At 44.4% G+C, this 140036-nt stretch overlaps 2 protein-coding genes and 1 non-coding gene across 4 annotated transcripts in view; 2 read left to right on the forward strand and 1 right to left on the reverse strand.

Moving 5' to 3' along the window:
• Positions 1-33190: 33190 nt before the first annotated feature.
• BUB1B (BUB1 mitotic checkpoint serine/threonine kinase B) lies at positions 33191-99448 on the forward strand. The gene is made up of 23 exons (XM_060096587.1): positions 33191-33447; positions 35470-35616; positions 49203-49262; positions 49649-49793; positions 53803-53999; positions 61634-61803; positions 63250-63464; positions 63635-63726; positions 65276-65505; positions 71099-71211; positions 71747-71862; positions 72447-72496; positions 73626-73686; positions 73821-73926; positions 77269-77543; positions 87778-87911; positions 88204-88344; positions 88703-88803; positions 91112-91261; positions 92891-93033; positions 96378-96549; positions 97336-97442; positions 98895-99448. Exons 1-23 carry the CDS (start codon positions 33413-33415, stop codon positions 99124-99126), a joined length of 3192 nt encoding a protein of 1063 aa, XP_059952570.1. The 5' UTR covers positions 33191-33412; the 3' UTR covers positions 99127-99448.
• Positions 56478-56550, reverse strand: TRNAK-CUU (transfer RNA lysine (anticodon CUU)). The gene has a single exon. It is a non-coding gene; the product is annotated as a tRNA-Lys (tRNA).
• Positions 99449-136041: 36593 nt separating the features above from the next.
• The window catches only part of PAK6 (p21 (RAC1) activated kinase 6), a 10968-nt gene continuing 6973 nt past the window's right edge, over positions 136042-140036 (forward strand). For both annotated transcript variants that reach the window (XM_060098291.1, XM_060098292.1), the window contains exons 1-2: positions 136042-136245; positions 137114-137749. In XM_060098291.1, coding sequence (XP_059954274.1) covers positions 136042-136245; positions 137114-137749 — 840 coding nt within the window. The remainder of the gene's footprint in view (positions 136246-137113; positions 137750-140036) is intronic.

Genomic DNA, 140036 nt, shown 5'->3' on the forward strand with positions numbered 1-140036 from the left:
GTCCTCTTCTTGACTGGGCGTGGATAGTCAACATAAACAAAATTAAATCTGGCCGAGGAGAGGAGAGATCAAGAATGCAGGGGCTGCTTGGGCAGTTGACACGCGTCCTGTTCATGGCAGCACCCAGAGATGGTTCTGGGGCTGCAAGGAAAGCAACGTGTCCTGCAGACCGCAAACTATCGGCAAGGGAGTCTCTGGACTATTTCACAAACATTTATTGAGCACCTACATTGTGCCAGCTACTGGGCTAGGTGACAGAAACCTGGTGCCGGCCCTCAGGGAGCTTATAACCTACCTAGAGAAGTAGACCGGAAAATAATGGAAAGCAACATGAAATGTGTTAATGCCAGGGATAACGACTGCTGGGAATGCAGAAAAATTTAGAATGCAAAGACTGGGGAAGGCTTCAGGGAGGTGGCTTTTGACTTGGACCTCGAAGGATGGGGCAATTTTTCAATCAGGAAAGCCAGATAAAATAGCCAAGACCTAGCCTGAGCAGGATAAAGAGCTGAACTGGAAAACTTGTCCAGGGAGCAAGGGCAGGCTGGAGGACAGGATCATTGGGTGCACACCCGGATTGAGGAAGGGTGGGCATGGGCAGGGAGGTTCAGATCAGATTACAGAAGTGTCCCTGGAATGGCAGGCTGGGGAGTCTGCACTTTATTCCGGAGGCAAACGGGAGCCAGCAAAGATTTTATAGAAGATGACTCACTTGACCAAGCCTGGACTTGAGAAAAGATAAACGAAGAGACCAGAAATCAGCGAGAGGGATCAGTCCCTGCAACAGATTAGGTGATCAATGATGGGACCTGACCCAGGGCACAGTGGGGACTGGCAGTGCTCTGACCACCAAGATGCTCTCTCTGGGTTGTAAACTCAGACAGATTTAAGCTAAGTGGAGCTGGGACTCTTAGCCCAGTGGAGTCTGAAGTCTCCTTGTACCTTTTTCCTACCCATTCTTTCCCTAGCTCCCTCAAAGAGTACCTGAAAGAGAGTGGACAAGGCATGAGGGCTGTGGTTGCTAGAATAGGAAAAACTGTCCCCAAAAGAATGGAGAAGAAGGAAAAAGGAAAAGGGGAAAAGTCAAGCTTGGCCATCAGCCCAGTCCCCACAGAAGTTGACAGATGTCCAGAAAGAGGTGCTGGAGCGGCTTCCCTGGTGGCGCAGTGGTTGGGAGTCCGCCTGCCGATGCAGGGGACATGGGTTTGTGCCCCGGCCCGGGGGGATCCCGCGTGCCGCGGAGCGCCTGGGCCCGTGTGCTGTGGCCGCTGGGCCTGCGCGTCCAGAGCCTGTGATCCGCAGCGGGAGGGGCCGCGGCAGTGAGAGGCCTGCGTACGGCAAAAAAAAAAAAAAAAAAAAAAAGAGGTGCCGGAGCCAAAAGGAGGTATTTTATTTTACCAGGAGGCTTGGCCAAGAAGGAGTGTCAGAGCTGGTCAGGGTGACCTAGCACTCATGCCATATGTGGGCAGATGAGAAGACCAAGCCCAGCCTCCATGCAGGGCACTGAGGAGCCCTCACCATGTTTGCCACACACACACCTCCTTCCGTGCATCCTACTCTTCTTAGTGGCTCTCCTCCTGGGCCAGTATCTCAGGCAGGCCAGTTGGGCCTATGGGCATTACTTAGGGTCAAGAAGAGAACTGAAGGACAAACCAGCTCTGAGTCTGTCCTCTAGGGCAGCACAGGCCCCAGGGGGCACGGGTCATCCTGATTCTCCTGACCCACCTGCGCTGCAAAAGCTCTGTCTGCTTCTCCATAGCCCTGCAAGGTGGAATTGGGTTCACGAGGCAAGGAAGCTGATAGAGAAACGTTTTAACCTGGGATCCATGTATTTGCCGGACTCACCAGGGTCTCCTCAGCTTTAGGGTCTGTGAACCCCTGAAACTGGCTAAATGGTGTCTGTGGGTTCACACAGATATTTTTGTGTGTGGGGGAGTGGCTCTGTAGCTTACAAAAGTTTCCCAAAGGGGTCTGTGACTCTATAAAAGGTTTAGATCCACCACTGTAGGGGAATGAGGCTGGGGAGCAGGGGGGATCATCTTAGTGGATCTGGGCAGGTTGCAAGATAGAAGGGTCACACCCTCTAGTGACATTTCTTCTCAGGCCTCTCTCCCAGGCCTTCCCAGCCTGCTCCCTCGGGTTCCTTCTGAAGGACACCCCGTGGCTCGGCCTCCTGTGCTCTCAGCCTCTAAGGTCAAGCAGCAGGGGCCCAGCCTTCTGAGCCGGAGGGACCAGAAAACACCGTCAGGGATAAAGGGGTCAGGGAGGTCAGAAGCCTCACTCCCCACTTCTCATCACTGTCAAAGCAGACCCCTCCCTCTGTGCCCTTTCTCTCCTTCCAGCACAGGGCAGACTCCGCAATGTCAGGACCTGCTGGGCTGGAGATCTGGGCTCGGAGCCCCCTACCAAGAGCAGCACCCTAGGAACAGAAGAACCCTGGACTTGTGACTGGGCTCAGAGCAAATGTACCTTGCAGCCACAGCAGCAGTTGTTTTGAAGAATCTCTTCTCTCTCTCTCTCTCTCCCCACTCCTTGCCCCGGCTTGTTTTTCTTCTCTGCTAACTGATGCTGGCTCTAGGAGGCAAAACTGTGCCCAGAGAAAAGCAAAGTTACTCCGAAAGGCATCGTCTGGAGGCCTGAGAGGGAGGCAGCACACCCCTGCCGACAATCGGGGAGGGAATGCGAAGAGTTAAGGGGAGGCTGCTTCCAGCAGAAGAGAAAACCCAGCTCCCTGTAGCAAGCAGGCAGGAGCCCCCTCCATTGTTTCACCTGGCTATAGGGTTTCTCTCTGAGACAAGGAATGGGCTCTAAAACTCTGGTAACGGGATCACTGGGAAGGGAGGTTTTTAAAAAACCAGCTGACAGCTGAATAATAGGAATTACCAGGCAGGCCGCCCTGGGGTTACTGAGGTTTGTAACTCAACCCCCAGGGAGGGGTTAGATTGGAAACTGATTTATGGGTAAGGTGGGCATCTTGGTGGAGGAACCCAGAGTGCTCGACCCTCTTGCCTCTTAACTCCCTCTGGGAGGGATCATGTGTGTAAGAAAGGCCAGGAACCTGGAAGGCTTGGTGTCCTCCCTTGCTGGACTTGCTCTAACAGAGTGAATTTATCTCTCTGTGCATCATTCCATCTGTCTGCAAAGGAATAGACCCTCTCTTCTGAGTTGCAGAGGTGTGTGTGTGTGTGTGTGTGTGTGTGTGTGTGTGTGTGTGTGCGTGCATGCATGTGTGGCGTAGGGGGGAGCGGGGGTGGGGGGGTGGAATCTACCAGAACAGACAGATTGGCTTCTGCTAATTGAGTAAGTGGAGAGACTTGATTTCCTAGTCAGTGAACTCACTCCTTACCAATCACTGGAGAGTGGGATTCGAATCAAAAAAGCAGGCGCTAAAGAGAAAATATTTGGGAATTCAGAGACCTGGATGTAAAGGGAAATGCAGAGACTGAGGCTACCATGCGAAAGCCCAGTGGAACATACAAGAGTAGGTGAAGTCCGGGATCACATGCTTATGACAAGCAACACATAGTTTTGTGTTGGGGAATACTCAAAAAATATTTGCTGAATGAGTGAATGAATGTACATCTCCACATTTAGAATATATATATAATTCTGTGTTTGGGGAGTGGGGAAAAAGCTGCAGTGGAAGATTTTCCATAAATGTCCTATCTACATTGTCTTGGCCACTTAGCATGGCTGGCCTTATCTGAGTTTCTTCTCACCAGCAGAGGCTCCTCTCAGGAGGCAAAGGTGAAGGCATCAACATCTTGGTACCCTCAGACCGCCCTTTTCCAGGCTTGGCACATGACAGAATTTACTAAGTCTGTGGAGACAAATTTACAGAAAAACTACAAGCATGGCCCTCGGGAAGTGTCCTCAACTCTTGCCCAGTCCAGGACTCAGCCTGCCCAGCCCATGGAAAAGAAGTTGGCTTTATCCTGCCAAGGAATGAAGAAATCCAATCAAAATACTCTTCCTTTTACTCTGCATCCCCCAGGATGCAGCCTCTTTCCTGGGCAAAGTTACATTAGTATGTTAGTGCATACTTCTCCTTGGGGCTGGCAAGGACATCTCAGAAATTTCCACCTGAGGCCAGAGAACAATCAATTGCTATTAAGGAAACCTGCCACCGGAAGAGCTGGGGACCCGTTCTTTCTGGGCTTAGAGCCTCTCAGGTTTTGAATCTGGTGTTCAAGAGGCTCTGGGCTGAGAAGTGAGTCGGATCAGCTGTTTCCCAGCCAAGCCCTCTGCCCCTGCTGTCCTGGAGTGGGAGAGGGCCACTGTCTGACAATGAACAAGGGGCTCACTCACCCAGATGTGAGTTCACCAAACATTTACCAAGCACCTGTCATGTGCTAGGTGCAGATACAATCCCTAGGGGGGATCCTTGAGCATATCTGCACCCTTTCTTCCCACACATGAACCTTTATCAGCACACCTACACACAAGCTCAAAGAGAAACTGGGGGCAGGAGGAGGGTGTGGCAGGAAGAGCTGCAACCGCACAAGCTAAGGGAGACCCGCTTCCCAGGGAGGCTGAGCATCCCTGGAAGTGGTCTTGCCTTTCCTTGCACAGAGCATCCTGGAAATGCCTGATGCCCCACTTCCCTGTTCCTAAAGCCCACCTATCATCAGGTTGAGTAGAAAGAGCTCCAGACTAGATGTTCAGTTCCCAGCTCTGCCATCAACAAGTGACCCTCCAACACTCACATTTACATCCTTGCCCTTACAGATTCAGAGGTGGCATAACTTGAGTAAACACATTGGCTCAGGAGGGGCAACACCAGCCTCTTATCCCAATCCTGCCTTAGGTCCCTGGACTATAATCAAAACAACTCTTACCTATTGAGTCTCTACTGAATGCCAGACACATGGCAAAAGACAGTTCATTTAATCCTAAACAATGCCAAGAGGGATCTATCACCATCAGTGCCATTTTACATTCAAGGAAGCTAAGGTCCCTTCTCCAAAGACAGGCAACAGAACCCTGATTTAAGGTCACATCTGGCTGGCATGGAAGCCAGTACTCACACCCCTTATATCTATGGCCTTAAAGACACACCCAACCCCTCCCCACAGGCAGGATTCACTCCCCTTCCCCCTCAATAGCACACCGTCCCCAGTGCCCCCAGAACAGGAAGGCCAAGCCTGAGGCAGCCTAGCGAGGTGAATTCCAGCCTCTCTTCGTTGCAAACACTCCCACCACTGCCACCACCTGCAGCAGAAGCGATTGCATCACCCGCAGGAAGCGGTCCAGCAGCCCAGCCTCTGCTCTGGGGCACATTTTCAGTTCCTGCTTCTCTCCTTGCATACGTTAAGCACACTACCTTATCTTCTACTCCTGCGCTGGCTCCGTGGGTTCAAGCTAACGTGCATGTCTGGACAGAGGACTGTGGTTTGTTGCTTGGATGGGATTTGTACGGGACCAACAGGGGCCTCTCATCCTTTTTCTGAACGCTGCTGGATGGGGGGAGGGGAGGTCAGGCTGAAGGGGCTTTCCCAGCCAAGGACCAATCAGAGATCCCGTGGGCTCAAAGAAAAAGTCCTCTTGGATGCAGCAGACAAGTCCCAGAAGCCACCATTACCTCGCATCTGCCTTTCAAGGATGAGTGCCCATGTCTGGGCCACGTGGGCTGTCAGGTGGGCCAGCGAGAGGAAGGGGCTGAAGAGCCCACCAACACAGCCAGGACGTCTCTGGTGTGGTGTCTCAGGCCCATTAGACAGGCAGACACACTGCACTGGGCTGTGCTGCCCTCCCTACATTGTCATGGAATCTTCTGGAACTGAGGATAGATCCCTGCCCCTGCAGTTCCTCTTCTGCCCATCCTGGACTTCCTTTCCCTCTCTGCCAACTTCCTTCTCCCTCTCCCCCATGCAGCATCTGTCTCCTTAATCTCTCTTCCTACCCTGCTTTCCTCCTGCATTTGTCACCTCTCTCTGGCCTCGCCTTCGGCCACAGCAACAGCAGTCAGCCCTTCATGGGCTCATAAAATGCTCAACATTTTAGTGGAAATCATCCCGTGTGGAGGTTGTGTGCTGCTTTTTAAATTTTTATTTTTATTTTACTTTACATTGTTTTACTTTTAGTCATGTATTATTTAATTACGTTCATAACTGGTCATTAAAGACAAGCAGAAAATACAGCAATGTTGAAATACAAATTAATGAGAATGAATCTGTTTGTTCACTTCAAGATACTCCTCACCATATATCTAAGCTGCATCCATCCAAAGTCCTCACGTAGACCACTGAGATGTCTCCAGTTCGAAGATGATGGTGCCTCTCAGAGAAGGAATGGAAAAATCAAGAGGCTGCTTCTTTTCATGTTATCATCCCCATTTGAAAGTGGTTTGCCTGAGTCTGAGTGACATTTTAAACAGCTCTGCGAGTGGGGTTATTACTGTCTCTTCACCCAGAGAGATAGCTATGCTAAACCAGTGGCCCTATATGGATCTCTCCCAGCTCTCAGATGCTCTTTGTACCACAAACCTGACTTACTCCTTGGCAGGGGTTAGGACACCAAATCAGTGATTTGAATAAATATCAAGTTGTTCTTTTAGGACCAGCCCAGCCTTAAATTACCAATACTGGTTTACTTTGTTTAAAGAAATGTCAAACTGCAACATGAAATTGGGTAACAATAGCACCATTTCAGGCTCTCTCCTGAGCATTCAGGGTCATTAAACCTGTTCTAGATGTGATAACCTCTATGGAATGAAGGGGGAACCCAAGGACTCTCAACTCTTCCCCCAGATCAGACCAGGTTATGCAGCCTATTCCAGGTTTCATATAAACTCCTAAGCATCATCTGAGACTATGTAACTTGTAATGAAGAAACTAAGTATCGGGATCAATCCTGGTTTTCATAACTGGAGAAAAATTCCCAGATGCTTCAGAGTAGAATCATTTTTTCAATCCTGATCCCTCTCACAATAAAATAAACAAAACGGACCTCTATATAAAGCATCTGGCATAAATTCTGACTGACTTTAGGGAGAAACTACTTCCCAGCTTAATTCAGCTCCAAGACAGGGTCACAGACTATGACCTTCACTGTGCCTTTGGACTAGGTAAGCTCTCAAAGGGGAGGAGAACAAAACAATCTTGGGTTTAGAATGTAGTCCCTACGAAAGCATTCCTGGAGTTTACCAGTTTCCTTGTCTGCAGGAAGGAAGTTTTTGCTTAAATGTTTATTGTTCAAATATTCCCTGTAGGCAGAGAGCTTCTGTATTCCATTTCTTTGTACTTGAAACAAAGTTTGGGTCATTATCTTTGAAATGTGATTTCTTAAAAAAATTAGTCTCATGTTTTGGGGACCTTGTTTTATTTGATCTCTTTTGATTCTTTGGCAATGGGGCCAGCGGGGGGAGGGTCTCTTCCTAATTCTAACACATCCCCAACAGGTTTAACTGGAATCACTATTGCTTCTTCTCTGCAAAGAAACTATCTCCTTTACATTGAGTATTTATTGAGCAGGTACTATGTGCCTCAGACTATCTGAGGAGTGTTAGAGAGGCCATGAGGTATAAGACACATTTCCTGCCTGCCTTCTCATTGCCTGCCCTTATAGTCTTTATTGAGATATAATTGAGTTATAATCCACCTACCCTAAAACTCATCCATTTAAAGTGTATAATCTAGTGGTTTTTAAAACATTCACAATTTTAGAACATTTTCATCACCCCAAAAAGAAATTCCATATGCATTAGCAGTCACTCCCCAGCCCAAATAACCAAGTAATCACTAATCCACTTTCTGTCTCTATAGATTTGCCTATTCTGGACATTTCATATAAATGGAATCATATACCATGTTGTCTTTTGTAACTGGCTTCTTTCACTTAACATAACCTTTTCAAGATTCATCCATGTTGTAGCATGTATCAGTACCTCATTCCTTTTGATGGCTGAATAATATTCCATTGCATGGATATATCACATTTTGTTCATTTGTTCATCAGTTAATGGACATTTGAGTTGTTTCCACCTTTTGATATTACGAACATTCATGTACAAGTTTTTGTTTGAATACATGTTTTCCATTCTTTTGAGTGTACCTCTGGAGTGCAATTGCTGGGTTGAGTGGTGACTTTATGTTTAATCTTTTGGAGAATCGTTGTGCGTTTGATTTGCGTTTAAGTAATGACTAATGCTGTTAAGGATGTTTTCATAGGTTTATTGGCCATTTGTATATCTTCCTTAAAGTAATGTCTATTCAAATCTTTTGCCCATTTTTAAATTAGTTTATGTCTTTTTTTTGCTGAGTTGTAAGAATTCTTTATATATTTTGGATATAAGTCCCTTATCAGATATAAGGTTTGCATGTGTTTTCTCCTGTTCTATTAGTTATCTTTTTACTTCTTGCCTTGATGATGTCATTTACAGCACAAACATTTTTAATTTTGATGTAGTTCAATTTGTCTGTTCTTTCTTATGTCACTTATGCTTTTGGTGTCATATCTAAGAAATCATTACCTAACCCAAGGCCACAATGATTTACTCATATGTTTTCTACTAGGAATTTTATAGTTTTAGCTCTTACATTTAGGCCTATGCTCCATTTTAGCTAATTTTTGTATATAGTATTAAAAAGGGGGTTTAAGTTCAGTTTTTTATGTGTGGATATCCAGGGGTCCCAACACTATTTGCTGAAAAGACTATTCTTCCCCCTGTTGAATGGTCTTGGCAGCTGTGTTGAAAATCAATGTCCAGGGTTTATTTCTAGACTATCAATTCTATTCCTTTCTTTTATTTATTTATTTTTAACTTTTTGGTTGCATTGGGTCTTCATTGCTGCACGTGGGCTTTCTCTAGTTGTGGTGAGCTGGGGCTACTCTTTGTTGTGGTGAGCATGCTTCTCATTGCTGTGGCTTCTCTTGTTGCAGAGCACAGGCTGTAGGCACACGGGCTTCAGTAGTTGCAGCACGCAGGCTCAGTAGTTGTGGCACATGGGCTTAGTTGCTCCACGACATGTGGGATCTTCCTGTACCAGGGCTTGAACCCATATCGCCTGCCTTGGTAGGCAGATTCTTAACCACTGCGCCACCAGGGAAGCCCTATTCCTTTCATATGTCTATCCTTTATTCCAGTACCACACTATCTTGATTACTGTTGCTGTATAGTAACTTTTGAAATTGGGAAGTGTGAGTCCTCCAACTTTTTTCCTGTTTTTCAAGATCTTTTGGATATTCTTGGTCCCTTGCATTTCCATGTGAATTTCAGGATACACTTGTCAATTTCTACAAAAGAGCCATCTGGGATTTTGATTGGGGATTGCATTGATCTGTAAATTAATTAGGAAATATTGCCATTTTAACAATATTAAGTCTTCCAATTCATGAACATGGGCTATCTTTCCATTCATTTAGATCTTAATTTCTTTCAACAATGTCTTATAGTTTTCAGTGTATACATTTTACACATTAAAAGAACTTATTCCTAAGTATAATATTTTATTTTTTGGTGCTTCTATAAATACAATCATTTTCTTAATTTTATTTTCATATTGTTCATTGCTAGAACATTGAAATACAATTAATTTTTGTATATTGATCTTGTATTCTACAATCTTACTGAATTCATTTATTAGTACAATAGTTTTTGTTTGTTTGTTCGTTTCTTTTTTGAGGACTCCTTGAGCTTTTCTATTTACAAGATCAGATCATATGTGGATAGAGATAGTCTTACTTTTTCCTTTCCAATCTGTATGTCTATTATTTCTTTTTCTTGCCTAACTACCCTGGCTAGAACCTCCAGTAAAATGTTGCACAGAAGTGACAAGAATAAACATCCTTATCTTGTTCCTGATCTTAGGGCAAAAAGCTCTTAGTCTTTCACTATTAAGTATGATGTTAGCTGTGTGGTTTTTGTAGATACCCTTTATCAGGTTGAGTAAGTTCCCTTTTATTACTAGTTTATTGAGGGTCTTTATCATGAAAATTTGGTGGATTTTTGTCAAATGCTTTTTTTGTTTCTATTGAGACGTTCATGTGATTTTGTCCTTTATTTTATTGATATTGAGTACTATATTGATTGATTTTATGTATTAAACCAACCTTGCAACCTTACAGATTCCACTTCATGTATAATCATTTCTATGTGTTGCTAATATCAGTTGGATAGTCTTTTTTTAAATATAAATTTATTTATTTTTAATTTATTTTTAGCTGTGTTGGGTCTTCATTGCTGCGCACGGGCTTTCTCTAGTTGCGGTGAGCAGGAGCTACTCTTTGTTGCTGTGCACAGGCTTCTCATTGTGGTGGCTTCTCTTGTTGCGGAGCATGGGATCTAGGTGTGCGGGCTTCAGGAGGTGTGGCACATGGGCTCAGTAGTTGTGGCTCGTGGGCTCTAGATTGCAAGCTTTGTAGTTGTGGTGCACAGGCTTAGTTGCTCCGCGGCATGTGGGATCTTCCCAGACCAGGGCTTGAACCCATGTCCCCTGCATTGGCAGGCAGATGCTTAACCACTGCATCACCAGGGAAGTCCCAGTTTGCTAGTATTTTGCTGTTATATTCTTTTGAGGAGATACAGTTTACACAGAAGAAGGGATAGAAGACATTAACACAAAACAGTATGTAACCAAGTACTATAATATAAGGTAGAGACCATCAGTGCTATTCTAGTAAATATATATTTATTGTGTACCAACTATGTGCCAGGTATCATGGTTTGAGGAGATAAAAGGTGCAGGGGCCAAGGAGCTTTTAGTTAGCTCCCTCCCTGCCATTCTAGCCAGCATCCCAGAAATCATCAAGACCCCCACCCCTACCACTTCTCCACTCCTGTCATGCCCAGGGACCACTGAAAAAGGAGCTAGGACTCCTTGGGGATTTAACTAGGTGGCCAGAGATAATGTTGTGACTCAGTTAAGAAACCAAAAGGTAAGAAGAAAACTCTGGAGTCAGACAGATGGGCATTCAAATTCCAGCAAAGGCACCTACTGGTGATTTGGGACAAGTAAATTAACCTCTCTGAACTTAGTTACATCACCTGTCAGATGGAGATAATTATAGCACCTCCTCAGGTGGTTGTTGGGAAGTAGAAATTGTAATAAATTATACAAAACACCTAGCAGAGTGCTTTGGTACATAACAGATGCTCAAGAAATCAGCTATTACTATGTGTTCAGCACTGTGTGACAACCATAGGCTAGGGAAAGAAAATCCAGAAGAAGAATGGAAAAACCCTTGACCCTATTTTCAGAAGGTGCATGTTCCAGTTAGGGAGTCACACCTAGCACACACAAAATAACTGAAGCATTATAAAAACAGCATATAAGATACCTAAAAAATTATTATATAGAGTATGACTACTATAGGAATAAATGAGGCTATAATATGTAAAATGCTTAACACCAAAGTGTTAGGTGACATATAGTAAGTACTCAATAAGTGGTAGTAGTTATTATTATTAACAGTTGCCTTCACCTTAAGAGTCTGTCTAGAACAGTGGTTTTCAAAGTGTGGTCTCTGGTCCAGCAGCAACAGCAGCACCTGGAACTTGTTAGAAATGCTAATAACTCTTGATATCCTTCCCAGACATACTGACTCAGAAACTCAGAGGGTGAGACCCAGCAATCTGTGGTTTAATAAACCCTCCAGGTGATTTGGATGCAGTGGTTTTCAACATTAGTATTACCTGTGGAGCTTAAAGAAAATCCCAGTGCCCATGCTGCCCTTAGACCAATTAGAATCTCTAGGGATGGGATCCAGGCCTTAGAATTTTGTAAAGTTCCCCAGATTATTCAAATGTACATCTGGAGTTTAGGACTATGCCTCTAGATAGAGCCTTGCATTAAAAAGGAGAAGAGGTGAAGATTCAACCTTTAAAATTAATACACTTACTAATGCAGGTTGTGGAAGAGGCCCTAAAATACCCCTTTTCCGTCTTATGTCCCCTCCTCCCAAACCTGCCTTACAAGAAGAGAAAACAGAGCCTCTTCTCTAACCTGAGCTTGATCTGGGGGGTGTGGAACAATGCATCCAGTCTATTCCCCTCCCCTTAGGTGGACTGCCATCCCAGAGAACAGATACTGAAAGCTCAAGCCTGATGTTCATTTTTTTAACATTATTTATTTATTTATTTATTTATTTATTTATTTATGGCCGCGTTGGGTCTTTGTTGCTATGCACGGGCTTTCTCTAGTTGCGGCGAGCAGGCTTCTCATTGTGGTGGCTTTTCTTGTTGCAGAGCACGGGATCTAGGAGTGCAGGCTTCAGTAGTTGTGGCACACGGGCTCAGTAGTTGTGGCACACGAGCTTAGTTGCTCCGCGGCATGTGGGACCTTCCCGGACCAGGGATCGAACCCGCGTCCCCTGCATTGGCAGCAGGTTCTTAACCACTGCACCACCAGGGAAGTCCCCTGATGTTCATTTTTAATCACTCGTGTTAAATTCCCTCTGGAGGACTAGGTCTGCCTTGAACACAGAGGGTCTCATGTCACCCAAATCCTTAACTTATTCATGAAACAAGAAAGATCCTTCATCAGCCCCAATCGTGCACCAGAGGAGCCTGATCCAGATTGTCCCAAGATGAGGCCTGTTCACCGCATTTATGCTGGCCACACCCTGCCTGACCTGGTGTATCTTTGGTGCCTTCAAAGTCCAAGACTCCTTCTCAGACAGAAAGAGAACCTGGTGTGGAGCTCAGCCGAGTATGGAAGTGAAATGGAAGCCACGGTAGCCTAGAGCCCATGTGTCATCCTATATAAGTGGTTGTGCAAGATATGGCCTCTGGAAGCAGCAGATATTTGCCCTTAGCCTTGCCTGCAATTATCAAGAATAGCCACCAGTCTCCTGCCAGTAAAGCAGAAGCTTCCTCTGCCACAGGCCGTTTTAGGGAAGTAGCTAGTAGTGAAAAAGGGTGTGGTTTGGAATCTCAGACACAAAGAAATCCTGCTGTGCCCCTTATAAGTTACTTAACTTTTTTGTGTCCTAGTTTCTTCATCTGTTTATAAGAACTGGGGATTAAAAATGAGATGACATACGTGCACGTCCTTAGCCTGGTGCCGATTACATGGATGCTCAGGAAATGTTAGTTTCCCTTCCCTTTCCCAGAAAAGGGAAGGAGCAGGAGGGGTATGATAGGTCAGCTGCCTGAGTCTCCTCTGTGACCTCCCGGAGCCACCAGTGTCCCTGCAACTCAGTGTCTGTGTCTTTCAGAGATATTACTCGTTAAAAAGAGGGTAAGAGGGGCTTCCCTGGTGGCGCAGTGGTTGAGAATCCGCCTGCCGATGCAGGGGACACGGGTTCGTGCCCCGGTCCGCGAAGATCCCACGTGCCGCGGAGCGGCTGGGCCCATGAGCCATGGCCGCTGAGCCTGCGCGTCCGGAGCCTGTGCTCTGCAACGGGAGAGGCCACAACAGTGAGAGGCCCGCGTACCGCAAAAAAAAAAAAAAAAAAAAAAAAAAAAAAACAGCGTAAGATTTACGTGTTAAATACCGCTCTGGTAATTCTCCAGCCAGGGCTGCAGCAAACTTGTGGTTTAATCCACTTTCAGTGACAACCTGCATTCTCAGTACATAATTTAGAAACTCAAACTGCAGAACATAAATTTTATTTTAATTCCAAAATGATTATTGTAAAAAATAATGTGACAATCTTGTGACCCTATTTCTTCACAGGGGAGACAGTGCCTTACAAGCTGTACCTATTCCCATGAGGACTTGGGGCTTTTTTCTAGGCTTTCAATTTTGGGTTTGGGTTCACATTTCTCCATTCTCTCACAGTCTAGGGCTGAATTTCTAAAAGAAAGAAGAAAAGGAAGTACAGGGAAAATGGGCTGTTTTAAGAAGGAAATGGTCCCGTCTTTTAAATGCCCCCAGCCCACGTGAACCCCACACGAACCCCACATTCCCAGCCAGGGAACCTGAACAAAAATAACACCAAGCCTCTTGGGATAGCCACAGATGTCATGCTTATTTGCATACATTTGCATACACTTTTAAGCAAATGTGCACAGTGAATTAATTCGGGTGCCCAGTGGTGATTGCAATCAACCCTAATATTACAAGCTGGCCTGTGAAGCAGGTGGCATGACCACAGGGCAGGGCAGGACAGTGCTACAGCCTAGAAGCAGCTACTGCTCTGGGGTCTCCCTGAAGTGAGGCCAGAGAGTGCCACAGAGACCTAGTGTTCTCCCTTGACCTCTCTACACTCTTAACTTCCCTCTTCTTCCCCCTCCAGATCCAGGCCATGGCTCCCCTGAGAGCACCGAGTTAACGCAGGCCTGAGCCCCACCAGATCCTCAGGCTGCAGGGAGCTCCCCAGTCTGGGAAGAGGGGACCTGCCAGGCACATATCCCTTTGGCAGTGCCCACACCCCCAAGAGAATATGCACAGCACCTACAGTGGGACAGACATGTAGGAGCATGCCAGCAACATGGAGCCTTGTAAGGAAATCTCCAGGAAGGCAGGCAGAGGAGCAAACCTAGGAGCCGGGAGTTTGGGGGGTGGGGTGGAGTTTGGCCCTGATCCATTACACCTGCCTTTAAAGTACACCATTAAAGTTTCACGCTGTTTTCTTCTGCAGAGCCCTTTGTTCTCTGGCCATTGCTGACCAGTCTGGCCCCAGACAAAGCCAGACAGATTGTTCTGAAGTTTGGATTTCCACTGGCTCTCTGCATCTAATGAGCTGTCACTCAGAACTCTGCCCTAGAAGTCTCGCAGTGCCTGGAGGAAGTGGGAGGGGACAGCATGTATGCCAGCATCCACAGCTGGGCCTGAGCCTCTCAGGGTTAGGAGGAAGTCTGACCTCTGGCCTCATATTCCACTCTCAAGGAGCTCTGTGCCCTTAAGCCATTGAGTTATCTGGTCTCCTGAGGTCAGAGCCCAACCGTGAGTAAGGTCTCTAGATCCTGCATGACCCTTAGGCCAGAGCCACCCACATGGCACTGCTAAAGTTACCTTCTCTCTTCACAGGATTGTCCACACTTAGACCAAGATGGCAGTTGTCAATGTGGAATGACATGAGAAGTGTCCCCAAAACTCTGGGTTCCCACAGCCTTCTCTGAGGCCTGCAGATCCCACAATTGGAATCCTTCTTTTGGAGTATCCAGAAGGTCCTCTTAAGATGCAGCAGTTGCAGTTAACATTATAATGTATTTCTCCCAGTCTTTTTCCTTGCATAAATATTTGTAGTCTATTTTAAAACATTGGAATATTTGTGCTTAATGTATTAAAAATATCTTTTCCTACCTTAAAAAAAAAAAGATGTAGCAGTTGCTAGAAGAAAGTCTTAGAAAAAGGAGCTGTAGGGCTTCCCTGGTGGCACAGTGGTTGAGAGTCTGCCTGCCAATGCAGGGGACACAGGTTCAAGTCCCGGTCTGGGAAGATCCCACATGCCGCGGAGCAACAAAGCCCGTGAGCCACAACTACTGAGCCTGCACGTCTGGAGCCTGTGCTCCGCAACAAGAGAGGCCCGCGCACCGCGACGAAGAGTGGCCCCCGCTCGCCACAACTAGAGAAAGCCTGTCCACAGAAATGAAGACCCAACACAGCCAAAAATAAAGAAAGAAAGAAAGAAAAAAGAAAAAGGAGCTGTAGCCTCCCCTATAGGTGGTGCTTTACCTTCTCTGGGGTAAAATTCAGCCACAACCTCCTCCCGAGGACCAAGGGGTTTTTCCTCCTTTGACCAAAGCCATGGGCCAAAACCTCCCTTTTTACTTCCCTCCACTCCACTCTCCCACAGGGCCTTCACACCTCACGTGTTCAGTTGGTCATCATGGGACAAACTGCTTTAGTGCAGTGTGCCTCATAAGCGATTAAGCAGAATCAGCAAGTGGGGTATAAAACTTACTAAGGAGCATAGTTACCGCCACAGTGAGGAGAATGCCAGGTGCATGTCCACAATCCCTCATCCAAAATTCTGAAAGCCCAATGCTCTAAAATCTTAAACAAACAAAGAGTCATTTGGCATCAAATCCTATTAAAATGGTGTGAAACTATTCATAATTCCTATCCCATTTAGGGTGATTAATACTACATTTTTTCTGCCAAATTAGCAAAGCATTTACTAATGGAGTGCTGGCCCAGACCCTGCTGGAGGTGGTAACAAAACACATGGTACATGTACCATATTGTCTGGCCCCAAGTGTTCAGATAAGGGATTGTAAACATGTATGAAGAGCTATTACAGGTGGAGAAGAAACTATACCAAGATGTATCACTACTAGGAGACTATATAGACTATGTTAAAGTAGGCTGTGACTGAGACCTGCTGAATTCAAATCCTAATTTTACCATTTACTAGCTGTGTGACCTTGCGAACTTTGCGTGATCTCTCTATACCTCCTTTATGGATTGAATTGTTTCTACCCCAAAATTCATATGTTGAAGCTCTTACTCCCAGCACCTCAGAATGGGACTATATTTGGAAGAAGTTAATTAAGTTAAAATAAGGTCATATGAGTAGACCCTAATCCAATCTGATTGGCATCCTTGTAAAAAGAGGAGAGTAGGATACACAGAAGACCCTGGGGAAGCATATCTATAGAGGAAAGGCCATCTGCAAACCAAGGAGAGAGGCCTCAGGAGAAACCAAACTGCCTGACTGACACCTTAATCGTGGACTTACAGCCTCCAAAACTGGGAGAAAATAAACTTCTGTTGTTTAAGCTACTCAGTCTCTGGCATTTTGTTATGGCACCCCTAGCAAACTAACATACCTCCCTTTCGTGGATAATAATAATAGAACCTAACTCTTAGGGTTGTTGTGAGGACTGAAGAAGTTAACATTTGTAAGAACATAGTACAATGCCTGGCAGAGTAAACAATAAATGTTAGCTACTAATATGTTAGACCAGACTGATGGGATTTATTGCATTCACACACTCACTTATGAAAAAAGATGTATAAACCCAGCCCTTTTCTCTTCCCTGAACTGCAGATCAAGGGCCTCCTCAACATCCGTACTTAGATGTCTAAAGAGTACTTCCAAAAAACTTGCTCTTCTTCAAACTTCCCCATGGCAACCAGCAACTTCATCCTTCTGGTCACTCAGGCTAGCACTTTGGAGTCACCAGTTCTTCTTACTTCACATGTAATCTGTCAGTATACCCTGTTAGCTCTGCCTTCAAAATGTATTCAGATTTTAACACTTCTCACCATCTTACCACTGTTCCAAGCCACCATTAACTTTTATGTGGACTGTTGCAATAACTAGCCTCCCTAGTGCTTCTCTTGCCCCTTATAGTCTATTCTCATCACAGTATCCAGAGTGGATCCTGTTAAAACCCATACCAGATTGTGTCATGCTCTGCTCAAAACCATCCAATTGCTTCCCATCTCACTCAGAGTAAAAGCCAGTCTTTCCAATGGCCTACAAAGTTGAGCACAGACTGACTCCTGGTTACCTCTCAGACTTCCTCTCCTCTTCCTCTACTCATTCATTCTGTTCCAGTCATGTTGACCTTCTTGCTGTTCCTCTAACATCTAGGAGAGTTCCACTTCCAGTTAAGATGTAGAAAGATATGGAAAGCTTTTGCTTACCATGGTCCCAACAAGAAAAAACAGACAAAATTAAAATCATACTTTTCTACTGAGCTAGTAAAGAGCAGTGGATGCATGGAAGCTTCAATGAATTGAATTCCAGGAAGAAACAAGTCTTTCACAAATGTGCAGAAAGTCACAATAGCTTACTTACCTGGGGGTGTATCCAGTTTGGCTACAATCATGTGGAGGAGCAAGCCATAGACAGAGACTCTGTAGGGATGAGAAGAAATCAGCTGAGCTGTATCATGGGCTGGCATGACATATTGGAATCTGGAAGAGCCACAGCGTAAAAACAGATCATTTGGCCTAGTAATTCTCCACAAACACCCCCCAACACACACACCCCTCCTGAATTTTGCCACAAAAGTGGCAGCAGATGAGGCACTGGAGAGAATAGCACAGCCCTGCACATTTTCACAGTGCTTAGATTCCAGGGTCCTGCCAGAGTTAAGTCCAAAGATGATTAAAAATATCTGAAACTGTAGCCTACCCACTCTCACCTCAAATACTAACACATAAAAATGAGGCAGAAGTTTGGGGGCTGGGCTGATCAGAACTAATTAGAATGCAATATAATCAAAAAGCAGTTCAACCCCAACTCAATTCTACCCTAGAAGACATCTGAATGGTCTGCTTCTCAGCCCAAACACTAGACAGAAGAAAAGTAATGCACTTTCTGAGAAATACACACACACACACACACACACACACACACACACACATATTAGCCTGTAGTGTTCTTTTATACAAAATTTCTGGAATACTATATTTTAAAAAAACATGAACTGATTAAAGAGGCAGAAACATGTGACACATAATCAAGAAAGGCAGATCCACAGATGATCCAGTTATTGGAGTTAGCAGATAAGAGCTTTAAAACAATTATTATAAATATGTGAAAGTGTTCACAGGAAAAGATGACTATAATGGGTGGATAGAAGGGTTATTTCAAGAGAGAAATGTAAACTCAAAAAAAAAACGGAAGTCTAAAACTGAAAAATATGATATGATATCAAAAATTCATTGGATTGGGGGCTTCCCTGGTGGCACAGTGGTTAAGAATCTGCCTGACAATGCAAGGGACACGGGTTCGATCCCTGGTCTGGGAAGATCCCACATGCCGCGGAGCAACTAAGCTCTGTGTGCCACAATTACTGAGCCTGAGCTCTATAGCTCATGTGCCACAACTACTGAAGCCTGCATGCCTAGAGCCCGTGCTCCGCAACAAGAGAAGCCACTGCAATGAGAAGCCCGCACACCACAACGAAGAGTAGCCCCCTCTCGCCGCAGCCAGAGAAAGCCCGCACAGAGCAACAAAGACTCCATGTAGCCAAAAATAAAAATAAAAATAAATAAATTTTAAAAAACATTCATTGGATTGGCTTAATAGCATACTGGACACTAGAGAACAAAATATCAACAAACCTGAAGATGAAATTATCAAAATTAATCTAAATTGAAACAAAGGGAGAAAAAAATAGTGAACAGAGTATCAATGACCTATAGGATAATATCTAGTAGTCTAACATCTGTAATTGGTGTCCCAGAAAAGAGAGGAGGACAAATAGTTTCAACAATATTTCTGAAGAAATAATAGCCAGGGACTTCCCTGGTGGCACAGTGGTTAAGAATCTGCCAGCCAATGCAGGGGACATGGGTTAAAACCCTGGTCCAGGAAGATCCCACATGCCGCAAAGCAACTAAGCCTGTGTGCCACAACTACTGAGCCTGTACTCTAGAGCCCACAAGCCACATCTACTGAGCCTATGTGCCACAACTACTGAAGCCTGTGTGCCTAGAGCCTGTGCTCTGCAATAAGAGAAGCCACCAAAATGAGAAGCCTGCACACTGCAACGAAGAGTAGCCCCCACTTGCTGCAACTAGAGAAAGCCCACACAGCAACAAAGACCCAACACAGCCAAAAATAAATAAATAACTTTATTTTTTTGAAAAAAGAAAAAGAAATAGTAGCCCCCAAATTACAAATTTGATGAAAAGCAGCAACCTACAGATTCAAAAAGCTCATCAAATCCCAAGTAGGATAAAATACACATAGGAACGTCATAGTCAAATTGTTGAAAACCAAAGATAAAAACCAGCTAGAGAAAAAAAGGAATATTATAATGATAAGAATGCTGACTAACTTCTCTTTAGAAATAATGCAAGCCAAGAGACAATGGAATGACATATAAGGAAAGAAAAATAGAAAATCTAGAATTATTTCTTTTTCACTTTTAGAAGCACAAGAAAAATAGCTTTTAAAAGTGAAAAAGAAATAAAGACATTTTCAGGTAAGCAGCAGCTGAGAGAAATCCTTGCCAGCAGACCTGCACTCTAAGAAATACTAAAGGAAGTTCTTCAGGCTGAAAAGAAATGGTATGAGTGGGAAGCTTAGCTCTACCAAAAAGAATGAAGAGCACTGGAAATGGTAAATATGTGGGTAAATATAAAAATTATTTTAATTTATTTTAAAAGATGATTATTTAAACATGAATAGTAACCATGTATTATGGTATTTTTTTACATATACAGAAGTAAAATAGTTGATAAAATAGCCAAAGGATGGGAAGAAGTAAATGCAAGCATAATGTTATAAATGTCTTACATTATTTGCAGGGTGGTATAATATAGATTCAAAACAGACTACAACATGTTAAATATGCATATCACAATCCCTAGAGCAATCACTGAAAACAAAACAGAGGTATAGCTAAAAAGAGATAGAGGCAACAATATGGGATATTAAAAAACAATCAATCCAGAAGAAAGGAGGAACAAAGAAACAATGAACACATGGAACCGATAGAAATTAATAGCAAAATAGTAGAGTTGAACCCAAACTATATCAATAATTGAATTAAATGTAAATAGACTAAACATGCCAAAGAAAAGGCAGAACTTGTCAAACTAGTTTAAAAAGTAAGATCTAACAATGATTGTTTACAAGAGATGTACTTTATTTTTTTATTGACGTATAGCTGATTTACAATATTGTGTTAGTTTCTGGTGTACAGCAAAATGATTCATATATATATATATTTGTTTTCAGATTATTTTCCCTTATAGTTTGTTAGAAGATATTGAATATAATTCCCTGTGCTATACAGTGGGACCTTGTTGTTCATCTATTTTTTATATAGTAGTTTGTATCTGCTAATCCCAAACTCCTAATTTATCCCTCCCCCCTTTCTCCTTTGGTAAGCATAAGTTTGTTTTCTATATCTGTGAGTCTGTTTCTGTTTTGTAAATAAGTTCATGTGTATCATTTTTTAGATTTCACATGTAAGTGCTATCATATGATATGTCTTTCTCGTCTGACTTATGTAGTATGATAATCACAAGGGATGTACTTTAAATAGTAAGACAAAGTAAAGGATGTAAAAGTAAAAGGATGGAAAAAGATACATCGCACAAACACTAATCATGAGTAAGCAAACATGATTGTATTAATATCAAACGAAGTAGACTTCAGGACAAGGAGTGTTGCCAAAGGTAGCAGGAATATTTTATAAAGATGAAGGGATCAATTCTTCAAAAGAAATAGCTATCCTAAATGTGTATGTGCCCAATAACAAAGCTTCAAAATACATAAAGTAAAAGTTGATAGAACTAAAGGGAAAAATAAATCAGTAATTGTAGTTGGAGATTTTATCACTCCTTTTTCAGTAATTGGTAGAACCAGTAGACAAAAACTCAGTAAGGATACTGAAAAAGATATAGAAAATTTAATAATACTATCAACCAACCTAATCTAACTGATATTTATTAATCACTATAAGAATAACGGAGGGCTTCCCTGGTGGTGCAGTGGTTGAGAGTCTGCCTGCCGATGCAGGGGACATGGGTTCGTGCCCTGGTCCGGGAAGATCCCACATGCCGCGGAGTGGCTAGGCCCGTGAGCCATGGCCGCTGAGCCTGCGCGTCCGGAGCCTGCGCGTCTGGAGCCTGTGCTCCGCAACAGGAGAGGCCACAACAGTAAGAGGCCCGCATACAGCAAAAAATTAAAAAAAATATAACAGTAGAAAGCATATTCTATACACATGGAACATTTATCAAGATAAACCATATGCTGGGCCTCTAATATCTGGACGTGCTCCTACTTCAGAACATTTGTACTTGCTGTTCCCTATCCCTGGAAAAATTTTCCCTCAGCTATCCACATGGCTCATTTCCTCACAACTTTTATATCTTTACTCAAATGTCACTTTCTTAAGGGGACCTTCCCTCACTATCTTATTTTATCTTGTGGCTCCTCTCCAGAGCAACTCCCAATTTGTCTTTCTGTGGCCCCAGAGGAGTTGGCTATCCATGGAGTGCCAAATCTGGGATATGCTCACTCTTCCCTGGCTTGAGCCTAAGGCCTGAGACCTCTGAAAGGGCATTGCCCAAACACTGCAGCTTGTCGTGAGCAGTAACAAAACCAGGCACCAGATGCCTTATCATGGCCCTTTCTATTACTAAAAATTCACAGCTGATGTAGAATGTGTAATAAGGGGCTCAAGATGTCCCTGAGGACTTGACCATGCAGCCAGGAGGGCTGGAAGGTGAAAGAGGAGAAGGCAGCTGATGGACAGGGGCTAGGAAGGGGAGGAGAAAGAGCTACCATTGCCATAAATTATTATCATAAACACTCTTTCTGTGCTGAGGTCCCCCTACCACTGGTGGCTGCTAACCCTCCATATCACCTGATATCTCTCCTCCTCTGCTGGCATCTACTCATCAGAGGCAGAAGAGAAGGTGACTGGAAACAAAACAGGTTCCCAAGGCAACACACCAGGCTCTGTCCTTCCTGGGCAATGGCAATGGAATATGAGCTGAGGAGGAATGTGTGAAATCTACATAATCCCTACCCTGAAGAGCTTATGGTTAATGGGGACAGTAAAACAGACTCACAAAGCATGTCATTTCAAAACTGCATTGCCTCTAACCATCCATACTGTATACCCACTTCCTGGCTCAAGCCAACATTTAAAGAGTGTTATGTTGAATGCCTAAGACAGTGTGCTCAAACCTTACTGAATCACCTGGAGATCTAATTACAATGTAAACCACACTTTGATTAGTAAGGCTGTAGAGGATCCAAACACCTTCCCTTTAAGGTAAGAAAACACCAGACTCAAACCCAGGCCCAGTGTTCTCTGGAAGAGCCCACAGTGCTTCCCTTTCCCTGGAGCTGAGATCGTGAACAAGGACAGCTCCACAGTCCTCATAGAATCATCCCTGTACCCCCTCTGCAAGGTATGAGGGACAAAGAGAAGAGAGGCAAATCCTCTGCCTGGGGTGGAAGGTGAGGGGCGAGAAGGATTGGTTTATCAGCTTTTGGGCCATCCTCAGAGGCCAGTAGGCAGGACTGTGCGCCTGGTGATTCAATCTCAAGAAGCAGAACCACTTGGCTGCTAAGAATGGTAGAAGTTATCCTAGACTGCAATCCCCCAGCATGATGGAGGGCCGGCAGGAGTCGGGTCCAATGGGTACCACCCCAGAGTTAGGAAGACCTTGTGTCCGGGTTTGCCTAGGACAATGCCAACGCATAATATACAACTGCTACCCAAGCATAATTATTTTTTATTTTTTTATTTTTTTTGCGGTACGCGGGCCTCTCACTGTTGTGGCCTCTCCCGTTGTGGAGCACAGACTCCGGACGCGCAGACCCAGCAGCCATGGCTCACGGGCCCAGCCGCTCCGCAGCATGTGGGATCTTCCCGGACCGGGGCACAAACCCGTGTCCCCTGCATCGGCAGGCGGACTCCCAACCACTGCGCCACCAGGGAAGCCCCAAGCATAATTTTTAAAAGTGCCCCCTTTCACTACACATCACTACTATTATTTTAGACAATCATTTCTCTGGTCACCGTGGAGTAGCTCCAAGTTTCTGTCTGGTGTCCAGGTCCCCCCTTTGGTGAGAGTTATGGAGAGAAACCCTAGACAAGGTCAGAAGATTGCCCTGCCAAGTCTTCCTCAGAATTACTCTCTCCCTCCTCCAGGTGTCCAAGCCGAATGTGATACTTCTGCTGAATCACTGACCCCACTGTATTGCAATTTTCTTTCCCCCTAGGCTGTAGTCACCTGCTAGGCTCAGTGTGACTTGGGACAAGGATCGCATCCTATTTGTGACCCCATCGCGCAGTTGGTGCCTGGCATGTAGTAGCAAATGCTCAATAAGGATTTGCTGACTGAGTGACTAAGCGAGTGACTGAATAAAGGAATGCGAGTTGGGTTGTGCTGTCACTTTTGCCCCCATTATACTGTGTGACCTTCTAGCAAATAACTTCTTTTTTTTTTTTTTTTTTTCGGTACACAGGCCTCTCACTGTTGTGGCCTCTCCCGTTGCGGAGCACAGGCTCCGGACGCGCAGGCTCAGCGGCCATGGCTCACAGGCGCAGCCGCTCCGCGGCATGTGGGATCTTCCCGGACTGGGGCACGAACCCGTGTCCCCTGCATCGGCAGGCGGACTCTCAACCACTGCGCCACCAGGGAAGCCCCCAAATAACTTCTCTGAACCTTGGTTCCCTCGTCCGTCAATTGAAAGAGTTGCACTAGAAGATCTCAAGACTTCTTCTCATTCTGACACTCGGCGATTTTTAACTCCCATCATAGACCAAAGACCTCCCACTTCTGGAGTTGTTTCTTTGGATTGAGGTGTTAGCTGTGCAGATATCTCCTGTTAAAATGTGCATACAACCACATGGGGATGTTATCATAATAAAAAATCCATCAGCATCATTGAGGAAAATTCTCTGGTGTTTATAAATAGCGGGCCTCAGAGACAGGTGTCTGGAGGAAGGGGCAAAGGGGAGGTCAGTGTTGACGTGGTTAGGAAAGAAAGTCTGAAGCAAGGTGAATTGTGTATTCTGGGACTAACTGAGATTCTGCAAGAAATAGAAAGGAAGCTAGGAGTCTGGGTAACCGGAACACAGGGGACATAAAGACACTGGGGAATTGTGGGACGCAGAAAGCTGCCAGAGAAAACACCATCAGCTGCCTGTGTCTGGCTAGCTGAATAGCTGAGCATGATCAGCCAGGCTGTGGATCTCAGAGTCGGGTTGGGGCAGGGACGGACACCTTGCTCCCGGAGGGCAGACCAGGGCACCTGATGGAAGGCACCTCTGGGCAGCAGGTTGTCAGGATGTGGCCTGGAGGCATTGACCTTCTACTGTGATACCCCATGAGACAGTCCTTGCATGGCTAAAACTGAGCAGAAGAGGGAAGAGCCTGTCTCCCGCGCCTTCCAGACCCCCCTCCGCTCTGCCCGTGCAAGGAAAGAGTCAGACCCAAGGCAAGCGGCATCTTCCCAGGGTGCCTACTTTTGTCTTTTTGCTTAACCTGTCACATTCTCTCCCCCTCGCAGATATTTTTGCCATGAATATAATGGTATCACTTTATTATTTGTCACTGACCCTGCAAGTTCACCTTTTTTTTTAACCCCAGGTACATTGGATTAATCACAATCCTTTGTCTATGGCTCTCTTTCTTCACCGATCCAGGCGTGGCCCAACTTTGTGTTTATTTCTGTTTAATAAATTGTTTATTTCAAAATAATATAAAAAACACCCATGAACACCCAGTGCTAGAACTAAAATATGGACCACAGCCACCTCTACATATGTGCTCCTCCTTCATCCGATCCCTCTCCCCACCACCCACTACCCTCCATAGATTTTTAAAAAATTTGCTCTCCAGGGCTTCCCTGGTGGTGCAGTGGTTAAGAATCTGCCTGCCAATGCAGGGGACACGGGTTTGAGCCCTGGTCCAGGAAGATCCCACGTGCCGCAGAGCAACTAAGCCTGTGTGCCACAACTACTGAGCCTGCACTCTAGAGCCCACGCCACAACTACTGAGCCTGCGAGCCACAACTACTGAAGCCCATGCGCCTAGAGCCCGTGCCCTGCAACAAGAGAAGCCACTGCAGTGAGAAGCCCACGCACCGCAATGAAGAGTAGCCCCCGCTCACCACAACCAGAGAAAGCCTGCATGTAGCAATGAAGACCCAACGCAGCCAAAAATAAAAATAAATAATAAAATAAATAAATTTATTTAAAAATATAAAAATTGGCTCTCCAAGGCTGATGAATTATTACACCTACTACCAGAGTTTACTCACCAGGACCACAACCCAGCGCTTCTGATTTCCAACTGGCTGCATGTGCTTATGCTCAGAGGGGCCCCAGACTCAGTGGATGACACGTATTCACAGCATTGTGGCTGGAGTCACCAACTTGCTATGAAGTCAGATCACCCACAAATATCTTTCTCATTGTTTTAACATTTTATCTAAGCCAGGGTTTCTCAGCCTTGGCAATACTGACATTTTGGGCTGGATCATTCTTTGTTGTGCAGAACTGTCCTGTCCATTGTTGGATGCTCAGCAGTATACCTGGCCTCCACCCACTAGATGCCAATAGCACCTGTGCCCCCGCTCCTCTAGTTGTGACAGTCAAAAATGTCCCCTTGGGGCTTCCCTGGTGGCACAGTGGTTGAGAGCCCGCCTGCTGATGCAGGGGATGCGGGTTTGTGCCCCTGTCTGGGAGGATCCCACGTGCCGCGGAGCGGCTGGGCCCGTGAGCCATGGCCGCTGAGCCTGTGCGTCCAGAGCCTGTGCTCCGCAACGGGAGAGGCCACAACAGTGAGAGGCCCGCGTATCGCAAAAAAAAAAAAAAAGTCCCCTCAGGGAGGAGGCAAAAATCACTCCCCATTGAAAACCACTAATCTAAACAAACATTTGGCAATATCCAGTTCAACAAATTCTGCAGATAAAATGCCCCCCTTAAAAGAAAAGACATGCACATTTGTGCTGTAAAGCCTTGCTTTGAAAAGTGTGGTCTTGAACCAACAGTGTGAAAAACACCTGGGAACTCATATGAAATACAGATTCTCAGGCCCAGACCCAGGCCTACTGAGTCAGGATCTGCATTGTAACAAGATCCGCAGGTGATTCATGCGCTATGAAGTGTGACGAACCCTGCTGCAGAGGTTACACAAACTGCACCCTGTGAATAAGGTGGGCCCCGAAGCAGGGTCTCCCAACAAGGGAAGTTACTGCCTTTTGGGGGGGGACAATCCATTGTTCTGTTGGGTTGTCCCCTGCTTTACAGGGCATTCCCGCCCCATCCCCATTAAATGCCCACACAGTGCTCCTTGGTCTCCAAGGCAATCAGAGCTACCCGCACCCTCCAGATGCCCTCTGAGGAGCAGAACCACCTCAGGGTACAAACCCCTGGAGGGGAGTGTTTCTTGCAGTATGGACAGTTTGCCCGACAGCGGGCTGCCTCAGTCTACAGATGGGTCCAGGAGGCAAGGAAAGATGCAGAAGTTAAAACACCGCAGTGCTCCTCACCACATCCCCGAGGGGTGGAGGGTACCAGCTGAGGAGCGCTGGCCCTGGAGGAGCCACCCCAGCCAATGGGAACATGGCAGAGCTGGAGGGGCGGAGCAGAGGAGGGGAGCAGGGGAGACACAGAAGCCCTGTGCAAGGGACAGAGCTGCGACTGCAGCCCAACCAGTCAGACCAGCTGGGGCAGTCCCCCTTGGTCCGGGCAGCCTCAGTGGCCTAGTCGAGATAAAGCAAATAAATGACAACAGGTGGGCATCCGAAAGGCCCGTCTGAGCTGTCTGAGGTGAGGAAGGGAAGGCATCCAGGTGGGCGAGGTGCCCATTCTGTGCCCTGCCCTGCCTCCTTCTCACCTGGGATGGGGGAGAGGGATCCTCAGGCCCTTCCCAGAGCCGGGAGGAATAGGTGGCTCAGTAGCTGGGAAACCTGAGAGCTCTGTGGAAGAGATCCACCTTCCAGACTGCAGCTGGACGCCTGCCCTAGGCTGGAGCAGGAAGGGCTGGGTTTGCCCTCCAACCTTGCCATTTGCCAGGTGCAGTGAGTGGCGGCATCCGCAGCCAGGTCCACATACCCCTCCTAAGCTCCTGCCATTATGACTACCTTCAGGCCCCCCAGACACCTGCACACTCTCTCTTTCTCAGGGAGGCACGTTACCTGTGCTGCTCCTTCTGCCTAGAAGCCACTTCCTCTCCTTCCAGTATCTCCTACTCATTTTCCAACACCCCTCTTGGGAAGTTCTTTCTGACCTCCCCTTCTCCCAGCCCCCAAGCAGAGGAAGGAACTGTATCCTCTTTTGAGTTCCCCTAACTCTAGGCACATGCTGGGTTTTAGCTCATAAGCTGCCATGCTATAGATTGTTTTTTCAAGCATAGGACTTGTGCTATTTTTCATACTTATATGAAAATGTGTCCATACCTGTCAGGTACAGCACCTGACATGATATATTTATAAAGTGTTTGTTGAGTGAATGAAGGACATCCTGGAGTACTTGGTCTACCAAGGTCATGCCACAGAAGTAGAGAATGGACTTGAGGTCGTGGGGAGGGGGAAGGGTAAGCTGAGAGGCCGAGGGACACACGGAGGAAGGAGGAACGCAGAGCCTTTGGCTGCTTGGAGGAGCCAGCAGGTCCAATATCTGTTGGCAGTTGAGAAAGAAACTGCCACCAACAGATGGGAGGCCTGAGCCTCTCTCATACCTGACTGTGAGGCGGGGTCCTCCCCATGACAGCCACCATAGGTAGTATATGGCCAGGGTCTGTCTGTTCCAGACACACGTCTCCCAGTTGGCAGAAGCCAGCCTTTCGAATATCAGAGGTCCCCTGGTGAAATCACAAGGACCACAGCTGGCAAACGTCCCTGCCACTTTTCTTGGCATGCCCAGTGCCTTCTCTAACTCCTTATAAAGAGGCTGGATAGAAAATCAGAAACAGGATCAGATTGTCTTTAGCTGTCACTTTTGTCTTTAGCTGTTAAGAGATGATGTTTTTCTAACTCTGCCTGTCCCTGGATTCTCTTCTCCCTCCTTCAGTTTGGGAGCCTGTGTTGCAAGAAAGACATTGCAACTTCCCAGAGGCAACACGTCCTGAAGACCTCTGTGGAGAAAGGAAGCTTGTGTGGTTTTGATCTGGCTCAAGAGCCTGGGGTTCTTCTCACTGATATGTTCTAGCCCAGGAGTGAACCTGGGATTCTGAAATGTGAAGAGTTCCTCTAACATTGCTCTGGTTTCCCACGGGGAAACCAGGTTTCCCACTGGCCCTCAGTCTCAGAATTGTTTTAAGGAAGGAAGAATGTTGACCAGTCCTGAGAGGACCCACACCTCCAAGCAAGGATCAAAAAAGGACAGCCTTCAGGGGAAAAGGTGGAGGTGGCAGCAGAGGCCAGATAGCTTGTCACCTCACTTAATTCTCTGAATCACCTCACATCTAGCCATGGCCACTTCTCACTGTACAGTCCAAACATTTCCATGCTTGGCTCCCACATTCAGCCAAACTAAGTTGTTTCCACTCATCTCATCCTGTCTCAGCCTGGGGGCCTCTGACCTCTGACCATTTCTTGGAAAAGCAGCGCATAGCCCAGATCCGCAGAATGTCTCCCATAGCTGGGCCCCTCAGAATGTCAGAAGCAAACTTTCCACGGTCTGCACCAGGCCCCAGGAGGCAACGTCTGAGAGAGGGAGCGAGGAAGCTTGCCAGGTGTACAAGCAATGGGAGGTGGGGTACCCACGCCTACACACTCCATCCTCCTGTCAGTTTCCCATATTGGTTGGCTCTGCCAAGTGCCATCCCAGTTGTTGTCACCCTGTCATGGCATCAATACCTCCTCGAATAAGGACAGACCAGTACGTAACTCATTCCTCAAGCCTCAGTGTTATGGAGCCACATGAACTTGAGTAATGAAAATTCCACTGGCTCTTCCATAGGATCTCCAGGCCCAGGGTCATGATCTGGCACACACAGTAATTTGTGTGAATTAGGAAAAGGAGGCCCCTCTGGGCAGATGAATTTTTTTAAGTGCCTACTCTGAGTGAATGAAGCAGGAAAAAGTGTCTCCATTCATGCCTCTGGCCAGGCACTCTTGGGTGGGGCATAATTTTTTTTTTTTTTTTTTTTTTTTTTTTGCGGTATGCGGGCCTCTCACTGTTGTGGCCTCTCCTGTTGCGGAGCACAGGCTCCGGATGCTCAGGCTCAGCGGCCATGGCTCACGGGCCCAGCCGCTCCGCGGCATGTGGGATCCTCCCGGACCGGGGCACGAACCCGTGTCCCCTGCATCGGCAGGCGGACTCTCAACCACTGCGCCACCAGGGAAAGCCCTGTGGCATAATTTGAACAGCTATACATGCAGCCCTGAATCAGCCTCCCTTTCAAAGCCTCCCCCAGGTCATCTGGGTGTTTTCCAGAGCTCTGGTGCTCACAAACCAGTCCATTCCCCACTGTCACCACCCAGTAACCGCCATACTCTTCCTTTCCTGCTCTAGCTTCCTGGCTGATGGCCTCTACCTCTGAGGCCACTGGAGGGTATGTCCCCTCTGCTGCATCCTGCTGTGAGGGTGCTGATGACCGAGTCCAGGAGTGGCCTCCCAGTGTTTTCAGAATGGCCAGAACTTGAGATGCTGGAGCTGGGCTGTACCCTTGGCACCTGGGCATGAAGACAGAGCTGGTGGAGCCCAGCATCACACAGTACCAACTTCTACAGCCTCTGCCTACCAGCCCTCTCTCTACAAGGCCAGGGGTCCTTGGGGCCAGGCCAAGGAAGGGTCACTGCTCAAGACAGATATCAAGTGGCCCTCCCCATTCCAGTTCTCCCCAAGTCCGTGGTTCCACCATTCTTCTTCCTCAAAAGCACACAAAACTGCCTGCCAGGGGCCCCACCCATAGTTTTTTGGAAATACCTGTTATACAGGTAAATACATGTTAGGGTAAGTGGAGGCTCCCACTCCGTATGATGCTGGTTTCCTCCCCCAGAATTTGGCACCCAGAAGCTGATGTTTATTAAACATAAACTTGGGTTGAATGAATTAAACATAAATTAAGGTTGAATCCCTTAATTTAGAGCTTAGGTTTGTGGCGCCCAGAGTACTGGGCTTGAAGTTAGAAGCTGGCAGCATTCAGATCCTACTCTATTCTTCCTTAATAGCTGACTCTCATCGACACTTTATTTCCTTGAGGTTGAATCAGCTCATGTGCAAATTGAGCACAATGATGAATATTTGGGAAGCTTCTAGATTCTCCAAGACCTCCCTGGAGCACAAAACTCTGGTCAGCCTAATTCCAGGGCAAAAGAGCCGAATTTTGTACTTCTTATTAGCAACATAGCTTATTTAGTTCTACATCTTAACTTGTATCTTAACAGCCCTGCCATATGACTGCTTCTGTTCTCAGCTTGTGGTCCATTCTGACCTTTTGGTCCTTTTCTGCCAGATGCAGAAAAGTTGATAACTGATATCTTCTTGTTCAGTGTGTATATTTTTTACATATATCAGTGTGGACATTGTGGGTCAGGCAATTTCCAATGATTTGAGAAGACCCATGAAAATTAGGGTGGTTCTGCAGAAAAGCAAAAACAGAGTTCAGAAAGAAGTTTCCATGGAACTGGAGAGAGACCCAGCCCCTAGGAGATTCCCTAATACCCTGTAATAACAGCTACTGTGAGATGCAACTAGGCAGCAGCCAGTAGCCTCCAGCCTTGGGGCTAATGCATCTTTTCACCCTTCACCTCCCTTCCTCCTGGCAACACAAGATGGTTTGGATTATTATGCCTCCTTCTCATTGGTTCTTCTACCTCATCACTGGTAAATAAAAGACGCAGCTGCTGCTCTGATTGGCTGATCTGTTGCTGGGGTAAAGGCCAGCTTGGTGATGCTGCTTTGCCAGATGTGGTCTCCTTCAGGCCCTGAACACACACACCCTCATTCGGTCTCTCTTGACCTTCCTCCCACCCCCAGATAGTCCCTCTCTCTTCCTGTGGTTGCACAGTAAACAAGCAGTTCGTCCAAGGGTTCCCTGGAGACCCAGAGGTTTTCATCTTTGTAGCGTTTAGCCTGCTAAAGTAGGACTTTGCCTAACCCATGAAGGCAAAGTTGGGGAAAATCAGCCTTTGACAATCAAGAACACACACATCTCCACAAGACCAAGCAAGAGATCATAGATTTTCTGACACCTAAATCCCTCTAACAGCCACTGATGCACATAGGTATGGCTTTGCATATAAATGGGTGAAAATGAGAGGCTTGCTAGTCCCCAAATGCTACCAGTTCCCACTGTACCTGAAATTCCACCATTAAGATTTATTCCGGGGCTTCCCTGGTGGCGCAGTGGTTGAGAATCCGCCTGCCGATGCAGCGGACACAGGTTCGTGCCCCAGTCCGGGAGGATCCCACATGCCGCGGAGCGGCTGGGCCCGTGAGTCGTGGCTGCTGGGCCTGCGCGTCTGGAGCCTGTGCTCCGCAACGGGAGAGGCCACAACAGTGAGAGGCCCGCATACCGCAAAAAAAAAAAAAAAAAAAAAAAAGATTTATTCCGTTATGAATTTTCTTCTCCTGGGACCTACTGTTAAAACACAAAGAGCCCAAAATCTGTTCTGAAAGATGTGTGAAAAGGTTTATGGTCAAATAAGTTTAGAGATGCCAACATATTTTAGCACTCCCTGTGGCAGGCAGAATAATGGCCCCCAAAGATGTGCATTCCTAATCCATGGAACCTGTGAATATGTCAACTTACATGACAAAAGAAACTTAGCAGATGTGATTAAGGTTCAGGACCCTGAGACAGTTTATATGGATGGGCCCGATATAATTACATGAGTCCTTCAAAGCAGAGAGATTTTCCTGACTGTGGTCAGGGAAAGAGATGTGATGACAGGCACTGGGTCAGAGAGATGCTATGTTGTTGGCTTTGGAGATGAGGATGGGGGCCACAAGCTAAGGAATACCCATGAATGTCTCTAAAAACTGGAAAAGAAGAAACAAATTCTCCTGAAGGGCTTCCAGAAACAAAGTCCTGCCAACACCTTGTTTAGTGTGAAACTCGAGTCTAATTTCTGACTTACCAAATTGCAAAGTAATAAATTTGTGATGTTTTAAGCTGCTAAGTTTATGGTAGTTTCTTAGAGCAGCATTAGAAGACAGAGTACACCCCCTCCCTCAGAGATTCATGGTGTGCTTTAGCTATTAAGGGCTCTAGAGAGCCTTTCAGGACTCCAGTGTAGCTGGGCTTGTTCAGCTTCCCAGCCACATCTGAGGCTACCATAGTTTCTTCCTTAGGAAATCAGAACAGTGGAGGCTGGTCTGCTGAAGGGGAAAAGAGGTAAAACCTAGGGAGCTGTGCAATAGCTGCATTTTCTGTCTGGGACTGTGCAGCAGAGAAAGCAACGCAATATCACCGCATTATAGACGAGGAAAATCGAAGGTCAGAGAGATTATGTGGCTTGCCTAAGGTTGCACATTTGGTACGATTCTTACAGAACTAAAATCCGGCTTTTCTCAGTTCAAGCGTGGGGCAGGAAACAGCTGGGTCAGAGCCGCCCTAAGAGCTCAGGACATGTGTGAGACTTGGGGCAGAGGGGTGGTCATAGCCTGGCCAGCCACCCCAGAAAAGAGTCAGGCCAAGCGCAAGCACTCAAAGATCTCACTATGCTCATGACATCAGAGAATCCTGGTGCTTAAAATGTCCCTCGCTAGGCTCAAAGATTAGCTCTAGAGCCTGGACACAGAGAGCACCTGGAGAGAATTTACACTTCCTAAATCTGCAGCACCTGGACAGCCACAGTCCCCCGGAAACTACCACTCCCACTATGCACCGCGACAGCGTGGACTAAACCTGGAGTAAACTACAAGTCCCAGAATTCCTTGGGTTGGAGGCGCGAGCGCGGAGGAGCGGAGGGGCGTAGCCCGTTGTCGGCGCGGGACCGTTAAATTTGAAACTTGGCGGCTGGCGTGAGGGCTTGAGGTGGCTGGTTCGCGAGGGAGTCAGGTGCGTGGTTTTTTCGGGAGCGCCCTCCGGTCGCTTCAGTACCTCGAAGGGCAGGTTGCAGAAGGAGGCCCAGGCGGTCTGCGGCCCTGAAGAAAGGCCTGGGGCAGGACGAGGCCCTGAGCCGGGAATGCAGGATGGCGGCGATGCAGAAGGAAACGGGTGCTCCGAGGTAGGTACCGGAGAAGGGCGGCCGGGAGCTGGGCCTGCGAGCCCCGAGGGTGCCTGGCAGGTGACAGAGGCTTCGCTCAGAGCAGCCCAGGAGAGCACCGGCACGGTCAGGAGAAGAGCAGGCCCGGCCGGATCCTCCTCCCTGCTGGAGTCGGACGCAAGTGGTGGAGGTGAAGGCGCAGAGCAGGGTTAGCACCGACCTCAGTGGAGTGAGGGCGCGTGAGAATCATGCTGCATCCAGCTTCAAAGCCAAGGAGGCTGTGGGACGCCAGGGGCTGTGGGACGCCAGCTCTCAGGGCCAAAGAGCTTGGAATTTGTCGTGTGGTCTGTGTTGGTATCTCAGCCCAGACGTTTGCTAGCTTTTTGACCTTGGACATGTCTTAATATGGAAAACGCTGCTATTAACGCTACCATGCCGGGTTCTGGGAGAATTCAAAGTATCTGTAAAGTAACTGCCTCCAAGTAAGTGCTCAGCACATGGTAGATGCTAGCATTAAGCTAGTAGCATAGTTAGAAATCTGAAAAGCCCTTGTCTGCATGCTGGCTGCTCTTCCTTATTTATACATATATAAGCTCTTACTCCTACCCTCCTGAAGCTTAAGTTCTGGGGTGGGATGAGGGTAGGGGCAACAGACAATAAACAAGATAAATAAACTAAAAGTTAGATGGTGGTCGGTACTAAAAAAATAAAACACTTTTGGGCGGTGCAACTTTCGATAGTTTTGAACAGAGGGCCTCACTGAGAAGGTGTCATTTGGGTCAAGACTTGAAGAAAACTCAAGAGCTAGTCCTGCATAGATCTGGGGGCGGGAGTGGGGAAGTACAAAGGCTGGAGGGTGAGAGTTGCGGGAGGGAGGCGTACTGGGCCAGTAGCTGGAGCAGAATGAACCAGAGAATAAAAGGAAGCAAAGTAAAAGTGAGGATGCAGGCATTGTAAGGACTTGGCTTTTACTCTGTAGTTGAAAGTTATTGGAAGGTTTTGAGCAGAGGAAAGACATGATCTGACATGTGTTTAAATGGGATCACTTTGGCTGCAGTGTTGAAAAGACTAAAGGTAGAAAAGGGTGGAAGCAGGGAGACCAGTTTAGAGGTTATTGAAATATTCCAGGCAAGAGAAGATGGTGGCCTGAGCCAGGCTGGAGACAGTGGAGATGGTGAGAAGAGATTAATTTCTGGATTTTTTTTTTTTTTTTTTTTTTTTTTGCGGTACGCGGGCTTCTCACTGTTGTGGCCTCTCCCGTTGCGGAGCACAGGCTCAGCGGCCATGGCTCACGGGCCCAGCCGCTCCGCAGCATGTGGGATCTTCCCAGAACGGGGCACGAACCCGTGTCCCCTGCATCGGCAGGCGGACTCTCAACCACTGCGCCACCAGGGAAGCCCCGCCTATCTGTTTTAAACCCAGAAATAGTGTCTCTCACCCAGAAGTAAGCTTCTCTTCGACCACTGCAGAGCTCTGAAGTTCAGAGTACATACCCTTTGTGGTGATTATCTCCAAAAAACTTTTGGGGATTCCCCCCATAGAATTGATAGAATGGGGGGAGCCATTTGTGACCAGTAAACTGTATTTTTGTCTGCTTCTGCTCTTGGCTACCCATATACATAAACTTCAGTTTTAAGTCATCAGTTGAAACATGGGGTGTTAGTCTGATAAACACGATGCTAATTTTAAATTAAACTAGATGATGCATTCAGTGGTAGGCATCGAACTGCTTTTTGTCTACTTTACCAAATTTATAATACTTTTTTCCCTTTTTTTCTTCCTGCCATAAACTTTCCTCTTATAATATTGTTCACAATACCCTAGCCCTGTTCTCTCTTCCATTAGGCAAGAGTATAGCCATAAACTTGGAAACCAGGTCACAGAAAGGCTCAGAAGCTTAGGAGTATAATAACACTACTAACGTGCCAACCCACTATATTCAACCCAAAGATCATGATCACTTTTCTGAAAACATTTACAATAATCTAGTGTTATAATAACTCAGTGTTGGTATGAGATTTACTTTTGTTTCCCTCTTCGCAGTCAAGTCATGTCCTTGGAGGGAGATGAATGGGAGCTGAGTAAAGAAAATGTCCAACCTTTAAGGCAGGGGCGGATCATGTCCACACTTCAGGGAGCACTGGCACAGCAAGAATCTGCTTGTAACACTACTCTTCAGCAACAGAAACGGTAGGTAGAATGGTTGGGGCTCAACCTGTCATCATTCATCCCCAGTTTGGTAGGTAATGTGGGTGTGGACCCGTGCAGTATGGCATGAGGAGTACTAAACTACTCTTCAAAAGCTGGTAGGATGAGAATCTGTTCCCCTCCTGCTTTCTCATCACACAACAGCTATCTAAAGATCTCCTCAAGTGCACTTACGAACAAGAGCTATAGGATTTCATTTCATTGTGGAGCAGCCGAACTCTTGTATCAATAGAAATATTCCTCATACAGGGGGAACTGATAAGTAAAGCAAGTATCATTTTACAATATTTCACAAAAGTATTATGTCATTCTGGATCCCTAAGCAGAATGAACTCTTTGAGAGTAATCAGTTAATGAAATTGCTTCTTTGGATTCTGAGTACTGAGGGAGAGTGAATCTGCTATCTTTTATGTGTACTAAATTATTAACTTTCTAGGAAAGTATTTTCGGGAATGTGCCAAAAAGAAATAGTGGTCTCCAAAGAAAATGTAAACCTCAGAGAAACTGAATTTAACAAACTCAGGATAATGAAAAGCTGAAAAATACCACTGCATTATTCAAATGGACCTATGGAACTTGCTCTCCTCTGACAAATGTTTTGATAAATATACTTTTTTCAAAAAAGTAAAGTATCAGTTTCTACCTTCAATCTCATGACAAAATTCTGATATTATAGGCAAATTGTCATATTTTTTATACATACTTTATTTATTTTATTAATTTTTTGGACGTACCACGCGGCATGCAGGATGTTAGTTCCCCGACCAAGGATCCACCCCACACCCCCTGCAGTGTAAGCACGGAGTCTTAACCACGGGATGGCCAGGGAAGTCCCCAAATTATCATAACTTTGATAGAATGTGGTGAATATCCGTGTTCATCTCTTTAGATCTTTAAAAGCATTGAATTTTATGGTTTTTGTTTCACAGATGGTGTTCTATTCTTAAAGCTTCTTGGTTCTGTGATGTTGTAGTAGTTCTTCCACGTCACTAACTACTCTTCCTTTTTTCTTGTTGGCTTCCTACTGCATTTTACCTAAGTTTCTGTTCTTTGTCCTCCGTTCTCATTCCATATGCAAATTTTCCAGGATTGTTTAACTACTATTTACATTTCTTACTTGCCTTCTATCGATAAATGCCTTTTTATCTACCTGTAACATAATTAGATAACTGTTTCACTAATGTATTAAATACTGAATCTCTTCTCTCATAAATGACCTATCTTTTTCTACTCCATTTTGATTAATGGTACCAAAACTCAACTGAATGATCTTACCTCACTGCCCTCTCACTCTAATTTTATTTAGTCAATTACTAAGGATTTGTGATTTTTATTTTTTTATTTTTTATTTTTTGCGGTACGTGGGCCTCTCACTGTTGTGGCCTCTCCCGTTGCGGAGCACAGGCTCCGGACGCGCAGGCTCAGCGGCCATGGCTCACGGGCCCAGCCACTCCGTGGCATGTGGGATCCTCCCGGACCGGGGCACAAACCCATGTCCCCTGCATCGGCGGCGGACTCCCAACCACTGCGCCACCAGGGAAGCCCATGTGATTTTTATTTTTAAAGTATAATTTACATGCAGTGAAATGCTCATATTTTTAGTTAGTTTTAAGACATTTCAAGACACAGAACATTTTTATTACCTCAGAAAGTTCTCTCATGCCCCTTCCCAATCAGCCTTCCTCTCCCTCATGAAGCAACCAATGATTAGATTTCTATCACCATAGGTTACTTTTGTTTATTCTAGAATTTTATATAAATGGAATCCTACAGTTCTTTCAGTTTGTTTTTTAGCCTTTTTCATGTTGCATGTATCAGTAGATTTTTCCTTTTTATTACTGAGTAGTATTCCATTTGTTTATCCATTCAGTTGATGGACAAGTAGATTCTTTCTAATTATGTGCTTTATGAATAAAGCTGCTATGGACATTCTTGCATAAGGCTTTCTGTGGACATAGATTTTCATTTCTCTCGGAATAGAATTGCTAGGTCATAGAATAAATGTATGTTTAATTTTTTAAGAAACTGCTGGTTTTCCAAGGAGGTTGTAACATTTTACACTCCTATCAGCCATGTATGAGAATCTATTTGCTCCAAATCCACTCCCATATTTGATGTGGTCATTTTTTTTTTCATTTTAACCATTCTGGTGAGTGTATAATAGTACCTCATTATGGTTTTGCTTCCCATCTCCCAGGTGACTAATGATGGTGAGCACTTTTTCACTTGCTTGTTGGCCTTTTATATATCTTCTTTTGTGGTGCATTTGTTTAGATATTTGGCCTAGTTTTAAAATTGGATTGCAGGAGTTCTTTATATAATCTGTATACAAATCCCTTATCAAATGTATGTGTTACAAATATTTTCTCCCAGTCCATGGCTATCTATTTTCTTGGTGGTATTTTTTGACAAGCAAAAGTTTTTTCTTTTTGTTTTATTTTTGAATTTTATTTATTTTTTACACAGCAGGTTCTTATTAGTTATCCATTTCATACATATTAGTGTATATATGTCCATCCCAATCTCATCCCACCACCACCACTCCCACCACCACTTTCGCCCCTTGGTGTCCATGCGTTTGTTCTCTACACCTGTGTCTCTATTTCTGCCTTGCAAACCGGTTCATCTGTACCATTTTACTAGGTTCCACATATATGTATTAATATATGATATTTGTTTTTCTCTTTCTGACTTACTTCACTCTGTATGACAGTCTCTAGATCCATCCACACCTCTACAAATGACCCAATTTTGTTCCTTTTTCGGGCTGAGTAATATTCCATTGTATATGTGTACCACATCTTCTTTATCCATTCGTCTGTTGATGGGCATTTAGGTTGCTATCATGACCTGACTATTGTAAATAGTGCTGCAATGAACATTGGGGTGCATGTGTCTTTTTTTTTTTTTTTTTTTTTTATTATTTTTTTATTTTACAAATTTAATCAGTTATACATATACATATGTTCCCATATCCCCTCCCTTTTGCGTCTCCCTCCCACCCTCCCTATCCCACCCCTCCAGGCGGTCACAGAGAACCGAGCTGATCTCCCTGTGCTATGCGGCTGCTTCCCACTAGCTATCTACCTTACGTTTGGTAGTGTATATATGTCCATGCCGCTCTTTCACTTTGTCACAGCTTACCCTTCCCCCTCCCCATATCCTCAAATCCATGCTCTAGTAGGTCTGTGTCTTTATTCCTGTCTTACCCCTATGTTCTTCATGACATTTTTTTCTTAAATTCCATATATATGTGTCAGCATACAGTATTTGTCTTTCTCTTTCTGACTTACTTCACTCTGTATGACACACTCTAGGTCCATCCACCTCATTACAAATAGCTCAATTTCATTTCTTTTTATGGCTGAATAATATTCCATTGTATATATGTGCCACATCTTCTTTATCCATTCATCCGATGATGGACACTTAGGTTGTTTCCATCTCCGGGCTATTGTAAATAGAGCTGCTATGAACATTTTGGTACATGTCTCTTTTTGAATTATGGTTTTCTCAGGGTATATGCCCAGTAGTGGGATTGCTGGGTCATATGGTAGTTCTATTTGTAGTTTTTTAAGGAACCTCCATACCGTTCTCCATAGTGGCTGTACCAATTCACATTCCCACCAGCAGTGCAAGAGTGTTCCCTTTTTTCCACACCCTCTCCAGCATTTATTGTTTCTAGATTTTTTGATGATGGCCATTCTGACTGGTGTGAGATGATATCTCATTGTAGTTTTGATTTGCATTTCTCTAATGAGTAAAGATGTTGAGCATCCTTTCATGTGTTTGTTGGCTGTCTGTATATCTTCTGTGGAGAAATGTCTATTTAGGTCTTCTGCCCATTTTTGGATTGGGTTGTTTGTTTTTTTGCTATTGAGCTGCATGAGCTGCTTATAAATTTTGGAGATTAATCCTTTGTCAGTTGCTTCATTTGCAAATATTTTCTCCCATTCTGAGGGTTGTCTTTTCGTCTTGTTTATGGTTTCCTTTGCTGTGCAAAAGCTTTGAAGTTTCATTAGGTCCCATGTGTTTATTTTTGTCTTTATTTCCATTTCTCTAGGAGGTGGGTCAAAAAGGATCTTGCTGTGATGTATGTCATAGAGTGTTCTGCCTATGTTTTCCTCTAGGAGTTTGATAGTGTCTGGCCTTACATTTAGGTCTTTAATCCATTTTGAGCTAATTTTTGTGTATGGTGTTAGGGAGTGATCTAATCTCATACTTTTACATGTCCCTGTCCAGTTTTCCCAGCACCACTTATTGAAGAGACTGTCCTTTCTCCACTGTACATTCCTGCCTCCTTTATCAAAGATAAGGTGACCATATGTCCGTGGGTTTATCTCTGGGCTTTCTATCCTGTTCCATTGATCTATCTTTCTGTTTTTGTGCCAGTACCATACTGTCTTGATTACTGTAGCTTTGTAGTATAGTCTGAAGTCAGGGAGCCTGATTCCTCCAGCTCCGTTTTTCGTTCTCAAGATTGCTTTGGCTATTCGGGGTCTTTTGTGTTTCCATACAAATTGTGAAATTTTTTGTTCTAGTTCTGTGAAAAATGCCATTGGTAGTTTGATAGGAATTGCATTGAATCTGTAGATTGCTTTGGGTAGTAGAGTCATTTTCACGATGTTGATTCTTCCAATCCAAGAACATGGTACATCTCTCCATCTATTTGTATCATCTTTAATTTCTTTCATCAGTGTCTTATAATTTTCTGCATACAGGTCTTTTGTCTCCTTAGGTAGGTTTATTCCTAGATATTTTATTCTTTTTGTTGCAATGGTAAATGGGAGTATTTCCTTGATTTCACTTTCAGATTTTTCATCATTAGTATATAGGAATGCCAGAGATTTCTGTGCATTAATTTTGTATCCTGCAACTTTACCAAATTCATTGATTAGCTCTAGTAGTTTTCTGGTAGCATCTTTAGGATTCTCTATGTATAGTATCATGTCATCTGCAAACAGTGACAGCTTTACTTCTTCTTTTCCCATTTGGATTCCTTTTATTTCCTTTTCTTCTCTGATTGCTGTGGCTAAAACTTCCAAAACTATGTTGAATAAGAGTGGTGAGAGTGGGCAACCTTGTCTTGTTCCTGATCTTAGTGGAAATGGTTTCAGTTTTTCACCATTGAGGACGATGCTGGCTGTGGGTTTGTCATATATGGCCTTTATTATGTTGAGGAAAGTTCCCTCTATGCCTACTTTCTGCAGGGTTTTTATCATAAATGGGTGTTGAATTTTGTCAAAAGCTTTCTCTGCATCTATTGAGATGATCATATGGTTTTTCTCCTTCAGTTTGTTAATATGGTGTATCACATTGATTGATTTGCGTATATTGAAGAATCCTTGCATTCCTGGAATAAACCCCACTTGATCATGGTGTATGATCCTTTTAATGTGCTGTTGGATTCTGTTTGCTAGTATTTTGTTGAGGATTTTTGCATCTATGTTCATCAGTGATATTGGCCTGTAGTTTTCTTTCTTTGTGACATCCTTGTCTGGTTTTGGTATCAAGGTGATGGTGGCCTCGTAGAATGAGTTTGGGAGTGTTCCTCCCTCTGCTATATTTTGGAAGAGTTTGAGAAGGATAGGTGTTAGCTCTTCTCTAAATGCTTGATAGAATTCGCCTGTGAAGCCATCTGGTCCTGGGCTTTTGTTTGTTGGAAGATTTTTAATCACAGTTTCAATTTCAGTGCTTGTGATTGGTCTGTTCATATTTTCTATTTCTTCCTGATTCAGTCTTGGCAGGTTGTGCATTTCTAAGAATTTGTCCATTTCTTCCAGGTTGTCCATTTTATTGGCATAGAGTTGCTTATAGTAATCTCTCATGATCTTTTGTATTTCTGCAGTGTCAGTTGTTACTTCTCCTTTTTCATTTCTAATTCTATTGATTTGAGTCTTCTCCCTTTTTTTCTTGATGAGTCTGGCTAATGGTTTATCAATTTTGTTTATCTTCTCAAAGAACCAGCTTTTAGTTTTATTGATCTTTGCTATCATTTCCTTCATTTCTTTTTCATTTATTTCTGATCTGATTTTTATGATTTCTTTCCTTCTGCTAACTTTGGGATGTTTTTGTTCTTCTTTCTCTAATTGCTTTAGGTGCAAGGTTAGGTTGTTTATTCGAGATATTTCCTGTTTCTTTTTTTTTTTTTTTTTTGCGGTATGCGGGCCTCTCACTGTTGTGGCCTCCCCCGTTGCGGAGCACAGGCTCCGGACGCGCAGGCTCCGGATGCGCAGGCTCAGCGGCCATGGCTCACGGGCCCAGCCGCTCCGCGGCATATGGGATCCTCCCAGACCGGGGCACGAACCCGTATCCCCTGCATCGGCAGGCGGACTCTCAACCACTTGCGCCACCAGGGAGGCCCTTCCTGTTTCTTAAGGTGGGATTGTATTGCCATAAACTTCCCTCTTAGAACTGCTTTTGCTGCATCCCATAGGTTTTGGGTCGTCGTGTCTCCATTGTCATTTGTTTCTAGGTATTTTTTAATTTCCTCTTTGATTTCTTCAGTGATCACTTCGTTATTAAGTAGTGTATTGTTTAGCCTCCATGTGTTTGTATGTTTTACAGCTCTTTTCCTGTAATTGATATCTAGTCTCATAGCATTGTGGTCGGAAAAGATACTTGATACAATTTCAATTTTCTTAAATTTACCAAGGCTTGATTTGTGACCCAAGATATGATCTATCCTGGAGAATGTTCCATGAGCACTTGAGAAAAATGTGTATTCTGTTGTTTTTCGATGGAATGTCCTATAAATATCAATTAAGTCCATCTTGTTTAATGTATCATTTAAAGCTTGTGTTTCCTTATTTATTTTCATTTTGGATGACCTGTCCATTGGTGAAAGTGGGGTGTTAAAGTCCCCTACTATGATTGTGTTACTGTCGATTTCTCCTTTTATGGCTGTTAATATTTCCCTTATGTATTGGGGTGCTCCTATGTTTGGTGCATAAATATTTACAATTGTTATATCTTCTTCTTGGATTGATCCCTTGATCATTATGTAGTGTCCTTCTTTGTCTCTTCTAGTAGTCTTTATTTTAAAGTCTATTTTGTCTGATATGAGAATTGCTACTCCAGCTTTCTTTTGGTTTCCATTTGCATGGAATATCTTTTTCCATCCCCTTACTTTCAGTCTGTATGTGTCTCTAGGTCTGAAGTGGGTCTCTTGTAGACAGCATATATATGGGTCTTGTTTTTGTATCCATTCAGCCAGTCTGTGTCTTTTGGTGGGAGCATTTAGTCCATTTACATTTAAGGTAATTATTGATATGTATGTTCCTATTCCCATTTTCTTAATTGTTTTGGGTTCGTTATTGTAGTTCTTTTCCTTCTGTTGTGTTTCTTGCCTAGAGAAGTTCCTTTAGCATTTGTTGTAAAGCTGGTTTGGTGGTGCTGAACTCTCTCAGCTTTTGCTTGTCTGTAAACGTTTTAATTTCTCCATCAAATCTGAATGAGATCCTTGCTGGGTAGAGTAATCTTGGTTGCAGGTTTTTCTCCTTCATCACTTTAATTATGTCCTGCCACTCCCTTCTGGCTTGTAGAGTTTCTGCTGAGAGATCAGCTGTTATCCTGATGGGGATTCCCTTGTGTGTTATTTGTTGTTTTTGCCTTGCTGCTTTTAATATGATTTCTTTGTGTTTAATTTTTGACAGTTTGATTAATATGTGTCTTGGTGTATTTCTCCTTGGATTTATTCTGTATGGGACTCTCTGTGCCTCCTGGACTTGATTAACTATTTCCTTTCCCATATTAGGGAAGTTTTCAACTATAATCTCTTCAAATATTTTCTCAGTCCCTTTCTTTTTCTCTTCTTCTTCTGGAACCCCTATAATTCGAATGTTGGTGCGTTTAATGTTGTCCCAGAGGTCTCTGAGACTGTCCTCTGTTCTTTTCATTCTTTTTTCTTTATTTTGCTGTGCAGCAGTTATTTCCACTATTTTATCTTCCACCTCACTTATCCGTTCTTCTGCCTCAGTTATTCTGCTATTGATCCCATCTAGAGTATTTTTTATTTCATTTATTGTGTTTTTAATCGATGCTTGATTCGTCTTTAGTTCTTCTAGGTCCTTGTTAACTGTTTCTTGCATTTTGTCTATTCTATTTCCAAGATTTTGGATCATCTTTACCATCATTATTCTGAATTCTTTTTCAGATAGACTGCCTATTACCTCTTCATTTGTTAGGTCTGTTGGGTTTTTATCTTGCTCCTTCTCCTGCTGTGTGTTTTTCTGTCTTCTCATTTTGCTTATGTTACTGTGTTTGGGGTCTCCTTTTCGCAGGCTGCAGGTTCGTAGTTCCCGTTGTTTTTGGTGTCTGTCCCCAGTGGCTAAGGTTGGTTTAGTGGGTTGTGTAGGCTTCTTGGTGGAGGGGACTACTGCCTGTGTTCTGGTGGATGAGGCTGGATCTTGTCTTTCTGGTGGGCAGGTCCACGTCTGGTGGTGTGTTTTGGGGTGTTTGCGGACTTTTTATGATTTGAGGCAGCCTCTCTGCTAATGGGTGGCGTTGTGTTCCTGTCTTGCTAGTTGTTTGGCAAAGGGTGTCCAGCACTGTAGCTTGCTGGTCGTTGAGTGAAGCTGGGTGCTGGTGTTGAGATGGAGATCTCTGGAAGATTTTCGCCGTTTGATATTATGTGGAGCTGGGAGGTCTCTTGTGGACCAGTGTCCTGAAGTTCGCTCTCCCACCTCAGAGACACAGCACTGACTCCTGGCTACTCAATTTGGGATGATTTGTTGTCTATTCATGTATTCCACAGATGCAGGGTACATGAAGTTGATTGTGGAGCTTTAATCCGCTGCTTCTGAGGCTGCTGGGAGAGGTTTCCCTTTCTCTTCTTTGTTCTCACAGCTCCTGGGTCTCAGCTTTGGATTTGGCCCCGCCTCTGCGTGTAGGTCGCCGGAGGGCGTCTGTTCTTCGCTCAGACAGGACAGGGTTAAAGGAGCAGCCTCTTCGGGGACTCTGGCTCACTCAGGCCGGGCGGGAGGGAGGGGCACGGAGTGCGGGGCGAGCCTGCAGCGGCAGAGGTCGGCGTGACGTTGCACCAGCCCGAGGCGCGCCGTGCGTTCTCCCAGGGAAGCCGCCCCTGGATCCCGGGACCCCGGCAGTGGCAGGCTGCACAGGCTCCCGGAAGGGCGGTGTGGACAGTGACCTGCGCTCGCACACAGGCTTCTTGGCGGCGGCAGCAGCAGCCCCAGCGTCCCACGCCCGTCTCTGGGCTCCGCGCTTTCAGCCGCGACTCGCGCCCGTCTCTGGAGCTCCTTTACGCGGCGCTCTTAATCCCCTCTCCTCGCGCACCAGGAAACCAAGAGGGAAGAAAAAGTCTCCTGCCTCTTCGGCAGCTCCAGAGTTTTCCCGGACTCCCTCCCGGCTAGCTGTGGCACATCAGCCCCCTTCAGGCTGAGTTCTCGCCGCCAGCCCCAGTCCTCTCCCTGCGCTCTGACCGAAGCCCGAGCCTCAGCTCCAGCGCCGCCCGCCCCGGCGGGGGAGCAGACAAGCCTCTCGGGCTGGTGAGTGCCGCTCGGCACCGCTCCTCTGTGCGGGAATCTCTCTGCTTTGCCCTACCCAGGTATGTGGGGAGTTTCTTGCCTTTTGGGAGGTCTGGGGTCTTCTGCCAGCGTTCAGTAGGTGTTCTGTAGGAGTTGTTCCACGTGTAGCTGTATTTCTGGTGTATCTGTGGGGAGGAAGGTGATCTCCGCGTCTTACTCTTCCGCCATCTTACCCGGAAGTCTGTCTTTTTGAATTATGGTTTTCTCTGGGTATATGCCCAGTAGTGGGATTGCTGGGTCATATGGTAGTTCTATTTTTAGTTTTTAAAGGAACCTCCATACTGTTCTCCATAGTGGCTGTATCAATTTACATTCCCACCCAACAGTGCAGGAGGGTTCCCTTTTCTCCACACCCTCTCCAGCATTTGTTGTTTGTAGATTTTCTGATGATGCCCATTCTGACTGGTGTGAGGTGATACCTCATTGTAGTTTTGGTTTGCATTTCTCTAATAATTAGTGATGTTGAGCAGCTTTTCATGTGCTTCTTGGCCATCTGTATATCTTCTTTGGAAAAATGTCTATTTAGGTCTTCTGTGCATTTTTGGATTGGGTTGTTTGTTTTTTTAATATTGAGCTGCATGAGCTGTTTATGTATTTGGGGGATTAATCCTTTGTCCGTTGATTCGTTTGCAAATACTTTTTCCCATTCTGAGGGTTGTCTTTTCATCTTGTTTGTAGTTTCCTTTGCTTTGCAAAAGCTTTTAAGTTTCATTAGGTCCCATTTGTTTATTTTTGTTTTTATTTCCATTACTCTAGGAGGTGGATCAAAAAAGATCTTGCTGTGAGTTATGTCAAAGAGTGTTCTTCCTATGTTTTCCTCTAAGAGTTTTATAGTGTCCAGTCTTACATTTAGGTCTCTAATCCATTTTGAGTTTATTTTTGTGTATGGTGTTAGGGAGTGTTCTAATTTCATTCTTTTACCTGTAGCTGTCCAGTTTTCCCAGCACCACTTATTGAAGAGACTGTCTTTTCCCCTTTGTATATCCTTTTCCCCATTGTGCCTCCTTTGTCATAGATTAGTTGACCATAGGTGCATGGGTTTATCTCTGGGTTTTCTATCCTGTTCCATTGATCTATATTTCTGTTTTTGTGTCAGTACCATATGACAAGCAGAAGTTTTTAATTTTTTAATTTTTTGGCTTCATTTGGTCTTTGTTGCTGCGCGCGGACTTTCTCTAGTTGCGGAGAGCGGGGACTACTCTTCGTTGTGGTGCATGCGCTTCTCATTGCAGTGGCCTCTCTTGTTGCCGAGCATGGGCTCTAGGCGCGTGGGCTCAGTAGTTGTGGCTCACGAGCTCTAGAGCACAGGCTCAGTAGTTGTGGCACAGGGGCTTTGTTGCTCCGCAGCAAGTGGGATCTTCCCAGAGCAGAGCTCGAACCCATGTCCCCTGCATTGGCAGGTAGATTCTTAACCACTGTGCCACCAGGGAAGTCCAGAAGTTTTTAATTTTGGTAAAGTTTAATTAATTAGTGTCTTTCTTTTAGTGGGTTTTGTATCCTCTCTAGGAAATCTTTTCCTGCCCCAAAGGTGCAAAGATATTCTCCTGTGATTTCTTCTAACTTTATTGTTTTAGCTTTATGTTTAAATTTATCCTTGAGTATGGTGTGAGGTTGGAGTAAAAGGTCTTCCGCATCCACCCCCACCCCCACGTGAATATCTAGTTGTACTGCCTCCATTTGTTGAAGAGATTTTTTTTTTCTTTCCCCATTGAATTGCTTTGGGGCTCTTGTCAAAAATCATTTGACTGTGTATGTGTGGGTCATTTCTGAGCTCTCTATTCTGTTCCATTGATCTAATTGTCTTTCTTTTCACCAATTATATATTGTCTTGATTAGCTTTATATAGTAAAGACTAGAATTAGGTAGCGTGAGTTCTCCAACTCTTGTTCTTTTTCAAAATAGTTTTGGCTATTCTTGGTCCTTTGCCTTTCCAAATTTTAAAATCATCTTCTCAGTTTCTAGAAAAGAGACTGCTGGGATTTGGCTTAGATTGCATTGAATCCATAGATAAATTTGGAGGGTTGCTGATTTTTATCAGTAGTGTACATAATTGTGTCCCCTTAGCTACATAATTGTGTACCCTTTTCTAATTTTTCCTTTTCTTATAGTGTTGTTACCACCCAGGGCTCTTGGACTCTTTACTCAATAGAAATTGATAAGGGGCCAGACCAGAAATTCAGGGAAGGCTTTATTGGGACTCGTGCTGCAGGAAGCAAAAACAAATAACAGGTTCCCCTGAGCTGGGGCGATCTGGTTTCTTAAATGGGGTGAGGGTAGGAGGGGGTCCAAGGGTTGGGCCAGAGGGGTGACTTGGGTGATCTGCCCACCCCCTCGGTGCTGTGTGCAGGGATCATTAGCAGTACTCTGCTTTTGTTCCTGAAACCTCAGAAGTGGTGGGTTTTTGGTCTTTTTGGATCTTATTGTTCATAATTTGCCCCAACTGCAAATGTACACAGTTATTTTTAGTCCCTTATAGTTTCTTTGTATTCTGTTGCACAAGGAGACTTTTGTCCAGGTGCCCGCACTGCAGCAAAGGGTCCCAGGTCCCAGCCTGTCTCAGTGTTACCTGATTAGTCTTTTTGAAATCTTTACTTACCATATTCAAGGTAGTCTCCAATTGAAGAACCGCTGCTGGCTTGAACAGGTAAAATCCAAACTCTTTAAATTTACATTTAAAGCATTCCCTTCTTACCTCTCCAGATATCTCCATTTATTCCCAATACTGACTTTATGTTATAGCTTAATTCCCCTCTGGGTTAACTGTCCCATTTTGACAACTTTATTCAATACTGATTTCCCTCTCTCTTGGAAAATTCCCTTTTTCTTTCAAATCTTATGGTTCCTTCAGAGTCCCACCTTCTAAGATTGCTTCTATGATACCTCCTTTTGACTTCATAAAGCCTTTACTATCCATTCTTGGCAACTGTAATATACTGCTCTGTGTTATTAATTTTTCATTTATGTATTGCTTTCTTATTAGGGCATAAATTCCTTTGTGTGAGGGACTATTCTTTATGTCAAACATAACCCCTTATACAGTTTTTATTGATTAAGCATTTATCTAAATTGTGGTTTATTACCCAATACTTCCCCTCTATTCTAACTGGTCAGTCTTAACTTAGTCTTAGCCCTCTGCTTTCCCAGCTCTTTACAAAGTCATATTTCACACTTTCTCTGAAGCATTCCTCCAATTTATATGTGGTCTAATTCTTCTCTAATGTTACCCATGGAATTTTTCTTTAACTTTAAGATTCTTATTTCTATATATATCTGTATGTATGTGTGTTTAGTTTTTCTTCAGTACTATCAGATACATATAAAATAATAGCTGTCATTTATTGAGTACTTACTATGTCTAAACACTACACTTAAGACTAGTCAACCTAATAAGATAGATAGTATTATTATCCCCATTTTATAGATGAGGAAACTGAAAACAGTTTAAATAGTTTTTCTAATGTTACTCAGCTAGTGATTACTAGAGCTGCACTGGAACCTAGGGAGTCTTGTTCCAGAGATTTAAACTGCTGTGTAATACTTCTTTTCTATATGTTGTCTTGGAATTTCTCTAATTTCTGTATATTTTATCTCTCCTGTTATATTATCAGGCAGAATCCTGATTGTTTCTATTCTTTTTCTTTCTGTTTAATAAACCCTCAAACTCCAGTGCACTTATCTAGGTTGATAGTAAACACTTAATAATGAATAAAAATGAAGGTGAGGGCTTCCCTGGTGGCGCAGTGGTTGAGAGTCCGCCTGCCGATGCAGGGGACACGGGTTCATACCCCGGTCCAGGAAGATCCCACATGCCGCGGAGCGGCTAGGCCCGTGAGCCATGGCCGCGGAGCCTGCGCGTCCGGAGTCTGTGCTCCGCAACGGGAGAGGCCACAACAGTGAGAGGCCCGAGTACCGCAAAAAAAGAAAAAAAAAAAAAAAGAAAGAAAAAAAAAAAATGAAGGTGATACTTGTTCATTTGGCTTTTATCACTATTGCTTATGCTCACATTTTCTGTTTAAATTTCAGGGCATTTGAATCTGAAATTCGATTTTATGCTGGAAATGACCCTCTGGATGTTTGGGATAGGTGAGTCTTTTTATTTAACAAGGGCCATAGAAACTTAACAGGTGAGTCCTTATGGCCAGGCATCTCAAACTGGGGTGTGTGGAGCAGTGTGTTAGAGTAGAGACTAGTGTTTTGCAGACACAGATAAGCAGAATAATCATAGTGTATCTTCCTGAGGTGTGACTGTGAGCTATACCTGTCTATCACCATCCCCATTATTTCCCACAGGTATATGTTAGCAATATTTGGAAAAGTTTGAGGTATACAGGCTTAGGGCATGTCATTGAGGACCTCTAAATAAACATTTTCAGTATATTAGATATTTCTGCTTTAAAAAGTCCAGAATGGGTCTTGGAGCAAGATAATGTTAAACTTGAAAAATATTCTTTTCCTCTCTTCTCATTCAGGTATATTAACTGGACAGAGCAGAACTATCCTCAGGGCGGGAAGGAGAGTAATATGTCAACATTATTAGAAAGAGCTGTAGAAGCACTACAAGGAGAAAAACGATATTATAATGATCCTCGATTTCTTAGTCTCTGGCTTAAGCTGGTAAGTCTTTCTCAAGTGCCATCTGAGTTTAAAATATTAAACCAAGAGATTTTCTCTAGAGGTATCTTGTACACCAAAAAACTGAGCCGTTCAGTAGATACTAAACATTTAATAAATATTCAATATTTGTTAAATTGTTTCTACTTTAGAGGTGGATTTTACTATAAGGTTTTTTTTATCCCTTTAAAAGTGGTCATAAGGCCTGTCTTATTTCTCTGTAGGAGTGGGTTATTTATTGATTTTAAACATCATTGGGCCATGCAACTGTACTGGGGGAGGATGTGTAGGAGCCAACACATGGCAGCAGTACGATTGTTTGGGGAAAAGCTTTTGTAGGTGATTCTGGTATCCCTTTCTCCCATTTTTTGAATCTTCACCATAAAAAAAAAGTCATGTTTTTTTTTCATCTGTCTTTGGGTTTCTTTCACCTAGTATGTTGCTACAATTAAAAATATTGACCTGACCACTTTGTACTATCTTACTTGACATGTAATTCTTTTAAGAACACTCTTGAGGATTTTTTTATGAAAATGTCTTTGTAAAAATTATGGCCAGGGTTTCTTGGACATTAATTTCATTGCTTTTATCCTAAAAGAGATTAGAAAAAAAGCAAGTGATAAATATTTAGAATAGAATTTTAGATGACAGAATTAGATATTGGATAAAAAATTTTTTAATAAAATATATTAAAAATTAAAAATACATTTTAAAATTAAAAATTTATTAAAAATAAGTAATTAGATAATTCTAAATAACAGAATATTTACAACCATTGTAATATGATAAAATACTGACATTGGAAATTAATAAGATTTCTGGCTAAAATATATCTCTTGGGGAGGACTTAACTTAAACTTCAAATAGTTACTAATACAGGAAGTTAGGTGAATCCTGAAGACATAATTATCTTGATTTCTGCAGGACATTTGACATATCTTGGCATCCTTATACAAGTTGGTGAAATTACCTTAGGGATAGTAGTTAGGGGAATTTATAACAAAGGATGGCACACAAAGAATTCTAAACAGATTTGTTAGTATGGAGACTGTGGTTCCTGGTGGTATACTAATGGATTTTGTTCTTTATTCTATATAATATTCTTATGTGTGATTTATTAGAAGGTTGAACTAAATAAACCTCTAAAGTGACTTTTAATCTCAGGTTTCTAGGACTATATTTAGTTGGAGCTATTAAAAGTAACAATTGGAATAATTTCTCTGTTCACTTGTGTTAACCTGGTGCTTGTACTGAAAAGCAGTGATTATCATAGAGTAAAAGACATAGTCTAAACCAATACTCCTGAAAGAATGGTCTGTAGACTGTTCAAGATAAGTACAAAAATTGAGAGTAAGCATTTAGAAATTTTGTTAACAGTTTAGCATTGGCACAACATCTAAGCACATCCTCATTTTTCTGGTGACTTCTCTTTTTATTGTATTTTTTAAAAATATCAGTCAGTACCTTGATTTCAGTGTGGTGAAACCTTGAACAGGGAACCCAACTGATCCTGACTCAAAAAACTGTAAGACAGTAAATTTGAATTGTTTTATGCTACCAAATTTGTGGTAATTTATGATACACCAGTAGATGAATGCAATGGGAAAAAAAATTAGCGACGGAATGGAAACTTTTAAAGCACACGCACACACACACACACACACACACACACACACACACACACACACACACACACACACACACACACACACACACACACACACACACACACACACACACACACACACACACACACACATCCTTCACCACAGGTAATCTGAGAAGGACTGGTCTAGATAACCGTCAAATTCAAATTATCAGCCCTAGAGTAATCAGCAGTAATTTAAACTTTGCACCTGGAAAATAAGGTCCATATGAAACTATTTTTCTGTCTTTCTTAGTCAAGAGGAGTAAAGGTGGGTTTCTCACACTACTCTTTTGCTTTGCAGAAAGATTTCTGCAGTCAGAGGGGTTTTTTTAATTTATTTTATTTTATTTATTTTTATTTTTGGCTGTGTTGGGTCTTCGTTGCTGCACGCCGGCTTTCTCTAGTTGCGGCCAGCAGGGGCTACTCTTCGTTGCAGCGCTCTGGCTTCTCATTGTGGTGGCTTCTCTTGCTGTGGAGCACGGGCTCTAGGCGCGTAGGCTTCAGTAGTTGTGGCACGCAGGCTCAGTAGTTGTGGCACATGGGCTTAGTTGCTCCACGGCATGTGGGATCTTCCCGGACCAGGGCTCAAACCTGTGTCTCCTTCATTGGTCACCAGGAAAGCCCCAGAGTTATTTTTATAAAGGATAACTACAATCTAGCTAAGGAAAAATTTGTTCTTAGAAAATATCCAGTATTTTTAGTTAAAAATGTAAAATTGTTTTAATTTGGCTTTTTAAGGTTACCAAAAAGATAGGTTTAACTTTTGAATCTATTAATCTCACCGTCTTATCCTTTTATTGATATTTATGTTATTTCTTAAGTGATCTCATTCAGCAGTCTGGAATAACCTGATCCGTATTGGCTATCCCATGCTGTACCACAGCTATTCAGAAAGCCGTTAACGAAGTGCAGTCAATTTTAAGCTTTATTTTTGTAGTAATAGATATCGAGGACTGGATCTTATACTGATAATGCATTGAGAATTATAACTTTGCTTGAAACACCATCACATATGGGAAAACATCTCTAATTTGGATAAGCAGAAAAACTGCATTTACTCAATTACTGCAAAATTAAAGTATAAAATACTAATTGTTTTTGTCAAAGATATAAATGGAGCATTTCATTTTTTCAGCCTTTTTCTACCAGACCCTGGGTAGGGAGCTGAATATAGTAGATAGCAATGTTTTCTGCCTTTGTGGAGTTTACTTTTTTGGGGAAGACAGATGGTAAATGAACAGGAGAAAATGTTATCCTCTGCAGTAGTAAAAGAACTCCTAACTAGAACACTGAAATGCTACTTTCTGTATGAAAGGAGAAACTTTTAAAAATAAGTATTATCTGTGAAATTATATTTGGGAATAACTGCTAACATTTTAAATTTGTACAACCATCTTAGAAAGCAATTTACTTTTTAACATAGTTCTACTTATAGGAATTTAAGGGAATAATGTAAATTGTGAAAGGCAGTATGCTTAAAGATATTTATTATACAATTATTTATATTAGGCAAAATTAGAAGTGGTTTATCCAAAAAATAGGGGAATAATTAAATGATGGAAGATCTACTAGATGGAACATTTTTCACCCATTTAAAAATAATAATGAAAAGTAAGTAGCTGCATGGAAAAATGAATGATGCACTGTCAAATGGAATAAAAACATTTAATTATGATTAAAACTGTAAAATCCTTTTATCCTGGGTAAAATGATATATGTTCCTTTTTTTCCCTAAGGGAAAAACAAAGACTGAAGAAAATACATAAAACTGTTAGTGGTGTGGGATTTTTAGTGATCCCTCTCTCCTCCCCTTCTTGCTACTAGAATTATCTACATTGTATCTGGTCTTATAAAGTCCCTTCTAAAATATAGATTTGACCATGTCATTTCTTTGCTTATAGCTCTCCTACCTCAACACATATAACATTGACTACCAAGTATATTTAAAATTGATTAGCTTGACTTTCAAGACTGTTCAGACCTTTTTTTCCCAAACTCCTGTCTTGCCTACACACCTACAAATTTCTAGTCTTCAGTGTCTTTGCTTATGCTATTTTCTCTGCCTAGAATGCCCTTCGTTTTCCATTGTCTACCTTATGTAAGTCTATTCTTCCTTAAGCACCACACTCAAATGTCATACCTTAAAGTCTTTCCTCCCTATCTCTTTTTCTTACAAATTAATCTCTTACTTTTGTTATGTTTTAGGTCCTTCCAATATATTCCTTATAACATTGTATTATAATAGATATATTTTTTTCGGTGCAGAAACTACATATAGTATCTCCAATGATTGTTTGGCACATAATAGACACTCAGTAAGTGAAGAGAAATTGGTTAACTGCTAACGCTTTTCATTTGTTACAGGGTCATTTATGCAATGAACCTTTGGATATGTACAGTTATTTACATAACCAGGGAATTGGCATTTCACTTGCTCAGTTCTATATCTCATGGGCTGAAGAATATGAAGCTAGAGAAAACTTTAAGAAAGCAGATGTGATATTTCAGGAAGGGATTCAACAGAAGGCTGAACCACTGGAAAGACTGCAGTCCCAGCACCGGTAAACTGCTTCTCTGGAGCTTGTCTTAACTTGTTAAAACTAATAACAATCGTTTTGCATCTGAATAAAGTGCTCTCTATGGATTGGCAAGTTAACTTCATTACTATTCAGTTTTTTAAAAGACATATTTAAATATTTTCCATTTAACATTCTGTAAAATGTACTCTTTGGTGTACAGTTCTATACGTTTTCACAAGTGAGTAGAGACATGTAACTATTACCATAATCAAGATATAGAATAATTTCATCACTCCATAGAATTCCCTCACGTTATCCCTTTGTTGTCAACACCTACTTACAATCCCAACCTCTAGCAACCACTGATGTATTCCCCAGCCCTATAGTTTTGCTTTTTCCATAATGTCATATAAATGGAATCATACAGTATATAGTCTTGATTCTGGCTGCTTTCATTTAGCATAATGCATTTCAGTTGTAAGAGTTCTTTTTTTTTTTTTTTTTTTGTGATACGCGGGCCTCTCACTGTTGTGGCCTCTCCCATTGCGGAGCACAGGCTCTGGATGCGCAGGCTCAGCAGCCATGGCTCACGGGCCCAGCCGCTCCGCAGCATGTGGGATCTTCCCTGACCGGGGCACGAACCCGTGTCCCCTGCATCGGCAGGCGGACTCTCAACCACTGCGCCACCAGGGAAGCCCTAAGAGTTCTTTATATATTCTAAATACAAGCCTTTTGTCAGATGAGTGATTTGTAAATCTTTTCTCCCAGCTTAAATTAAGTCTGGGATTGTTTTTTATAGAACAAAAGTTTTTAATTTTGAAGAAGTTTAACTTACAATTATTTCTTGTATGGACCATGCTTTTGGTATATCTAAGAATTCCACCTAGCTGAAGGTCACAGAGGTCACTCCTATGTTTTTATCCTGAAGGTTTTTTTGTGGTTGTTTTTTGTTTGTTTGTTTGTTTGTTTTGCGTTATTCGGGCCTCTCACTGCTGTGGCCTCTCCCGCCGCGGAGCATAGGCTCCGGACGCGCAGGCCCAACGGCCACGGCCCACGGGCCCAGCTGCTCCGCGGCACGCGGGATCCTCTCGGACCGGGGCACAAACCCGCGTCCCCTGCATCTGCAGGCAGGCTCTCAACCACTGCGCCACCAGGGAAGCCCTGTGATCCATTTTGAGTTAATTTTTGTAGAAGATATCAAGGCTGGTTTTTTTTTTTTTTTGCATATGAGTCTCCATTTATTCCTGTGTCACTTGTTGAAAAGACTTTCTGCATTGAATTACCTTTGCATCTTTGTCAAAAAGCAAGTGATCATATTTGTATAGGTTTATCTCTGTTACTCTGTTTTGTTCTATTGATCTCTGTCTATCATTGGTATATATCACACTATCTAGATTGCTGGAGTTTTATAGTAAGTCTGGAAATCAGGTAATATGAGTCTTCTAACTGTTCTTTTTAAGTCTTCTAGTTCCTTTGACTTTGTGTATAAATTCTAGAATCAGCTTCCTGGGATTTTGATGAATATTGTGCATGAACAAGGTATATTTCTCCATTTATTTAGATCTTTGATTTCTCTTAGTGGGCTTTGGTAGTTTTTGTCTTTCAAGGAATTGGTCCATTTCATCCAAGTGATGAGTTTATGGACATAGAATTGTTCATAGTATTCCTTTATTATCCTTTTAATGTCTGTAGGTTATGTAGTAACCCCCCTTCTTTCGTTTTTCATATTGATAATCCTGATATTGGTCTTCTCTTTTTCCTCTGTCAGTCTGGGTAGAAGTTTATTGATTTCTCTTGATCTTTTTAGGGAATCAGCTTTGGGTTCCATTGATTTTTCTCTTAATTGATATTCTGCTCTTAATTTTATTAATTTCTGCTCTTTATTATTTCCTTCTCTGTGATTGCTTTGGGTTTAACTTGCCCTTCTTTTTCTAATTTAAGGTGACACTTAGAGCACTGATTTCTAGAACTTTCTTTTCTAATATAAAAAATTTCTGTCTAAGCACTGCTTTAGCCGTATCCCACAAATTTTGATATAATATGTTTTCATTTTCATTCAGTTCAAAATATTTTTTAATTTTCTTTATGTCTTCCTTTTGATCCACGGGTTATATAGAAGTGTATTGTTTAATTAGGACGTGTTTGGAGATTTTTCAGATATCTCCCTGTTACTGATTTCTAGTTTAATTCCATTATGATCAGAGAACATAATTTGTATGATTTTGATTCTTTTGAATTTATTAAGGTTCATTTTATGGCCCAGAATATGGTCTATCATGGTGAATGTTTTCTGTATACCTGAAAAATATGTCTTTTCTGCTGTTTTGGAGTAAAATGTTCTGTAAATGTCATTTAGGTCAAGTTGATTGGTAATCTGTTCTGGTCTTCTGTATCCTTGCTGATTTTCTGTCTACGTGTTCTGTCAATTACTGAGAGAGGAATTTCGAAGTTTCTTTTATTGTGTTTTGTTTGTTTGGTTGTTTGTTCGTTTTTCTTGCCGCGTGGCTTGTGAGATCTTAGTTCCCCAACCAGGGATTGAACCTGGGCCCTCGCCAATAAGAGCGCAGAATCCTAACCACTGGACTACCAGGGAATTCCCTCTTTTATTGTGAATTTATGTTTCTTCTTTGAGCTCATATCAGTCTTGCTACATATGTTTTGAAGTTCTCTTGTTAGGTTTATACACATTTAGAATTGATCCCTTTATCATTATATAATGTTCATCTTTATCCCTGATCATACTCGTTCTGAAGTCAGCTTAATCTGATATTGATATAGGCAGTCCAGCTTTCTTTAGTTTGCATGGTACATTTTTTTCCTTTCTTTACTTTTTTTTTTTTTAACAGTTTTAGAGTTGTGCAGCCATTGCCACAATCTAATTTTACAACATTTTTAACACCCCAAAATGAATTCCATACTTATTAGCAGTCACTCCCCATTCCCACTCACCCCAATTCCAGGCAACCACTAATCTGCTTTCTCTCTCTGCATTTGCCTCTTCTGGACATTGCACGTAAATGGAATCCTACATTATGTGGTCTTTTGTGACTGGCTTCTTTCACTTAGCATGTTTTCAAGGTTCATCATAGATGAACATAGTTGTGGCATATATCAGTATTTCATTCCTTTTTATTGCTGAATAATATGTCATTCTATGGACATACCACATTTTGTTTATCCATTCATCACTTATTGGGCATTTAGGTTTTTATTTTTTGGCAATTATGAAATAATGCTGCTATAAACATTCACATTACAGGTTTTTGTGTGGATTCCCTTTTACTTTTTTCTTTTTAACAAAGGAAGTTCTTTTTTTTATTGAAGTATAGTTGATGTACAGTATTATAAAAGTTACAGGTGTACAATATAGTGATCCACAATTTTTAAAGGTTATACTCCATTTATAGTTATTATAAAATATTGGCTGTATTCCCTGTGTTGTGTAATATGTCCTTGTAGGTTATTTTATACCTAATTGTTTGTACCTTCCAATTCCCTACCCCTATGTTGCCTCTCTCCCTTTCCTCTCCCCACTGGTAACCACAAGTTTGTTCTCTATATCTGTGAGTCTGTTTCTTTTTTATTTTATTCACTAGTTTATTGTATTTCTTAGGTGCCACATATAAGTGATATACAGTATTTGTCTCTCTCTCTGACTTATTTCACTTTGCATAATCCCCTCCAAGTTCATCCATGTTGTTGCAAATGACAAGATTTCATTCTTTTTTTATGACTGAGTAGTATTCCACTGTATATGTATACCACATCTTGTTTATCCGTTCAACTGTTGGTGGGCACTTAGGTTGCTTCCGTATCTTGGCAATTGAAAATAACACTATTCTGAACACTGGAGTGCATTTATCTTTTCAAATTAGTGTTTTTGGTTTTTTTGGATATATACCCAGGAGTGGAATTGCTGGGTCATATGGTAGTTCTGTTTTTAGTTTTTTGAGAAACCTCCATACTCTTTTCCATAGTGGCTGCAGCAATTTACATTCCTACAACAGTGTACAAGGGTTCCCTCTTCTCCACATCCTTGCCAACATTTGTGATTTGTGTTCTTTTTGATGATAGCCATTCTGACAGGTGTGAGGTGATACCTCATTGTGGTTTTGATTTTCATTTCCCTGATGATTAGTGACGTTAAGCATCTTTTCATGTGCCTTGTGGCCATCTGCATTTCCTCTTTGGAAAAAAGCCTTTTAAGGTCTTCTGCCCATTTTTTAATCAGGTTGCTCCTTTCACTTTTAACCTGTCAATGTCTTTATATTTAAAGTGGTTCTTACACACTAAAGAGTTGGGTGTTGTGTTTTTCTCAGTTCTCACAGTATCTTTTATGTGGTATATTTAGAACATTTTAATGGAATTATCAATTTTGGGGGATTTAGATCTGTTATTATTTGTTTTCAGTTTGTTCTCTGTCTTGTTCCTCTGTTGCCCCTTTCCTATCTTCTTTTGGATTATTTGAATTTTTTTTATTATTACATTTAAATTTATTTTATTGGCTTTTTGTTACTTTTTTAGTGGTTGCTCTAGGGTATATTATACACATATCTAACCTTTCACAGTCTACTTAGAGTTAATATTTTACCACTTCAAGTAAAATATAGAAGCTTTATAACCATATAGGTTCTTTATCTTCCCTACTTTTTTGATATACTGGTTGTATGTATTATATTTACATACATTGAAAACCCCATCAGGGGCTTCCCTGGTGGCGCAGTGGTTAAGAATCTGCCTGCCAATGCAGGGCACACGGGTTCGATCCCTGGTCTGGGAAGATCCCACATGCCCCAGAGCAGCTAAGCCCGTGAGCCACAGCTGCTGAGCCTGCGCTCTAGAGCCCACGAGCCACAACTACTGAGCCCACGTGCCACATCTACTGAAGCCCACGCACCTAGAGCCTGTACTTCACAGCAAGAGAAGCCACCGCAATGAGAAGCCTGCGCACCGCAAGGAAGAGTAGTCCCTGCTCGCTGCAAGTAGAGAAAGCCCATGTGCAGCAACAAAGACCCAACACAGCCAAAAATAAATAAATAAAATAAATAAATTTTTTTTAAAAAAGAAAACCCCATCAGACAATGTTATAATTTTTGCTTTCATCGGCCATACATATTTTAAAGAACTTAGGAGAAAAATAATCTTTTATATTTACCATTTTTGTTCTTTCTTTATTCCTGAAATTCCAAATTCTCCTCTGGTATCATTTCCTTTCAGCCCAGTGAGGGTTTTTTTTAGCCATTCATTTAGAATGAGTCTTTTGCCAAAAAATTATCTTAGTTTTATTTTCATCTGAGAATGTCTTTATTCATCTTCATTCTTGAAGGATATTTTCACTGGATGTAGAATTCTGGGTAACAGTTCTTTTAACATGTTTCTGTCTTCTGGACTCCATGATTTCTGATGGGAAACCTGTAGTCATTTGAATGGCTCTTCCCCATTTTTTGTTATGTGTTGATTTTCTCTGGGTATGTTTAAGATTTTTTTCTTTAACATTGCTTTTCAGCAGTTTGATCGTGATGTGTCTAAGTGTGATTACCTTTATGTTTAATCCATTTGGGGATTACTGCACTTTTTGAATTTGTAAATGCATGCCTTTCACAAAATTTGAAAAGTTTTCAGCCATTATTTTAAAAATACGTGTCTAGGGCTTCCCTGGTGGCACAGTGGTTGAGAGTCCGCCTGCCGATGCAGGGGACACGGGTTCGTGCCCCGGTCCGGAAGGATCTTACATGCCGTGGAGAGGCTGGGCCCGTGAGCCATGGCCGCTGCGCCTGCGCGTCTGGAGCCTGTGCTCCGCAACGGGAGAGGCCACAACAGTGAGAGGCCTGCACACCGCAAAAAAAAAAAAAAAAAAAAAAAATACGTGTCTATACCTTTTCTTCTGGGACTTCAGTTACACATATTAGACTTTCTGATATTGTCCCACAGGTCCCTGAAGCTCTGTTCATTTAAAAAAAATTTTTAACCTTTATTCTTTATGTTCTTTAGGGTGGCCAATTTTTATTTATTTGTTTTCAGGTTCATTTACTCTTTTCTGTCTTCTCCATTCTGATAATGAGTATATCCAGTAAATTTTTTATTTCAGATACTATGTTTTTCAGGTCTAAAATTTCCATTTGATTCTTTTTCATACTTTCTGTGTGTCTGCTGAGAACTATCTTTCCACTCATTTCAAATGTTTTTACCTTTATCTTATGGAGCATCATTATAATAGCTGCTTTAAAATCTCTGTCTGAAAACTCTAACACCTGGGTCATTTGATATTTGTATCTGTTGATTTTTTTTCCTTTGAGAATCGGTCACATTTTCCCAGTTCTTCGTGTGTGACATAATTTTGGATTATATCCTGGACATTTATCCTGAATTATTCGACTCTAGGTCCTGTTGGTTGATGTTCTCTGGAGAATGTTGATGTTTTTGTCTTATTAGGTAACTAACCTTCAGATATCATAATTTCCTTTTCATCTTATATGGGTAGCGGTTCCAGTGTCAGTTCAGTTTTCCAAAGACCTTTGGGTCTGTCCCATGTGTCTGTTGCTCTGGGGTTAGTCTAGGACTTGGGCAGTGGTTTATACTATAGTTCAATTCTCAAAGCCTTTTCTCTGCTGCTTTGGGTCTGCCCTGTGTATGCATAGCTCAGGGGTGAGTCCAGAGCTTGTGCCAATTCATGTATAGAATTAGGAGATCCCTTTCTTCAGCTCATCCTCTCCAGTGTTTCTCCCATTCTCATTGGCCCTCAGAGTCCCGTTTTCCCAGTCCTCTGGCCAGAAAGGTGAAGTTTCTCTAGGAGTTTTAGCTTCCCACAGCACCAGTGTAACAATTCAAAGTAAGGAAAAGAGATGAAGGGGAAAACAAAACAAAACCAGGAAGCAGCCCTGTGTGGGTTGTTTCTTCAAGTTTGACCCCTCTCCACAGTCCACTTGCTTTTGTTTATGTCTCAGAGGCCTCAGTTGCTTTCTTGTATTTTGTCTAGAGTTTTTAATTCTAATCAGTGAGAGAGAGAGAAGCTATCATGAGCTCGTTCCATCTTGGCCAGCATTTGCAGTTTATTCAGTTTTTTTACTCTTTTGATAATGCTTGAAACTTGGGCAGCAGCACAGGAAGTTTAATCTTCAAACTTCTGCCAGCTTTGCTAAAGTAAAATGTCCTGTTGGATGCAACTTCATTTCATCTGATTCAGGAAAAATGGTGGGGTAGGGTGTAGGGTGGGGATTCTATGTAGAGAGAGAAAGACATGCAGCGATAAAAATAGACGTGGCAAGATGTTAACAATTAGTAAATCTAGGTAAAGGGTATATGGGTGATCATTTACTCTTTCAACTATTTTGTGAATTTAAAAAGTTGATGGGAAACTCTGATCTTAATAAATTCTATGATCTTAATCTTAGACATCCTGATCTGATCCTGAGATCAACCTACTGGTGCTCTTCAGAGTATTTTTAATTGGTCAAATTTGGACATACAGAGGGGGGGCTAAATCATTCTAGCCAAAACCTTTTCTGATTTCAAGGTGGCTTTCTTTATTCCTGAGAGAGTAAACACTTTCTTTTGGCTGTTTGTATATATTTCTTCCCCTATCCCACTTTTCGCCCTTGTTTAACAAATTAAGAAATTTGAATCTGGTGAGTAGTGTTCATCTCACCAAATGTTAATTGTCCATTCTCTTACTTTAGACAATTCCAAGCTCGAGTGTCTCGGCAAACTCTGTTGGCACTTGAGAAAGAAGAGGAGGAGGAAGTTTTTGGAACTTCTGTACCACAACGAAGCACATTGGCTGAACTAAAAAGCAAAGGGAAAAAGACAGCAAGAGCTCCAATCAGCCGTGTAGGAGGTGCTCTCAAGGGTAAGTTTGTTAAATGTTATTATGGGAAGCTCTTAGTCTCAGGTGGTAGGCAAATTACGTAAGGAGAACATGTATAAATATATATGTGGACATTGTCCTTCTGTTCTGAGTACTAGGTAGCAAAAAAGAAAAGTCTAAGGAGAACTGAGATCACAGTGTGCAGTATCACTAAAACATGTCAGCATTTTGTCTCTTAATTAAGAAAAACCCATTCTGAGGCCCTTATAATGCAAAAAAAAAAGAGAGAGAGAGAGAAAAAAAAACCTAAGCTAATATACAGGGAGCATCTAGAGTTTCTTAGTTTTAGTTGTTAGTTGAAAGAATATATGCAATAATATAGCAAGTATTATCAAAGTAAAGCTTACATGTACCAGATCCTCAAAGAATGTTTTAACTTGGTCTTCAGCTTTTGAGGGGTCAGAAATTGGGCTCTCTTTGTATACCTAAAGATGATCGGTAATAGCTTTTTTAAAAATTCACTATTTTTTAGGGAAATTTAGGTTTACAGCAAAATTGAGTGGAAGGTACAAAGATAAATTATTATTATTATTATTATTAACCAAATTTATAGCAGTTAGACATGTAGACCAGATTTTTAAAAGATCTCTTATCCCTTTCCTGATATCAACTTTTAAAACGCAGAATGGGGACTTCCCTGGTGGCACAGTGGTTAAGAATCTGCCTGCCAATGCAGGGGACATGGGTTTTGAATCCTGGTCTGGGAAGATCCCACATGCCACAGAGCAGCTAAGCCCATGCATCACAACTACTGAGCCTGCGCTCTAGAGCCTGTGCGCCACAACCATTGAAGCCCGTGCGCCCTGGAGCCCAGGCTCCCCAACAAGAGAAGCCACTGCAATGAGAAGTCCGTGTGCAGCAACAAAGACCCAACGCTGCCAAAAATAAATAAAAATTAATACTCAGAATGTTCCTTGGAGATCTGAGAATTAGGGTATAAGGAATATAGTCTTAAAGAATATTTCATCCAGATCATGATGAAGCTTGATTCTAATAAGCAGCCCCACTAAAGAGAATACCACTAATAAGTGGGCTAATTTGTTTTGTCTAGATTCAGTGCATTTCAACTGATTTCCATTGAGAGAAAGTTTTAAACTGAAAAATGAAGATTAAGATTAAGTTAGTTTGGTAAAATTAGGCAATGTTAGAATGATGACTGAAGGAAGATGTAGAATTTGTTTTTTGGACATCTATGGATAAAAGATTACAGGTGAGGGAAAAGAGGTAGGGTACAAGTAACATACAGACTGGACTTAAAAATTACTAATTTGATCCATTAAGGTTTTTAAAATTATTATTTTTAAAAATTTCTGATTCTGTGGTAGTAGAAGTAATCTCCTTGATTTGGGAAGGAAGTAGGTATACCTTCTTGAGCATCTAAATTGATAATTAAAGATTTTACATGAAGTTTTAATATTTTTCTCTTAGCTCCAAGGCAGAACAGAGGACTCCAAAATCCAGTTCCTCAACAGATGCAAAGTAATTCTAGAATTACTGTTTTTGATGAAAATGCTGATGAACCTTCTGGAGCGGAGTCATCTAGGCGTACAGGGCAGCCATGGATAGCACCTCCTGTGTCCAGGGCCAAAGAGAATGAGCTGCAAGCTGGCCCTTGGAACACAGGCAGGCCTTTGGAATACAGGGTAAGGACTCTTAGATCCAGTTTATTTGCTGACATAACAAAGACTTCAGAGTTAGAGTAGGGGAGTATTTTTAGCATCTCTTTTAATTCCTCTTGAATAATTCGGCATGGTCTGCATATGTTGTGTCAATGTAAAACCACGGTAATTTTAGTTTTCTTCTTCATCGCCAGCCTCGTGGCAATATAGCTCCTACGACAGCTGTACCCTCTGTGCTTCCCAGTTTTACTCCATATGTGGAAGAGACTGCACAACAGCCAGTTATGTGAGTTTGGTTTCCAGATATTTTGAGGTGGGAATTATGAAGAGTGGGCAGGGGCACCTATCCTAGTTCCCAAAGGCATTTTCTTCTTTGTGGGGATGAAGGTAAACCAAAGTTTTATTTCCTTTGCATCTATATTTTTTTGAGTATGTTAGGGCTAAAAGACTATTTGTTAGTATTACTAAGGAATAAACTCGATAGGTTTATATTTACATTGCTGTAGTCAAAGACAGTCACTGTGATTTAAATGAGGTGTTCTACCTTTGTTATTGACAGTAATGAGAAATTATGGCAGTTTTTCCTCGTAACCTGCTTTTTCTTTCTGGATGTCTTTTTCTTCCCTACCCTTGGCATTTTCTGTTTATAAGAAAAAATATGATAGATGATGATTAAATAATCAGGCAGTCTGAGATTCAGTCTAATATGTAACATTGTGGAGTTCTAATATTAGGTCGTATTTTGCGCCCCATTGCCAGAGTTTCCTCATAACTAAGCTATAACCCTTCGTATATGCTAGATATGATGTTTGTGTGGGATTTTCATAGGGTCTTTTATCAGTTGAGCAAGTTGAGGAAGGCTTTTAAGCATGTAGATGCTTGGGCCATTAAAGGTTCTGATCTAGTGTATCTGAGGTGAAGACCAGGTATCTTTAGTTGTAAAAAGGTACATAAGAAAATAAAAGATATATAAGTGATTCTGATCCATTGTCCGGATTGAGAACATCTGCCCTATCCCGACTGAGGTACTTTATGCTTCATTCTTTTCAAACCTATATTACCACTCTCATTCTTCCCCCTCAGCTGAGAACATTGAATTTCACATCATCAGTTCCCTAAATGCTATATTCCTAACTCTAATTCTTTGGGGTGCTAAACAATGGAAAATGGGCTGTATTGCATAAGTTAACTTCATTTCATACACTGGCTTTGATTTAGATATTTCCACAGACATAGAAAACAAACTTATGGTTACCAAAGGGGAAAGATGAGGGGAGAGATAAGTTAGGAGGTTGGGATTAACATACACATACTACTATATATAAAATAGATAACTAACAAGAACCTACTGTATAGCACAGGGAACTATACTCAATATTTTGTAATAACCTATAAGGGAAAAGAATCTGAAAAAGAATATATATATAAATATATATATATATATATATAACTGAATCACTTTGCTGTACATCTGAAACTAACACACAAATCAACTATACTTCAATAAAAACAATTTTTTAATAAAAATAAAAATATTACCTCCTTTAAAAAAAGGTATGGTATTCAGATTTATTTTTACCTATAAGTAATAAAAGCTATATGATGACCCTAACTTACACATAATTTCCTTCTTCATCATAGTAGTACTCAGAACATAATTGTTGATGGACCATGTAAATTATTTTTAGCCTGTTTTCTCAGTCTTTTTTGTTTTTGTTTGTTTGGAATCGATCACATATAGCCTCACTACTGACATTGTCCCTGTGTTCTGTCAAAACGTAAGAAATAACTCATTTGATCTGTATGGTGAATAATAATTATCTTGCTTCTTTTAGGACACCATGTAAAATTGAACCCAGTATAAACCACATTCTAAGCACAAGAAAGCCTGGAAAGGAAGAAGGAGATCTCCTGCAAAGAGTTCAAAGCCTTCAGCAAGAGTCTGAGGAGAAGAAAGAGAAAATGATGTATTGTAAGGAGAAGATTTATGCAGGAGTGGGGGAGTTCTCCTTTGAGGAGATCCGGGCTGAGGTTTTCCGGAAGAAATTAAAAGAGCAAAGAGAAGGTATGTGTATTGATCTAGTTCAAGTTTGTAAAAATAACTTAGTTGTAGGAAGATTGAGTTGATATGTTAAGTCTGAGGAACATTACCCCATTGTGTGTACCTTTATGTGATGCTTGTATGGTTTCTGTGTTTCTCCATTTAGGCTGAATTTCCATTGTTGCTTTCCATGAAACCCCTGAGGAAAAATATTAAGCAACTAAGTTTGTGTTCAAAAGTAAAGGAACTGCATTACCAATTCATAATTTCCCTGCAATTGGCAGACAGGGTGCTTTTCCTAACATTTCCTAAATATTTCACTTTACTTTTGATACTTCGGCTGAAATTTCTCCCAGGGCTTATTTAGGTTAACATACTCACTCATTTAGATGATAGTTATGTGTACTGTTTATTAAAGACATTATGTTCTTTCTAAGTTAAGGGAAGCTTCACTATAAATTGAAAAACTGGGAATTTGGGGGAAGTGGGAAGTGGTTCTGATTCTGAAGCCTAGAAGTACTTGGGGGCAAGAGGTGTGCAGAATAGGCTGAAAGTAGGGAAGTGTAGCATTTGGAGCTTAAGGCATTAGAAGATGCGCGAGAGTACAGAAAAGGAGGTAGGGGAGAGTCCAGAAATAAATTTCATTCATTTAGACATTTTGACTAGGATCTATACCAAGAAAAGAATTTTTTTTTTTTTTTTTTTTAAACACAGGCATCCAGAGTAACCTACTATTGCAGCTCAGCTCACTTAAGGAGATGTGGCATTTATAAGGCTAGCTGGGAAACTTAACCATCACTTATAATTTGTTTGAGAAAAAAATATTTCAGAGTTCCAGGCCAGGTGACAAGTTAGAAGCAAACGTCTGTAAAGCAGACTGTACGTTTGGAATTGCCCTATTTGTTACATCAACTGGTGCCTTCCAAGGTTGACAGAAGTGCTCTGGGCTCAAATAATACATTGAAAAATGGAATCTACGTGTCTAGGTAGGAGACAGGGAATGGTTAAAAAGCAAGGAGCTGGATGTGTAAAGCTTTTCAAAGTAGGAACCACCACAACAAAGAAGTATGCTAGCAGAGTAGCCAAATATGATCTGGGAAAGGAACTAGGTACTTAGATTAAAACTACTGTTTCCTAAAGGGAAGGCTCTAGCTATACCAAGTATATAAAAGTAAAATAGTACATTATTCTCAACTAGTCAAAGAAGGACCTGAGCTACAGTTAGTTGGGATTTGAGTAGTTAAAAAGAAGTATTGACCTTTGAGGATATTTTAATACTCGTTTCCTAAACTTGTCTCTGAATCTAGTTTGTACTCTTATAAATCCTTATGCCTATAAGAAAGAGGTTTCTTCTTATATTGAAAACTAGCTTCAAAGATTGTTGCAGACTTTCACTCTCAGGTAGGGATATGAGAAATGAGGAAGCCACAGGTCGGGCCTAAAGACAAGGCTGTTATCCTTTCTTCCCATTGCTACTTCCAAACCATATTCCCCCTCCTTCAAAAAGCTTCTTTCGGATTCATGTCTTCCAATTTTTTTTTCCTACCTCTTGAGCCTCCTTAGTGTTCTCACCTCAGACTTAGTCACTCCCTATCACTCATTAACTGACTAAGCACCTGGCTCATATCTTACTTTCTACTCCCTACATCATCCACTATATTGTATTCACCTGGAAGAACCTCAACCCTGGTTAAATCCAGCTCTCTGCTCACACTCTGTACCTGCATCCAAGTATTGATAGTTTAAATGTAGCTGGAGAAAAACGCAGCTGTGTGTATTGGTCTCATTTTAAATTCTTTTTTTTTATTGGGGTATAGTCGTTATACAATGTTGTATTGGTTTCTACTGTACAGCGAAGTGGAGTTCCCTGTGCTATACGGCAGGTTCTCATTAGTTATCTATTTTATACATATTAGTGTATATATGTCAATCCCAATCTCCCAGTTCATCCCACCCCACACTTTCCGCCCTTGGTAGCCATACGTTTGTTCTCTGCATCTGTGTCTCTATTTCTGCCTTGCAAACCAGTTCATCTGTACCATTTTCCCAGATTCCACATATATGTGTTAATATACGATATTTGTTTTTCTCTTTCTGACTTACTTCATTCTGTATGACAGTATCTAGTTCCATCCACATCTCTACAAATGACCCAATTTCGTTCCTTTTTATGGCTGAGTAATATTCCATTGTATATATATACCACATCTTTTTTTTAATATATAAATTTATTTATTTTTGGCTGCATTGGGTCTTCGTTGCTGTGCATGGGCTTTCTCTAGTTGAGGCGAGCAGGGGCTACTCTTCGTTGTGGTGCGCAGGCTTCTCATTGCGGTGGCTTCTCTTGTTGCAGAGTACAGGCTGTAGGCACATGGGCTTCAATAGTTGTGACATGCAGGCTCAGTAGTTGTGGCTTGCAGGCTCTAGAGCACAGGCTCAGTAGCTGTGGCGCACGGGCTTAGCTGCTCCACGGCATGTGCGATCTTCCCGGACCAGGGCTTAAACCTGTGTCCCCTGCATTGGCAGGTGGATTCTTAACCACAGTGCCACCAGGGAAGCCTATACCACATCTTCTTTATCCATTCATCTGTTGATGGACATTTAGGTTGCTTCCATCACCTGGCTATTGTAAATAGTGCTGCAATGAACATTGGGGTGCATGTGTCTTTTTGAATTATGGATTTCTCTGGGTATATGCCCAGTAGTGGGATTGCTGGGTCATATGGTAGTTCTATTTTTAGTTTTTTAAGGAACCTCCATACTGTTCTCCATAGTGGCTGTATCAATTTACATTCCCACCACAGTGCAGGAGGGTTCCCTTTTCTCCACACCCTCTCCAGCATTTGTTGTTTGTAGACTTTCTGATGATGCCCATTTTGACTGGTGTGAGGTGATACCTCATTGTAGTTTTGATTTGCATTTCTCTAATAATTAGTGAAGTTGAGCATCTTTTCATGTGCCTCTTCTGTTATGTCTTCTTTGGAGACATGTCTATTTAGGTCTTCTGCCCATTTTTTGATTGGGTTGTTTGTTTTTTTGATATTGAGCTGCATGAGCTGTTTGTATATTTTGGAGATTCATCCTTTGTCCATTGCTTTGTTTGCAAATATTTTCTCCCATTCTGAGGGCTGTCTTTTCGTCTTGCTTATGATTTCCTTTGCTGTGCAAAAGCTTTTACGTTTCCTTAGGTCCCATTTGTTTATTTTTGTTTTTATTTCCATTTCTCTAGGAAGTGGGTCAAAAAGGATCTTGCTGTGATTTATGTCAAAGAGTGTTCTTCCTATGTTTTCCTCTAAGAGTTTTATACGGTCCAGTCTTACATTTAGGTCTTTAATCCATTTTGAGTTTATTTTTGTGTATGGTGTTAGGGAGTGTTCTAATTTCAATCTTTTACATGTAGCTGTCCAGTCATTTTAAATTCTTGACCACAAATCTCAAATGAGCATTTACCAGTGCCTAACAATCATTCTAGTTTCCTGGTAGGTGAATTTCTTCTTTCTGCTAAACAACTAATTTAATTTTCCTTCATATTTTCAAATCTGCATCCCTCTCCCTCCTCACCTATAATCTTGTTTCTAATTTCATTGAGAAAATAGAAGGAATGTAATGGTAACTCCATTTTCTTCCACCAAATTTGCCATATCTGCAATCTGTACCTATACACTCATTCTTTCTGTTAAACCTAACGTTTCTGGGGCTTCCCTGGTGGTGCAGTGGTTAAAAATCCACCTGCCAATACAGGGGACACGGGTTCGAGCCCCGGTCTGGGAAGATCCCACATGCCGAGGAGCAGCTGAGCCCATGTGCCACAACTACTGAGCCTGTGCTCTAGAGCCCATGCTTTGCAACAAGAGAAGCCACCTCAATGAGAAGTCTGTGCACCACAACGAAGAGTAGCCCCACTCACAACTAGAGAAAGCCCGTGGGCAGCAATGAAGACCCAACATGGCCAGTAAATAAATAAATAAAAATTTTTAAAAAATTAATGTTTCTCTGTTCCTATCAAAGGAGTGGCCCTTTTTCCTTCCCCTTCCAGCATTTTCCCTTTTTACTAAACCATTCTCACTAATTTATACATATATACTCTAATGTCTCCATTCTTTAAAAAAAAAAAAAAAAAGTCCATTATCCTCATATTCTTCTCTAGCTACTACCCCATTTTTATACTCTCTTTCACAGCAAAATTTGGGGAGAATTGTAATCTTCTTTTGCTGCCTATTATTTCCTCAAGCATCTCTTCTATTCCAGTGATCACAGTGACCAGAAACCTCCTTTTTGCCAAATCTTATGGCTCTTTCTCAGTCCTGATCTTTATTGACCTCTTGGCTTCATTTGGCACAGTTGATGAAATACTACTTTATGAAATGCTTCTCTTGGCTTCTTCCTTGATGTGTATTCCCATTCAGTTTCCTTTACTGCTGTTCTTCTCATTCAGGACCTCTTCCTGAGGCCCAGGGGAGAGTTCTGAAGTATCCCAATTATCTTTTCTTTCAACAACTATCTTTAGGTAATAGATTAAATACTGTTTTCAAGTCATGGACTCTCAAATTCATATCCCCATCCCTGACATTTTACCTAAACCGCAGACTCACATTTAGTTGCCTGCATCTATTGGCTATCCTAATAGACATTTTAAACTCAACCTAACCAAAAACAGTTACTGGGAGTTCCCTGGTGGTCCAGTGACTAACACTGTTTACTCCCAATGCAGGGGGCCCTGGTTTGATCTCTGGTCAGGGAACTAGATCCCATGTGCTGCAACTAAGAGTTTGCATGCCGCAACTAAATATCCTACATGCCTCAACTAAAAGATCCTGCATGCCGCAGGGAAGATCCTGCATGCTGCAACTAAGACCTGGTGCAGCCAAATAAATATTTTAAAGAAAAACAAAGTTAGTGATTTCTGTCACAAACCACACCCCAATATGCAAATGTACCACAGGCTTCCCTATCTCAATAAAAGGCATCCCCATACACGCAGTTGGTTCAAGCCAAAAAAAGTCCAGAAGTCATCTCTGATCCCTCTTTCCTTACCATTCCCCCACATCTAATGAATAAGCCTATCAACTTTATCACCAAAAAATTTCATAAATCTTTCATTTATCACCACTCCTATTATTATCGCAATCGAAACCACAGTCTTTTAGCTGGACTACTGCAATTAGACTTTCTACCCTCATTCTGGCCTTAACACAGTCCATTTTATTCACAGCAAATTATCTTTTTTAAAAAGTCAGATCCTGGGCTTCCCTGGTGGCGCAGTGGTTGAGAGTCCGCCTGCTGTTGCAGGGGACATGGGTTCATGCCCCGGTCTGGGAAGATCCCACATGCTGCGGAGTGGCTGGGCCCGTGAGCCATGGCCACTGAACCTGCGCGTCCAGAGCCTGTGCTCCACAACGGGAGAGGCCACAACATTGAGAGGCCCGTGTACCGCAAAAAATATATATAAAAATAAAAAAATAATAGAGACCTAGACCTCAAGTTGAGGGCTTTGCTCCATTTGTATCATTCTCATCTGTAATATTAACATACGTTGAGGACATGAGCCCCAAAGACAGTTTTTGACAGGATAAATTGCTATGAGGCGTAATGCCTCAGCCAACTTCACTGTTTCTAGCTGAGCTACTGACCAGTGCAGAGAAGAGAGCAGAAATGCAGAAGCAGATTGAAGAGATGGAGAAGAAGCTAAAAGAAATCCAAACTACTCAGCAAGAAAGAGCAAGTGATCAGGTCATTCTCTTTTTCAATACGTACAACTAATGCTTATTGAAACAAATTTAAACAATATAAAAATATAGAAAGTAAAAAGTCCTGTCAGACCCACTCAGTTTCTGATAGTTTCTTCACTATTAGTATCAGTAAAGTTGAGCAGGAAAGTAATTTAACAGGTGACTTCAAATGGAATTTGCGGCATATAAATGATGCAATTTATTGACTATTGACTTCTTAGTTATACTCTAAATCACTATTCTGTTACTTCTGACTTTAGATTTTTATTCTAGTTATGTTCCATTAAAATGAGATTAGCTAAAGAAATTTAGTGTGTATTTATTTCCTTGCCACTACTCAGTTGAGTACAACAGTACCAGTTTATACTGGGAACATAAATTATTGGGAAGAACTTTTGTGGTACAGGCATTTTATATGGTTAATATATGTCTAGGGGAAGAGTATAGTAAAGTTAATTTTGGCACTAAAACTTGAGAATAGGTAGCATTTTCTACATAGGAGAGACACATTGATTTTGTTTATTTAATGCAAATAGCAAGAAGAGAAGATGTCTACAGAGGAGACAGCTGAACTGCGAATTGTTTCAGAGTCTCAGGAAATACCAGGAATGGCTCTATGCAATTCTGCTTGCCCAGTAAACTCTTGTGCCAGGTAGGACCGCATTGGTGGGAGGGATGGTGCTTATAGGAGGGCATCTAGAACCAACCTTTGACTCTCTAGTGACTTGAAGTCTCCTTAACTTTTATAGTATTGAGACACGATTTTTACAAGTCTTTGTCACAACATAAGCTTTGATGCTGATGAGGGAGGTCTGGGTGCTGGCTTTTTTCCATTAAAAAATATACATGTTTCTTATAAAAACAATAAAATAATTTTTTAAATGATAATACCACCCATTTCTACTACCAAGAGATGACTAGTATTAACATAGGTATATTTCTTCTTATTTGTTGTTTTGGTTTTGTTTTATAAAAATGAAAGCTTACCATTTTGTAATCTGCTTATACTGTTAATGTAACTTAATGTAACTTAACATCTGTTATCAAATATAATTCTATGACAATTTTAATGACTGAAGGTTCTATCTTAAAGAATTTGGTTTAATGGTACTAGAATATTTTCTTTATCTTAGAGTGAAGAAGATTATATTTAATAAAAAGACCTTGGACTTTTAAGAATTAAATAATTCTTCCTGTGGGTACTAAGCACATGTTTTAAAACAAATTTCTTCACAGGGAAACTTCACTTGCAGAAAACATTTGGCAAGAACAGCCTCATTCTAAAAGTGAGTTTTATTTGACAATCTCATGAAGAACTTACTGATACAAATGCATTATGTAATAAGTGTAAATACTTCTCTTGATTGTGGTAAAAGGATTTGAAAGAAAGCAGAGAGAGGGACAAAGGTACTGTTATCTTTGAATCATGGAATTCAGTTATAAGCATATGATTCAAGATATGTTAAGACATTTGAAAGAATATTTTTATAAAATAACTCATTGCTTTAAAATATTTGGTTTAAATGTAATTTAAATTTATACTAACTACAAAATAATCTTCCACTTTAGTTAATGTACTCTAGCTAAGCATATCAGTAGTACCCAGCAGCCAAGAGTGGAAAGTGGTTTTTTGGAAGAATGAGGGGAGAAAGTTTAAAACTAAAGCTATTTTATATTCAAATTTGTTGTCTTTTCAGAAACATGTTAAAAGTGGTAGAAACATGAATATCCATCTATAAGTAGTTTAAAAAATTCAGTAGAATCTGATTAAACCTCTAATTCTAACCATTAACTTATAGGAAATGCAAAGCATAGAAGAACATGTGAAACAGAATATAACTGGCAAAAAATCCAGCATTATGGGGCAAACAACCCAGTTTCTAAAATAAAAAATTAATAGCAAAAACAAAAACCCTATAAAATAAAAGCAATTTAAGAGGCATTTCAACTAGTCACAGTGTATGAATCTACTTTGCATTCCTAATTCAAACTTTCTAAAAAGTTTTGGTAAAATGTGAAACCTCTGACTGGATATTTGAATACAGAAATTGTTAATTCTATAGGTATGATCATGTTTTGAGATTATGCTTTTTAAAAAGAGCCTATCTCTTTAAGAAATATGTGCTAAAATGTTTACATATGCAATGATACGGTGTTTTGTATTTGCTTCAAAATAATCCAGAATTGGGTTAGGTTTGGGGGAGTAGTAGTGGGAAATAAAGATGAAACAAGATCATCCATGTTTAGGTAATTGTTATTAAATGATGTCTACTTTTATATATTTGAAATTATTTATTATAAAAGATAAACAATTGTCTTTCTGCTTTCAAACAGCAAAAATGTTAATTGACCTAGTTGTCTTGAAGAGTAGGGCATTTACTCTTAAGAGTGTAAATTTAGTCTCTCTTTCTATAGGTTCCAGTGTACCTTTCTCCATTTTTGATGAATTTCTTCTTTCAGAAAAAAAGACTATCAGGTTTGAGGGGGGTTTTGGTTTTGTTTTGTTTTGACAATTAAAAGTTTTCTATTATTATAAATGAGGATGAAATAGGAGGTTACTGTTATCTATGTTAAGAGAAAAATTGCTAAATGAAATATGTCTTTTTCCAGTCCTTCTGCAGATCCCCCACGGGTTTTAGCCCAACGAAGACCCCTTGCAATTCTCAAAACTTCAGAAAGCATCACCTCAAATGAGGATGTGTCTCCAGATGTTTGCGTAAGGAGCAAATATCCCTAAGTTTATATAAATGGACTAGTGGATAGTTTCATTCAATTCTCACAAAACTTTAGGGTTAAAATGAAAATTACTGGCTTGAAATAAGCATATGAAAAGACGCTCAAAACCACCTGTTATCAGAGAATGAAAATCAAAACTGCAGTGAAATATTGCACACATGCTCTAGGATGGCTATAATCAAAAAAACAAAATAACAAGTGTTGGTGAGGATGGGAAGTAACTAGAACCCTCATACTTTGCTGGTGAGAATGTGAAATGATGCATCCTCTTTGGAAAACAGTTTGGCAGTTCTTCAAAATGTTGAACATAGAGTTACCGTATGATCCAGCAATTCCCTCCTAGGTATATATCCAAAAGAATTTAAAACATATCTTCACACAAAAAACTACATGAATGTTCATAGCAGCATTTTTCATAATAGCCAAAAACAAAACAACCCAGTGTTCATCAACTGATGCATGGATAAACAAAATGTTGTGTATCCATACAATGGAATATTATTCAGCCGTAAGAAGGAATGAAGTACTGATATATCTTACAACATGAATGAACCTTGAAAACACTGCTAAAATGAAGCCACACACAGAAGAACACATATTGTATGATTCCATTTATGTGAAATGTCCAGAATAGGCAAATCCATAAAGACAGAAAGTAGATTAGGGATTTCCAGGGGATTAGGGAGAGAGTGGGTTGGAAAGTGACTACAAATGGATATGGTGTTTCTTTTTAAGGTGATGAAGATGTTCTGGAGTTAGATAGTGGTGATGGTTGCAAAGCCCTATGAATATACTAAAAACCACTGAAATGCACACTTTTAAAGGGTGAAGTTTTTTGTTTTGTTTTGTTTTTGTTTGTTTGTTTGTTTTGCGGTATGCGGGCCTCTCACTGTTGCGGCCTCTCCAATTGTGGAGCACAGGCTACGGACGCACAGGCCCAGCAGCCATGGCTCATGGGCCCAGCCGCTCCGCGGCACATGGGATCTTCCCGGACCGGGGCACAAACCCATGTCCCCTGCATCGGCAGGCGGACTCTCAACCACTGCGCCACAGGGAAGCCCAAGGGGTGAAGTTTTTGATATGTTAATTATATCTCAATTTTTTTAAGTGGGGAAAGATCACTGCCTTGAAAGCCAAAGATCTTATAAAATGTTTATGAAACTTTGGCAATGAAAGAGTTATGTGAACCAAGCTTTTTTTTTTTTTTTTTTTGTGGTAATGTTTTATTTTAACCACTGTGGACTACTGACATGATAATACTTAGGATAGAAAAAGACGCTGTGTAGACATTCAAGACAAAGTAAATAAACTTTATCAGTGACATTTCATTGAAGTCTTAAACCAGAATCTGGAAACTTGTCTTGAGATGGAAGGGAACTGAGTATGTTTAATCTGAAGACTTTTAAGGGGAGACATGATCACTAGCTACAGTGATTTAAAACAGTGTATTCTCCACATCCTAGGGAATGACTCAAACATGTTTTTGTTTACTTATTTATTGAGGTATATTTTATATTCATAAACTGCACAAATATTAATTTTTATATATGTGAATATCCATGCGGTCTTCACCCATGTCAAGATACAGAAAATTTCCAGCAACCCAGAGGAACCTTGGGAGCCATTTATGACTAAAGGTGCTCAGGCCCCATTCCAACTATACTGAATTGGAATTTCCAGGGATAAAACCCAAGCATGTATTTTTATTTGTTTTAAATAGTTTCCCAAGTAATTCTAATATAGGTAATCCACTGACTGCTATGAAAAGATAATGATGTGGAAGAGTAAGTTTTACATACTGTGTTCTGGAGAATACCACCAGAGAATAGATGGATAGGCTAGATTTGGAGGTAGTGGTTCTAGGTTCAGCTGTTCAAGGATGGACTAAGTTATTAAATGGGTAAATCTCAATCTAGTTTTTTTGTCTTAAACCTTTTACTTGAATTTTGTTAATAGGTACCTACCAGGATTCTTTCCCCTACAAAAAAAAAAAAATTTAAGTGTCTAAACTAATAGGGCCATAAGTAGAATTTGCATAAAATGTATTCTTGGACTGCAGATATCTATTTTACTCTAATCTTACAATTTTTTAGTTTCACTTATTGTTTCTTCTAGATGTATCTCACCTCTACTAAATAATGTTGAGTCAGAAATTCAGAGTATATATCATATTGGTAATGATCTAGAAAATTAATATCTAGTATCTATAAGGGTTAAATGAAATAGGCATTTTTGTGTACTTCAGGTAAATGTATAAAGTGGTACAGTCCCTCTGAGGGCAGTTAGGCGGTATGTATAAAGACTCTTAGTGTTCAATTACCTTTTTGACCTGATAGTTCTACTTTTATGAATTATTCCTAAGAAAGTTAACATATTCTTAAAGATTTAAATCTACAAGAATATTTAAAATAGTTTTATGACAGTGAAAAACAGGGGATAACCTAAAACATTTGGTCAACTTCTGATAAACCCACAATGTTACCATCATGTTTCTAAAGAATTTTTAATATCACAGAAAATATACTAAAAAATATAATGAGAAGGAATAATATAGACTAGCATAGATGCTATAATTTCACTTGTTTTAAAACCTCTTTTTATTTTTATTTTTTTATTTTTTATTTTTTTTAAGCCTCTTTTTTAAATGCATAGAATATGCTTGTGCATGTATCCTACCAGATGCATATGGTCACAGCAGTTGCCTCTGGGGAGTAGTAACTGGAGTGGAGATGTCAGGGGGAATCAAGTGTGGAAAGGAGACTTTTTCACTATATATCCTTTTAAACTAGTTGACTTTTTAAAACTATATACCTGTATTACTTTTAAAGACAAAGGCGTATTTTAAATGTTTTCCATTATTTTATACTTTTTTTCCCATATTTTCTACCATGCTCATGAATTACCTTTAAGAAATAAAATAGAAATTAAACATTTGTCAAAGAAAAAGACTTAAAAGCAAGGAGGATAGCAGATTATTTGAACATATTTAGGCCAAAGCCAGAAGAAAAATAGCATTAGTCCTCTAGTTCCTAGGTGAAATTGGTTGGGAAAAAAACATTGTCCAGTATTTTTCCTTTGTATGGAGAATCCTCGCAGTATATTTTTTGATGAAATATAATTTGCTGTTTTCATAATACAAAACCTTTTTCCTCAAATGTAATGATGTGCTTTTTAAATTTGTCTTTCTCTAGAGATTCTGATATGATACTTTTGCACCCTGTGTTAAAAATCACTTATCTAATATGTATCTCTTTCACTAAAAAAGATAGGCCATTCATATGCTCACTGAAATGTTTGAGCCAAGTTTTTTGTGGTTTTTCAGGATGAATTTACAGGAATTGAGCCCTTGAGTGAGGATGCTATTATCACAGGTTTCAGGAATGTAACTATTGGTCCTAACCCAGAAGACACTTGTGACTTCGCTAGAGCAGCTCGTTTTGCATCCACTCCTTTTCATGAGATAATATCCTTGAAGGATCTCCCTTCTGATCCTGAGAGACTGTTGCAGGAAGAGGACCTAGATGTGAAGACTTCTGAGGACCAGCAAACTGCTTCTGGCACTATCTACAATCCAACTCTCAGCATCAAGAAGCTGAGGTGACTGGTGATTATAGGTTGTACAAATCAGGTTGTTTGAGGGCTTCCTTATTCTGTGTGTGCTTGTCAGTTATAGCAATCAATTATGAAGCTTTTACTACCTGCTGGGTACTGTGCTAAGTGCTTTACCTGACAGCTGGGCTCCTCCAGATAAAGTGTTAATGGGATTTAGTAACTGATTTGATTCTAAGGGTTAAAAGTAAATTTTGCTGGTTATGGTATCTTTGAGAAAACTCAGCAAAGTGTACCTGATTGATAGAGACGAGGCATTTATTTTTCCTTTAATATTGAGCTTAAAATAATGGTAGAGTAGGTTGATGCTAATTTCAAATAGGCAATTAGAGACATGTTTTTGTTTTTTTTTAACATCTTTGTTGGAGTATAATTGCTTTACAGTGTTGTGTTAGTTTCTGCTGTACAACAAAGTGACTCAACTACATGCACACATATATCCCCATATCCCCTCCCTCCTGCATCTCCGTCCCACCCTCCCCATCCCACCGCTCCAGGTGGTCGCAGAACACTGAGCTGATCGCCCTGTGCCATGAAGCTACTTCCCACTAGCTATCTATTTTACATTAGGTAGTGTATACGTGTCAGTGCTAATCTCGCACTTCATCCCAGCCCACCCTTCCCCCTCTCCATGTCCCCAAGTCCACTCTCCACATCTGTGACTTTGTTCCTGTCCTGCCCCTAGGTTCATCAGAACCTTTTTTTTTTTCTAGATTCCATATATATATGTTAGTGTACAGTATCTATTTTTCTCTTTCTGACTTGCAGCACTCTGTATGACAGACTCTAGGTCCATCCACCTCACTACAAATAACTCAATTTCATTTCTTTTTATGACTGAGTAATATTCCATTGTATATATGTGCCACATCTTCTTTATCCATTCATCTGTCAGTGGACACTTAGGTTGCTTCCATGTCCTGGCTATTGTAAATAGTGCTACATTGAACATTGTGGTACATGACTCTTTTTGAATTATGGTTTTCTCAGGGTATATGCCCAATAGTGAGATTGCTGGGTCATATGGTAGTTCTGTTTTTAGTTTTTTAAGGAACCTCCATACTGTTCTCCATAGTGGCTGTATCAATTTACATTCCCACCCACAGTGCAAGAGGGTTCCCATTTCTCCACACCCTCTCCAGCATTTACTGTTTGTAGATTTTTTGATGATAGCCATTCGGACCAGTGTGAGGTGATACTTCATTGTAGTTTTGGTTTGCATTTCTCTAATGACTAGTGATGTTGAGCATGTTTTCATGTGTTTGTGGGCATTCTGTATATCTTCTTTGGAGAAATGTCTATTTAGGTCTTCTGTGCATTTTTGAATTGGGTTGTTTCTTTTTTTGATATTAAGCTGCATGTGCTGCTTGTATGTTTTGGAGATTAATCCTTTGTCAGTTGCTTTGTTTGCAAATATTTTCTCCCATTCTGAGGGTTGTCTTTTCGTCTTGTTTATGGTTTCCTTTGCTGTGCAAAAGCTTTGAAGTTTCATTAGGTCCCACTTGTTTATTTTTGTTCTTATTTCCATTTCTCTAGGAGGTGGGTCAAAAAGGATCTTGCTGTGATGTATGTCATAGAGTGTTCTGCCTATGTTTTCCTCTATGAGTTTTATAGTGCCTGGCCTTACATTTAGGTCTTTAATCCATTTTGAGTTTATTTTTGTGTATGGTGTTAGGAAGTGTTCTAATTTCATTCTTTTACATGTAGCTGTCCAGTTTTCCCAGCACCACTTATTGAAGAGGCTGTCTTTTCTCCAATGTACATTCCTGCCTCCTTTATCAAAGATAAGGTGACCAGGGCTTCCCTGGTGGCGCAGTGGTTGAGAGTCCGCCTGCCAATGCAGGGGACATGGGTTCATGCCCCAGTCCGGGAAGATCCCAAATGCCACGGAGCAGCTGGGCCCGTGAGCCTGCGCATCCAGAGCCTGTGCTCCGCAAGGGGAGAGGTCACAACAGTGAGAGGCCCATGTACCGCAAAAAAAAAAAAAAAAAAAAAAAGATAAGATGACCATATGTGCGTGGGTTTATCTCTGGGCTTTCTATCCTGTTCCATTGATCTATATTTCTGTTTTTGTGCCAGTACCATACTGTCTTGATCACTGTAGATTTGTAGTATAGTCTGAAGTCAGCGAGCCTGATTCCTCCAGCTCTGTTTTTCTTTTGCAAGATTGTTTTGGCTATTTGGATTCCTGTTACTTCTTTTTCTTCTCTGATTGCTGTGGCTAAAACTTCCAAAACTATGTTTTCTGTTTTTTTTTTTATTAGTTTCTGCTTTATAACAAAGTGAATCAGTCATACATATACATCTGTTCCCACATCCCTTCCCTCATGCATCTCCCTCCCTCCCACCCTCCCCATCCCACCCCTCCAGGCGGTCACAAAGCACCGAGCTGATCTCCCTGTGCTCTGCGGCTGCTTCCCACTATCTATCTACCTTACGTTTCGTAGTGTATATATGTCCATGCCTCTCTTTTGCTTTGTCACAGCTTACCCTTCCCCCTCCCCATATCCTCAAGTCCATTCTCAAGTAGGTCTGTGTCTTTATTCCCGTTTTACCCCTAGGTTCTTCATGACATTTTTTTTTAATTCCATATATATGTGTTAGCATACGGTATTTGTCTTTCTCTTTCTGACTTACTTCACTCTGTATGACAGACTCTAGGTCTATCCACCTCATTACAAATAGCTCAATTTCATTTCTTTTTATGGCTGAGTAATATTCCATTGTATATATGTGCCACATCTTCTTTATCCATTCATCCGATGATGGACACTTAGGATGTTTCCAGCTCCGGGCTATTGTGAATAGAGCTGCAATGAACATTTTGGTACATGTCTCTTTTTGAATTATGGCTTTCTCAGGGTATATGCCTAGTAGTGGGATTGCTGGGTCATATGGTAGTTCTATTTTTAGTTTTTTAAGGAACCTCCATACTGTTCTCCATAGTGGCTGTACCAATTCACATTCCCACCAGCAGGGCAAGAGTGTTCCTTTTCTCCACACCCTCTCCAGCATTTATTGTTTCTAGATTTCTTGATGATGGCCATTCTGACTGGTGTGAGATGATATCTCATTGTACTTTTGATTTGCATTTCTCTAATGATTAATGATGTTGAGCATTCTTTCATGTGTTTGTTGGCAGTCTGTATATCTTCTTTGGAGAAATGCCTATTTAAGTCTTCTGCCCATTTTTGGATTGGGTTGTTTGTTTTTTTGCTATTGAGCTGCATGAGCTGTTTATAAATTTTGGAGATTAATCCTTTGTCAGTTGCTTCATTTGCAAATATTTTCTCCCATTCTGAGGGTTGTCTTTTGGTCTTCTTTATGGTTTCCTTTGCTGTGCAAAAGCTTTGAAGTTTCATTAGGTCCCATTTGTTTATCTTTGTTTTTAGTTCCATTTCTCTAGGAGGTGGGTCCAAAAGGATCTTACTGTGATTTATGTCATAGAGTGTTCTGCCTATGTTTTCCTCTAAGAGTTTGATAGTTTCTGGCCTTACATTTAGGTCTTTAATCCATTTTGAGTTTATTTTTGTGTATGGTGTTAGGGAATGATCTAATCTCATACTTTTATATGTCCCTGTCCAGTTTTCCCAGCACCACTTATTGAAGAGGCTGTCCTTTCTCCACTGTACATTCTTGCCTCCTTTATCAAAGATAAGTTGACCATATGTGCGTGGGTTTATCTCTGGGCTTTCTATCCCGTTCCATTGATCTATCTTTCTGTTTTTTTTTTTTTTTTTTTTTTTTTTTCTTTTTTGCGGTATGCGGGCCTCTCACTGTTGTGGCTTCTCCCGTTGCGGAGCACAGGCTCCGGATGCGCAGGCCCAGAGGCCATGGCTCACGGGCCCAGCCGCTCCGCGGCATATGGGATCCTCCCAGACCGGGGCACGAACCCGTATCCCCTGCATCGGCAGGCGGACTCTCAACCACTGCGCCACCAGGGAGGCCCTATCTTTCTGTTTTTTGACAGTACCACACTGTCTTGATTACTGTAGCTTTGTAGTATAGTCTGAAGTCAGGGAGCCTGATTCCTCCAGCTCCGTTTTTCGTTCTCAAGATTGCTTTAGCTATTCGGGGTCTTTTGTTTCTCCAAACAAATTTTGATATTTTTTGTTCTAGTTCTGTGAAAAATGCCAGTGGTAGTTTGATAGGGATTGCATTGAATCTGTAGATTGCTTTGGGTAGTAGAGTCATTTTCACAATATTGATTCTTCCAATCCAGGAGCATGGTATATCTCTCCATCTATTTGTATCATCTTTAATTTCTTTCATCAGTGTCTTATAATTTTCTGCATACAGGTCTTTTTTTTTTCTATTTTTTTTATTAGTTTCTGCTTTATAACAAAGTGAATCAGTCATACATATACATCTGTTCCCACATCCCCTCCCTCATGCATCTCCCTCCCTCCCACCCTCCCCATCCCTCCCCTCCAGGCGGTCTGCATACAGGTCTTTTGTCTCCTTAGGTAGGTTTATTCCTAGATATTTTATTCTTTTTGTTGCAATGGTAAATGGGAGTGTTTTCTTGATTTCATTTTCAGATTTTTCATCATTAGTGTACAGGAATGCCAGAGATTTCTGTGCATTAATTTTGTATCCTGCTACTTTACCAGATTCATTGATTAGCTCTAGTAGTTTTCTGGTAGCATCTTTAGGATTCTCTATGTATAGTATCATGTCATCTGCAAACAGTGACAGCTTTACTTCTTCTTTTCCAATTTGAATTCCTTTTATTTCCTTTTCTTCTCTGATTGCTGTGGCTAAAACTTCCAAAACTATGTTGAATAAGAGTTGTGAGAGTGGACATCCTTGTCTTGTTCCTGATCTTAGTGGAAATGGTTTCAGTTTTTCACCATTGAGGACAATGTTGGCTGTGGGTTTGTCATATATGGCCTTTATTGTGTAGAGGTAGGTTCCCTCTATGCCTACTTTCTGGAGAGTTTTTATCATAAATGGGTGTTGAATTTTGTCAAAAGCTTTTTCTGCATCTGTTGAGATTATCATGTGGTTTTTCTCCTTCAGTTTATTAATATGTTGTATCACATTGATTGATTTGCGTATATTGAAGAATCCTTGCATTCCTGGGATAAACCCCACTTGATCATGGTGTATGATCCTTCTAATGTGCTGTTGGATTCTGTTTGCTAGTATTCTGTTGAGGAGTTTTGCATCTATGTTCATCAGAGATATTGGCCTGTAATTTTCTTTTATTGTGACATCTTTGTTTGGTTTTGGTATCAGGGTGCTGGTGGCCTCATAGAATGAGTTTGGTAGTGTTCCTCCCTCTGCTATATTTTGGAAGAGTTTGAGAAGGGTAGGTGTTAGCTCTTCTCTAAATGTTTGATAGAATTCGCCTGTGAAGCCATCTGGTCCTGGGCTTTTGTTTGTTGGAAGATTTAAAATCACAGTTTCAATTTCAGTGCTTGTGATTGGTCTGTTTATATTTCCTATTTCTTCCTGGTTCAGTCTCAGGAGGTTGTGCTTTTCTAAGAATTTGTCCATTTCTTCCAGGTTGTCCATTTTATTGTCATAGAGTTGCTTGTAGTAATATCTCATGATCCTTTGTATTTTTGCATTGTCATTTGTTACTTCTTTTTCATTTCTAATTCTATTGATTTGAGTCTTCTCCCTTTTTTTCTTGATGAGTCTGGCTAATGGTTTATCGATTTTATCTTCTCAAAGAACCAGCTTTTAGTTTTATTAATCTTTCCTATTGTTTCTTTCATTTCTTTTTCATTTATTTCAGATCTGGTCTTCATGATTTCTTTCCTTCTGCTAACATTGGGGTTTTTTTGCTCTTCTTTCTCTAATTGCTTTAGGTGTAAGATTAGGTTGTTTAATTGAGATTTTTCTTGTTTCTTGAGGTAGGATTGTATTGCTATAAATTTCCCTCTTAGAAGTGCTTTTGCTGCATCCCATAGGTTTTGGGTTGTCATGTTTTCATTGTCATTTGCTTCTAGGTATTTTTTGATTTCCTCTTTGATTTCTTCAGTGATCTCTTGGTTATTTAGTAGTGTATTGTTTAGCCTCCATGTGTTTGTATTTCTTACAGTTTTTTTCCTGTAATTAATATCTAGTCTCATAACGTTGTGGTCGGAAAAGATACTTGATATGATTTCAGTTTTCTTAAATTTACCAAGGCTTGATTTGTGACCCAAGATATGGTCTGTCCTGGAGAATGTTCCATGAGCACTTGAGCATTTCTGTTGTTTTTGGATGGCATGTCCTATAAATATCAATTAAATCCATCTTGTTTAATGTGTCATTTAAAGCTTGTGTTTCCTTATTTATTTTCATTTTGGATGATCTGTCTGTGGGTGAAAGTGGGGTGTTAATGTCCCCTACTATTATTGTGTTACTGTCGATTTCCCCTTTTGTGGCTGTTAGCATTTGCCTTCTGTATTGAGGTGCTCCTATGTTGGGTGCATAAATATTTACAATTGTTATATCTTCTTCTTGGATTGATCCCTTGATCATTATGTAGTGTCCTTCTTTGTCTCTTGTAATAGTCTTTATTTTAAAGTCTATTTTGTCTGATATGAGAATTGCTACTCCAGCTTTCTTTTGATTTCCGTTTGCATGGAATATCTTTTTCCATCCCCTCACTTTCAGTCTGTATGTGTCCCTAGGTCTGAAGTGGGTCTCTTGTAGGCAGCATATGTACGGGTCTTGTTTTTGTATTCATTCAGCCAGTCTGTGTCTTTTGGTTGGAGCATTTAACCCATTTACATTTAAGGTAATTATCGATATGTATGTTCCTTTGACCAGTTTCTTAATTGTTGGGTTTGTTATTGTAGGTCTTTTCATTCTCTTGCGTTTCCTTCCTAGAGAAGTTCCTTTAGCATTTTTTGTAAAGCTGGTTTGGTGGTGCTGAATTCTCTTAACTTTTGCTTGTCTGTAAATGTTTTAAATTCTCTGTCAAATCTGAATGAGGTCCTTTCTGGGTAGAGTAATCTTGATTGTAGGTTTTTCCCTTTTATCACTTTAAATATGTCCTTCCATTCGCTTCTGGCTTGCAGTGTTTCTGCTGAAAAACCAGCTGTTAACGTATGGGGATTCCTTTATATGTTATTTGTTGCTTTTCCCTTGCTGCTTTCAGTATTTTTTCTTTTTATTTAATTTTTGATAGTTTGATTAATATATGTCTCAGCGTGTTTCTCTTTGGGTTTATCCGGTATGGTACTCTCTGTGCTTCCTGGACTTGATTGACTATTTCCTTTCCCATGATAGGGAAGTTTTCAACTATAATCTCTTCAAATATTTTCTCAGACCCTTTCTTTTTCTCTTCTTTTTCTGGGACCCCTATAATTCGAATGTTGCTGTGTTTAATGTTGTCCCAGAGTCTCTGAGAGTGTCCTCAATTCTTTTCATTCTTTTTTCTTTATTCTGCTCCCTGGCAGTTATTTCTACCATTTTATCTTGCAGCTCACTTATCCATTCTTCTGTCTCAGTTATTCTGTTATTGATTCCTTCTAGAGTATTTTTAATTTCAGTAGTTGTGTTGTTTATCACTGTTTGTTTGCTCTTTAGTTCGTCTAGATCCTTGTTAAATGTTTCTTGTATTTTCTCCATTCTGTTTCCGAGGTTTTGGATCATCTTTACTATCATTACTGTGAATTCTTTTTCCGGTAGGTTGCATATTTTGTCTTCATTAATTTGGTCTTGTAGGTTTTTACCTTGCTCCTTCGTCTGTAACAAGTTATTTTGTCCTTTCTTTTTCTTTTTTTTTTTGATGAGTGGTGTTGTATTCCTGTCTTACTGGTCGTTTGGCCTGAGGCATCCAGCACTGAAGTTTTCAGGCAGTTGGATAGATCCAGGCGTTGGTGCCTCCAGGAGGCCTCACTCCCATTGATATTCCCTGGGGTCTAAGGTTCTCTGTTAGTCCAGTGGTTTGGACTCGGAGCTCCCATCACAGGAGCTCAGGCCCGACCTCCAGCCTGGGAACCAAGATCCCGCAAGCTTTGTGGCACGGTAAAAAAAAAAAAAGGAAGAAAGAAAGAAAAGAAGGAGCAGTACAATATCAAAGAAAAAAAAAATAAAATTAGAAAGATAAAAAATATATTAGGAAAAATAAACTATAATTGAAGCAACTGCAACAAGGTAAAATAAAACCGCAGCAGAAAAAAAGGAAAAAAGGGGTGGGGTGGGGTGGGGAAGAAGCCAAAAGGAGAGATCACTAACAAAGTATAAAGAATAAAATAAAATTAGAATAATAAAAGGTTTATTAGGAAAAATAAAAATATAAAAGAATCAACAACAGTGAATCAACAAGGTAAAACAGAACCCAGTCTAAAAGAGGAGAAAAGAAAAGGAAAAAAGCCTTGACTATGGGGGAGGAGTTTAGGCGGGGGTGGGGTTTAGGGTAGGGCAGGACCTAGGGCATGGGGGTGACGTTTGAGCATGGGGTGGGGCCTAGGTGGGCGACGTTCAGGCGTGGGGCGTGTCCTCTGCTTAGGACCTGCACAGAAGGGGGTAGGCAGCACGTGGAAAGAAGGACCTCTAGAGTGTGGCGTTCGGGAGTTTGGAGGTAGGGCCCTGAGTGAGGGTGTAGGGTCAGGGCTTGGGCTCTGCGGGGCAGGAGGGAGGTTCTGAGGGCAGAGGATTAGGCCCTGGAGTCCAACAGGCTTCCCAGTGCCTAAGTGGACAGGGAAGGCACTGGCCATGTTACCTTCTGTTTCTTCATGCCCCTCCCCCACGGTCTCTGCCAGGGTGTCCCCCACCCGCCCCCCACTGGGCCACTGGACCCCTAACCATGGGTGGGTCCTGCTGGGTGTAGGAACTCCTCCTCCCCCAGACACCCCTCAGGGGTGCTGGTCCCTGAAGTCCGACCTTTACTTTTGCTCCCCCTTCCCTCCCTCCCACTCCCTCAGGACCCGCACGTGTGGAGAGGGCCTCAGTGGGCAGAGGATCAGGCCCAGGATCTCAGCAGGTTCCTGGGGGTCCAAGCGGGCAGGGGAAACCTGGCCATGCTCCCTTTTGATCCTCTGCCCTCCTAATGGTTCCCCAGTTTCCCCCTTTCAGGGTGGGATCCCTTACCCTCCCCCAGCTGCCCCTCAGGGGCACCAGTCCGGTCCCCATCCACTTCTCTTCCCCCTTCACTCCCCCCATGCCGCACATCCTACCCAGTGGCTGGGGGTTCCTCCCATCCCCTTAGATGTCTGTGGTCCCCCACCAGTTCCTGGTAGGTGCCGTAGTTGTGAGGAGACACGAATTTCGCGTCCTCCTGGTAGCCATCTTGACTCCACTGGAGACATGTTTTTTTAAGTATCTTTTGATAGAGAGATGGAAATGAATAAAGAAGAGAGGGGAATGGCATAGAGAGGGACTAAAGCTTGTGATCTCCCCATATTTAAAAGCCACCTGATTTAAACAAACTTATTCCAGTTTTAGGAATAATCTTTTTTTTTTTTTTTTTTTCTTTTTAAGGAGCAAGCTGCTTTTTAAAATTTTTTTATTTTATTTATTTATTTTTGGCTGCATTGGGTCTTCATTGCTGTGTGCGGGCTTTCTCTAGTTGTGGCGAGTGGGGGTACTCTTCATTGCGATGTGTGGCTTCTCATTGCAGTGGCTTCTCTTGTTGCGGAGCACAGGCTCCAGGATGGGCTTCAGTAGTTGTGGCACGTGGGTTCAGTAGTTGTGGCTCGCAGGCTCTAGAGTGCAGGCTCAGTAGTTGTGGCGCACGGACTTAGTTGCTCCGCGGCATGTGGGATCTTCCTGGACCAGGGCTCGATCCCGTGTCCCCTGCATTGGCAGGCAGATTCTTAACCACTGCGCCACCAGGGAAGCCCAGGAATGTTCTTTAATTTGCCATTTTGTGCTTTTAAAACTGTATTTTCAAACTTTTTTCACATTTTCTAGCATGTATTCACCTTGAATAATTTCCCTTTTTCTTTCTTGACCTTTGCTTATTGAAGAGTTAAAAAGTCCAAAGAATGGATAAAGAGGAAGGAAGTTAGTGTCTTAGTTTTTCTCAGTCAGTTTAGAATAGACGTAGAATAAGGCATTTCCTATAGATTAGGTTAATAAAACATAAATTTAATGCTTGGCATTGCTTTTCAACCAGAGTAGATAAAGTAACCTAGATTCTGATTATGAATCTTTTTTTTTTCAGGAAAATAATGGACTTTAAAATTGAGACTATTGAATAGCAAATAAAAGTATAATAAAGATAAGTTGATATAAATTACCCCCTTGAGGATTGACTCATCTGTGGTTCTTTCAGCCCAATTATTGAAGACAGCCGTGAAGCCACACACTCCTCTGGGTTCTCTGGATCTTCTGCCTCAGTTACAAGCACCTCCTCCATCAAATGTCTTCAAATTCCTGAGAAACTGGAGCTCACTAGTGAGACTGCAGGTAGGTTCATATATACCATTTGTAAACAAATATCTATATCCATGTCCAGTGAACACTTATTTATCAGATCAAACCGAGGTATAAGTATTTCTTCTCTAGAAAAGTTGCCATAAATTGTGAAATCTCTAGAATAAGTGAGTACTAACTGAATTCGGTACCATAAAGACCTGAGATAGATGAGTGTTGTTAGGTTAGCAGTATTGATCATGCGATCATGGTTTTTTTTCCCCCTCCTCTGTTATAATACCCATTTTAAGTTTTGGGATAACTTTTCAACATTTTTTTCCCCCAGACAGCCCTACTCAGTCACCCTGGTGTTCACAGTATCGCAGACAACTACTAAAATCCCTACCAGAGCTGAGTACCTCTACAGAGTTTATTGTAGAAGATAGACCAATGCCTAATTTGGAAATAGAGAAGGAAATTGAATTAGGTAAGTATCATTGAATGCATGGCCTTTTGTGTATGACAGTATACAAATAAGTGATTATTTGTACTTGAATTTGATGCTTAAGTACAATCAATATTTCTAGAATGTAAGAAACAACATTATAGAAGTTGACACATTGATAAGTTCATGTCCCAGTAACAATAGGAATTCTGTCTTCCCCTCTTTCAATTTTTTTATCCCCTCTTTCAGTTTTTAACAAATGATTTTGAAAAGTATTCTAGATGCTACTAACTGGCAAATATAAAGTGAGTGCCTTTAGCCCTTAAGCCAGGAAGTAAAAGCTAGGGGTGGCTATACATATTCACAGTGATTTTGAAATGGAATCAAACCTTCTCAACAGATAATGAGGATTATTGCATTAAACAACAATACCTGATATGTGAAGACTACAAATTATTCTGGGTGACGCCAAGAAACTCTGCAGAGTTAACCATAATAAAGGTGGGACTGATTCTCTGTCATTTCAATTTCTTTGTAAATAATGTTGGTTGAAGTAGTAACTGTGACCCCATGGTACTATAAGATCCTTTTCATAGTCTATAAGCTTCCTTATAGGAAAGTCAGTGATACATAGAGAAATCACTCACCATTATATGCCAAGATGAGATATCAGAAATGAGAAGGTATTGTGTAAATCTCTCAATGTGTCCAAACATGTCAGGTGTTACATCAATTTCTATCTTTTTGAGGACATCTGAAATTTTCTGGCTCACTCCAGTCTGGACAAGTTACATTCTAGGCTTGACACGTGCACGCACGCACACACACACACACACACACACACACACACACTATATTACCTTGAAATTTCCATTCACCAATATCCCAGGGATTCACATGACCTCTTTTTTATATTGAATGCCTAGTTACGTTGGATCCCATTTTCTTCTTCTTTCTTGGTTTAAGTCCTCATATTTTAGTAGCTTCCTGAGAAAGGATGCATAGGATGTAAATTTTTTGAAACCTTGCATGTCAAAAAGTTTCTTATTCCACATCTTTATTTGATTGGTAGGTTGGCTGGATATTAGAATTCTAGGTTCAAAACTTTTTTTCTTTAGAATTTTGAAGATAAGCTCCATTAGCTTTTGGCTTCTAACCTTGCTTTTAAAATCTTTTGCCATTCTCTGTGTGATTTTTTTTTTCCCCCTCTCTCTGGATCCTTGTAGGATCTTATGTTTGTCCCCAGCATTCTGAAATTTCACAATTACATGCTTTGATAAAAGTGTATTTTCACCCATATGCTAGGCACTTGATGGCCATTTCAATCTGGAGACTCCTTCAGTTCTGAGAAATTATCTTCAAAGAAAAAATTATTTCTTCCCCCCAGTCTTTTCTGTTCTCTTATTCTAGAATTCCTTTTATTAGGATTTGGGGTCTCCTGGACAGATTCTTTAAAAAGCTTATCTTTTTTTCTCCTATTTTCTCTGTCTTTTTGCTTTACTTTCTGAATGTTTTGTCAACTTTATTTCCAGTCTTTTTACTGGGTTTTTCATTTCTTTTATCATGTATTTAAGAGTTCTTTCTTTGTAGCATTCTGTTCTTCATTTCAAAGATGAAATATTCCTTATCTCTGAGTATATTAATGATACTTTAATTTTTTTTTTCTCCCTGCATCATCTGTTTCCTTTTGTCTGTTTTTTTTTTTTTTTTTTCTTTTTTTTTGCGGTACGCGGGCCTCTCACTGTTGTGGCCTCTCCCGTTGCGGAGCACAGGCTCCGGACGCGCAGGCTCTGCAGCCATGGCTCACGGGCCCAGCCGCTCCGCGGCATGTGGGATCTTCCCGGACTGGGGCACGAACCCGTGTCCCCTGCATCGGCAGGCAGACTCTCAACCACTGCGCCAACAGGGAAGCCCTCCTTTTGTCTGTTTTGATCTGTGTCTTTCATATTAGAGGCTTTCTTCAAGTCTTTGGCTGTCTCTTCATATTTAAGTGTGGGTTGCTAGAAAGCCAGTTTGAAAGCTCTGTTATATGGTGGGACCTTGACAGCTGTAGGCTTCACTGTACAGTGATCTCACTTGGTCATTTTGTTGGAAAATCCTCAATCTTTGGGTCTTTTGAGCTTATCAGATTCCTCAGAGAAAACTTCTGGTTTTCTGCCTAGAGCATGTAATCCTGGCTGCTAGCCTCCTGAAAGCTGCATGGGGAAGTTAGTCTGGAGAGCAGAGGGGCAGGAAGATGCATCTTAACATTTGACGTATAATAAACTTTTTCCTCTTCTCCATATGGTATTCCCACCCTCAACAATGCGTGGTGTCCTCTAGTCCAGAGCCCTTCTGTTTTATATTCTCTAGAAATAAACTTCTGGTCTTCAAGAATGAGAGAGAGGCAGTTGCTAGGCTGGGCTACAGGAGCAGGAGGGGAATCTGGGGACTGATGTTCTCTTTACGGAGTTCAACCACTCCTGTTTTAGCTCCACCTTCACCCTTACTTCTATAGGTAATTAGTACCACCAGTTTTATATTACAGGGAGATGGTCTTGTAGTATAAATATGGTTGCTTTCAGCTTTCTCCATTGCTAGAATCAGCTTTCTTGGGTCTGTTAAGTGGATTGTTACCTCTTACTATTCTCTTTCCAGCTTTCAGAATTTCCTGCTGCTCCATCCTTTATTATAGATTTCTACCTTTTAAAATATCCCGTTACTGTTATTTCTGTTGGGATATAGGAAGGGCTGGAGGGAATGTTTTCATTCTGCCAACGATAACCATAGATTCTAATGACTCTTATTTTTAAAATATATTTTCTTACAGGTATCTTCTCAACCTGTCCCATGGGACTTTTATATCAACTTCAAATTAAAGGAACGTTTGAATGAGGAGTGTGATAATTTGTGTATCTGTTATCAATACCAAGATGGCTGTATTGTTTGGCACCAATATATAAACTGCTTCACCCTTCAGGTTTGCAATAATAGGAAAACATATCATTTAAAGTCCTCAAGTAGAGAGATTTGTGCTCCACTTAGCAAAGGAATTTAGTACAGAATTCCTGTTAATCTTCTAGAAATAGACCAATTAAATTATGAGTTAAAAGCATTGTTTTCTTTTTCCAAGTTATTTTGACCAAGAACCTCCTTTAACTTTTTATTATGTCAATTTTCAAACATATGAAAGTAGACAGAATTGTGTAATGACCTGGTCATCTAACTGTGACCATCAATCACCAGCTCATGTCCACTTTTGTTTTAAATTCCTGGTCTGATAATTCCAACATCGCTGCCATATCTGGTTCTGATGCTTGTTCAAATTGCATTTTTTGCTTTTTGGTATGCCTTGTAATTTTTTCTTGATAGCCAGGCATGATGTACTGGGTAAAAGGAACTACTGTAAATAGGCCTTCAGTAATATGATCATAAGGTGTGAGGGGAGGGAAGGTGTTGTACTGTGCTATGATTCATCGTCTTTTGCAGCGAGCCTATGCCTTTGGACTGTGAACTTCACAAGTTTCTCAGTTTCCTACCCCCATACCCCACACCACCCGGCTTAGGTAGGACAAGGTGGCTGGAGTGGGCTGGAATTGTTTATTTCCCTTCCCCAGGTCAGGTAGGCTCTGATAATGCCCCAGCAGGTTAGGCTCTGGTTAACTAGTTTCCCCTGAAGGCAGGCCTTGTTAAAAAGAACAGAGTGCTGTGGCCTATTTCAAATGGTTCTTTTTTCCCTTCCCACTGCTGGAAGCACTAGGGGAATTTTTCTGTGATATTTACTGTGAGAACCTGGTCTGGCTCCTAGAGGTAAAGTTCACAAAAATGTGGGGCCCCCCTATGCTTACAGATCCTAAAAGGTTGTTGATTTTTCAGTTGGCTCAGCTTTTTACATGTTAAGACAGTGGTAACTTCCAAGCTCCTTATGTGAGGAATGGAAACCAGAGGTCTATTTTTGCCACTCTTGTCTTATCTATACTTTCCTCCTGGATCATTTTTGGAACCCAAACACATTATATCTTTTTTGGCCACACCACACGGCTCTCGGGATCTCAGTACCCCAACCAGGGATTGAACCCAGGCCCTTGGCAGTGAAAGCCCAGAATCCTAACCACTAGGCCACCAGGGAACTCCCCACAATATATCATTTTATTCTTTGGAATGTTCTTAAGAAAGTTTTACTGCCTTTTTTTAGTTTAGTGTTTCTGAGGTTTTTATTTGTCACCTCTCTTTTTAAATTGAAGTATAGTTGATAGACAATGTTATATTAGTTTCAGGTGTACAACATAGTGATGGTTTTGCTGCAATTTTGATGATAATAAAAATTCTCCAAAATGGTTGGAATGATGGTATTTTAAAACTACCATTTATAGAGCACCTATTATGGGCCAGGCTCACCCTTGATGCTTTTCATCCATTATTTCATTAAATCCTTATAAACAATCTAACTGGAGAGCAGCATTATTAAAAATGGGACAAAAACCCAACCTACAAAGGAGCCGACATTCTAATAGAGAACAACAAGGAAGAGTACAGGGCAGCGGTAAGCAAGGTATTGAGTATAAGTCACCCCAAATTAAGAAATAGTTTTCTATCCTTCTATTTCCAGGATCTTCTTCAAAACAGTGAATTTATTACCCATGAAATGACAGTGTTGATTATTTATAACCTCTTGACAATGATGGAGAAACTACACAAAGCAGAAATAGTCCATGGTGACTTGAGTCCAAGGAGTCTGATTCTTAGAAACAGGTTGGTCCTTTTCATTCTCTTATAATTCTATCAGCTTTGTCGTAAAACATGGATAGTTGCCATTCTCTTTTGCCTTTTGATAAATGCCATATTAATGAACACAGTACATTAAGAGAATATTTGCTACCTAAAAGTCAATAGTCACTGGGAATAGATTAAAAGAATTCAAACAAAAAAACACGTTGAGGAAAAAATTCAGAAAAAAAGAATTAACAACTCTATCGTGATGATTCCTGTCAAGAAGAGATGTAGGGCTTCCCTGGTGGCGCAGTGGTTGAGGGTTCGCCTGCCGATGCAGGGGAAACGGGTTCGTGCCCCGGTCCGGGAAGATCCCACATGCCGCGGAGCAGCTGGGCCCGTGAGCCATGGCCGCTGAGCCTGCGCATACGGAGCCTGTGCTCCGCAACGGGAGGGGCCACAACAGTGAGAGGCCCGCGTACAGCAAAAAAAAAAAAAAAAAGAAGAGATGTAAAATGTGAATGTTTGGGGAAATGTGAAGTAGATTGTCTAGTCTTTCTTTGTGTGGGGCCAGTGCAGAGCTAGCAAGGATGCTAACAAAACTGAGGCGCTGCTCAGTTTCAAAGACCAAAGCTTAAGTCACACCAAATTGAGGTAATTGCCAAGAGAAGTAGGTAAAACCAGAGTACAAATGCAAACCATGCTGAGAAAAGGGGCTTAGTGTTCAAATTAAATCCAGTTTAGCCATCAGGTTCAAGGGGTGAGCACAGAGCAGGAAATAAGAAATGAAGCCCAAATACTAAGAACTGAGAAAATACAGACAACATTGAGGCATAAACAAGGCAAAGATACTCAACAATTTTTGTTTTATGGAAAGGACTAGAGGACCAACACACCCGTCTAATAATGGGCATTGATCTCATGGTATTTGAGTGAAGCAGTCTGGTTTAAAGATGCTTTGTCTGCCCTAAGCCTGTGACTTGGGTAAGCAGTTAACTTTCTCTCTGAGGTCATTGGTGTACACTAAAAGCTGGAATCATTCTTTACATTTCTCCTGACTACTTATTCTGTAAGAAGAAACTGAATTAGACTCTAAATCATAGTTGGCATGGAAATTAAAAGAACCTTCAATGTATTTCTGCAATTATAACCAAAAAAACTAGAGCATCCTACCTTCTTTCCTGAGATGGCAGAGTCCTAAAGCCTTCCCCAGGCATAATACAGCAGCATTTCTCATCCAGGGCACCACAGGTACTTTGGATGAGATAATTCTTTGTGCAGGTCTGGTCCAAGCATGTCAGGATGTTTTATATCTATTTCCCCGTAACTACCTCTCACCCAAACACAAGTTACAATCCCCCAGCCATTGTGATCACCAGATATCTCCCCATATGTTTCCAAATGTGAGAACCCCTGGTATAGTTTTTATTTTTGTTCTATTTCACAGCACTGAAATTTCAGAGGATAGTGCTAGAGTTCTCAGGACTTTTCATGGAAATTGTAAGCAAAGAGATTTTCTAAGCCTTTTTGGGATTAGGCATTTGTATGCTGTGTATTCAAATATCCTTCTCTCAGTCACTAGAGGACTCCAGGAAAACACATAGTGTTGAAGAGACATTGCCTTTTACTTTGTCACAACTTTTCAAATTTGATAGGAAATTTCATATAGATTCACAAGGAATTGAAAGAGCCTTTTTTTTTTTTAGCATCTCTATTGGAGTATAATTGCTTTACAATGTTGTGTTAGTTTCTGCTGTATAACAAAGTGAATCAGCTACATGTATTCATATATCCCCATATCCCCTCCCTCTTGCATCTCCCTCCCACCCTCCTTATCCCACCCCTCTAGGTGGTCGCAAAGCTGCGAGCTGATCTCCCTGTGCTATGCGGCTGCTTCCCACTACCTATCTATTTTACATTTTACATTTGGTAGTGTATATATGTCAATGTTACTCTCTCACTTCATCCCAGCTTACCCTTCCCCCTCCCCATGTCCTCAAGTCTATTCTCTATGTCTGTGTGAAAGAGCCTTTTGAAATCATTTAATGCAGTTTCTACATTGTGTGTGTGTGTGTAAAATGAGATCCAGAAAAGTGAAATGTCTTGCCCAGGGTAACAGTGAATGGATGATTAGAGAGCTAGGAGACCTTCCTGCCTCTTTTTATTATTCTCAGAAACATTTTTCCTACCTCTCCCAAGTTTTGAAAATATTTGGGAATTATAGTTTTATGATGGCCAAAAACAAGTTGTAGTAAGGAATCATAAATTTTAAAGTAAAATAGATCATTCTGTGCTGTGGAGGTATATGTGATAGGATTAATCAAAGCCTGTATTTAGGAATATAAGACCTGTCACTGATATCAATCAGGGATTTGAAAAAACCAACTGAGAAAGCAGAGAAACAGAAGGAACACAAAAATAATCCATTTTTTCCTCACATAAATAGTTCCTATATCTCTTTGGAGAATAGCTTTATTACGTGGAATAGATAAGCCTGAGGAAAATCAATAGTGAATTAGTGCTATAAAGTTCTTTTCTCTCTTTTTTTTTTTTTTTTTGCGGTACGCAGGCCTCTCACTGTTGTGGCCTCTCCAGTTGCGGAGCACAGGCTCCGGATGCGCAGGCTCAGCGGCCATGGCTCACGGGCCCAGCCGCTCCGCGGCATGTGGGATCTTCCCGGACTGGGGCACGAACCCGCGTCCCCTGCATCGGCAGGCAGACTCTCAACCACTGCGCCACCAGGGAAGCCCTCTTTTTTTTTTTTTTTTTTTTGTAAGGAAACAGGATTGGAATTACATATAAGAGGAAGACAGAGTATGGTATTAATTTAATATAAACAGGATGGTTTACAGTATTTTGTAAAGGTATCACTTTACCACAAAACAGCCTTATGTTGTTTTCAGTTAAACTCTGGGAAGGAGGGATCTGAATGACACTCGGAAAGCCTAATCTAATAGTAAACAAGAAAGACTGTGACATCTATCAAAGCTTAATTTCCTCCATCATAATTCTTGTCAGTGTATAAATCATTGCTGTTATACATGTTAATATATACAGTGCAAGACAGAGGCCTGCAGTCTACTTCCAGTATTTAGTTTATATAATATGGAAACTTGATAAATGTTCTGTGGTGGCCATGCACTGTGGCTTAGGTATAGCTTGGGTCACTAAATTCATCTTAACATTCCCCAGTTGGGTGGATACTGCCACTGCTCTTACAGGTGCATTTTCATAACTAACCACTGGAGGGAGCTATTGGCATAGCTAAGGCACACCTGCAGTACCTTTTTTTCTTTCTTTCTTTCTTTTTTTTTTTTTAAAGACCAGCTATGCAGCTTCTTTCATGGCCTATTTTTATTATCTCCTTCTCTTACATCTGGGCTTAGAATCCACGATCCCTATGATTGTAATAAGAACAATCAAGCTTTGAAGATAGTGGACTTTTCCTACAGTGTTGACCTTAGGGCACAGCTAGATGTTTTTAACCTCAGCGGCTTTCGGACTGTACAGATCCTGGAAGGACAAAAGATCCTGGCTAACTGTTCTTCTCCCTACCAGGTAAGTGTAAAACAAGCTTGAGCAAATATGGAGAGGGTTTCTTAATCTCTTTCTTACCTAGATAAGCCATGAAAGCTAGTGTTTACTGATATTGTCTCTCCTGGAACAGATGACCTAGTTTTCAAATATCACCAACTCAAGTAAAATGTACCACTTTTCTGTCACAACACTGAAGAATTTACACATACACGTGCAGACACATGACTAACTCAGTAACCCAAGTGTCAGGGCCATTTCTACCACTTACCTGTGTTGTCTTTTGTAAATCATTTTCTGTGATCTTCTCTGTAAAATAAAGATAATAATCAGCTCTGTTTACATCAGAATTCTTGTGAGGATTAAATGAAATAATGTATATAAAAAAGACATTAGGACAAATATAGTGTTTTATATGGTGGCATTATATTCAGAAATCCCTTCTGACTCAGCTCTGGATATATGGCATTTTGCTGATTGAATATGTACATAGCCCTGAACTAGTCATTTAGAACACATTTAGATCACAGCTAGAGGCCATGCAAATTTAGTAGGTGTACAAATTTGAATTTGACAGTCCAGATATATTTGTCATCTTTTGTTCTAGGATAATTCCTAGAGTTGGCTCTACTGATCACTTCTTTGGGGAGTTTCTCTCTTTACTGTAAGGATAAGGAACAGTATACTAAAATGTACGTCATAAAATAAACTTAGCTAAGCACTATGATACTTGTCAACTTCCTACATAAATAAATTGCCATGATAGTAGCAGAGAATGATTTTAGCTGATGGTGCTTTTTGTGATTTCAGGTAGATCTGTTTGGTATAGCAGATTTAGCACATTTACTATTGTTCAAGGAACACCTGCAGGTCTTCTGGGATGGGTCCCTCTGGAGACTTAGCCAAAATATTTCTGAGTAAGTACTGGTGATTTCAGGGTCTTTGCCTGTCCAAATAATGCTCTCTTTATCTTGGGTGCTCTCTCTGCTTTGACAGCCTTGATTTCTTAGTCCAAATGCCATGATTTCATTAATTTTAACCAGTTTTCATTAGAGTATCAGTGGAGCACCTTGTGCAGGACAAAGGAATTGTTAATTAAAAATGGGAATCAAGCTATTTGGACTTCAGGACATCATTCTGGACCTAGATGTATCATAGACATATAAACCATGACTAGAGTATGGAAGCCTCTCAATTTAGAAGGCTTAATAGAAACATTTTATGAGAATAATTTTCTAACCAGTTGGTGTTAGTCTTATGGCCCTTTTTAATAGCTTTTTTCAAAAGTTAATAAGCATCTCTTGAAGAAAGTTAAATTTCTAAATTACATACTAATTTTAGGCTATTATTTATTTAATGAATGGGTGAAACCAAAGCAGAGAACTGAATCTCCTTGGTGAGGAAGTAAATGCTCTCTTAATAACAGCTGCTTGGTCTCAGAACCTTAGTACTCCCTCAAGCCTGCTCATAATACTTATTAAATATCCCATGTTCTCCCTTACCTTATCATAGCTATTAACTTCGCAGAATAAGCTTACCAATCTATCACTTACTGATACATTCTTTGGTTAAAAGAAAAATCAGTGTTGAAGATTTAACACCCCTTCACCTCCATTTTCCCCTCCCAACAATTGAATTGTATTTTTTTCTTTATTTAATTCAGAATTTGGCCAGTCTTATTTGTCTCTAACATGTACTTTCAAAATAGGTTTGAAATATAATGTAAGGCATATAGGATAGATTCAGGTTATCTCCAGTTGGTTATGGTCCTAGGTGGGTCTTACACAAACAGAAACAAGTGGGGTCAGGTGGGATTGCCTAACAGCCTTGCCTTATACAATAATAGAAGCTTCTCTGATCTTTAAAAAGAAAAAAAGGTGCAAACATCATAGACTTAAGCAGTTGTTTCTTCACTTGAGCTTAGGATTCTGAGAAGGTTGTGAAGATAATAAACCACTGGGCGAGGGGAGGGAGGAAGCTGTAGTCTTTTTCTAATGACCTAGACTTTAGGAAAGTTAGAAGAGAGGAGACAAAATTTGTCTTTCTTCTATTTGTAGAAGAGAAATACTGCATCTTAGTACATGGAGGAAATTTATAGATTCAGATGAAAGATTTTCTTTCCCTCTATGTGCATTATATTATGGCTTTTCCCACTATGGTAGTCTTTCTTCTTCTTTTTTTTTTTTTTTTTTTTTTTTTGTAGTTTCACCTTGGGTTTTCAAAGGACACTACTTGAATGATCTCTAACCCTAGAGTTAGGTATTACCTTAAATCATGTTGGTGCATAAATGTACCACTGAGTTAAACACAGAAAGAATTCTAACTCCTATATGCCTAATCTTGATGAAAATGGTTTTATATATTTTTAGGCTAAAAGGTGGTGAACTGTGGAATAAATTCTTTGTGCGGATTCTGAATGCCAGTGATGAGTCCACAGTGTCTGTTCTGAGGGAACTTGCAGCAGAAATGAATGGGGTGTTTGACACCACATTCCAAAGTCACCTGAACAAAGCTTTATGGAAGGTAGGGAAGTTAATCAGTCCTGGGGCTTTCCACTTACAGCAAGATAGGCAGTCAAGTCTCTCGCAGATTCCTGCCTAAAACCAATGGTGGTACTGTGGAACACTGGACCTCTCTATGCTATGATTTAATTAAGGTACACTACTAACACTTTTCTGCTTTTTGGTAGAAGTATATTTCTAGGTAACTGGCATTTTCTACTCAACAAGGTACCTCCTCTTGGCCTTGTCTAACTTTAACAAAGAACTGTTTTATTCTAAATGGATTCCATATTAATGGGTACTTTGTTGTCATTTAATGCATTTGTCTCAACTTTTCCCTGTGCTTTTCCTGTTTGTAATTTGTGACCTGTACCCTTATGATCACTAGGTATTTTGTAAATAATAAAATAATATTTGTTAAATTTGTGCTTCTAACATCTCATCTACTTTTTGCTGACTAAGGTAATAAAGGCCTGATTTTGCAGACAGGAGCTACTTTACCATGGAAATGTATATATTCTAGACTTGGAACTGTTATGATAGGATCGTAACGAGACAGAATAGCCAACCATTCCTTTAGGTGTTCCTGACCTTCCACTAAATGGTCTAGAATGAAAAGCAGGTAAAATGGTTTCCACAAGGCCAAATTTTCTTAAATTTCAAGGGGCAAAACTATTTGTTTTTATTATATTTTAATGTTTTCATTTTTTATCCACCAAGCCCCTTGGTCTACTTATATAATCTAGCAGTGCTGCTGCTACTTGGTCTCTTGATTAGGGCTGTGCAAGTTAGAAAAGAAAAGGTTTTGAATGGGCTTTAGCAACCTTTCAGAAATGGAATAATTACCATTCTGTTACATGCAAAATGACTTGGTGGGGGCACAGTTAATGAAGGAATAGAAGGAGATTTTGTTGTTTGGAAGATTTGAAGAGGCAGAATTTTAGAATAAAAAGATGACTTTGAAGCATGGAATCATTTGGGAGAGAATAGGTCTAAATGAAGTATTAGACTGCTAAACAGAAGCATGAATTACACCAGGTCTTGGGTATAGGGAAGGAAATTAGTAGAAAAGGGCAACGAAAATTAACTATTTCATATCAAAATATCAAAATTACCAAATGTGCCTCTATGCTGTTGCCTGATTTTTTTTTTCACTCTAGTTGTCACTGTTACTGCTCTAAGATTGCTGGAAAGCAGAAGATTCTAAGTATATCTCAGCTAAAAATATTTAAGCATATATAGTTGAAGCACTGAAACATGACTTGGCTCTGAAGGATAAGCAACTTAGAAATTTTTTGCTCTTAACCAAAATATGATTTTTCAAACATTTTCATGTTTGTTTCTCGTACAACTAAGGATATGAAATTATAAATCTGTATCTTTTATGTAATCGAACCCATCTACCCCGCTGCTCTCCTCATTTCTCAATCCACCTCTTTGACACATAAAGTCATTTGAGGCTGGATGGTAAATTTAGATTCTTTCTCAACATAGGCTTAGCTACCATCTAGTGAATTTTTCAGCAAGCTTGACAGCAAGACTGACAAACCACTGCTTTATAGATAAAGCTTTGATTCTGAAAGTCCACTCTGAGGAGAGGGAGGAAAATCTGAGGAAGCTAATTTATTAGAGAACTTGCAACTATTTTGCTACCTCTTCCTCCTTTCCCCATCCCCTCCAATCCTGACCTTTCTTTGTAGAGGGGAGAAAATAACACCTGACCAGTTAGGACCTATGATGACTTCGTTTTCTCTTTGCCTGAGCATAAAACCACAAAGCAGGCACATTTCCGTTTTCCTTATATATTATGTTGTTTGTCTTGGGAGAAGGAAGCGGAAGCCTCTGTTTGTTGGCTGAAGCTTCAAATGGTTCTTATTTCTTGTCTCACTAAGGTAGAAATAGCCTAATGATAGACCTGAGAAAAAGAACATAGCTGAAAAGACAGGATCTTCACTTTTGTTTGAAAAGAGACCATGGAATATATAGTGCCTCACCATTCACAAAGTGTACATCCACTAATCTTCTACCACTGTTAGAACCTTCATCCCCCTGTGACAGCTGTACAAGAAACCTTCCACCCAAGTCAGAGTGCTCTAACTGATGCCAAACCTGAATCTGGAGATAAAAAGATTTCCTTTAGCATTAGGACTTTAGACTATTAGTTGGGCTATTATCTCAAGGTAGATAAGAAAGCCTTTCAGAGGGTTAGCACAAAGCACTTTGAAATGACTCTTGTGTTCAGGCTAAAATCTTTAAGCAAAGACAGCAAAGAAATGCTTCTTGTCTGTTGCATTTGGAAAAGAGGAATTCTTCCTCCAGCTGCACCAACTCTTATACCAAATTCACTTCCAGTCTGGCTCATAAAAGTAAGATTTCCCTAGTGAGGAAGATGCGTTTTTAAAAAATTTTTTAATATGGCAAACTTCGACCTTAATGAGGTTCTTGTTTCCACCAAAGACACAAGAACCTATGAATATTTAATAGGGTAAAGGTGGCATTTCAGAAAACTGGTATTGAAATAATGGATTAGAGTTTGAACTCTCACCAGCGCCACCACTAGTTCATACAGCACCTTTGTACAAATTAGAAAAAGGCCCCTTCCTCTAGCGGATTCAGTACCTCCCTGTGCACCATAGCTTGACTGGATTTCAGTCCCCACTTACCCTCTCAACCTGGTACCCTTGTAAGTAAATTGCACAGCCATATGTAGTGGTCTTTCCTGTTTCACAGCTTACCTGCAAAAAAAACTTTAGATCAAAAATGTTAATGTAAATAACTGAAAATATAAAATAGTAGATGACTTTGTAATTTTTTGTCTGTGACATAACACCAAGATTTATCCAGGAAGATTGCTATTTATTACTATAATAGATAAAAAAATAAAACCTAACAAAGTCACCTGTCTCTCCCCTCCCCCCCAAGAAAAACCCTAAATGCAAACTAAGAAAAATTACTTGCCACATGTTTGCATCATTTTTCACTTGCATTATCTCAAGGTCTCATAACTAGTCTCTCTGCTTCCCCTACCCACCTCCAGTCAAATCAGAACCCTCCAATGGCTTCCCATCTCACACAGCACAAAATCGGAAGACTTCTCACAGCCTGCAAGACCCTACCAGGTCTAACCCTGCTATTCCCTCACCTCTTCCCTGATTCCTCTTTTCCTTTCTCACTCCACTGTAGCCTGCCTGCCTCCTTTCTGGTCCTTAAACATGCCAACTAGTTTCCCTCTTTATGAACTTCTTGCTTTGTTTCTTCTGCCTGGAATGTTCTTTCCCATAACTTCACACGGATTACTCCCCTACTCCCCTTCAGATGTCTTCTCAGATCTCCACCTTATCAGAGGCCTTCCCTGGCTATTCTGTACAAAATAGCATCCCATACACACACTGATGTTCTGCTGTTACTTTCTATCCCTCTTTACCCTGCTTTATTTTTTCCATAGCACCTATCACCTATTTTTTCCATAGCATATATATATATATATATATATTGTTCTTCTCCCCTGTATCCCACTACTAGAATTTAAGCTCCTTAAGGGCAAGGATTTACTTTGTTTCTTGTTTTAACCCCAGTGCCTAGAGCACTGTCAAAGCACTATTTTACCTAAGGTACAAAGAATTCTCTTAAAAAATTGAAAACCAGTAGAAATAGACAAAGGGCATGAACAATCCACTAAAAACATTTTGGTGGCCAGCATGTGAGTGTTCACTCTCATTCCTAATTAAATAAAATGCAAAATAAACCTGAAATTTTCATCATTCAGATAGTAAATGGTTGAAAATTGTGTTTGTGAGGGTGAGGGGAAATAAGTACTCATGTTATTAGTGGGAGTGCAAATTGGCACACTATTAGGAGGTGATTTGGCAATGTTTATTTAATTTAAATATTCATTTCCTCCAGTTGAGAAATTTTTCCTAAGAATTTATCTTAAAGAAGCATTGGCACAGTTGCTCAAAGATAAAGCACTGTTTGTAACAGTTGTCCTCCCTGCTTCCAAGGCTCATTAGTCCCAGAGGGATAATCCACGTGACAGACCCTGCGAAAAGAGGAGTCCTGGAACTAATGCAGAGGTGAAGTCAGACAATTTCTGTAGATGGCAGGGATGCCTTGGCATTGGTGCCAAGAAGATTGGTGCCCAATCTTCCAATCTGGCATGAGCCTGTAAAGATGGCAGAACCTGAGTTAGGCTTTGAAAGTTGAATTCCAGACATTTCAGCTTATGTTTAAAAAAAAAAAACTGAGGGGAAAAAGTGGTTGCCTTTGAGGAGAGTAGGGTGGAGAGGGGAACGAATAAAGGCTTTTACTTTTCAATTTGTGCATTTCTGAGCATTTTGAACATTCTGATCACTTTTTTTTATGTCTATGGGTTAATCTAGGCTAAGAAATTATGGGCTATGGTTTTGTCATCTTTTCCCTTCTCTACATTAAGAAAACAAAAAGCCTAATATGTGTTAGGTGTTTTTATAGTGGGAAATTTGGGAGACTTTATCATCCAAATATAAAAGCAAGATTAATTTGGAATTAAAATGAGAGCATGAAAACAGTTTTAAATTATTGAAGATAATATATCTAAACTTCTATTTTTAGTATGCTAAAAATTCATACATGTTCAAATGTTTTATAATGTTTCTATTCAAGGTACGCTTTCTAAAATTATCATCTTCCTACTGTTACAACTTCCTATGTCTGTGAACAAGGGATTAAATTACATAAAACTTGACTTTTTTCAAAACAAAATACATTTTATGGCTTTCGTATAAAAACTTGAGTTTCCACAAACTGACATTGTATGATTAAGAAAGGAACAAACAATGATGAACTCAGGCTAAATGTCTATAAACATACTTTTTTCCCATCAAAGCATACTACTTCCAGTAGTCTTGCTCTTTAGAGGCTCCTGTGTCAGACTTTCAGCTGCCTAGCAGTGTTGTCCACTAAATTCAAATTGGTTTCTCCATGGGGAGCAGTGGTTGTCCAGTCACACTGCTAGTTCTCAAACCCCTTGTGAGCAAAGGACTGTATGTCTATTAATTTTATATAGTCCTAGAAATTAGTGGTGAATTAATAAATATGTAGTGAGTTAAAAAAATAAGTAGTGAATTAAAATGTTGGAAAATAGCGGCCACAAGTTCAAAAACTAGCTGTATTAGTGTCTTGGTGAGGGGGGAAAAATCTATCCTAGGCTGTAGATATGCCTGGAATCATAATCTCACTTTCATTTCTAGTGTGTCACTTTGTGTATGTTTCTTTAACCTTCTCTTGTAATCGACTGCTGACCTTACATCACGATACACTTCATTGTACTGTTTACTCTTTTCAAAATTAAATGTTATTTTCACAGGTATGATTATTCCATCAAAATGTGTACTTTATTTTCAGTGTGTGTATAATTCAGCCTCACATTCATTCGAAACAGTTACGTGAGTCAGTGTATGCTGCAGTTTCAAAGTAGTTTAATCTTACTGGCCTGGTCATGTGATGCGTTTTATTTAATTGCTTCAGTCCTGCAATTAACAAAGTAAGGATGGCTTTCATAAAAACAAATACCCATCAAAATCTGTGAATGAAAAGACGAACATACATTTGCTTTTGCATTTTAAAATAAAATTGAAAAATAAATCTGGTAATGCTAGAATAAAGTGATAAAAATATTGACAAGGATGACACATGAAGTTTCAGTGAGACTGGCTCATTCCAGGAAATGAGGCAGCTAAGGGTGAGTACATGTGTGGTACAGTAAGTCAACGAGTCCCAGTGAATCGAGGGGATCAGGCAGACAGAAATAGGAGCTAGGCAGAGCAGACAGACGTTAACTAGCATTGCTGGGAGAGACCTTCCTGATCAACTACCCTGTCACTGAACAGATAAGGAAGCCACTTGCTCAGAACTCGCCCAAGCAGGCACGTCCAGAACCCTACCTAGCTTGTGGACCAGTGGTGTAGGCCAGTGGGGCAGCCCCATAACACCTGCCTGCATTGTATCATCAGTTGCCTTGGACAGGTACATGTACATGCCTTACCTCTCTAATTCAGTTGAGCTCTTTGGGACAGGAACTGTCTTTTTATACTCTAGTTACATCTTGCATGTGGTGCTCACATTATAGGGGGTCAACTTCATAGGCCCAGGGCCTGCTAGAACCTCCTCAGTATTGAGATGGCCCCTTGCCTATGGTGCCAAACCAAATGCTAATAACATGGTTAGAGATGCTACCTCTACAGCCAGAATGCCTGGGTTTGAGTCCTGGCTGTGTGACAATGAACAAGTTACTTATCCTCTCTGAGCCAGTATTGTCCTCTATGAAATGAGGATAACCCGAGTGCCTACTTTACAAAGTTTTGAGAACTAAATAAAGCTTTTAGTACAGATGCTTATAGATGTTTGTATTGATTTAGTTCTAATGTGGTCTAAAGTTCTCTAGAAAGCTCTCGAGCAGATTAGAATCCCAGCTAGATTGGAGCCTTACTGTCTTTTGAATTAATTTACAGTACAGAGTACAGCTAAATCTATAATATAATAAAGGTAGGTGAAAGAAACATGGTGTTCTCTAATCTAAAGGGGAAATGAGTTTCTACTGGGAGTGACCTTCAGGGAACCAAGTATTTGTACTTCAAGAAGACAGTCTCAAGATAAGCCAAGCTATCAGGAAGGTCCGTCTAGTCCCGTCTTCAGCCCACAAGGCTGTTTTAGTCCGAAGGTGGTCTCTGGCTCACAGCTCTCTACTGCTTCTGTGCCATGTTCAGAGCACAGGAATCTTAAATGCTGCCTCTGGTCCTGTTTGCTCTGACAGTACGTAACAGGCAGGTCTTGCTGCCCACATTAGTGGGAAGCAAGATGCAGATCCCTTCCCTCTAGCCACCTGCAGATGTATCTCACTCCTCTCCCCCACCAGGGGAAGCACTTTCTGACTTAGGGAGCAGGGTCTACTCACCCCATTTAAGGCCAAGACATTTAGTCTCTTCCTGAGACTTGCTGCTAGAGCTTAGGCTTTCAGAACTATTTCTGTATTACCCTCTGCTACATCCCTCTCCTGAGCCAATGGATAAAAAGTGACCACTTGCTTAGTAGGAAAAATGAAAGACAGAACATAGGAAGCCCTATAAATTCGATTCATTAACTGGAAAACCTGGGCTCCAACCCCAGTTCTGCTCCATACTGGCTTCTTGATCAGGGCAAATCTACCATCTATAAATTAGTGCTGAGGCTTCGAAACCCCAAAGGGCTGTTGTGAGAATTAATAACACAGTATAGTTGCTAAACATGAAAATTTCATGGCTCCTGGCAAGCAGTGGATTTGTCTCTGTCTGCCCAGCAGCCAACCCAGAGCCGGGCACAGGAGGCAGCCGGAGCTGGTGTAATCCATCGTGGAATCTAAGCTGCAATGGAGATGCCTGACATTCTTATTCACTCAGGCCTCCAGCTGCAACCTGTTGACTCCTGTTTTACTCTGTTGATACATGTTCATTTACCCACTTCAGGACAGCAAATAATCTCTTGGAATGTGGCAAAGATGTTTAGCCAATGAATGTTTTTAAACTCTACTGGGGCTCCACATTTAATGACAGGCACCATGAAGGATATAAAGAAATGTAAGACACGCTCTCTCCCTTCAGGGAGTTTATAATTTAGTTAGCAGAACAGGATATTACAGGTTAAAAGCCAAGAGAATATCGAGAGAAATCAAAGGACATCTCAAGGTAAGGCAAATGGAGCAGATGTGTTAGAACACTGAAGAAGTGAGGGTCAGCATGGGTTAGGGTGTCCTGGGAGCCATCAGGGCATGGCAGGGATTGGAGCTGGTCTGTATCGGGTAGTTTTCAGCCGCAAAAATCAGAAAATCGAAACTAGCGTAAAAGGTAAGAATATCTGTTATCTCACATAACAGCCTGAACCCAGCAATTCATGGAAGACCCATGTTGTTTCCACCTCTTCTGCCATCCCCAGCATGTTGGCTTTTGTCCTCAGGCTGGTCCCCTTCTAGAACCCAGTTGGCTACCACAGCAAGCTCTACAACTTGGAACAGCACAAGGAAGTTTTTCCCCAAAACTCTCCCAGCAAACTTGCACTCCTGTCTCGGTTGTCACATGCCTAGGGCCTAAACCAATCCCTGGCAAAAGGAAAGGAATTAGAAGATTGGTTTAAACTAATCAAGATTCACCCCTAGGGCTGGTGCTGGGGAGGGGCCCTTCCCTGAGCACACAGGAAGGAGAAGAGTATACATCCAAATAAGTTGGGTTTCTTCCAGCAAGTAAGAGGGGACATGAGATGGATTTAGAGGGGCAACCAGTAGTGTGTGCTCTATGGGTGGTGCTGGGAAGAAAAAAGGCAGAACTGGATAGGAAAATAGCATCCTGGACTCTGAAACAGATTGCCTGGGTTCAGACCCCTGCCCTGTCACTTAGTGACCTGAGCAAGTAAGTTAACTTCAGGAGGTCTTCGTTTCTTCACCTCTGAAATGGGATAGTAATAAGTCTCACATAGATTGTAAATTTCATGAGGACAGAGACTTGTCTTTTTCATGAAGTTATCCCCAGCACCTAGCACGGAGCTTCATACCCAGCAAGCACTCAGTAGATATTTATTGAATGGATTCATTAATTGGATTGTTGTGAGGATTTAATGAGTTATTGTGGCATAGGCCTAGCACAGTGCATAGCCTATAATATGTGCTCAAGAAAATGAGTTTTTAGCCAGTCATTGACACAGTGGGAATCCTCCATATATGTCCTTTTGCTGCTTTGCCATCACATGTGCTGCCAGATTTATCACTAGCCTTTGCTCATTGCAGCTGACGCTCAGGTGTGGCAGGAAGTCTCTGCTCCTGGGGGACTGGGCCTGGACTTGCAAAGGCCTGTGTACTTGGAACTCTGCAATTTGTAACTCTGCTCTGACCAGTCTCTGAGCCAGCCCTCATGTTACCATTAACCCCTCAGGGTCAACCCCCTAAAGCCCCCCGGAGACCAGCCTAATTCACTTCTAAGGCTCTATGTGCCACAGTGAAGAGGGAGCACCCATTTCCCTGACAGAAGGCTTTTCTTTTTCACCATGTCTCATGTGAAGTTTGAACTGTCCCAGCCAGTTTCTGCTAGTCCCTCTTCCCTGCTCTGACAGAGGGGGGCCAGCCCCTCCCACTGAGGCAGCTCCCAGGAAGGATCATGTATGGGAAATGCTGCTGCTGGGCCTGCTGCCAGCAGCTGAACTGGGCGTTGAGGGCTGACTCCCCCTGAAGTCTAAAGGCCTTGTCCTTGTGGCACAGCAGTGAAAGCCAGCCAGAGGCAGCACTCAGCCCCGTCAGAGCATGTTGTGGCCAGACCCCAACTGAGTGGCTCCCTTCAGCCGTCTGTGCAGTGTCTCCCAGAAACAGTCATGCCAAAGCTCCCCAGGGAGTTCCTGCCTCGGCACAGATCCTGGCTTTGCCACTTCCTAGCTGATTTGGGGAAAGTTATTTAAACACTCTGAGCCTCAGACTCCTCATCTGTACGATTTGGGATAATAATAATAAAATAAAATTTAAAAACCCTTGGTGTTTTGAGGATTCAGTGAACTAACAGGTGGAAAGAGCCTAGCCATCCTATGCCAGGAACATGGTGAATACTTGATAAAAATGTTTTCTTCTGCGGCCACCTCCATCTCACGAAACCAGGAATTTTCACAATTCCATAGACCTGATTCTGGAAAAAGAATTCCATTCCCTATTCACTTACTTGAAAAATCCTGTTTCTCCAGAGAGGAAACCCTGGAGGTTAACAGCAGACACCCTAGCCAGGATCACTCTGAATCCTGATGAGATTCAGGTCTACACTTCCCTCCCTCATGTCCCCAGCAGCATTGTGACAAACGGGGCAAGAAGGGAAGACCATACGGAGCGGTGCCCACCTTCTGCTTCCCAGGCCATCAGCTAACACCGCCATCTTCTCTGGGTCTGATCCCCGTTGGCCACGACCCTATTACCCTTTCTTCTTGCTTCCCCCAGTTGCCCCAGAAGCCGGGGCACTGTGGGGTGGAAGCATGGGGGACGCTAGACCAGCTTCTCAGGGAACAACCTGTCTTCCCTCAGCCTGTGCCGCGGCCCCTTGGCTTCCTCCCCACCTCCCCTGCCCATCAGCGTGCAGGCAGGTTCCGCAGCCCAGCCTGGGCTACCGGAAGGCCTCGTCATTCCCTCTTTGCTTCTAGGCAGAGGGCCAGCGCTGGGCCTTCTGATCAAGGCCAGCGGGACAGTGGCGGGGCAGCAAGGCCGTTGGCCGGCAGCAGTAATAACTCCTGGGCTTTTCCAATTTGCTTTTGTTGAAGAAGAGTTCCTGGAGAAATTCCCGAATACGCAGCCCGGCAGGCACTCCTACTCCATGGAGCGTGGTGGAGAGAATTCTGCCAGTCACACTCTTAGCCCCCTGTCAGGAGTCTTCCACATACCTTGCCCCCTACCAGAATACCCGATTACCCTGGCCTCCCTGCCCCCTCCACAGGGCAGGGCAGGAGGAGAGGCACAGAAGGGGCCCAAGCATCCCTGTCTGACAAGGCCCTGATGCTTCCTTCCCACTGAGGACCACCCCCAGGACTCGATTGGTCACTCTCCCTTTTGCTACCACCACCTTGGAGGGTGGGTGGGTTCTCTGGAGGCATCTGCTCCCTGGGAACCCCACCTGCCCTGTGGGAAGCCATTTGGGAAAACCTCTTGAAGGTGGGGCCCCTGCCTCTTACCTGGAGGCCCAGGGCTGAGGGGCACCTCTGAGGTAATACCAGCCCTGGAACGCAGGACACAGGCCCCAGTGACAATGCCTGCCCCTTAATACCAGCCCTGCCCTTCTGGAGCCTGCCCCAGCTTGGGATGGTAGGGGGTGAAGGCAGGCAGACCTGTTCCTCCCTTCCTGGCCCTGCGGCGAGAGATGCTGACGAGTGTGGGCAGGTGGAGACAGGCCCACACAGCCGTCAGAAAGGCCCGCGTGGAGCACCCTCTATACACACAGCACAAGGGGGGCGGGAAGTGTGGGGAAGAATCTAAAGATCGAGCAAAAGTTGGCAGTAAAAAGGCATTTTTCCCACACGCTGGAACCCTAGACTTTGTTTCTGAAACTTGTTATTCTTAAGGAAAGCCGGGGAAGCATGCGTCTACGAAAATGTGAGGACTTCGCTGTTAGAGGGCCTTTCCAAACCCATCCCCAGACGATTTGTTTAAACCATGCAGTGGGACATTTTGGTGTAAGCAGGAACCTGACTCACCAAAATGGTACAGACGAGGCAAGTTGCTTTTGAGGCTTTAAGTATATCTCTCTTTTCAAAAGCAAAATGGAGAGTAAAGTGAAAGACTTTAAGTAATTGTCAAAACACCATTTTGGCTGATTCACATGCTGCCACTTTCTGGGAGCCAAGAGTAAAAGGCAGAAATGCCCACAGTGACGGCACCGCTGCTGCCTTGGACTAAATTACAGATATGTCACACTCGGGGCTTGACCTAGAACGGGCTGCGTGGGCCGCAAAGGGAACAACGGGCCTGGGAGGAGGAAAGCAGAGTTGCAGTCCTGACTCTGCCTCTAATTTCCTCTGTGGCTTTGCTGAGTCACTTAATCTCTGGGGGCTGCAGTTTTCTCACCTGCAGAAGGCGGGGCAGGGCTGATGATTCTAGAGTCCCTTTCAGCCGTGATTCACTGTATTCCAAGTAAGGGTGACCAGAGCACAGAACCGCTTCATGCATTCACTCATTGAACAAAGTTTGCAAAGGCATCTACTATGTAGCGGGCACCATGCTGGGTTTCCTGCCCTCGAGAATGCAGCCTGCTGGGATTAGCAGAAGTGACTCTGCTGGGATAAGGAAGGGCGCAGGGCATACCACTGGCCCAAGAACACAGGCATCTGGCCAACTGCCTTCTACAACAGGCAGCCAAGGCTTTGCAGGATTTCTTCCATTGGCTGGCAGATCCCCCTTTTCTACAAGCTGTGAGGAAAGGGATCTAGGTTGGCAGGTGTCCTCACCAAATCAAGAAGCCATGCAACATGATGGTAGAGGAACGAGTTCCAGTCTGTGCAGGCATCAGCTTTCAGAAGTCCCTGAAGACAAGACTAACAGAATAGACAATGACGGATTATCATGCTCAGGAATTTTAAAGGATGAGAAAAAGTAGCCAAGACCCATGGTGACCCTTGGCTGGTTTTTGGCCTCCAGCACCCTAATCTTCTTCCCCACCTCATGTGGGTAATGGGAACACTTGACCAGGCTACCCTCCCCTCCGCCAGGCCAGAGGTGGACATGTGACCTGAGCCTCCAACCAGACTCCCCCTGCTCTTGGACCAGGTGCCGAGGTGCATCAGGTGGAGCGCGTGGTGGGAGCACCTTCCGTCCAGGTGGGGGAAGCATGGAGACTGTGGAGTTAGGTCCGATATCTAGAGACCTCAGGGCTGCCTGGCTTCTGTCCTGGACTTCATTCTCCAGACTTCTCATCAGTGCTGGGAGTTAGTTACCTGATGGCTGTCAAAAAATCCCTTTCCAGGGACTTCCCTGGTGGCGCAGTGGTTGAGAGTCCGCCTGCCGGTGCAGGGGACATGGGTTCATGCCCGGTCCAGGAAGATCCCACATGCCGCGGAGCGGCTGGGCCCGTGAGCCATGGCCGCTGAGCCTGCGCGTCCGGAGCCTGTGCTCCGCGGTGGGAGAGGCCACAGCAGTGAGAGGCCCGCGTACCGCAAAAAAAAAAAAAAAAAAAAAAAGCTCTTTCCTGCTCAAGATGGCTGGTCATTAGAAAACCTAACTGAGTTTTTATGATTAATGCTACATGGTCCAATGCTGTGCAGTCCAATCAAAATGTCTGTGTGTGCAACCTGAGACTGTTACATGGGAGGTGACTGGAGTCATGGTTTGGAAGATTGACCTGCTGCTGTTTGGTGTGTGGATAAGAATGAGCGACAAAATGAGCACAGCATGAAGCTGAAAGCTGAGAACATTGATGTTTTCTGAGCTCTCAGGATGAGCAGTCCCTGTGCCAGGAGCTTTGTTCATTTATTTCCCACAACGCTGTAGGCAGGTGAAATCATCCCCATTTTATGGATGAGGAAATTGAGGTCCAGGTGGTTGAATAACACGTTAAAGGTCACTCAGCTGATGAATGGTAAAGCTGGGATGTGAACTTAGGAGGAAAAACTCAGAACCTGGGCTTTTAACCAAACACCACGTTGTTTCCCTATGGAAGAAAATTCATGAAAGAGTTTTCAAAAATAACACGAACAGCTTAGTGCCACATTGGGCTGGGGGATGAGAAGCGTCAAGGGGAACGGTGGGTTTCCACCTTCAGCAGCAGTGGGCACTGGGACGGGAACTGGCAGGTCAGGGTGGTGCCTACACTGGGGCAGCTGTGACTTGGGCTCTGGAGTGAGCATTTCCAGCTTGATGGTCAAAGCCATGGAGAGGATGGTGTTCCAGCGGGAGTGTGGGCAAGTGTAGGGGAGGGGAGCAGGGGCCGACACTGGGCTTGGGAAGAAAAGGAGCCAGTGAGGGGACAGGTGGGTCCAGGGACCGGGAGGGCACTCTGCCTGTAGAAGGCTGAGCTCTGCCTGGCCCCTGGGGAGCTCAAGTTCCCACCTGCAAAGGCCCCTGCTTCTGATCAGGGTCTGGGAAACAAAGGGTCCCTGCCGACCCCGGAGGCCGGGGCCCATGCTGCCTGCCACCCCCTGCGTGCCGCTCTCTCACCCTTCACAGCAAAACCAGCCGAGACCCCTAAAGGCGAGCTCAGCCAGCTGTGGCCGGGCAGCCAGGTCCCAACCCCGAATTCCGAATCCTGCAGCTGTGGGGGTGGGAAGCCTGGGAGGTCTGGCTTCCCAGGGGCTGAGGTAGGCTTGCACTGAGCTGGGCAGGCAGCCCTTCCCCCCACCTCCCCCTCAGTAAAGGAAGGCAGGAAAAAAACGTGTTTTTATAAATAGCTCCAGCCCCAGCTGATTTGTAAATTCAGTGGGTTTTTTGTGTCAATGACATCACCCTCCTCCCCATGGCAACCTCCGACGATATCAAAATTGCCAAGCAACGTTGGAGCAGCTCGGCGCCCCAAACGAGAGCGGGTTGATGCCTGAGGATTTAATGGAGAAATCCCAAAGTGAGCCGAGGTGTTCCGTGGAGGAGGCGTGTGCGGCTGGGGTGGAGGCCAGAGCCTGCCAGTGCCGCTCGCCAGGAGCCCTGGGCCAGCTGGGGCTCCTTGGCCATGCTCCCTTTGACAGCCTGCTGCCGGCAGCAGCGGGGAGGACATCGCTCCCTGCCTGATGTGCCAGGAGCCAGGAGCAGCCATCCAGGTGACTAAGCCGGCCCACGGGCACTGAGTCACCGCTGGCCTGGAGGTTTCTTCCTTCCCTTTTGCAACTGATTATTTTGGGAACTGGAAACTTGGAGCTGCACCTGAGTCCCGCCCCTTCTAGCTCTCCCCTCCCTACCTGGGGCTCCAAGGAAGATGGGACCCGCCACGAGTCTGCCGCCACCCGCTAAGGATTTGGAAGACGCTGTGGGGGCCTGAGGGGCCGGGGAGAGATGTCAGCCGGCAAAGTGCAACAGCAGATATGGTGATGAGGCTGCCTGTCCTCTGGAGGTGTCAGGAGAAGGGGAGTCTGGTCCATGCTGACTGGCGTCCTCCCGGGCTGGCTTTGAACTCACCTCCTAAGGGATATTTCTGTAAATGAGCAGCTCCTAGGGTCAGAGTGGCATTTGGAGAACGAGGCTGGATTGGCTTAGGCTGGCCTGGGCAGGTAGGTGGCTCTGCGCCGGGTGTGGCCCCATGTGTGTGTGAGAGGAGCAGGTGTGTGTGTGAGAGTGGACCGCAGGGGAGCTGGCAGAGACTGGGGATGAGGGATTTGGCAGCAGTTCATCCTGACTGATGCTGGGCCCGCCCAGGCCCCAAGATGGGTGCTGTGGAAAAGGACATCAGGCGCCTGGCCTGAGCAGGTGAGGAGCAGCTCCAGCTCAGACAGACCCAGGCCCCACTGAGTCCACGGGACAGAGATACGGCAGGGTGCCAGGGTAGGGGGTGGTCCAAGGATGGAAGCCAACCCGCCGGGGGCACCGGATGGTGCTTGGGCTGCCTCCTCTTCTGACAGCCCTAATCACTAAGGCACTAAGGAAACAGCTTCCTACCAGGAATTCTGTCCCTCTCGGTGCAGTGCCCGTCAGCACCTACGTGTGTCCTCCGCCGAGCTCTCACGGGTGCATCTCTGGGAAGGATGCTGCCCAGGGCTCTGCTCGCCCATACTCAGGACACAGCGGGGCCTCTGATCAGGCTGGTGCTCAAGCCAACGCCTCGGACCCCTGACCCCACAGGACGTGCTCTGGTGTGGGTCCCCCGCCTCCACACCAGTGAGTAAGCTGCTAGAGGGAGAAGGCTATGTGCTCACAGAGGCAAGACACCAACCAGGAGCCTTCGGGAGAAGCGGCTGGGCTAGAAAAGCACTGAGGTTTTCTTTTTCTGTTCCTTTTTTTTTTCTTTTTTGCCCAAAGGGAGTGCCGCTTCCTGGGCTAGAGGCAAGCACCGGCCTGCAGCAGGGAGCTCGGGGCCCAGAGGACGGCCAAGGTAAGGTCCCTGCTGCCATGGCGGCGCGGGCCTCCCTGGCGGGGTGGGATGCCAAGGTGTCCAGGTTGCCCACCATCTGGGACAGGGCGGGCAGCTGTGGGTTCCTGGGCTAAGGAACCCCACACCCCGCCCAAACTGCCACTCCCTTCCCAGATGGAGTTTGAAGCACCCCCGTCCAAGCTGGCCTCTGGCTCCCTGGCCAGAGAGAGATAAGCTTATTTCTGCTATTCCTGCCTTTAACTCCCCTTCCTGCTGGGCCGTGCCAGTGCCACCGGGACGCCCCTCCAGGAGGCCCCACCGCCTCTGGGACACTCCCCTCATGCGTGCATCCCACAGATATTTATGGAGCATCCGCTGGGTCCCGGGATCCAAGTCACGCCCCTGTGCTGAGCTTGACTTGGCACAGATTCTCACTCTGAAACTCAGCCTCAGGCCGGATTCAGGGGGCTGCCTGGCTGAGAGCACCATGTTTCCTCACAGACCTCAGACTCCCCTGCAGTGTTAAGGACCTGGTTGGCTCCAGGGATGTCAGGCCCAGTGAGCTCAGGTTTCTAAAGCACTGGGGCCCCACCAAGAAGCAAGGTCCATACAGTGTAGTTTGCTCTTTCCCTGGTATCACACACCAAGGTTGGAAGGTCCTGCTTGGGGTCTTTCCCTGAGTGGTTTTGGTGGGAACCGGGTTCCTGAAGTAGAGGATGAGCTCTGGGCTGCATGGGCCCTGGTGGCCCTGGGACTCGGCCTCACAGAAGCTCATCTAGCTTAGAATAAGGCCTTTGGGCCAAGCAAGGGGTCCTCTCTGCAGCTCAGGAGTGACAAACCTGGGAGCCCTGGTGACCAGGGTGCCTAGTCAAGAGGGGTCGGCACCAGAAGCAAGCTTTCTGGGCGCCCCTGATTTGGGTGGAAAGCTCTGTGCGCCTGAGAGTGGCCACAAGAGGAGAGTATGGTGGCTGCATGGACCATTCGGCCCCCCAAGGACAGACATTCTTGGTGAGCGGAGCCCCCTGGGATGTGCCAGGCACAGGGAAATGTGCAGGCAGGTCTGGGGCCTCCAGCCATGGCAAACCCACTCTGTGCATAATTCCCAAGAATGACCAGGAATGCCCCCTGTCCTGGAAGAGCCCATGGGACCAGAGTCAGGATGAACCCAAGTGTCTCCCACTCAATTAATCCCCATACCTGGCTCCAGAAAGAGGAAAATGGGGGTATTTACTAGCCATGGGGTTACCAGCTGTGGGCGTATTCCCAGCTCCTGGAAAAAGGCCACTCCAAGCCTGGCAGTGCCCCGTGTATGCAGAGCTGAGCAGCAGCTGGTGCCCAGCTGGGGACAGAGTGGCAGAGGCTGGGGAACACCGGACAAACAGCAGGCCAGCAGGGTGGCAGCTGGCCAGGCCAGGAGGAGAGGAAAAGCTCAGGGAGGGCTCAGGACGAGGGCTTTCTTATACCTACCGCCTCAGTGGGAGGGCCGGGCAGGGTGGAGGCGGAGACCCTGAGAGACCTCATTCCTCACCCAAACGGCCCCAGAGGCGCCTCTGCGCACGGTGTCCTGGGCGCAGAAGGCAGGAAGGACTCATGGGAAGCTGACCCGTGGCTGGAAGTGGAGCCCTTCCTGTAGGATGCATTCCACACCTGAGCGGGAAGGAGACTCGGGCAGTAGGAAGGCTGCTAGCCAACCTCATTAGCAGGCCTTCTGAAAGAAGTGGACTAGCCAACAGGTTGGAGTAGAGCATGGAAAATGGAAGCTTCGGAAGAGCTCTCAACTTCCGGAAGCGGGGCCGACCCTCCCGCCCGGGGTGAACAGGCCGACTGGTCCTGAGACGCTGCCCCTTCCAAGCTCAGCCCGAGGGCCCACTGGGGGCTAAGGTGAGAGGTGTGAGGTGTGGGATAAAGGGGGACTTATCTTTTCTGGGCAGGGTGTGGGCTCTAGGCAGCACTAGGTGGTGGCCACTGGCACCTTGTTCTGGCTCACTGGCTTGCAGGCAGGGAAGAGCTATGGCCTGACTACGGAGTACCAAATACTGGTGGCAGGATGGGGGCAGGGGTGGGGGGGTGGAATTTACAGGCTTTAACAGAGCCGTGGAAAGGAAAGCTGAACAGGACAGACTTTCATACCCTGGGGAGAATTAGCATGGAGGCAGGGACCGTTCCCTCGCAACTGCAAGGGGCCACATCAGCCCCAGCAAAGGGACACGTACACTGGTCAGCATTTTCTATAAAACCTCACTCTGACCCACCAGGCAGTGCAGAGACTTCACAGGGGGACAGTGATGACCTTTTGTTCACACCGGTGGTTGCTCCGTGGTAAGCTTTCCCCCTCGAAATGCTGCCTCAGTCAGCAAACGCTGGCACCTTTCGGCCTGGCTCTGGTTTGCCTGAGTTTGCCAAGCCCTTGGGTGCCGGGCCTCTGGCTAACGGGGTGAAGGCAGGGCTGTGTTCTGTTGCACACTCAGGCTGCCCAGGACCTGGGGGCGGCCTCTGCGTGCTCAGAGAAGCAGGCCCAGGAAGCTCAGGTCAGCTGGTTCGTTCGTTGTTCTGGTCTCTGACCCCCGTGCACCTGGAACCCAGCCCACTCACCCCAGGGCAAATAGCAACGAACCAGTCACCTCGCTCAAGGCCCCTGCTGCTTGCCTGTCCACCCAGCTCCTGAGGCTCCTGAGTGCTGCAGCGGTGGCAGCGGGGTTAAAACCGGGAGGACTGGTTCTCTGGTTCAGTCCTGGCCTGGAGCCTCCAGCCTCCATTTTCTTTCTTCCGGCTTCGAATGAGGCTCCATATGGAATTGTGCAAGAAGGCACAGAGAGTGCAGGGAGCCGGGGACCAACTGTGCATCCAGAGCACAGTCTCGGGTCAATGGGGAGGAGGGCAGAGGAGGAAAAGGGCTGCCCCAGAGAGGAGCTAGCCGCCTTGGATTGCTGTAGTACATTCAAGCCAAAGGGAGGCCCAAAGAATGTTTACTGCAGCCTTCATAATTTCATAGAGGGAAACAGAACCCAGAGAAGGAAAGTGGGGTCCTAAGATCACAGAACTAACTAGTGACAGAGTCAGCTTCAGGCCTGGGGGTCCTCGCCTCCCAGTCTAGGTTGCCTTTCCATCAGCAGTATCAGCAAACGCACCCCCAAGCAGGGACAGGCGAGAGCTGCCAGGTAACAAGATGGCCTGAGAGAGGTGGCCTGGCCTAACACAGTAGGAGCACAGGTCCCCTTACTCCTCTGTGTCTCCTGCCCACTCCCAGCCCCTGCATCTCCATGGACCTGGAGCCCCAGCTCAGCCCATGCTTATTCACCAGCGCCCCCCAAGGAGAGGCTCCGCCCACTCCTGGGACCCGGCCACTCTCTGATAAACAGATCCAGCTAATTTGTAAATGGATAGACTCAATTTCTTGTCTCAGGAAGCATTTTACCTTTTAAACATAAGCCTGTTAATGTCTTAAGCCAAAGGAGGGGGTAATGATGATAATATCTAGGAATGAAAGAGATTCTGGGGCAGACCCTGAGTGGGAGGAACACAGGAGACCCCTTTTACCTCAGGTGGTCTTTTCACCAGTTATATACCATGACCCCAGGCAGGAATTTAAACGCCCACCATCAGAGGTCAGATCCCAGAAGCAGGTGGCCTGTTGTCTGTCATTTGTCTCCCTGACCCCAGGCACGAGCTGGACAAGAAGTCTTTTATATTCCACTATAGTGGGGTTTGCCGGAAGATGGTGTGTCAAGGGTCAGGCAAGGTGGAGAAAGGTAGAGGTCTCGGACCCTGGGGAGGGGTGGAGCCAGACCCAGGGGCAAGAATGCAAGGCCAGGAGTTAGCAAGCATGCAGGGCTTCTGTAGAGGAGAGGATGGTCAGACAGGAGGAGGGGCTGCCTCAGACTGTCCACCATCCCAGCAAGAGCCACTGGGGAGGGTGGGGAAGTGCACACCAGGACCCTTTGCTTCCATCAGTGTTCACATGAAGTTCCCACAGGCCCACCCCAGGGCAGTCAAGGTGTGGTCCAGAGATTAAAGAAGGAAAGACCCTGAGAAGGGATGGCAGTAGCTGCCTGCCCCACCCCCTACCCTAGGACCCTCTAAGCATAGCCCAGCCCAGCCAAGTGGCAGTTAGGTCATGCCTTCTAACCCAGGGCAGACGCAGAAGGTGGAGTTCCACAAGCTCTGCAGCAAGTTCCCAAGAGGCCACATGGCCCAGAGCCTGTGAACTTCGTGCATTTAGAGCTAAGGTGTTCCCCCCAGACGGTTGTAGATGGGGCTTGGGTAGCCAACAGCATGCTTCCTGAGACTCTTCTTCCCTGGATTCTGGCTGGGGCTCTTACCTGGTCCGGCACAAGCCTTCCACTCCCCCAACTCACCTGTCCTTCCTGAAAGTCAGGCCCTGGGCTCCAGGGCGTGGGTGCCAGTCACAGCCCTGCCCTGGCCTTAGACTGGGGGCAGCTGCTGGAGGCTCAGAGCAGAGAGGAAAGGACAATGAAGGGTATCCATTCAGGAAGCTTCCCAGCTGTCAGTTCTGCCAGCAGAAATGCCAGCCAGAGAGCTAAATTGCCAGCAACAGACAGTTGGATGGAATTTTGGAGCCCATTAAGAGCAGGGGCTGCAAAGTGATCATAGTGAGAAGATATTAAAGGAATTCATCATGTCTCTAAAATGAGCGTCCTTAGCACAGAGGTAGCTCTTTCTGTTGCCACCCCCCCCAGTGTAGCTCATGCCCCCATGCACCCGGGAAGGGTGCCACAGCTTGCCCTGCCCCTGCTTTAGCTCCTTGAGGTGGGTGGACAGTGGCTTCTGCATCTGGGTGGCTCACCCAAGGTCACCAGGTCCCTTTGGGACTATCAGGCAAGTTCAGCCGCCAGTGTCAGTTTTCATTTAGGGGAGACAGGCCTATATATTCTCATTGGCACAGGAAGCCTAGTACATATATACACTTGAGAAAAAGGCAGAAAGAGGCTGGAGGCTTCTGGGTGTGGTCATTTCCTTCTGCTGAAGTTCAGGGTGGCAGAGGGACACATCTGTCCAGCGGCCAGGCAGGAGAATCCAGTGGACTTTTCCCGAACACCTAACTGGGCCCAGATGGTGCTGCCAGCTGGAGCTGTAGTTTTCTCTCCAGGATCTGGAGTGGATAGACCTGTTGCGTTGATTTAATAACAAGTTCTCCTGGAAGAACCCTGGGATTCAGCCCCCATGGCACACTAAACCGGACTCCATTGCTCCCTGTGGCAGCTGTGTGCATGCATGGCGTTGGGGGGGGGTAGTTTCCTCCTCGGTCCCTTCAGCAGTTGTGAGGGCCGAGGGCCAAGAACTCTCACCCTGTTTGGGGGTGCTGGTCCTTGGGGCTCCTGTACCCCAGTTCTCTAGACCTCATCATCCCACCACCTTCCCAAGGAAGAGGGGCACCCTCTCCCCCGTTATATACATCAAGAAACTAAGGCTGAGACATGCTGGAAGTCTAGAAAGGCAGAAGGGCTCCAGTCCTGCAGGAACCCATGGTCTCGGCAGCTAGATTCCACCTCCTTCCTGCCTAAGGACCCCAAGGGCTTAGCAACCTCAACTTTCTCAATTCACGCTCCCAGACCCTCAGAGGTTCGCACCTGCCTCCCAGCCCCATCAGCAGAGAGATGGATGGTCCCATCAGGGTGAGGGGCACTGGCCCAGGCCACCCCAAGAGCAGAAAGGGACAGGTGTGGGACAGCCCAAAAGAGAGGGGGAGGAATGGATCTTCTCCAAAGAGTGCCTCTCTCCTAGGGCTGGGGACTCAGGGTGAGTGGGCAGCTACCTCCCTGGAGCCCAGGCCCCAAGGAGCTCCTCCAAGCAGGTAGCAAGCAGGTGTACAGCCCCACTTCCCCAGCAGTGCCTGCATGTGGGCCTGATGGCGCCTGGCCCATTCTGGGTCTGTGAAGGACAGATGGCTTGACTCAGGGACTTCAGGCAGGGTGCTGGCTCATGACTCAGTGAGAGGGTGGTGGAAACTGAGGCCCCCCTCTGCCCCTCATACCCAGTGCCATGTGGGCGTCCTCATGCCCTCATCAGAAATGGAGGAGGGATGTCCCCACCCCACCCCCCGACTTCTCTGTGTCACATGACATACCCGTCCTGGGTGGCAGTCAGAGTTGGCACAGAGGCAAATTACCAGCACCTCCCCCGCCAGCTGCTCCCAGGGACCTGACCCCACACGGTCAAGTCATATCAGACAGCCCCTGGCACCAGGAACCTCTGAGCAGTACAGAGTTAAGAGAACGGACTGGGGACAGATACCCTTGGGTTGAAATTCTGGCTCCATCGCTCAAAAGCTACAAGACCCTGAGCTGATTCCTTAACCAGTCTGAGCCTCATCTGTTTCCTCATCTGTAAAATGAGAATAATAACAGTATAGTACTTCTGTCCCAGGGTGGTTGTGAAGACTTGAGTGATGACATGTGTAAATAGCTTAGCATGGGGCCTGGACCACCTGAAGCATTCAATAATCGGCAGGCATTATTATTACAATTATTAGAGAAGGGCGGTCATCCAGAGAAAGGACGCTGAGGAAGCTTTTCAAGTCACAGAGCAGAAAGGTGCCAGGAAAGGATAATGTGTTTGTGTTTCTAAACCACAAGTTGATCTGTGTCTTTCCTCTTTGGCCCTAACCCGGGTTCTCAGCCCTGGCTGTAGGTACTCAGATGTTACAACAGGCCCCCAGAGCCACAGGCTGAGAGCCAGGAAGTGCCTGCCCTGCCCATGTGCCCTCCCGGACACCCTCCCAGACCAGGCTGGTTGACCAATGCCCCAGAACTGGCGGAGCTCCGAGAGCCATTGCCCATGGTGAAATGCCACTTCTCAGTGCCCCTGTCCAGCACTCCTGCCCAATTTGTGCAATGGCAGTGCGTGGACAACGCCCTTGACCAGAAGGCCTATGCCAGCTGCCAAGGCTCTTCAAAGGAGGGTGTGCCTGGTCCCTCTCCCTGTGCTTGGCATGGCAACCTGGGAATAGGCCAGAAGGAGGCATGTGGATGCTGGAGGAGAAGCTGTCTCTAGACTGTCCCTGCCACTTCCGGAACTGTTGTTCTGCCCCCTCCTCCTGGGCAGGGCCGAGTTGGGTGTGGATCGGAGGAGGATGGAGATGGGGGTGGGGGGAGAGTCATACACAGAAATTAATCACTCAGAACCCATTCTGCACATCCCAGCCATTCCACTATGCAGAGGGTCATCCAACCCTCTGCAGCCGACTCGCCGTAGACCCACCTGGAAGGGCAGAAATGTGGGGTTGTGATGCACCCAAGAGGCCCCCTACTCTAGTCTGGTATCCACTATGGGAACCTTTTCTCTAGCATATCTGACTGACAGTTATCTGCTTCTTGAATACGTTCAGTGATGGGGGATTCATTACCTCCTCAGTCAGTCTTATTTGGGAGTCCTGTCTCTCTCAAGGCACCAAATGCCATTGCAGCTCTCAAAGGTGAGAGGCCCCCCAAGGTACCCTAGACTCTCTCCCTTTGGGGTAAGGAGGGGACTGGGTGTGTAGCCTTTTTGCGATACCCAAGCCTGAATTAAACCAAATTAAATACCAGTTCATTTCTGATAATCTTCTAATGTTCACACTTTATTGTAGTTTAACAGTTCAAAAGTACTGCTTGGAGCCGTGGTTTTGTATATAAGGTATTTGTATCAAAAGGAAATCATTCATGTGTGTCGGTAGAAAATAATTTAGGGTGTTGATTCTAGGTTCAATAAAGTAATGCATTTCATTCTAGCTTTGGTTCTTGGTTCATTTCAAATCCTCAGCAACCAATTCCCATACCCACCCCCCAACCCAGCACAACCTCCTTCCCATAGCCAGCGTCTCCACCTGGCATCACCACACCTTCCCCAGGAGGCTGAGGACATCAGGGTTTTGGATGCAGCCAGACAGGGTGCAGGCCTGTTTGGGGTAGTGAATTCCCACTGACCACCTCAGCTCTGTTTGGTGGGAGCCTAGAGTAAACTGTGCATAAACAATTGAGCCTATAATGCAAAATGTTTATCCATAAATTGCGCTGATATGTCTAAAGAATCAGTGAATAAAAACAATACATGGCAATAGTGACCTCAGTACCTAAAGTTTGAGGTGCCCAACAATGACAGAAATTGCTCCACTTCCTCCTTCAGGGCAGCCATTTGAGGTCTAGATATACTGAATTTCCATGCCAGACACCCCTCAGCACTCGGGTGGACACAGCCCTCCCTGGGGACCTGGAAGTCTTCCCACTTCCTTGTTTGGGGAAGAGACAGATGGCCCCTGCCCTCCTCCACAAATAAACGCAGGAGAAACCACCCTCCAATCCAGAAGCAGCAGGGCAAAGGGCAGCCCAGAGTGAGCCACTTGGGACAGCCATCCTAATCCTAGGCCAGGACACTGCTGGGGACAGCTAGGAGATGCTGACTCTGGAACCGTGCCTTATCCTCTGTTTGGGGGTGCAGGGCTCCTGGAAGCTTTCTTTCCCTAGAGGTCCCTTATAATCCTGAGGCCCGAGGGCTCTCAGAACTGAGCAGGGTCTGACAAGGGAATTGGAATCTCTTTAAACACCACTTTTCTGCCTGCACAAGGGGGCTACCCCAAGACAGCCGTAGGGCCTTGTCGCGCGATGGGACAGGACAGGCCAAGGTGGTAGGTTTCAGGATTCCAGCCGGGCTCTCCAGGGTGGGCGGGTGGAACGCGCCGCCCGAGTGTGCGTCTGCAGTGCAAATTAAGGAGCTAATCACACAGAGGCGCTCGGCGGACAGCCCAGGTCAGGCCTCTAGGCCGCAGCCCAGGGTCCGAGGGGCCACGTGTACGTCACAGCGGGCGGCCGGGGCCAGCACCGGAAGGCAAAGGGCCGGCGGGAGCCGGAGCCGAGCGGGTAGGGGGAAAGGGTTGAGAAAGGGGGTGCCCCTCGGGCAGAGAAGCTCCTGGCCGCGGCCCCTGCGCCCCTCGGCGGCTTTTCCCGGGCTCTGCGTTCGCGGCGTCCTACCTGAGGCCACACCCCGAAATCAAACTCGCGGCAGGTGAAGCCGGCGCTGCACAAACATGTAAGCGCGACCTCCCCTCGTCGTTCCCGGCGCCTCCCGGCGGAGGGCGGGCCGGGCTCCCGCGGCCTCTCCCAGAGCTCCGGGGGCTTCCCGCTCGGCAGGTGGGTGCCCCGACCACCGGGGTGCTGCGAGCCCTGCCCGGGTAGGGGCCGGGACGGGGGACAGGCCTCCCCGCACGCGCGGCTCCCGCTTCTCGGGTGTTCATTCCCCGAAGTGCGGGGCCGCCGGCGCGGGCCGAGGGGAGTCGGCAGCGCCGGCAGCGGACCTCGCTCCGCGTGGGCGCCCGGCCCTCGCGCCCAGGCTGGCGGGGGGCTTCGTCCCAGAGGGCGCCTCACTCGGGCGGCCGAGGCGGGGCCGGTGGCCGCGCTGGGTCGGAGCTAGGAGAGCAGAAGGGCCGGAAGCGCTGAGCCCGCTGTCCCCTTGTCCCCGTGCGCCCTGCGGGGAGCCCGCCGCCTCCGCTCGCTCGCACCTGAGAAGGTGGCTCAGCCGGAGGCGGGCGGCCGGGGTGGGGGGTGGGGGGCGGGTTCCGAATGCTCTGGATTCCGGCCAGTCGTGAAATCCGCGGGGACCCTTACTACATCGGTCATAATGAATTTCTGACCTGTTTCCACCCAGGCCTCGGAGGACTGGCCCGCGAAGGTCCCCAGTTCCCTCTCTTCGGTGCCTGAGAGCTCTGCCCACTGAGGAGTGAGGAGTCCGGAGAAAGAGGAGGCAGGGAAGGCGGCCTGGAGGTGAGTAGCCCTGAGAGGGTTCCAGGGGCCCTCTCGGGACCTCCGTGAGGGACAGGCTGGGACAGTGGGCGGGCAGGTGGCCCTCCTGGGCTGGCCCGTCCCCCTAGGGACCTAGGCAGTGGTCCCTACTAGGTGCCATTTCTCAGTCCTTAGTGGATGTGCCTTGTTACTTCAGCCGCCTCGGTCCACTGGAGGCGCACATGGCTTCAAACTCCTCGCCCTGGCTCCTGGCCCAGCCTCCGCCTGTCCTCCCATCCGCTGCCGGTCAGGGGCCGAGGCAATGTCACCAAGGCCAGTGCACTAAATTCTTGTTTGGGAAAGAGGCTCCCAACAGGAAGGGCAGAAGCAGGCCCAGCGTCCGTGCTGAGCAGGCCAGGAGGCAGCCCCAGCCAGAGGTGCTGCTGGGCAGATCCCAGCCTGCCGTCAGCTCATTCCCCAGCTGTTCAACCTGCTAAAATCTCTCCAGCTTTGCCCACACCCAGTGAGTGGCATCCACCCTGGGAGGGAGATGCTGCTGGGAGCACCAAGGGCTAAGATATGAGGAGTTCCCAGGGTGTAGGCTGCGTTTTCTGTATCTTGCCCCATTCTGGTGCGAGCTCTGCTGTGAGTTCTCCTCAGGCCATAGATAGGACAGTGGTAGAGAACACATTTGGAACCAGAAAGAGCTGGGTTCGAATTCTGACATTTTGCCTTTGATTCCTTAAGCAAGTTGCTTTACTTCTCTCCCAACTTTAATGTCCTTATCTATAACATGGGGGTGATCGTGCCTTCCTTGTAGGGCAGTTGTGAGAAGTCACAATGATAACTGATAAAGGAGAACAGCCCCAGCAGGAGGCTACCTGCCTAGCCTCCAGTTCTGGGAAAGGTTAAGCTCCCCGAGCCCTCCTCTCTTGGAGAACTTTGAGAATGGTCTGGCTGTGTGGCAAGAGATTGTGGAGGACATTAGAGCAAAGCAATGGGAATAAAGTAACAGCAGAGGGTCTGGCAGGGTGGGTAGTAAGGTGGCCCCAGAGAAGGGTCCATTTCTGGAAGGGAATCCCGCTTCGGAAGCAGAAACAGCAGCGTGCTCTGTACACATCACACGGCTTCACCTGTCCGTAGGTGACCCTGGACACACTGTTACCACCTGCGCAGCCTGGGGCAGAGAGAGAGACTCTGGCTTGAGGCTTCCAGTCCTATCGCTGCCCAGAGTAGTTGTGTGATCTGGGGCAGGTCATTTGACTTCTCTGGGTGCACTAGGCATGGTGCAAGAGCTTGGAGCTTGGATTTGATTCCCAGCTACACACTCACCATATCAGACAATTACTTCTCTCTCAGCCTCAGTTTCTTCACCTGTAAAATTAAGCTCATAAAACCTACCTCGTAGAGTCGTGACCATTAAATGCACTAGTGAAAAGCACCTAGTACAGTGTCTGACACATGCTAGGCACTTTATACACGTGTATGTGTCGCTTCCCTTTCTCAGCTCCTCCTTCCTCTCCCCAGTCACTTGCCATTCTTAAAACGCACCCAGGGCTTCCCTGGTGGCGCAGTGGTTCAGAGACCGCCTGCCGATGCAGGGGACGCAGGTTCGTGCCCCGGTTCGGGAAGATCCCACATGCCGCGGAGTGGCTGGGCCCGTGAGCCATGGCTGCTGAGCCTGCGCGTCCGGAGCCTGTGCTCCGCAACGGGAGAGGCCACAACAGTGAGAGGCCCGTGTACCGCAAAAAAAAAAAAAAAAAAAAAAAAAAAACGCACCCAGTAAAACAGGTTTGGCCCATGTCACTGCAGTATTGTGAAGTTGGAGTGAGGAGGGGAACACTATAGTGATACAGAAGGTTAAGGCCTGTAAAAACATAATCTTTTTGTGACTAGGGGACTTAATCCTGTGACTTGGGGACTCTGGAGATTCTTTCTGACTAAGCACTGAGGGTTCTGTGATGAGGTCTCGAGCCTCTATATGTGGAAGCTGTTGAAAATCTGGGGTAGGCTTCCCTGGTGGTGCAGTGGTTGAGAGTCCGCCTGCCAATGCAGGGGACACGGGTTCATGCCCGGTCCGGGAAGATCCCACATGCTGCGGAGCGGCTGGGCCCGTGAGCCATGGCCGCTGAGTCTGCGCGTCCAGAGCCTGTGCTCCGCAACGGGAGAGGCCACAACAGTGAGAGGCCCGCGTACCACAAAAAAAAAAAAAAAAGAAAGAAAGAAAATCTGGGGTAGTGAAGAGGTGCCTGGCCTGCAGCTCTCCCAGTCTTCACTCCTCCCTTGGAGATTATGCCATGCCCAGGAAACCCCAGTGCTGTGGACTGGGGAAGCGGTTAGGATTCTAAGTACAGTGAACAGAGGTCAGAGGGCTGCTCTGGCTTGAGCTGCTGCTGGGCGGCGGCAGCACAGCACTTGCAGGCTGGAGCTGGGCCCAAAAGGGAGGCCTGAGTCAACATTGACCTTCCCTGGCTGGCCAGCCTAGCTCTTCGGCCTCTCATTCAGCTGGAGTGTTGACACAAGTGATTGAATGAGACTTATTATCATATTCTTTTCAACAACAGCCCCATTATCTTTCCCCTGGGGATTCACTGGGACCTGTAGTGTGGGAATGACAACAAGGGTGGGGAGCCCGGACATTTGGGCGCGTTCTGTGCACAGTGCCCCCTGCCCTGCACACTCAGCTTCTCTCTGGGCCACTCGAGTGTGTCAGAACCTCAGGGTACTGCTGTACATCCCGGGGATGCTCCACACTTCCACACAGCGGCCCTGGGCAGATCTTAAATAGTGCCTGTGGGCAGTGGCAGTAAGGGCCACAGCCTGGGTCTAGGACCCATCCACCCTACAGGGGACAACCGGGCAGAAGAGCGAATGAAATTCTCTACAGGCCCTTCCCCTGGTGTATTTCTAGGGGACAGGAAGAGTGCTGGGGTGCCACCTCTCATGTCACGTGAAGAGGGTAGATGGCAGGCCTGGACCCCTGGTGGAAGCTGAGGGAGAACAGAGCTCAGCCCCACATGAAGGATGAGCTGTGAGGGGACAGAGAGACAGAGGGCAGGGGCCTCCGAAAGGGGGAGGAGCCCCCATCACTGAATTCATTGGAGCAAGGCGAGCAGGGCGTGGACCAGCTCCTGTCGGGAATGCCACCGAGGGATTGAAAATTGGGCAGGGGCAAAGGGGAGGCCATACCCCATCAGTAAGTCCCACAGGTGGGTGGCGCAGGTCAGGGTGGGGTCTGGCAACATCTGTTTGGAAAAGCCAGCTAAACTGCACAAGAGCAAGGATTTTGTCTTGTTCACCATGGTCCCCAGAGCCTGGAACAGAGCAGATGCACAACAAATGAATTTATCAAATAAGCGAATGAATAATATACTGTCATATTTAAACTAACTCCAGAAACTAAACTTTGAGAAAGATCTTCCTGGCTCATGAGAATATTCCAATGAAAGACTGGCTTCTGTCCAGGATTTTCTCAACCAGGGGCCTTCGAGGACATGCCTCTTCACGGAAGGGTGTGGGATGTCAGTTCCCAAAGGCCATCATGAAGGGGCTGGGCGGCAGACCTCGGGGTGAAAGGGCCCGGCTCTGGAGGTGGCAGGTCCTCCATCAGCCCCTCTGTGACTGGATGGTGGCAGTAGTGGGGGTACCTTTGTAAGTGCTCTAGGACTCAGGGGCTTACCTCTATCTCGATGTCACAGAGCGCCTTGCGTGGGTCTGAGAATGACAGGCTGGGGTGGTGGGAGGTGACAGCTAACTGCAGCCTTGTTCACATCTGGATCAGATTAACAGGGGTCTTCCCCTTCTTTGCTGCTCCACTTGGGCAAATCACTTAATCTCTCTGAACAAGGGTTTCCTCATCTGCATAATGGGTACAATAATAGGCCCACCTCACCGGCTTGTGGCGAGGATTCTGTGTGTGAAATGCTCAGCCCAGAGCCTGGTGCTTATACTAGGCACTCCCTGAGTGACAATTACTAAAAATACCCAAAACAGCCCCTCCAACTAGGACAGATGCTGTTTATTTCCTCACTGTACCTGGAGAAGCTGGCAGAAGTGAATAAGTCCGTACCCCTGTTGGCCCCGGAAATGCTGAGGCTTAGAAAGGAAGAGTGGGCCAGGATCACAAGCGGAACTTAGGAACGCCACGCCCCAGGTCCATGCTGAGCCCGCACTCAGCCCTGACAAGCCGACCGTGCCTCCCTCAAGGGGAGCCTAGGCGTGCACCCCACACTCACTCTCTGGCCCTCAGAGGGAACAGGGCCCCAGGTGCAGCTGCCTTCTCTCTTCCCACTCGTCTGGAAATGGAGGGGAATCTCACCAGCCTCGTCCTAACAGAAAGTTTACATCCCAGAACTCACACAACCAACCAAATCCTCCTCCCCTCAGAGTGGCAGCAAGCTCCTTCAGACTTGCTTTCTGGAAACCACCTTCCCAGCCTGTAGTGCATTCTTGTGACTCCCTTCAGTGGGCTGAGTGTCCTTTCCTTGAAAGGAATTCGATGTGTGGGAACAGCCAAAACTCACTGGAAGCCAGGTCTAGGTGGCAAGGCAACCACATTGGACACCAGCTCTTCTGGTGAAAAGCAGAGGCCACAGGTTAGGAAAACACTTGATGCTGGCCCAAGATGGGCCCCAAAGTTGATTCCCAAGAGGCCTTCTGGAAGTCCTGGAGCATGTCTGCAACAGGCAGTTTCACTCCCAAGGGTCTGCCTCAAATGGCAGTGCTCACTGGAAAGTCTGTGCTCTGGTTTGAGGTTTAAGTGCAGACTCATTTCTCCATGGTTCTGGCTGGGGAACCAACAGCTTGCTGGCCCTGGAGCCCCAGGCCCTGGCAGATGGGTGTCTCCTCCCCCAGAGGAAAAGCAGTTTGAGGGGGTGACCCACCCAGCACAGCTGTCTGCTGTCCCTGTTGTAGACCCTGGACCAGCTGAGCCAAAGTGCCTGGTCTGGGGGCCCTCACCACCCAGACCCCATGGCACCGCGGAACACTAGCGTCAGCCGCAAAGCTCTGCCCACCACTCCTCAAGCCAGGCCTGCTGGTTGCCTGACTTGAGGCTGAGACCCTACTGAGGGGATGTGGACCTGTGCTGGAGAAAATACCCTCCTGCTGTTTCTGCGGCTCTTTCCATGTGTGCCAGGCCCTGACATCACAGCTGCCAAGGCAAGCTCCTTAGAACACCCCACCACCATCACTGCAGGGCAAAGAAAACAGACAAACAAGCCCTGGTTCCAAACAAAGTAAGGGTCAGCCTGCAAGTCAAGACAGCGCCAGTCTCCCTTGGTCTCTGACTCACAGATCAGCCCAGGAAAGCACCTAGTAATCTTGGTTGAGGGAGCTGGCCCTGGCCCATCCCCTTGTACACAGACTGCCCAGCCCCCTTCCTGTTCACAGAGACCCCTGGGAAGGAGATTAACAACAGCCTGAGTCCCGCTGAGTGGGCATGGTGGACGGAGCAGGGCTTTGGAACCAGATCTGGGTTTAAACACCAACTCGGTCATTTCCTGGTTCTGTGACCCTGGGTAAGTTATTCAACCTCCCTGAGCCTAATCTGGATTTATGGATAATAATAATAGCTCCTACCTCCCAGGCTCGTTGTGAGGATTAAATTAGTTGGTGCTTGGAAAGGGCCTAGCATGTAGTAGGTGCTCAAGAAAAGTTACTTCCCTTTCTCTCTGGAGTCTCCTGCTCCTCTGACATGATGGTCCCACCCCTCAGTGACCCCAGGCCTGTGGCTCCCTGAACTCTCCCACCACCTCCACCCTCAGTTTTACTGGGTGTGACAGCATTTCCTCCAGAAGCCTCTGCCAGGAACTGACCTGCTCCCCATCTGCCAGGCTCTGGCTGGAGGAAGCAGCCTCAGCAGGAGCTGTGCCGGTGGCGGGGAGCTTCCTTCTAAAGCTGGTTGGGGCAGCCTGCCCCTCCCTGCCCCTCCCCTCCCCTCCCCTCCCCAGTGATGGGCATCCTTCTCTGGTCCAGTCATGGGCCAGCCTGCTGGCTGGAAGGTGATGTCCTCAGCCATTCTCAGAAGAGGAATGTTCAAAGCATTCCTCAATCATAAAGGTGCATCCCAGCCTGAGAAAGACTCCTCAGCACCTCCCCGCACTGCGCTGGAGGGGCTCGGGCAGCGGAGGTCACCCTGAGCCAGAGCTGGCACCCTGCCTCTGCCCATTTCTACCTCAGTGGCCAAGGTCCACATCATTTCTGTCAGGTAGGCAGAGGGAAAGGCAGGGACTGGCTCTCTGAGGGAACAGCATCCTCCTTCCTCCTCCAGAGTACCTTCTTTAGGGGAAGCTCTTCCACTAGGTGAGTGGAGTGTGGATGCACAGAGGTGGTGCTTCTCGGATGGCAGTTTTAAAGGCGGGCATGGCCTGATTTGATTTAACCTCACGGCTGACTCAGCACCCCCTCTCCCTCAGCCCCGAGGTCCTTGGGCTTGTCAGAAGGCGGGAAGCTGGGTGGAAGATGGAGACCTAGGAATGGCAAGTGAGGGCCCCTGTCTGGGCATTCATGTGTGTGTCCAGGACGTGGAGCTGGAGAGATGCAGGGGAAGATTGGGTCTCAGGTGATTGACACCCTGTGACCTGGCAACATCGGATACTTAAGTGGGTGCGTATCTCTTAGGAAACTCAGTGCTCGTGGATCACTCTTTTCTTTATTTAAAAATATTTTGTTTTCTTTAGAAAGGCAGCCCATCATCTTTAAGGAAAGTTCAGAAGAGTAGAAAGATGGGGTAGGAGGAAGTCACCTGGAACCCCACCAGTCAAACACAACAACAATGAATATTTTGCTGTATTTCCTTCAAATATTCATTATATTCATACTGCATTTACAAATTAGTCTAGGTGAAATCTTTAGAAAGAATTTCCTACTCCTAACCTAGGCCTGCTTTGGACAAAGAAAACCTTGATAGTTTAATTTGTCCTCGGGACCCATGGGTGTGGATAGGTTTGGGCCCTAGCAGGTCAGGGGCTCCAGGAGAGCCCATCAAATTTGGGCTCGCCATAGTCACTCACACCAGACCTGGGGCAGGGGATGGCCAGACTAGGGGTTACCCTCTCTCCTGCCCCCCACCGTCACTCCCACCAGCTTTATTATTTTCACCTTTCACATTTAGATCCAATTAGTTTGGGGATATGATATGAATTCATTTTTCCAGACTCCTTTTTTTTTTGTATGGATATCTAATTGCTTCAGCTACATTTATGGAAAAGATCATCTGTTCCCTACCATATTGCAGTGTCACCTTGTCATAAATTAAGTGACCTTATGCGAGTGGGTCTATTTCTGGATTCTCTCTTCTGTTCCACTGGCCTACTCATCAGTCTTTGTGCCAATTTCACACTGTATTAATTGTGGTTGCTTTATAATAAATCTTGATATCTAGTAGTGTAACCCTCCAACTTTGTTCTTCAAGATTTTTTTTTTTTTTTTTTTTTTTGCGGTACGCGGGCCTCTCACTGCTGTGGCCTCTCCCATTGCGGAGCACAGGCTCCGGACGCGCAGGCCCAGCGGCCATGGCTCACGGGCCCAGCCGCTCCGCAGCATGTGGGATCCTCCCGGACCGGGGCACGAACCCGTGTCCCCTGCATCGGCAGGCGGACTCTCAACCACTGCACCACCAGGGAAGCCCTATTCCTGATTCTTTATGTTTCTCTGTACATTTTAGAATCAGTTTGTCAATTTCTACCAAAAGAAGTATGCTGGGATTTTGATTGAGATTGCAATAACTCTGTAGGTTAATTTGGGGATAATTGATATCTTTATAATATTGAGGCTTCCAATCTATGAACATTCTTTATTATCTTTAATGTTTGATATTTTTCAATTTACAGACTTTGCACATCTTTGATTAGATTTATTCCTAGGTATCTGATATTTTTAATGTAAAGCGGGAAAGGGTGTCTGAGGGGTTTTTCCCTAATAACACTTCTGACAGCAAATGAGAGGGTTTTTCTCCTCCTGAGATCATTTCTCCAACTCTCTGACACCAACTGGGTGTTCAACAATTCAATTTGATTCTGACACTAACTACCTGGATTAGCACAGACTCCTCAGACTCAGCCCCACAAACTGCCCCCCACTTTGGACTCAGGTTCCAAGGCCCAGGTCCCTGTACCTCTGACCAGCTGGCTAATAATTGAGGTTCCCACGACCCCCTCCTCACATTTGATAATTTGCTAGGATGGCTGGTGGAATTCAGGAAGGCACTTTACTATTACCAGTTCATTAAGATGCAACTTAGGAACAGCCAAATGGAAGAGATGCATAATGCATAGGGCAGGGTATGGGGGAAGGGTGCAGAGCTTCCATGCCCTCCCCAGACGCGTCACCCTCTCAGGACCTTGAGGCGTGCACCAGCCCTGAATCCTATCTCTGAGGAGTTTTTATGGAGGTTTCATTAAGTAGGCACAATTGATTAAATCATTGGTTATTGGTGATTAACTCAATCTCCAGCCCCTCTTCCCACCCCAGAGGTGGGAATGGGGAGGCTGGAAGTTCCAACATTCTTGTCCCTCTGGGGATTCCAAGAGGTTTAAGAGCTCTGTGCCAGGAATAGGGGGCAGGGTGTGGGGTGTACAATGACCAAACGTCTATTTCCCATTGTACCACAGAATCTGTTTTTAAATTTCATTTTCTATTTGTTTGTTGCTGGTATGCAAAAATACAATTTTTTTTATATTGACCTTGAATTGGGGACTTCTAAAATTCACATTTAATCCCAAAAGTTTGTATGTAGATTTTTCTATGTACACAGTCATATTGTCCCAGGCAGTGTTGGCCTCACCATGGTTTTGGGCAAGTCCTGGCAGCCTCCCTTTAGGTGTGGATTTCCCACTAGCTAAGTGGCTGGCTCTGATTTCTAAATCTCTACTCCCCCTCCCCCAAAGCCTGAGCTCAGTTCATTGCTTCTGTCAGCTCCCCACCTCCCCTGTAACCCCTGGATCCTAGGACTCTGCACTGTCCTTCTTTCTCCCCAGGCCCTTCCTGCTGCCTGTGGGAAGAACTTATTCTGGAATTGCTGGGTGGACTCAGGAGGGGCATCCCAGAGTCATGTAGACCATTTGCTAAAGATGCTTTCCAGGAACTTCCCTGGCAGCCCAATGGTTAAGATTCCATGCTTCCACTGCAGGGGGCGAGGGTTCCACTGATCCCTGGTCGGGGAACTAAGATCCCGTATGCTGCGGTGCAGCCAAAAACAAAAAACCAAAAAAAACCAAAAACAAAAAAGATGCTTTCCCCGTGCATTCCTGCAGCAAACGCTGGGCCTTTGGGTGCGGCTGGGGAGCTGGGGCCAGGGATGTTCTGGTGGGGGGAAAGGGAAGTATTAGCCACCTCTTTTGCAACTCTAGGCTGTGTCCCTACACCTCCAGAAGGGTTTACAGAGTGGGGAGGAGAGTGAAACCATCAGCTGAGCTAATCCAGAGATAGAGGGTCTGTCAGGACAGAACTGCAGAACTGAGACTCTTCTGTAGCCAAAGACTACAGGGAGGAGGTCAAGCTTTACCAAGCCATGAAGAGTCTGTGTCGTGGAGAGGTGACGAGGGCCCCAGAAAGAGAAATCAGGCATGACCCCTGCCAGGTGACTCCGAGAGGACAGGAGTTGGGCGTCACTCCCAGACTTGGATCTGCTCACGTTCTGATGTCTGCAGGGACCTGAGCTGAGAGACAGGATGCACGGAGAGGTAACATAGCAAGAGAAACAGCCCCTTTTTCCTGGGAATTCACTCACTTAACACTCCCTAAACTCTGTGCATTATTTTTTATTAACCCCATTCTATAGATGAAGAACACTGAGGCTCAAATCATTAGGTAGCTCGCTCAAAGTCTCCCCAAATTAGTGGAAGACTCCCTGCAACTCACCTGTAACTCAAACAGTTATATTTCATTCCCAAGTCCTTGGTCCTTGGGGCTCCTGCACATGTGGCTTTGCCTGGTGGGAATGTTCGGTAGATTTCCTGAACCTCAAGGTCCCAAAAGGTGGCTGCCATTCCAAGAGGTATGACATGGATTCAAATTGATTCATGCTTGGTGAATGCCTAGTGGAGAGACTTGGCTGTTTGAGCCCCCTGCCTTCCCGAGTGGCACCAGCTGCCTCCCAGATCTGTGACCTGCTCCAAACCTGTGAATGTGACCAGGAAAATTCTCTCTCTGGAGCAGGAAAAAAAAGAGGATGCCACGGCACAGATCTATCCAGTTCTGTAGATCGATGAATGATCCAAGCATTCAATTCAAGGAACAAACATGTCTTGTTGAAACAAACCTAGAAGTGACTTTTCCAGCTGACACAAGAGCCCGAGTGTCCTTAGCACCCATCGCCCCACACAAATGCACTGAGCTATTCTGAGCCACTTCAAATACAATAGCATTCTAGTGGGTACCCCCAACCCTGTCTTCCATGTGGTCCCTGCCCAGGGCTCCCTGAAGGTGAGGCCAGAGCAGCACTTTGGAAGAGTCACTTTGCCTCCTGGGTCTCCAGTCTCCCTCTCTCAGATCTGCATGCCGGTGTCACTCAGAGCTGTTGTTAGAGCTTAATAGGGCCTAAGGCAGACCCAAACCAGCAAGGCGAGGGATGGAGGTTTGACTGCAGGTGATGTTTTGTACAATCAGAGTTCTGAGACCAGAGAGAAGGGGACCCAGAGGGAGGTGGGCTCTCTTTTCCTGGAGAGCTTTTCCCCTAAGATAGCTGCCCCCCACCCCAGCAGTGCCTTAGCTCAGGGCCTTTCCAGAATTAGGGCCGAGCACCTGGGGACCATGAAGGCCCTTTTAGTTTGGTCCCTGATGGGGCAACATGTCTCTGAATCAGCAGCTTGACTTTTTATGAAGTTGTATGTCACATTAACAGTTTTTGTTTTTGAACCATCCTGGGACAAACCCGAGTTGACTGTGATATAAAAGAAAGAAAGAAACAAACAAAAAAAACCCTTTAACGAACAGTTGGATTCAATTTGCTAATTTTGTTTAGGATTTTCATTTATGTTCAGAAGTGAAGTTGGTTCAAATTTTCCTTTCCTTTTACTGTTTTTTTAAAATTTATTTAATTTATTTATTTTTGGCTGTGTTGGGTCTTCGTTGCTGCACGTGGGCTTTCTCTAGTTGTGGCAAGCGGGGGCTACTCTTTGTTGCAGTGCGCGGGCTTCTCATTGCGGCGGCTTCTCTTGTTGCAGAGCACAGGCTCTAGGTGCGTGGGCTTCAGTAGTTGTTGCTCGCAGGCTCTAGAGCACAGGCTCAGTAGCTGTGGCGCACGGGCTTGGTTGCTCCGCAGCATGTGGGATATTCCCAGGCCAGGGCTCGAACCTGTGTCCCCTGCATTGGCAGGCAGATTCTTAACCACTGCGCCACCGGGGGCTTCCTTGTACTATTCTTATCTGGTTTAAGAATCAAGATCATACTTCATAAAATGAGTTTGCCAGCTTTCCTCCCTCTTCCCCACCCCCCTTTTAATTCTTCAACGGTGGAATGTTATTTGTCATGGGCTTTGGATCTTATAAAAACACACCCCCAGGGTCTGCCTCCTCAGCAGGGGACTTGGCGCAGATGAGAAGACAGACACCTCTTTTCCTCCTTTGTAGTCTGTGTTGGCTTATTTATGGGTCTTTTGCTGCTTCTGGGACCGCTCTGCAGGGAGCTAGCCATTTCCCTGAGGGAGTAGGCCTGAGACGTGGGCCAGTGCAGGGGGTTGAAGCGGGGGAGGGAGCCTGGGGCCCCAGCACCCACTGCGGCCACCTGTCCTTCCCGGGTCCAGGCTCCTGTGAAGCGCCCCCTGGAACTCAGTCTGACCCTCCCCACGCAGGCACCATGTTCCGCAAGAAAAAAAAGAAACGCCCTGAGATCTCGGCCCCACAGAATTTCCAGCACCGCGTCCACACCTCCTTCGACCCCAAAGAAGGCAAGTTCGTGGGCCTCCCCCCACAATGGCAGAACATCCTGGACACACTGCGGCGACCCAAGCCCGTGGTGGACCCTTCACGCATCACCCGGGTGCAACTCCAGCCCATGAAGGTGAGGGGGGCATCAGGGATGGCGGAGGGGGAGGATTCAGACCATCCCCCTTCACAGAGGGCTGCTGGCAAGACCACACAGGCACCTGAAGAACCACCTGATTACCAGCTATCAATTAGCCAGGATGTCTTCATTCCCTGCTAATCAGCCTCTCGTTCTCTCTCTGGGTGACCCAGGGAGGAGGATCCTGGGGAGTCCCTCTCCACAGGGTGGTAGGGTTGCCAGATTTAGCAAATAAAAATACAGGATGCCCAATACAATGTGAGTTTCAGATAACAAATAATCTTTAAGTATGTCCCATGCAAAATTTGGACATGTAGCCCCTGTGGGGCTGGGGGCTCTCACAGACCCGGGGGATTAAGTTGTGTGGGTCAGGAGGGGTTGATGCAAGAGCCTGATAGGGCTTGGGGTCAGGGCCCTGTCAGGGTTTGGAGGCCACAAAGCCAGTACGTGTGGAGGAGAGCCCTGGACTGGTGCGTGTCCCCTGGAAGGCCACACACAGACAGAGCTGGAGAATGGCAGCGGGCCCCAGGCAGGGCCTGCAGTCTCTCCAGCTCCCGAAGCTCAGCTGCCCGCACCATCAGGCACGCTGGATTGAACGCCATGGCTACTCACCTGTCTGCCCTGCTAGACTGTGGGCCCGTGAAAATGAGGCTTCTCCCTGTATCCGTCCGCTAGCACAGGCCTGGCCCGCTGTGGGCCCTGGGAAGGGGCTGAAAAATTAAGAATAGATGGATGACACAGCAAGCGAGGTCCCTGGGTGCTCCTCCCCCAGGCCCCCCGGGGAGGCTCTCTGACCTGGTCCCCGCCCAGCGCCCCCTCCCTGCCACGACAGGAGGCTCACCACGCTCTTCCCCCTCCCCTGCAGACAGTGGTGCGGGGCAGCGCGGTGCCCACGGACGGCTACATCTCGGGGCTGCTCAACGATATCCAGAAGTTGTCAGTCATCAGCTCCAACACCCTGCGTGGCCGCAGCCCCACCAGCCGGCGGCGGGCACAGTCCCTGGGGCTGCTAGGGGATGAGCAGTGGGCCGCCGACCCGGACATGTACTTGCAGAGCCCCCAGTCTGAGCGCAGGGACCCCCACGGCCTCTACCTCAGCTGCAACGGGGCCGCACCAGCAGGGCGCAGGCACGTGCCATGGCCCGAGCCACAGAGCCCGCGGGTCTTGCCCAGTGGGCTGGCCACCAAGGCACAGTCCCTGGGCCCCACCGAGTTCCAGGGTGCCCCGCAGCGCCGCCTACAGAGCTCCCCAACCGGCACCTCAGCCTCCACGGCTGCGGGCAGGCGGGGGCCCAAGACTGCCGGGCATGGCTCTGAGGAGGCCCGGCCACAGTCCTGCCTGGTGGGCTCGGCTGCAGGCAGGCCGGGCGGGGAGGGCAGCCCCAGCCCTAAGACCCTGGAGAGCAGCCTGAAGCGCAGGTTGTTCCGAAGCATGTTCCTGTCTGCTCCTGCCGCCGCCCCTCCAAGCAGCAGCAAGCCAGGCCCTCCACCACAGAGCAAGGTAGGTCAGGCCACGGCCCCCGCTGGGGCCACTCTTGACAGGGCAGGGAGCCTGGCCCAGCAGCATCCACTGGGGACACAGGCCCTGCCCGGCCTTCCCCACTTACACGGTCGGGTTGGGGAAAGCATGAGGCAAACAGATCATCAGCTGAGGATTCTACCCTGAACCAGCTGAGCCCTAGTGCTCCAAAGGCTCCACACGTGTGAGTCAGATGTTGCAAGCCAGGTCATTTTCCGGGGGCCTCTGAGGGGCTATGGTACGCCTCAGCTGACATTCCTGCCCTCTGGGGTGTGTCTAGGTGGACCACACGGGGAGGCAGGCACCCCTGAAAAAGCAGAACCTTTAACCACAAGCCCAGACCCTCCCCTGCCCCCAGTACCCAGCGACCCCACCCAGGCCCCAGCAGAGGTAGGTGCTCCAGCCCTAGCGGGCAGGGAGGCGGGGCAGGGTCTCTCTGGCTCCCTTTTCTGATCTTTTTTCTGCCTGGACCCCCAGCTTGTCCCAGTGCTCTCCTGAGGTCATGCACAGCCTCTCTGCCCTGCTTCTCCCATAGGCTTATGTTACCCCTTCTCTAGTGAGGATTCTTCCCTCCCTCCCTCCCTCCCTTCCTTCCTTCCCTTTTTCTAGTAGTTCTTGCTTTGTTTGACATTCCTGTAATTATTTATTCTCATACTGTGTGCCATATGAAAAGCTAGAGGATTGAATTTGCCTGGGTCTGGGAGCAACAGGAGAGCTGACTTTTGGTGTGTGACAGCCTCAAATGCACATATTTTTCTTGTAAGAAAGGAAACAGTGAAGGGAGCCCTAATGGTGACATTTTTTAGCAGACAGAGGAGAACATTTTTGCTTCTTACGTGCCCTATGACATCCTGTCCGTGGTGACAGTAACATCCTTTCCCATTTGGCAGATGAGAAGACTGACTCAGAGAGCGTGGGACAACCCCCTGGTGTCACGAACGAGTCAGCCAAAGGTGGGAGGGAAGGCTTTTCCATGAAGGCATCTTTTAGCTCCTCCCTGAGGGTCAGGCAGAAATGAGCTTAGGCTGCAGCACAAGGGTTGTTAAGTCTCACCTAAGAAACCGCCACCGACAGCAGCATGAGTAATGGAGTCCCCCCTCCCGGGATGGCGTCAGTGTGTCCAGCCCAATCGTGGAGGGGCGGTGGGGGGTTGAGGGGTGTCCTGGACCCTCAACCCCATATAAGTCACTGCCAGCCCAAGGCACCCAGGGAAGGTTCTGGGCTTTGTGCCCTCCAGTCCCCACTGGGACAAAGGACGGTAGGCTGGGATCCCCTGTGGGGCGGGGGCTTTAGGGAGGAACAGATGAGACGTGGCTTGATATGCCCGTGAGAAAACATGAGTGCCTGTGAGCCGAGAGGTCTCTGGAAGGCTGTACCCCTGGGGAGACATTCCCCAGAAAACTAAGGTGGGAGCAGGACAGTGCACCCTGCCAGGAAGTGCACTTCGAGAGTCCTGCTAGGGTGGGGGGTGGTTTCAGGGATTTGGAGAAAGGGGGTGTCAGAACTGGTATGCATGGTCCTGGGCTCCTGCCAGCACCCCACAGCAGGGGGCAGGCCAACCGCCCCTATCCCTGCGCACCCACAAAGCACCTACTGTGGGCCACTGCTGTGGGCTGTACGAGGTCTCCCCTGCAGCTGAGGAGGCAGGTGGTGCTCATCCGGGGCTCAGAAACACCACAGTTCCAAATCCCGGGGAGTGGTTTCCTTCTTGGCCCCCTGGGCACACCTTTCTAGATGGATGTTCTCAAGCCAGGCCTCTGAAAGGCGGGGCTGAGACTACCCCACAACCGCTCTGGGCCAGGGCTTCTCAACCCTGTACTATTGACGTTTGGATCAGATAATCCTTTGTTGCAGGGGCTCTTCTGAGTGTTGAAGGCTATTTAGAAGCATCTCTGGCCTCTACGCACTAGATGCTAGTAGCACCCCTCAGATGGGACAACCCCAAATCCCTACAGACATTGCCAAATGTTCCTTGAGGGAAAAAGAAATCACCCCCAGTTGAGAACCACTACTCTCAGCAAATTACCGTATGGTTGGGAAGCATTCAGTTTCCTCCTCCTCCCCCAAGGCCTGGGCCCTGGGAACCCAGACCAAGCCAGCAGCCAGCCCTCCGCACTCAGCACATCCCAGAGGTTGGCTCTGGACACTCACAGCAACTCCTAAAGCAGCAGTCCATGCACTAGTGCCCTGGGAGGGCAGGCCACCAATAGCCACAGCGTGCCAGGCATGGCTGCAGGAGGGTCTGTGACCCTAGAGCTCTTGTACTCAG

The sequence above is a fragment of the Mesoplodon densirostris genome, chromosome 4 (assembly GCF_025265405.1).
Source record: "Mesoplodon densirostris isolate mMesDen1 chromosome 4, mMesDen1 primary haplotype, whole genome shotgun sequence".
Lineage (NCBI taxonomy): Eukaryota > Metazoa > Chordata > Mammalia > Artiodactyla > Ziphiidae > Mesoplodon > Mesoplodon densirostris.

Bases quoted from the DNA above. Each gene is read 5' to 3' on its own strand.
- BUB1B (XM_060096587.1), top strand. From the start codon at position 33,413: ATGGCGGCGATGCAGAAGGAAACGGGTGCTCCGAG. The intron at 54,000-61,633 runs GTAAACTGCTTC...CTCTTACTTTAG, and splicing joins AGACTGCAGTCCCAGCACCG to ACAATTCCAAGCTCGAGTGT. The intron at 87,912-88,203 runs GTAGGTTCATAT...TTTTTCCCCCAG, and splicing joins GCTCACTAGTGAGACTGCAG to ACAGCCCTACTCAGTCACCC.